We start from the raw sequence: 144,179 nt of genomic DNA, 5'->3' as shown, positions 1-144,179 counted from the left end.
AGGCCCATTACAGAAACCATCCTTTTAATTTGAAAAAGCGGACTATAACAAAGAAAATCCTGAACACCCATCTTCAAAGATATTGTGGCGCATTCAAGCATCCTGAACAGTGCACCCCACTGGCCTCAATTGCTGGAAGGGACTTTGGATTATTTGCATTATTATGTGTACATGATGTTATGCACTGTTGCTTTGTTTTCACATATGTACCACATAGTTAGTAATAGTGGTATCTCCAGATACCAGACGGGCAGTATCATGGAACAAGAGTCCCTAGTTTCTTTGCCCTGTCTTTCTTTTTGCAGTGTTTACTTTTACAATTTACTACAGTCTGGTTGCCATAGTAACCTTTCAATTCTCTGGTAGAGTGGATTAGCCCACTCTCCCTGTCTAAATTATTTAGTTAGTTTCTCCCTGTTCCTTTTCTTGTTTAGCCAGTCCTTTGTTATTTTTCACTCATGGAAGGCTCTGTAAGTACAAGCTAGCAAACATTACAATAAGCAGTCTGTTTTTTATCTCCTTCCCTGGATAAGCACTACACATAGAGAAGCTCTCTCTTAAAGTGGTTGTAAACCCTTTACAATCACTTTAACCTACAGGTAAGCCTAGATTAAGGCTTACCTGTAGGTGCTTGAAATACCTCCCAGACCGGCACGGTCTAGGAGATATTTGCAAATCGGCGTACAGTGATTTCTTCTGCTCATGCGCTGGAGTTAGAAAGGGCATGCTGTGCCATTTCTAGCTCAGGCCATGCCATTAAAGGTGGCTCCCGCAAGAATGCGCATGTCAGGTCACCTAGAGCCCAGGTGACAGGTGCACACCGTAGGGTTGGGGATGCACCGCAAGGCTGTGGACCCTACGGCTGACGGCTGCAGACGGGGGACAGATCCCACTGGGGTAAGAGCGTAAGATTCCCCGGGGCGTGGAGTCTAAGAGCCAGCTGGTGTTCACCAGAGCTTTGAGTGGTGAAGATGGTCTTGGCTGCAACTGGCTCCAGGTCGCGACCCCCAGGGTCCCCCAGCTCACACCCACAGTAGGTAACAGGAGGATAGGGATGGTGAGGGACAAAGCCAAGGTCGGGGCCACAAGCAGAACAGAATAGTCGGGTACACGCCAATAGGTCAGGGTCACAGGCAAGCAGGGATGGTCAGAACACGCCAAGGTCGGTAACGGAAATCAGAAGCAGAGCACACGACAGGAAACAGGAAGCTAATACACAAAGGTTGATCAGCAGGATAGGCTAGCAGTGCAAAGGTTAATATAGTGTAGTCTGATAGGGGCTAGGGTGGAGCCATTCCAGAGGAAGGAAATAAAAGCAGTCAGGTGAAGCTCGGCTGGTCTCTAGAAATGAACACATGCAGACAGGTAAGGAGAACAACTCTAATGCATAACCATGACAGTACCCCCTCTCTTACGAGGCCTCCCCCTCCCCCGCCTGGGACCAGGTTTAGAGGGGAACTTCAAATGAAACTTCCTCAACAGACGAGGTGCAAAGACCTCGGAAGCCGAAATCCACGACCTCTCCTCAGGACCAAAACCTTTCCAGTGCACAAGGTACTGGAGAATGCCTCTACAGAGTCGGGAATCCAAAATTTGGCTAACCTCGTACTCCTGATCATCCTCAGAGACCGGTGCTATGGTAGGGGAGGGACGAGAGAACTTATTGAGGACTAACGGCTTTAGAAGGGCAACATGGAAGGAGTTAGAGATTTTGAGGCTTTTGGGAATCTGGAGCTTGAAACAAACCGGATTCAGTTTAGAAATTATGGTGTATGGACCAATGAATCTTGGGGCAAATTTGAGGGAAGGAACCCGGAGTTTGATGTTCCTGGTGGAGAGCCAGACTTTGTCTCCTGGCTGAAAAGAGGGTGGCTTACGCCTGCGACGGTCAGCAAAACTCTTGAATTTGTTGGCAGCTTTCTGGAGGGAATCATGAACGTCAGCCCACATGGAATTGAATGATTCCTGAACAGTAGCCAAAGCTGGAATGTCAGAAGAACAAATCATAGGAAGGGAAAGCTGAGGATGTCTTCCATAAACAGTGAGGAAGGGTGTTTTCTGAGAACTGACGTTAACATGATTATTGTGGGAGAACTCAGCCCACGGTAATAGTGATGCCCAATCATCATGATGGGCAGAGACCAAGGTACGGAGAAAGACCTCTAACTCCTGATTAACTCTCTCAGTCTGGCCATTGGATTGGGGATGATAAGAAGAGGTAAAATCCAAGGTAATGTCGAGGGATTTGCAAAAGGCTCCCCAAAAACGAGAAGTAAATTGCACACCCCTGTCTGAGACGACATGCGAAGGAACACCATGAAGGCGGAAAATCTCTCGTACAAAAATGGGAACCAAGGCAGGGGCAGAAGGGAGACCAGGAAGAGGAACAAAATGAGCCATCTTGGAGAACCGATCGATTACTACCCAAATGGCCGTATTATTCTCCAATAGTGGAAGATCAGTGATAAAATCCATGGCGATATGAGACCAGGGCTCCTTAGGAATGGGCAAGGGCATAAGAAGACCAGCAGGGGCTTGAGTGGAAGATTTAGACTGAGCACAGACGTGACAAGCCTTAACATAGTCTTTAACATCCGAGCGGAGATTAGGCCACCAGTAGTGACGACTGATAAGCAGGAAGGATCGGAGGAACCCAGCATGACCTGCCATCTTGGAATCATGTCCCCAACGAAGGATCTTAGTTCTTAGCTCCGTGGGAACAAAGGTCTTACCAGGAGGAATCTTTGATTCCAGGGTGGTAGAATAGGCAACAATGCAAGAGGTAGGAATGATCGGCTCAGGATCAGGGTTGGACTCCTCGTCCAAGGTGTCAAATGACCTAGAGAGCGCATCAGCTCGACCGTTGCAGGAACCAGGTTTGTACGTAATCGTGAATTTAAAACGAGAAAAGAAGAGACTCCACCTGGCCTGTCTGGGGTTCAGACGTTTAGCATTCTGTAGGTACTGTAGATTCTTATGATCAGTAAAGATCGTTATGGAGTGAGGGGAACCTTCCAAGAGATGACGCCACTCCTCCAACGCCAATTTAATTGCGAGAAGTTCCCGATCACCAATGGCATAATTTCTCTCTGCCTGAGAAATTTTTTTGGAGAAGAACGCACATGGTTGACGTTTCTTCTCAAAGTCCTGAAGAAGCACAGCTCCCACCCCCATCGAAGAAGCGTCTACTTCAATAAAAAATGGGTCTTCAGGATTTGGTCTCCTCAAGAGGGGTCCAGAGACAAAGGCCTGTTTTAGATCGTGAAACGCAGAGACAGCCTCGGAAGACCAGTCTTTGGCATTAGCACCCTTCTTGGTCAAAGCGATAATAGGCGCAGCAATGGAAGAGTAATTCCTTATGAACTGCCTATAATAATTTGTGAAGCCAAGGAAGCGCTGTGTGGCCTTGAGGCTAGCAGGAAGGGGCCAGTTGGTAATGGCAGAGACCTTTCCGGGATCCATGCGAAGACCCTCACTAGAAACAAAACATCCCAGAAACAGGACCTCGGAACATTTCTCCATCTTGGCATAGAGATTGTTCTCTCTAAGGCGCTGAAGTACGGTGCATACATGGTTTCTGTGAGCAGGCAGATTTTGGGAAAAGATGAGAATGTCATCCAGATAGATGACAACAAACTGGTACAGTAGATCCCTGAATATTTCGTTGACAAAGTTCTGGAACACAGCTGGAGCATTACACAAACCAAAAGGCATAACCAAGTACTCGTAATGCCCGTCCCTAGTGTTAAATGCGGTCTTCCATTCGTCACCTTCTCGTATTCGAATGAGATTGTATGCACCTCTGAGATCCAATTTAGTGAAAATGGAAGCCCCCTTCAACCTGTCAAATAGCTTAGATATTAGAGGTAAGGGGTAACTGTTTTTAATAGTCACAGCGTTTAAACCTCTATAGTCAATGCAGGGCCTGAGGGTGCCATCCTTTTTGGCAACGAAAAAGAACCCTGCTCCTGCAGGCGATGAGGATTTCCGGATGAAACCTCTCTCCAAATTCTCAGCGACATACTCAGACATGGCTTGGGTCTCTGGAATGGATAAAGGGTAGGTACGACCCCTGGGCAGGGTTGCTCCAGGGACAAGGTCAATAGCACAGTCAAAAGATCTGTGAGGAGGAAGTACCTCAGCAGACTTCTTACAGAACACATCCCGGAAATCGCTATAAGCCGCAGGAAGATCGGACGAGACAGATGTGGTAGCAATGGGAAGTTTCCTCTTGGGGGTCACCTTGGAAAGACAAGACGAGAAACACGAAGGACCCCAGGCCAGGATCTGCCCAGATACCCAGTCCACATGTGGCGAGTGGAGCTGCAGCCAAGGAAGACCCAATACAATGGGGGTAGAGGCCTTGGGTAGGATGAGGAAGGAGATCCACTCCTGGTGGAGTATCCCTACCGACATCCTAATAGGTAGCGTCTGGAAACGGATAGGACCCCCTGGGAGCACAGTGCCATCAATTGCCGAGACTACTAGTGGAGTAGCGAGGGGAGAAAGGGTAAGCTTCATAGAAGAGGCAGTTCTCCAGTCCATAAAATTGCCGGCAGCCCCGGAGTCCAGATATGCTAGGACTGATTGGGGAGAAGTGCCTACATGGAGGAACACCGGAAGAAGGAGACGAGAAGGTGATGTTTCTGGGTCCAATACTCCACCTTCCAAATGTATTAGACCCGAGCGTTTCCCGGACGGAGCGAGCAGGAGTCACGAAAATGACCCTTTCCCCCACAATAAAGACACAAGCCCAGAGTTCTGCGTATAGCACGTTCTTCGGGGGTTAGTCTGGTCCGGCCCAGCTGCATGGGCTCCTCAGCAGACGGAGGATGCTCCACAGGGCGACGGGGAAAAAGCTCAGGCTGACTAGAACCTGGGGGGTGCTGGCGTCTTTTTTCTAAGGACCTCTCCTGGAAGCGAATGTCAATTTGATTACATAAGGAAATGACTTCGTCTAGACCGGCGGGGATAGCTCTTCCTGCTAATTCGTCCTTCACTCGGTCTGAGAGGCCATGTAAAAAGGTTGCGACCAGGGCCTCATTGTTCCAGCTCAATTCCGCTGTAAGGATACGGAACTGAAGTGCATATTGGCCCACTGAACCAGATTCTTGGCGAAGGCGTAAAAGGGCACTAGCCGCAGAAGAAACCCGAGCTGGCTCCTCAAAGATGTTATGAAAGAGCTTCAAGAAGTCGGACAGGCTGGAAACCACTGGATCATTTTTCTCCCACAGGGGGGCAGCCCAGGCTAAAGCTTCACCGGAGAGGAGGGAAATGATATAGGCTACCTTTGCCCGATCGGATAGAAAGTTTTGAGGCTGGAGCTCAAAATGAATGGTGCATTGGCTGAGGAAGCCCCTGCAGGCCTTGGAGTCCCCAGAGAAACGGGACGGAGCAGGCAGTACTAATGAATGCGTGGATGCGACTGGTGCGATAGGTGCAGTCGCAGACTGTACTTGAGGCTGCGGGTTCGGGGTTCCCAAGGAAGCCTGTAGCTGCTCGAAGCGAGAAGCCAGATCCTGGAGGAATCGCATCACCTGAGTCTGATTAGATTCCTGGGTCTCGAGTCTCCGCACTATGCCCTGCAATGGATCAACTGCAGGGAGCGGCACGTCAGCCGGGTCCATGGCTGATCAAACTGTCAGGTCACCTAGAGCCCAGGTGACAGGTGCACACCGTAGGGTTGGGGATGCACCGCAAGGCTGTGGACCCTACGGCTGACGGCTGCAGACGGGGGACAGATCCCACTGGGGTAAGAGCGTAAGATTCCCCGGGGCGCGGAGTCTAAGAGCCAGCTGGTGTTCACCAGCGCTTCGAGTGGTGAAGATGGTCTTGGCTGCAACTGGCTCCAGGTCGCGACCCCCAGGGTCCCCCAGCTCACACCCACAGTAGGTAACAGGAGGATAGGGATGGTGAGGGACAAAGCCAAGGTCGGGGCCACAAGCAGAACAGAATAGTCGGGTACACGACAATAGGTCAGGGTCACAGGCAAGCAGGGATGGTCAGAACACGCCAAGGTCGGTAACGGAAATCAGAAGCAGAGCACACGACAGGAAACAGGAAGCTAATACACAAAGGTTGATCAGCAGGATAGGCTAGCAGTGCAAAGGTTAATATAGTGTAGTCTGATAGGGGCTAGGGTGGAGCCATTCCAGAGGAAGGAAATAAAAGCAGTCAGGTGAAGCTCGGCTGGTCTCTAGAAATGAACACATGCAGACAGGTAAGGAGAACAACTCTAATGCATAACCATGACAGCGCAGGAGTGACGTCACTCAACTCCAGTCAGTCACAGAGCCAGAGTTTGCAGCCCCCCCCCCGGAAGAAAGAGGGGTGAAAAATGGACGCTCGCTACTAGTGAGAAAGACTGGGACATTGCGGGCTTCTCCTGCAGGTAAGTGTCACATAATGGGCTACTATGCGATGCATAGTAGCCCATTATGCTTTACCTTTGCAGAGAAACAAAGAGGAAGTAACACCCATCAGGGTTTACTTCCTCTTCAACACCCTGCAACATCTACAAACTCTCTGCTGTTATTTCACAAATAAAGTTAAGAAAGTTAAAGGACTTTGTTGTGCTTTGATAGGAAGGCGAGTTAAGCTCTCTGGCCTTAGTCATATCCTAGCATATGACCCTGGGGTTGCAGAATAACCATAAATTGCGGCATTCAGCCAGGGCTCAGTTTCCCCAGCCTCCAACTATTTTAATGAATCCTATTGAGAATATGTTGTCTCACCCTCTATAGTGCACTCCTTTGTATCAGCCTGGCCAGAATGGAAAAACGATGGGAGTACTGGCAAGTAGATATTCCGTCTTTGAATAGGCAAACATGGGATGAGTGCTTAGAACAGGGTCCCAAACTTGTCATTTCATCTAGGGATAAACTAACTCAAGTTAAGTTCCTCCACAGGGTGTATTACACCCCTGTAAGGCTTCAGCAAATGTTCCCGAACCGTGACCCCAGTTGTCCTTATTGCAACCTGCACGCAGGATCCTATATGCATATGTTTTGGTAATGCCCCATCATAGTGTCATATTGGCAAGCTATATTTACTGAAATTAATCTTAGACTGCAACTTAACACTTACCCCAGCTTTGGCTGTACTAGAGATTCCAGATAATGAGCAACGTTCGCATCATTCTAAGTTACTCATAGTGTATCTTTTATATTATGCCAAAAAGGTGATCCTACTGAAATGGGCCTCTTCATCTCCGCCATCGGTTTCTTTCTGGGAGAGGCTGGTGGATGAGGCTCTTCCAGTGTACAAATTAATGTACTTGAGGATGTGCTTGGAAATATTAGAAGGTATGGGTCCCCTTGGACACTGAACTAATGTCCCCCTGGTCATGGGCATCCGCAGGTAGGGGCAAGGGGGGTCAAGTGCCCCCCCCTGGAATCAGGGATGAAATCTTAAATTCAACACAGTTCCATCGCTATCGGGGTGCTGGTAGCCCACATCCATGTGCAACCCCCCAGTGGGGTGACACCATCAAGGTTCTGCCAAGCCCCCCTATCAATGTAGTGTGACTGTGGGCTCTTTTCTGTGCTCAGTCCAGCAGAGAACTCGGCGGTGGTGCTATCAGGTTTCCCCCGGTCACCCCCCCCCCCTTTCTCCTGTCAGGGAGAAGAGACGACGGCTCTCACCAGGTTCCTCACCCAGCTTCCTGCCCGCTCCGTTCCTTCCCTATTGGCCATAACTGAGGGCCAATCAAAGGAGACTAGGAGAGGAGAGAATCATGGGACATGTAGTCCCAAAGATTGGCGGCCCCATTTTCCACAGGGAGGAGGATACAGCTCGATCAAGAGAGAGATTGAGAGACTGTAGCCTGGGAAAAAAGCTGAGGGAGAGAGTGCTACAGGAAAAAGAACAAGGAGTGTGCTGGGCAGAAGCCAGAGAGAGAGAGAGAGACACGCTGCCTGCCCCACCAGAGAGAGAACTACACTGCACTGCGCCACCAGAGAGAGCCATGCTGCCCAGCATCGCCAGAGAGAGAAAGACTGAGTCACTGCCAGGGTACAGACATGCTACACTACTGACCAGAGTCGCCCCCAGGGCGAGTGAGCAATCGTCCAGCCGGAGGGATCACTGGTGTTGTTTTGCTGGGTCTGGTAAGAGGGCATGTTGGCCATTATCCATTACTTATCCTAGCGATTGCACTAAGTCTGCAGTCTCTGACCATGATAATGTGATAATAACTATAGCGATACCCTCACTTAAGAGGGCCGCAAGTTTGGTTTGGGCCCTGAGCACAGCTCCGCCAACCCCCCCGGCAATCTGCTCTACCCACTCTGGCACAGTTAGTATCTAGCAATACACATTAAATCGCTTATACTCTAAATATGTGTGTGCGTGGGTGGATAACTCAAGCTCATAGACAATCTTTGAAAGTATATAACTGACTTTACTTGTTGTTTTTATAAAAGGAATAACATGAATCGAACATTTGGTTTGCAACACATAAGCAGGTCCCTGCAGTAACCAGTAATAAAGATAAACAGAGTAATCAGCATAATAAGGTATTGCTATGCAACTCTAGCACTGCCCTTTTTCAGCTACTTCCCCGCATGGGTAAACTAACACCCAGCACTATCTACCTATGCAGTCAGGCCTGACTGATCTAGATGGAAGTCCAGTGAAACAATATTCGCTAGCAATCTTTCGGTGGTGCACTTGAAGAACAACTTTGTAATCCAAACGAATAATAAAGATAAAGTATCTGTCTTTAAACAGCTCTCACCACCCGGACAAGTCCAAGTCCGTTTCCTCCGCCGATTCGTCTAGGAACAGGAATCCACCGACCTCTGAGTCTTCAATCCTTCTGGTGTACTGCAGCAAGGATGAGAAAATGTCTCTCAGGTGCAGCTAGGCTGGCAGAGGGCTCTTTGGAAAAGAGCACAAGGCCCAGGCTTCAGGCCTTGTGCCTCCAGCAGTTCAGCACAGACCTCCTCTTGCTAGGAGGGGGGGGGGGGTGTCCAAAAAAAGAGAGCGAACTAGGCCTCTCCCCCTCCTTATATGCCCTCCCCCATGAGTCTCTGGGGCATAACTCCAAACATCCTGGGAACCAGCGGGGTTCTGGGAACAGTAGTTTTATAGTCCTTAAAGAGACCCCGCTACATAACATTATCGAAAAGGGCCGGCGCATGGGTGACCCTAAAATTATGCCCCCCCTTGAAAAAAGTTCTGCGGACGCCCATGCCCCTGGTGTGAGGGTGAGAAGCACTGGACTGTAACCTGGAACACCTGCCTTCCTCCCTCCACTCCCCCCCCCCCCGCACTGCCGTAATGTAATACAGTGTAAATAATCCAATATGAAGGGTATAGTGATTTCCCAGGGCTATAGACCTCTGCAACATACAGTCAAATACTGTTAAATAAAGCTATAGCTGGGAACAAAATAGGAATTGCATTTGGCTTCTTTATTGTTTATTCTTGTCTAATTATGCTGCATCTGGATTGTATGTTAATGACATTGTCTGATCTGTAGTCTCCTGTAATGTAATTTCTTTATTGAAAAAAGCACCTTTACTGTTAAAAAAAAAAAACACTTCTAAGAGCCTGCAGATTTTCTTACTGGAACACTCAGAGTGCACCAGGTGGTTATAGAGAGCCAGGCCCTCCCATTCAGTCTGGAAAACAGCTATTTTTTCAGCACAAAAACAGGTAGGAGCAGGGCCAGCCCTGTAAAAAAATTTACACCAGCCCCATAGCATTATTATACCAGCCCAAAAGCAAACATCAATATGTTCTTGTTCATAAAAGGGAAAAAACACACATTTAAAGCACAGAGACAACCTTCCGCAGAAAGAATACACTACAGTAATGATGGTTGGGGTTACTGATATTAGGGGGAAACCCTTTATATCAGTGCCCCTTTACATTATTGTATTCACTTCCCCCTTACCTCAGTGACCCCCCCACTGGCCTGGGTGGCGCTGTCACCGACTTCCTCTCAGGTGCACTGTGCAGGGATCAGTCAGACGGCTCTGGGTAGGTGGCTCCGGTTTTATCCTATAGTCTCCTCTCCACAGTCCACAGATGTCTGACTTCTCCCATGACCCCCATCCTAGCGGCATTCCCACTCTTGACTCCTCTCCAGACTCCCTCAGAGACTGCAGAAATGATACAGGAGATGATCAGAGACTGCGGACATGATACAGGGTATGGTCAGAGACTGCAGACATAATACAGTAGATGGTCAGAGACTGCAGACATGGTACCGGAGATGGTCAGAGACTGTGGACAAGATACAAGAAATGGTCAGAGACTGTGGACATGATACAAGAGATGGTCAGAGACTGTGGACATGATACAAAAGATCAATGCAGCCTCACCAGTGCCTATCAAATGCAACCTCACTGTGCCCATCAATGCAGCCTCACTGTGCCAATCTGCAGCCTTGTTAGTTCCCATCAATGCAGCCTCACTATGCCCATCTAAGCAGCATCACTCTGCCCATCTAAGCAGCCTCACTGTGCCAACAATGCAGAATCATCTGTGCTCATCTGCAGCCTTGCTAGTGCCTTTATTACACACAGTGGGTATCTCCCGCTGTCATGGAGCTGGGGTCTGAACTCTGAACTGTTTGGCGGCCATCCACTCGACAGCGGGAGGTACCCGCTGTGTGTGATTACAAAAGCAGAGGGAGGGAGAGGAGTAGGCCACACTTGGATTGCCTCTGGGTGCCGCTGCAGCCACAGCTCAACGTGGCCCCAGGGCAAGCGGCCTGCTGGGAAATTTCCTGGTATCCTGGTAGGCCAGTCCAGCCCTGGGTAGGAGTCTGCTACAACGCATATGTGATACGCAAGGCACGTGGGTTAAATCCAGCCCTCCAGGCCATTTCATGTGGCCCTCGCACCTCTATTACAGCTGCAGCACCACCCTCATCTCCGCCTCCACCTTGTCTCAGCAGTCAGCAGCAGAGAGGAGGACAGAATTCCTCCTACACATACTGTGCTTCTCCATACAGCCACAGCACCCCCTTGTCCCTGCCTCCCCTGGTCTAAGCATTCATGACTCCATCAGCATGACTCCAGCCCTCCTCTGGTCCTCCTCCAGACCCTGCACTTTCTGATTCCCAGATCTGCCCCCAACTTCTCCCTGGCAGCAGCACAAGGTAAGTGGGGTGCACTGTGAAGTTAGAGAGGGTGGGTGTCAGAAACCATAAATCAGAAGTACAATTAAATCACACTTGTTTATTAAATAAAAATAAAAAGGTAAATTAAGAAAGCGTAGTCAAAGCATAGCCAGAGTCCAGTAACCGGATCGAGTAGTCAGCCAGTCCGGAGTTCAATAACCAGATCGGGTAATCAGCCAGGCCAGAAGTCAGGGATCCAAGTAGAGCAACAGCAAGCAGGATAAGGAGCCAGAAGGGATGCCAGCAATCCAGTCTTTGAACAGAACCGCAGGAGATGGTTTCTTGTAGGGATGCACCGAATGGGTTTTTTGGTGCCAAAACCGATACCGAAAATTAAAAATACACTGGGCCGAAAACCGAAACCGATACCAAAACAGCACCGATACCGAAAATTACTGTTTTTAAAAAATATTTTTATACAGGAGGTGGTCAGAGACTGGCGACATGGTACAGGAGGTGGTCAGAGACTGGCGACATGGTACAGGAGGTGGTCAGAGACTGGCGACATGGTACAGGAGGTGGTCAGAGACTGGCGACATTGTACAGGAGGTGGTCAGAGACTGGCGACATGGTACAGGAGGTGGTCAGAGACTGGCGACATGGTACAGGAGGTGGTCAGAGACTGGCGACATGGTACAGGAGGTGGTCAGAGACTGGCGACATGGTACAGGAGGTGGTCAGAGACTGGTGACATGGTACAGGAGGTGGTCAGAGACTGGCGACATGGTACAGGAGGTGGTCAGAGACTGGCGGCATGGTTCAGGAGGTGGTCAGAGACTGCATGCATGGTTCAGGAGGTGGTCAGAGACTGCATGCATGGTTCAGTAACTGGTCAGAGACTGGGGACATGGTACAGGAGGTGGTCAGAGACTGCTGGCATGGTTCAGAAGGTGGTCAGAGACTGCATGCATGGTTCCGGAGGTGGTCAGAGACTGGGGACATGGTACAGGAGGTGGTCAGAGACTGCTGGCATGGTTCAGGAGGTGGTCAGAGACTGGCGACATGGTACAGGAGGTGGTCAGAGACTGGGGACATGGTACAGGCGATAGTCAGAGACAGGGGACACGGTACAGGAGATGGTTAGACTGGGGACACGGTACAGTAGATGGTCAGACTGGGGACACGGTATAGGAGATGGTATAGAATGAGGGGAGGGGCTACAGGAGATGGTCAGAGACAGAGGATGTGGTACAGGAGATGGTCAGAGACTGGGGACATGGTACAGAAGATGGTCAGACTGGGGACATGGTACAGGAGATGGTCAGAGACAGAGGACGTGGTACAGGAGGCATCCCCCATTGCAGGCCAGTGTCCCCCATTGCAGCCAGTGTGCCTCATTGCAGCCAGTGTGCCTCATTGCAGCCAGTGTGTCCCATTGCAGCCAGTGTGTCCCATTGCAGCCTGTGTGCCATTTTGCAGCCAGTGTGTCTCATTGCAGCCAGTGTGTCCCATTGCAGCCTGTGTGCCATTTTGCAGCCAGTGTGACCCATTGCAGCCTGTGTGCCATTTTGCAGCCAGCCTGTGCAGGGAAGAGAGCCGCCTCTGCCGCCTGTTTGATCACAGCGGATGATCTGTCTATCTAAGTGCCCGGACAAGGGGGAGGGGCTGTGTGTGATGGCGCGCGGCCGGGAACACACAGCTATTGAAATGAAAGCTGTGATGTTCCTGGCACTGTGATCAAACAGGCGGCGGAGGCGGCTCTCCTGCGCTATACACCCCCATGATGGGCGTCACCAGGGGCGGGGGGCGGAGCCCCGCCCCCACCCAGGCCACTCCCCATTTTCGGCTCCATTATCGGCCGTTTTTCTCTTTCGGCAAATTGCCTAAAAGGGCATTTTCGTCCGATATGCTTCGGCGGCCGAAATTTCGGTGCATCCCTAGGTTCTTGTGATGTGACCAAGGCGAAGGCAGAGGTGAAGTGAGCTGGACAGCTTTAAGTAGGCAGGTCAGACGAGCATGATCAGGAACAGCTGGTAACTGTGGAGAGAGATAAGAGCTGGCAATTAGCCGACAGCTGAGTAGCCAGCCCAGAGAAGGAAGGGCTAAGCCAGCCCTGACAGTGGGGGACTCTGATGCTGGGGAGGAACTCTTGACATCTGATGTAATGGGATGGGGTGCTCTGGACATCTGCTTAGAATTATTATGAGAATAATAAAATTCTGTGCCGGTTGAAAAGGAGAGTCACACACCACTGGTATCAGCCACATTTTTTAAGGTTCTCGTATGCTTCATACAAGTAAATAATATAAAGTGTACTCCAACCCATCTCCAACTTCCATTAACTAAAAGTGACAGACATAAAAGCTGTAGCCCCGTCTGCTGTTGCTCTCGTCCACAGCATTGCTATGTCTGGCAGCCCAAACCGGGGGAATTATTGCTGTCGCTGCTGGGCTATGTGTGTATCCGAGTAAGCCCCGCCCACCATCCAGGATCACAGAGAGGAGGAGGAAACTGAGTTGCTGTGGATTGGGGATGGACAAAGCCTGTTGGGAGGAACTATGACTTGTGGGCAATGTAGTTCCCAGACAGACTGAGCCTGTACCACATATTAGCTCTGGAACTACAGATCTCAGCATTACCACAGCTCTGGGGAGAGGAAAAGGAAGGACTGTTCCTGGGCTAGGGACAATCTCAGAGAGGACATGGTGGAATACACACAAACAGGCTGTTGTCAGGGCCGGTTTGTCACAATGTCAGAGATGCAGGGAGGACGAGCCACACCTCTCAACAATTTTCTGAGATGGGAATGAGGGACACCTATTAGCAAAAGTATGTAGGCATAGGACACACCCCTTGCCATGCCCCCTTAAAGGAGAATTATACAAAAAAATATTTAAACCCACAAGTGTTTTTTTTTTTCTTTTACCACTACTATTCTTTTATGTTAGCTTTTGACATTTACAAATGCAACAACTTAGAAATTGGATAAAAGGTTTACCACCAGGGAAACACTTTTTGAAAGCTAACTATTTTCTATATAACTATATAGATTAGACCAAAATGAGAGACAAATGAGGAGGAAAGAGGGACAGAGGGACTTTGGGACAGGGACAGTCCCTCAAAATTAGGGACAGTTGGAAGCTATGGCTGAGAAACGTTCATCCCCAGTCTGTGGGATCACCACTGTTGAGCCTGGTGTTGCCATGTGATTGTGGTGAGGACCTCACTGCAACTGACACTGCTGACCCCATGATGGAGAGCAGGAAGAGACAGGTCATCATGCTAGGAGTCAGTGAGAGGCCACTGGCCATACCCTACCACACCTTACATAAAGTAATAGCATAGCCTACTGGGGACATTGTTCTGTCACCTATACTCAGGTTTGGATTGACTTAATTCTGAGAGCTCCAATGCTGGATTTGGGCCCTAATGTACCGGGCAGCATGGAAGGATTTGACAAAGACGGCTGGACTATTGTTATAGCATTGCCCTTTATCGCTGCCAAATGCAACCCATGGGTTGAATGAGGATGTACTGCAACTGTCCCAGTTGTGGTGCAGTGGTGCAGCATTCACAGACTTTAAACAGGCAGTGAGCGGATGAAATCACCTTCTCACCGCCTGTAAAATGCTTCTGAAAAGCAATCCAAACACAGTGGTATTGGTGTCGCTGGTCTAAACCTAGCCTTATACCTAATTACTGTGGGGGGAAGACTGGAGTAGACAGAATGTGGAGCAGCTGTGCATGGCAGCCAATCAGCTTCTATCTTCCATTTTCAAAGTTTAATCGAAGAAGCCGTAGCTAAAAGGTAATTAGTTACTATGCACAGCTGCTCCATATTCTGTCTGTTCGAGTCTTAGTAAATTCCTCCCACTGTAATTGGGTATAAGACTTGGCTTAGACATGTGACAACAATGCCACTGTGTTTGGATTGCTTTTGAAAAGTGCCTGACAGGTGGTAAGGAGGTGATATGACGGATCCTCTCTGCCTGTATAAAGTTCACAAAGGTTGCACCAATCGCGCCGCAACCAGAGCAGTATCATCCTATCCCCATTCAACCCATGGGTTGCGTTTGGCAGTGGTACTGTCCACTGACGCAGCAGGTCAGTTTATTTTTTCCAATGGCGCGAAGCAAGGCATCAGGACTCAGAACACCCTTGCCTTTGCAGCTTAAGGGAAGTGCAGTTGGGGGGGGGGGGGGCAATTCAAACTTGTGCAAGTCTAAGTGAGCTCTACCAGTCCTTTGAAACACTGCTGGGGAGACTGGCTTCAACAACACTGCGGCATAGTGCTTCTTTCTTTGAAATTATTTTACATCCTGGAAATGGAGAGTTGATGATGGCAGCTGAGAAGAGATTGCATGAAAAGAAAAAAAAAATGTCAAGCAGCCCATTCATTTATAACCAGCAAAACATGGCCATGGGAAGGGCAATTTATTTCAATTGCCTAAACAAGTTCCATTTCCAGGCACTCAGGTATTTCAGCGAGCAGGCCAGGCCTAATTTAAACTATTAATAAAAATAGAGGTCATGGCTGAATACATTTGGATGTATACGTGAAAGGCATGCTCCACTGTCAAGGAGTCTCTGTAGTGTGCTTCTTCTTCTAATCTATGGGAATTGTGATGAATATAGACATTTCAAAGGTTAAAACACATGGAATCCAACCAGCAGAACTTCAGTTTAAAGTGAACCATGCTCAGTTTTAAACATTTACTGACCATGTATGTATGGCAGCAAAAAGGGTGGGCCTTAACTCAACCTTGCCACACATACTGTATGTGCCCATGATTGCCAAGGTTTTTGTGCACTGCACATTCCCAGACAGCTCCAGGTTTCTAGAGACGAGGATAGGATAGGCTCCCGATAATGTGACATCCATGCGATGGGGAAGTCCATCTCACCTCCCCCTGGCACCTCCTCCAGTGGCAGGCTGGAAGGGATTAAAGTGTATGTAAACCCTAACCAGTAAAACCTTACCTTCAGACCTCAAATGAGTCTATTTTCCAGCTCCAGTAGAAACGCTACTAGTAGAAAGCTTCTTCATCTACTGACGTCTGCAACTACAGGCAGACAGGGGCGGACTGACCATTCGGTCACTCGGTCACGGACCGAGGGCCCGGCCACTAGGGGGCCCCATCAGGGTTGTCAGCCATAATAAAAACCAGGGACAGTATGTAAAAAATCTATGTTTTTTTTTACTTCTGTCCCTGAAATGTCCCTTACCGACATACTTTTAATGTAAAAATCCCGAGATTGTAGTTGCCCCGCCTCTCCACTGCCTCCTCAGCCAATGGGAAAACAGTGTACCCGCCCTCTTCTTCAGCGCGGCTTATTCGAGATATGAGCAGGAGATGCCGACAGCTGGAGGAGAGAAGAAGAAGAAGGAGGGGGAGGGCACAGCCTGCAGCCTGATAGAAGGTAAGCAACTGAGCTGAATATATTATTATGAGTGGTTTACCCTTGTCAGCAAGGGGGAGGGGGGAGGCTGTGTTTGCTCAAGCAGGGCTCTTCCTGTCTCTGAAGCAGTTAGATCGTTTGTCTGAGGAGAAGTGAACTGCTTCTGGAGGATGTGCTGAATGTCTCCCCCCCCCCCCCCCCCCCATCTGTGCTACACCTCCCTACTCATTACCTGCTTACCAGTACACAGGCACAGTCCCCTCACATGCATTCCTGTGTCTGTGAGCTGCTGGGGTACTACAAGTCCCAGCATGCCAGGAGATGGAGGCAGCAGTGTGTTCCATCAGACTTTTTATAGTGTGTGTATATACTGTGTGTATATATACTGTGCAGGCATGTGTCTGTGTCTATAGTGTGTGTGTGTATCTATATATACTGTGTGTATATATATATATATATATATATATATATATATATAGTGTGTGTGTGTATATATATACTGTGCACTTGTGTGTGTATATACTATGCAGGCATGTGTCTGTGTCTATACTGTGTGCGTGTGTGTGTATACTGTGCACTAGTGTGTGTGTGTGTCTGTAAGTATACTGTGTCTGTGTTACTGTGCATGCGTGTAGGTATACTGTGCATGCATGTGTTTGTGTATATACTGTGCATCTGTGTGTACTGTGCATGCGTGTGTGTATACTGTATGATCCATGTGTGCTCACTGCCGCTCAACAGAATTTGATCCAACAATCCTGTGCCCGTGAAAAATGCCCTTGTTGCCATTCGGAGCCATCTGATTGGTGCACTGCTGAGCTCAACCTCGGATCAGGCAGCAAGGCAGGTCTGGGTGCACACCTGTGCAGTGATAACATGGTGCACAGCTTTTATTCATATGCCCCACTGCCCGATCTGAGGCCAACCACTGCAGTTCACTATTCCCACCAGCTGCCTACCTCACCAAGCACCAAGGTGCAAAGGTGTGTGTGTGTGTGTGTGTGTGTGTGGGGGGATATTCATGGAAGGTGGCACTCTGGGGGCTCTGCCGTAGGGCATGTCAAAAGTGTCCAATCTGTCTGCCATAATGTCGCAGTCCCGCCGCCATTACTAGTAAAAGAAAAAAAATGATAATAAAAATACCATAAATCTATCCCCTATTTTGTAGACGCTATAACTTTTGCGCAAACCAATCAATATACGTTTATCGTGATTTTTATTTTTTAACAAAAATATGTAGAAGAATACATATTGGCCTAAACTCTGGAAAAAAATGTGTTTATATCTATCCATCTCTCTATCTATCTTACTTTTTTTTTATAGTATAAAGTAAAAAATATTGCTTTTTAAAAAAAAGTGTCTGCCTTTTTTCGTTTATAGCGCAAAAACTAAAAATCCCACAAAAGAAAGCTCTATTTGTGGGAACTAAAGGACATCACTTTTGTTAGGGGAAATACCTCGCACGACTGCACAAATTGTCAGCTAAAGCGACACAGTGCCGAATCGCAAAAAGTGCTCTGGTCAGGGAGGGGGTAAATACTTCCGGGGCTGAAGTGGTTAAGACTCTCCCATTGACCATGCCCATTGTTCGCCATGGTTCACTATGCATGCCACAGATCATCATCTCCCTGGTAGGGGTCCCAGTGCAGTATTTTGCCCAGGGGACCATGATGTTAAGGTGGCACTGCCCATGAGAGGCTCGTGGTGCCTTTACTGGGTCACCAGCTCTAGGTCTCCTGCCACCCTGCATGTCGCCGAGCTTGGTGCCCCTCCTCTAAAAAAAAAAAAATGGCTGCCACGTGGCGGCCATCTGTAAGCCTGGGGGCCCCATAATCTCTTATTGCCCGGGGGCCCCATAAGTTGTTAGTCCGCCCCTGCAGGCAGACCTATGCATTCAGGCAGTTGGGGGAAGGCAGGAAAACCAGGCAGGTGAGCCACAGTTTTACCAACCCCCAACTGCCCACATAAAGTTTACAATACAGCTGGAGAGAGCTGTTCACATGGTATCACCTGTCAAACTCAGTCATTCAAGACAATGGGCCTGTGCCACAACCATGAGCTAAACACTTGTGGTTGCTACACATTAGTCTCATCATAAATTGCTGTTCAGCACAAACGGGAAAACAGGCATTGAGGAGGCAGCGGGATCACTTCCTAAATGCCTGGCAGTGGCTGCTTAACCACACTTAGACCAAAGGACAACATTATGTACAACTCCATTAGGATTTAAACCTACAAAGTGAAATGCCACTCTGTGCCCACCTTTTTTATCTTGGATTCACTAATTGATAGTAAAAAAATATATATTCTATACATTTTGTGCTTCTGTGGGGTTTGGACAACATAGTATGTATAAGGTAATGAAGATGCCACAGGGAATACACATTTAATCTCATGATGCTTTTAAAGTTGATATGAATTCTATTCAACTCCAAGATATTTTTTATTCATTCCTTTTGCAAACATGAATATAGAAAAGAGCATTTATATGAACTGTTACGAGCATAGGAATTCATTCCACAAAAAAAGCAGGTTTCAACGTAAAGTGATTTTAAAACACTCTAAAAATAAATGTATTTAATTTGTGGAGGAAGAAAAAAAAAAATGTAAGCTTGTTTAATAAAAAAAATAATAGAAATATGAGCAAAAATTCAGTTTCCGAAAATAAGAGTGCAGGGCTGGCAGATTCTGTAGAAAAAAAGTAGAGAGGGAGGAGAGACAGAGGAAGTAAAGGAAGAAAGTAGTAAGGTAATGGAAAGGAAGTAAGGAAAGTAATAAGGAAGAAAGCAGGAAGGGAGGAAAAAAGGTAAAGGGAAAGTAGGAAGGAAAAGTAATGGGTATTGAGGGAATGAAAGCAGAAAGGGAGGAAGCAAGTGGGAAGAGAGAAATTACGGTAAAACTAGAGCAAGGGAAAGGAAGCAGGAGGGAGGAATGAAGGTAGGTAGGGAGAAGAAAAAGAAGAAAGGAAGGAAGCAAGACAATTAAGAGTAAGAAAAGCAAAATGTGGGGAAGCAAGTAGGAATGTAGAACAGAAGGAAAAAATAGATGGAAGGTAGGAAGAAAGGAAGAACAGTAAGGGAGGGAGGAAGAAGGGAAGGATTTGAGTAAGAAGGAAGAAAGCAGGAAGGAAGAAAAAAGTAAAGCGTATGAAAGGAAGGATAGCAGGTGGGAGGAAGCAAGCAAAGCAGCAAGGAAGGAAAAGTAAAGGGTATACATGGAAGGAAATGGAAGGAAAAAAGAAAGGTAGGAAGAAAAGGAAGGGAGGGAAGAAGAAAGGAAGGAAGAAAGCAGGAAGGAAGGAAAAGTAAAGGGTATGGAAAGAAGGCTAGCAGGTGGGAGGAAGGAAGGAAAGCAGTAAGGAGGGAAACGTAAAGAGTATAGAAGAAAGGCTAGCAGGTGGGAGGAACAAAGGAAAGCAGGAAGGAAGGAAAAGTAAAGGGTATGAAAGGAAGGAAACATAGAGGAAAGGAAAGGAAACAGAAGGAAGGAAAGGAAGAAGAAAAGAAGGTAGGGATGAAGGAAGAAAAAGAAGGAACAAAGAAAGTTAAAAAGAGGAAAGGAAAAGACACGAAAAGGAGGAAGGTCAGAGACCTGCCCTCTGTTAAGGATCACTGACCTGTAAATTGTATATTTCTCATTTATTGGACATTAGGGATGAGCTTGATGCTCGGGTCGAACATAAGTTCGACTTGAACATCAGGTGTTCACCCATTTGCCGAAGAGTGAACATTATGGGGCATTTGCGGCGAATTCAAGTGCTGCGGAACTACCCATAATGCACTGCGACATCACAGTGCATTGCTGTATGATGATTGGCCAAAGCATGCACCTGACCTGCATGCTTTGGCCAATCACAGAGCCCTCTGCTAAGAGAGACATAATTGGCAAAGGGCAGGGTGCCTTTGGCCAATCATGGCTCAGGGGGAAAAAGTCCATGCCCCACACTATATGAGGTTGCTTACATGGCAGCCGTGTGTAGTGTTGTTGGCGTGGACAGAGAGAAGGCTTAATTTAAATTAAGCAGGCAGGTTATTCAGTTAGTGGCAGTGTATTTGACGGTGGCACAGTGGTGTAGTGGGTAGCACTCTCACCTAGCAGTAAAAAGGGTCGCTGGTTTGAATCCGAACCACGACACTACCTGCCTGGAGTTTGCATGTTCTCCCTGTGCCTCCGGGTACTGTTGTTTCCTCCCACACACCAAAGAAATGCTGGTAGGTTAATTGGTTTCTGTCCCAAAAAATTGGCCCTAGTATATGAATGTGAGCTGGGGACCTTGGATTATGTGCTCCTTGAGGGTAGGGACCAACATGAATGTGCAATGTATGTGTGGAGCGCTGTGTAAATTTGACCGCGCTATATGGGTACCTTAAATAAAAAAATTATAATAATAGATGAGCATCTTAATGAGAGACATTGTATAGGGATAGGGGCAATTGTAGACACTCACTCAGGTTGGACTGGTGTCTTTATTCAACCCTACTAACTATATATACTCTGCATTTAGCATAGACATATTCAGTATTTTTACTCTATATTCAGTAAGTGTAGGCAGTGTATTATGTAGTACTGACCCCTGAAGGAGCTGCTGGTTTTATTTGGGCTTACCGTTACCTCACCTGCTTGCTTCTCCATCACAAGGGTCCCATTGGAAAGTAGCCCAAATGATGTTGAATCCGACACTTAGTCTTTTTTTTTAACATTTATTCAGGATAAGCACAAAGTCCTTCAATCCGGTCAAAGGATAAAGGGGGAGTTCAGGCACCTGGTAATTGCGGGTTAGAGGTACTGGTCAGATCCAGAGGACAAACAGCTCCACAGACTGGATCTAGCAACCAACGGATAGGCCCCTCTCACTTGACCTAGCAGCCGATGAGATGCTCAACAAAGTCTTTGCCACAGACAGTCAATTAAACTAAAGCATTCTTGATAAATCCTGAGAGATTTAAAGAACTACCATACAGTACCAGTTTTCTTTCAGCCGACCCGGCGATACTGTATGGGTGTGGATCCAAGTTGTGTCCTCTAACTGAGTTTCCAGGCTCCTCCAGAGACAACAGCCTTGCGCTCGGTCCTCTACTAGAAAAGTCCTCCCCTGGATCCTCCAGTTTTCTTGGCCTCTCCCCGCAGGTGAGACAGCACAGGACCACCCCCGGACCAGTAGGCCCCAAGACTTATCTGGACCCACCCTCTCAGTTGCAGAGCCTTGGGCCACCCGGCCCAGAGGCGCAGGACCATGCGACACAGACCCCAGGCCAGGAGGGCCATGAGGTCAGGACAGCGGACCCCGGAAAAAGCCCACCAAAAATGGCGTCGGTACCTTAAATACCCTCTCCCAGAATGCACAGCAGGGGAACCACTCCCACTGAGCTACTTCAGAGCAAGAGGTGGTATTCAATACATCCAGCCTGCTGCATTTCCACACTTACCGGCAGTGACAGCGACACCTATGGTCAAGTGGGAACCAGTGCAAACCCAGCTGGACTGGCACAAAAACCAGAACTTTTTTAGAAAAATTAGCCTGAGCCCAACTGCAGCTTCAGACAACTAAATTTGAAAAATAATAGCGTTTGCCCATTAGGAGCAGGGCGCTATATATAGATATAGATATATATATATATATATATATATATATATATATATATATATATATATATATTGTAAAGGACTAGCATCAAATGTAGAGCTTGAAGGATGCCACCACTGGTTCTTTTTTAAGGGCTTTGTTTGCCCATTTTTATTAAATGAGAGTTCAACAAACAAAGATAGGTTTCCCCTCGAAGGGGTGTCAGCATTCCTTTTCCAGGCCCTTGTCTGTCTCCTACAGACTGTTTCACAGACTACCTTGGTGCACACAGCTAGCAGCCTCTTGCTGTACTGGCTCCCCCGTGGAGCCCTCCTGACTCCTGGTACTCAGACTTCCTATCTGCTGGGGTGGAGCCCAGAACTATGGTCAGGTTACTACTAAAAGCCCAGCACACACCTGACCAATCAGTATGCTGGCTGTTCTCAAAATAAGGACCCAGGACCTCTCAGAAATCCCTGAGCTCCAGGTCCCAAAATGGACTTTGCAAAACACTGAGGAAACTGGAAGGCCAGTTTCCTCTTTCTGTTACAAGCTCCCTGGAGCCCCTAAACCCGTCAGCTTGAGAATTCTGGGTCACAACCTCCTTCTAGACCCTGGCAGGGCAACGCTCTGCCACAATATATATATATATATATATATATATATATATATATATATATATATATACACAGTCTCGTGAATATATATATATATATATATATATATATATATATATATATATATATATATATATATACTCTGCATCCAGTGTAACCTACAGTGGTGTGAAAAAGTGTTTGCCCCCTTCCTCATTTCCTGTTCCTTTGCATGTTTGTCACACTTAAGTGTTTCGGAACATCAAACCAATTTAAACAATAGTCAAGGACAACAAAAGTTAACACAAAATGCAATTTGTAAATGAAGGTGTTTATTATTAAAGGTGAAAAAAAATCCAAACCATCATGGCCCTGTGTGAAAAAGTGATTGCCCCCTAAACCTAATAACTGGTTGGGCCACCCTTAGCAGCAACAACTGCAACCAAGCGTTTGCGATAACGTGCAATGAGGCTTTTACAGCGTCCTGGAGGAATTTTGGCCCACTCATCTTTTCAGAATTGTCCTAATTCAGTTACATTAGAGGGTTTTCGAGCATGAACGGCCTTTTTAAGGTCATACCACAACATCTCAATAGGATTCAGGTCAGGACTTTGGCTAGGCCACTCCAAAGTCTTCATTTTGTTTTTCTTCAGCCATTCGGTGGTGGACTTGCTGGTGTGTTTAGGATCATTGTCCTGCTGCAGAACCCAAGTTCGTTTCAGCTTGAGTACACGAACAGATGGTCGGACATTCTCCTTCAGGATCTCTTGGTAGACAGCAGAATTCATAGTTCCTTTTATCACGGCAAGTCTTCCAGGTCCTGAAGCAGCAAAACAGCCCCAGACCATCACACTACCACCACCATATTTTACTGTTGGTATAATGTTCTTTTTATGAAATGCAGTGTTCCTTCTACGCCAGATATACTTGGACACACACCTTCCAAAGAGTTCCACTTTTGTCTCATCGGTCCACAGAATGTTGTCCCAAAAGTCTTGGGGATCATCAAGATGTGTTGTGGAGAAATTGAGACGAGCTTTGATGTTCTTTTTGCTCAGCAGTGGTTTTCTCCTTGGAACTCTGCCATGCAGGCCATTTTTGCCCAGTCTTTTCCTGATGGTGGAGGCATGAACGCTGACCTTAACTGAGGCAAGTGAGGCCTGCAGTTTCTTGGACGTTGTTGTGGGGTCTTTTGTGACCTCTTGGATGAGTCGTCGCTGCGCTCTTGGGGTAATTTTGGGCGGCCGGCCACTCCTGGGAAGGTTCACCACTGTTCAATGTCTTCGCCATTTGTGGATAATGGCTCTCACTGTGGTTCGCTGGATTCCCAAAGCTTTGGAAATGGCTTTATAACCCTTTCCAGACTGATAGATCTCAATTACTTTCTTTCTCAATTGTTCCTGAATTTCTTTGGGTCTCGGCATGATGTGTAGCTTTTAAGGATCTTCTGGTGGACCTTACTGTGTCAAGCAGCTCCTATTTAAGTGATGCCTTGATTGTGAACAGGTGTGGCAATAATCAGGCCTGGGTGTGGCTATAGAAATTGAACTCAGGTGTGGACAACCACAGTTATAGTATGTTTTAACAAGGGGGGCAATCACTTTTTCACACAGGGCCATGATGGTTTGGATTTTTTTCACCTTTAATAATAAACACCTTCATTTACAAATTGCATTTTGTGTTTACTTGTGTTGTCCTTGACTATTGTTTAAATTGGTTTGATGTTCCGAAACACTTAAGTGTGACAAACATGCAAAGGAACAGGAAATGAGGAAGGGGGCAAACACTTTTTCACACCACTGTATATATATATAGTGCATTCCATAGTTTACTGTTTCTAATACACTTCAGGCTGTGTAATATAGATATATATATATATATATATACAGTGTTAGTCATCTTACTTTAAAAAAGTAATTAGTTAAGTTACAAATTACTTCTCCCAAAAAGTAATTGCGTTAGTAACTCGGTTACTACATTGGAAAAGTAATTAGTTACTCGGCAAAGTAACTGTGGCTAATGCAGCTGCCAAAGCGGCCTATTCCAACGGCTACTTGTCCACAGTCACTCCTTCTGTAGCCCTACCATCATGCATGGAGGAGTACCCATAATTATTCGACCACAGTGTCCGGTACGTGCTGCTGGAGGATGCACATCGATTTGAAGGCTCCAATGTTGGTTCCCAGGTTGAACAAGAGAATAACGTGCGCCTAGAGAGAGGTGTGGCCCAAGAAGGACAAGAAACTGACAGCTGCAGCATACTGCCAAGTTTGCTCTAGTGACAAGGGTGGAGGGGATGAGGAGGTCACTGACTGTACTTGGGGGCCTGAGAGAAGAGAGGAGGAGGAGGCACAGCTCTGAGGCAGGATGTTCTCTAGGGGGCAGCTTAAGGGCAGACACCCTATTGCATCACACCGCAGAGCTCCGCAGGTGTAGGGCGCTGCTGACTCCCTGCTGACTTTTAGAAGTTGCTTGGTGTGGGCCTTTTTCAACACGTGTGCAGCAGATCGCACCATTGCTATTTGCAACCTATGTCTGAAGCGAATCAAGCGTGGCCAGAACGGCAGGCGCTTGGGCACCACATGCTTGACAAGACATATGACGACCTGCCATGCAGTCCACTGGCAACAGCACTTAAAAGACCCACATCAAAAAAAAACTTGGACTTCTCCTTGCTCATCATCTGGGATCTCCAACCCTACTATACCCCCAGCCCTCTCAAAAACCTGCACTGAGAGGAATGAAGGTATAGCAATAAGTGTCCAAAGTACTTGCAGCCAATCTGCTAGCAGTACACCACCATCTGATTTTAGCAGGCAAATTTCCCTACCCCAGTTGCTGAACCGTAAAAATAAATTTGGTCCCAGCCATCCACATGCTCAGCGTCTAAATGCTAGCTTGGCCAAATTGCTACCACTGCAACTGCTACCTTTTCAGCTGGTAGACTCTGCCCCCTTTCATGAATTTGTGAATTGTGCTGTACCTCAGTGGCAGATTCCAAAACGCCATTTCTTTTCACGGAAGGCCATTCTGGCTCTCTACCGGCACATGTAAGGTGCATATTACTGCTGACTCATGGTCCAGCAGGCATGGGCAGGGACGTTACCTTTCCTTCACGGCACACTGGGTAAATCTGCTGGCAGCTGGAAAGGATGCAGGACCGGGTTCAGTGCTGTTGGAACTTGTTTGGCCATCATGCCTCCAATATGCTACTGGTGATTCTGCCACCGCTCGCTCCTCCACCACTCCTCTTCTTCTTCCTCTTTGGCCTCTTCTGCAGATTTGTCCTCTGAACCAGCGGTTCTCCGTAAGCGTTCAAGGAGTACGCAAGCAGTCAGGCTAAAAGATGCCATGTGGTGCTTGAGTTGGTCTGCATAAGGGACAGAAGCCACGCTGGAGCAGTGATTCTGGCAGCTGTGCATGGGCAGGCTCTGAGGTGGTTGACGCAAAGCCAGCTTCAGCCAGGAATGGTTGTATGCGACATTAGCCCCAACCATATCTCCACCCTCCGACAGGGACACTTGGCAAATGTTCCATGTTTGGCACACATCCTGAATTTGGTGGTGCAGCAGTTCTTGAGAAGGTACCCAGGTTTACAGAATCTCCTGAGGTAGGCCAGAAAAGGGAATGCAACCTGCCCACCAACCGCCGCATTTGTGACATGCCCACCAGGTGGAACTCAACATTGAAAATGCTGCAGCGGCTGCACACACAGCAGAGGGCCATCAATGCATCCCTGTGCGATTATGGCACCAGGACAGTGTCAGGGGAGCTTGGCTTCCTTTCACCATGCCAGTGGCTACTGATCAAGGATGAATGCACTGTCCTGACACCATTTGAAGAGACCACAAGGATGGTGAGAAGCGACAATGCATGCATCAGTGACACTGTCCCTCTAGTTTTCCTGTTGGAGCACTCACTTCGTGGAATCATGGACAGGACACTTGAGGCAGAACAGCGGGAGGAAGAGGAGGACTTAATTACCTCTTAAGGCCCCCTTCATCCAGATAGCATTCCTGAGGGCCCACCAAACGCACAGGAAGAAGAGGAGGAGGATTGTGTCAGCATGGATGTAGAAGTTAACACTCAGCAGCAGTCTTCAAGGGATGGTTTTCAGTCCCCAGAAACCCAAGGAGTTTCATGTGGCTGGGAGGAGGTAGTTACAGGTCATGTGATCCTTAGTGACCCAGAGGACTCAGAATCGAATGCCTCTGAAAGCCTTCGAAAGAACCCTAAGATTGGTGGTATCAAAGAGAGGGATCATTACTGGCTGGCAATCCTTCTTGATCCACGTTACAAGGATAAGGTTGTAGAACTCTTCCTGCCTTCGCAGAGGGAGCAGAGGATGAAACATCATCAGGAGGCTTTGAAGAAAGGTTTGTGCAATGCATTTCCAGACGCTGGGAGGCTATAATTTCCTAGTGCTGGACAACGTGTTGCTGAGGCTTTGTTCAATCAAAGGAAGAGCGGTGGAGAACGTGGCCGGCTCACTGATGCTTTTTAAAAAAATTCAGTCCTCAGTGCCAAGGTCTGGTCAGTTCAAGCAACCATCACCAGTGTCTGCATTATATGGTGCAGGAATATCTAGGGGCAAGAGCAGACTTGAAGACCTTTCCAACATCACCTGGGTTACTGAGTCTTGAGGATGGACCACTGGCCAGAACTTGCTCAATATGCAATTGAGCTACTGGCCTGTCTTGCATTCAGTGAGCTTTCTGAATGCACATTCAGTGCTGCTGGTGGGTTTGTAACAGATCAAAGAGTGCGTCTGTTCACAGACTCTGTTGATAGGCTCACATTCATAAAAACAAATCAGTCTTGGATCAGCAGCTATCAAGCACCTGATGCTGATGTAACTGATTGAATTTGTTATAGATGTGGGATCCCTTGAAGACTGCCTATGCTGACTATCCTATTCCTTCTCAATCTTGATGATGCTAGCTTCCAACAATATTTTTGGTTTAGGGCACCACCACCACCATCCAAGGCCCAATTTTTCTGCCCCTGTTTAACAGGGGCATTTAATTACAATTTTTGATATAATATTTCAATGCAGGGTCCATTCTTGCACCCACCAAGAGTAACTGCGAGGGCTTACAGTGTTCTGGTACCACCATTTCCAAAAGCCCATTTTTTCTGCTACTGTTTAACAGGGGCATGTAATTACAATTTTTGATATTATATTTCACAGCAGGGCCCAGTCCTGCACCCACATAGAGTAACTGTGAGGGCTTACAGTGTTCTGATACCACCAACGCCTAAGACCCAATTTTTTGAAGTATATATGTCAGGCCGTATAGTATATATACTGTTGTTTAGAGTATAAAGTGCCTGGAGGACCCCCAGGCAATTTTTTTTTAATTTGGGTGCGGGGTTCCCCTTAATATCCATACCAGACCCGAAGGGCCCGGTAATGGACTGGGGGGGGGGGGGCATGCAGTTTTGTTTCAATGATTTTCATCTATATTACATACAATAATATTACGTCTGCGTCATTTCTTCCTTTAGAAATTAAATTTTGCTGTGGTATTGTTCTAAACACATGAAAAATTTGCTACTTTACAGGCATACTAAGGACATCGCCCAGGCATGCTATTTGATATATGTCCCCTGGGGCAGGACCCAGGTCCCCAAACACTTTTTATGGCAATGACTTGCATATAAGCCTTTAAAATTACCACTTTTGATTTTTCACGTTCGTGTCCCATAAACTTTAATGGTGTTTGCGTGTTCATACTAATTGTTGGCATGTTCTGCTGCGAACCGAACCGGGGGGGGGGGGGGGGTTCGGCCCATCCCTATTGGATATGTACAGTACATATGCTGTTCATTTTATTCTGATCACCTATGTGCGCTCTCTGCATATTCCTGACAATTTCTCTTGTGCTCCTTGTGAAGCATTCCAGCCTGCACAAGCAGTACATCTATCCCTGCCATGTTACGGGATCACATTAATCCTGTGCTGATTTAACTACTAAGTACTGCTATGCATGTCTATTGCAATAATTATTTCCTTTATTGTAAAGCAAGTTTCTTGTCTTTGCATATACTGTATATACAAAATAAACAAGTTTGACGCTGTAGCCTATGTCAGCAGCTAGTCATGACGCTTAACAAGGCCAGATAAGAAAATGGCATATAAAGGTCTCTCTATTCTGAGCTCCAACGTTTTTCACTTAGGTGGAGGGGAGTCTAAATGCTCATTTATATGGTGAGTGCAGGGACTGTTGTGGACATTGATGGGACCTCAATGATGCTTACAATTCCCAGAGAGGGGAGGCCGTACCTGGGCGGTTGTTGAATGGCCATTTCACAGCTGTGTGTAGCTGCTTGTTTCCATTCTGAATATAAAGGGGTAAAGATTGTGTATGAGGTATACAGTGTCATGTGTGTGTCACCGAGGGCACAGCTAGAGTCTGTGAAAAGTATTTCTTTCAATGGCTGGAATCTTGCAGAAATATGTTTTATTAAGCAGTGGTGGCGTTCCTTTGGGACATGAAATGCTACAGTGGTCTTGTTTGAGAAATTCCATTACCATGTAACAGGACATGCCAGGTCCTCCAAGTAGCACTCTCATTCTCACAGTGATTCAGTTCCAAACTGATTAGTCATAGACTGAGGTTCTGTGGCCAGGCTGGGTATGTGGAATGGCCAAATGGGAAAGAGTTCAAGGCCCAAAATATCAAATTTTCTTGGTTGAACCATAGAAAGAGTACTGTTTCATATCATTACCAACCTTCAGGAAACAGATATAACTTATCAGAAGAAGCAAGATTGGGTAAATAAAGGATGGAGCTTAAAGTAAGATTGAGCCTTTAAGTATTTTTAGCAGCTGATTGAATCACCTACTCAGAATCCAGCTTCTTTATCTTTTAATCCATGCCTATGTTCCAGGTTAAGCTGGTGCCATGATTGCTGCCCCATGTTTCTCATTTCAGTCTAGCTCCTTTCAATAGCAGCATCCTTGCATGTAGGGACCACAGTTGTGTCTCTGTATACTGTGCAGATCAATAGAAACACGCAGTGCTGTAACCTAGGATGGCTAAGCACTCCCCACTTCCCTTTTTTAAGCTAGGGATGAGCCGAACACCCCCATTTCGGTTCATACCAGAATAATGCAAACAGACAAAAAATATGTGCAAACATTCAAACACCGTTAAAGTCTATAGGACACAAACGTGAAAAATCAAGTGTTCGTTTTAAAGGCTTAAATGGAAGTTATTGCCACAAAAAGTATATGGGGACTCGGGTACTGCCCCAGGGGACATGTATCAATGCAAAAAAAAGGTTTTTAAAAAGGTATTTTGTTCAGGAGCAGTGATTTTAAGAATGCTTAAAGTGAAACAATAAAAATTAAATATTCCTTTAAATATTGTGCATGGGGTCCCCTTAGCATGCCTGTAAAGTAGCGCATCTTTCCTATGTTTATAACAGTACCGCAGCACAATGTCATTTAAAATTGCTTGCGGCTGTAATGTATAATGTAAAAAATTATTGAAAAAAAACGACATGGGTTCCCCACCCCCCTAGTCCATACCAGGCCCTTTGGGTCTGGTATGGATATTAAGGGGAACGCCACGGCAAAATTAAAAAAATAGCATGGGGGTTCCCCCCAAAATCCATACCAGACCCTTCAGGTCTGTTATGGATTTTAACGGGAACCCAGGCCAAAATTAAAAATAAAAGTGACGTGGGTGGTCTCCCCAAAATCCATACCAGGCCCTTATATGAGCAAAAGGGGTGATGAAAGAGCACCCCCCCTCCTGAACTGTACCAGGCCCGCATGCTCTTAACATGGGGAGGATGTTTTGGGGCCCATCAGGGGACAAGGGCCTCATCCCCACAACCCTTGCCTGGTGGTTGTGGGGGTCTGCGGGTGGGGGGCTTATCAGAATCTGGAAGCCCCCTTTAACAAGGGGCCCCCAGATCTCCCCCCATGTGAATGGGTATCAGGTACATTGTACTCCTACCCATTCACTAAAAAAGTGTCAAAAAATTAAAAACGGCAGGTGACAGTATTTAACAATTCCTTTATTGAAAAAAATAAATAAAACGTGTACTGCAATGTCCATCCATCTTCAATCACAGAGCAGACGGACCCGATAAATACCACACGGCACACAGCGCAGACGGACCTCGATGGGAGGCGTCCCGCCGACTGCTGTCTTTTCGCTGCGACAGTTGTTTTATATAGGCCACCCGTGATGTAAACGGTGACTCCGCCTCCTCTAACGTCACATGACATCTAAGGTTTTTCAATGAGGGTTCACTCATTTATTTTTTCAGTCACGGCGGTTAACATTGTTAAATATGCAAGCATAGCCTTTCTAAATAAGCCTGTTGAAAATGTTCCACAGCATACCCAGGGCCTAATTTACTTCATGTTTCTAGTGGCTAAAATTGCTATAGCCACAGTGTGGAAAAGCCCTGTTGTAGACATTGCATTGCATTGTTTTATTTTTTGTTATCGCTGTGGATTTTTTTTATTTAACCTTTTTTTGCCTAAGTATAGATCTGCGTTTTTTCGAAGCATGTTAGTAAGGATCCAGTTTGCTGTGAACCAGATTTTTTATACCCATTAGGGGTCAGTTCCTGCTGCATGCAAAGCAAACACAGGTAAATGGACATTCCTATGTTTGTTACAGAAATGTGTGTTTTGTTTGGAGTGTTCTTTTTTGCTTACCTAATGGAAGAGTGACCTCACCTGGCAAATCTAAAATGCAGCTTCTATAACATGAACCGGTGCTCTTTGAATGGAACATAGCCACATTCATTTTGTATAAACAGCCCTCCAAAATATAAGCCTGCCGCCGTGCAGTGAAACCTGTCTAAATATAACTGTTATTTCAAATGCAAACAAGATTCACTAATGTGCTCTATGTAATTCTGCAGTGATTGTGTACCTCTCAGAGAAAACAGGTTGATAATTAAATGCAAGACTGAACCATATTAAATTCAGATTGTGTCCTTGCATTAATCATAGGCATGAATGAATATTATTTTAAGGCTGCTCACTTAGACAGTGCCTCTGCTACAGACCTGTGGCTCCTGATTAATTGCTAACTGAATATTTGCCGCACAGGGCAAAATTACCCATCAGAACTATTAAATAGCTCAACAGGTTCTCTATTCATAACTGCACCGTTGATGTAGGGATGAGCGGAACACCCCCCTGGTTCAGTTCGCACCAGAACATGCAAAAAGACAAAAAATTTGTCCGAACACTGTTAAAGTCTATGGGACACAAACGTGAAAAATCATTACTGTTCATTTTAAAGGCTTATATGCAAGTTTTTAAAACAGCCATTTTTTCAGGTGCAGTGATTTTAAGAATGCTTAAAGTGAAACAATTAAAATGAAGTACCGTATTTATCGGTGTATAACACGCACTTTTTCCCCCTTAAAATCGTGGGAAAGTCGTGGGTGCGTGTTATACGCCGATCCCCACTGTCTGTGAGGCAAAAAGACCGAGCGCCCCCGAAAAATACTGAGCGGCGCCGAAAAAGACAGAGCCGTCTGCTCGGCTCCTCTCGTAGTCCCGCCTCCCTGCTGTTTCTGCAAGCGCTGCCGAAAAAGACCGAGCCGACTCTACTGTGTACTGTGTACTCGGCTCGGCTCGGCTTGCAGTCCCGCCCATACTGGGTGGGACTGCAAGCCGAGCCAAGCCGAATACACAGTAGAGTCGGCTCGGTCTTTTTCGGCAGCGCTCGCTCCAGAAACAGCAGGGAGGCGGGACTACGAGCGGAGCCGAGCAGACGGCTCGGTCTTTTTCGGCGCCGCTCGGTCTTTTTCGGCGGCGCTCGCTCGGTCTGTCTCGGCAGCGGGATATTTAAACATGGAAGGCTGCAAACAGCACTGGGCGAGCTGGAAATGACACTGGCAAGCTGCAAATGACACTCTGCAAGTCTGCAAACAGCGGTGGGCAAGCTGCAAATAACACTGATCATTCTGCAATGATGGACAAGGCTGCAGATGCACACTGATAAGGCTGCATTGACGGGCATTTAAATGTAAGTTTTTTTCCCTTAAACTTCCCTCCTAAAACTTTTTTCCTTAAAATGCCCTCCTAAACTTGGGGTGCGTGTTATACGCCGGTGCGTGTTATACCCTGATAAATACGGTATTCCTTTAAACATCGTGACTGGGGGGGGCACCTTAGTCTGCCTGTAAAGTAGCAAATTTTTCCCGTGTTTAGAAAAGCACTGCAGCAAAATGACATTTCTAAAGAAAAAAATTTCATTTTTTTTAAAAACAGCCTGCCCCCCCCCCCCCCCAGTCTATACCAGGCCCTTCGGGTCTGGTGTGGATATTAAGGTGAACTCCACGCCAATTTATTTCTTTTTTTAAATGGCGTGGCCCTCCCCCCAAATCCATACCAGGTACCTGGTATGGAGGGGAAGGAATGCATGCCGTTTTTTTCTTAATTCTGTCGTAGGGCTCCCCTTAACCACTTCAATACACTATATTATATATTGTACACTGCACTATATACCCTACACTGTATTATATATACTACACTGAGTGCACTATATACTCTGAACTGCAGTATATATACTATACGAACTGCATTCTATACTCTGGGCCTTAGGTGTTGGTGGTGGCAGAGCACGGTAACCCCTCACAGTTACAGAATGGTCCCTGCTGTTAAATATTATTTCAACATTTTTAATTACATGCCCCTGTTAAACAGAGGCAGAAACATTGGGCCTTAGGTATTGGTGGTACCAGAACACTGTAACCCCTCACAGTTACTCTTGTTGGGTGCAGGAATGGTCCCTGCTGTTAAATATTATTTCAGAGGCTGCTTGACCTCTTTTAGGGGCCTGGGAGCATCTGCCTCTCCTTGGAGGCCTTCCATGATGGGTATTTTTTTTTCTTTTTTTTTCTTTAACACTGCACTACACTGTATAATATACTGTGTACGCCGCCTGAAGTGTATTTGAAACTGTACACACTATATTATATTCTGTATACACCGCCTGCACTGTATTAGAAACTGTACACCGCTGAAAGCACTGTATATATGGGCTACTCTGAATGCTGAGTATGTGTGTGTATATATATATATATATATATATATATATATATATATAAAACTGTATATATATCAAATACACTGCCACTAACTAACCTGCCTGCCTAATTAGCTCAATCTCTCTATCTGGGTAAGCAGCCTTAAATAGTGTGGGGCGTGGGCTTAGTCCCCCTGAGCTATGATTGGCCAAAGGCACATTGCCTTTGGCCAATTATGGCTCTCACTGAGGAGGGTGCTGTGATTTGCCAAAGCATGCAGATCAGGTGTATGCTTTGGCCAATCATCATACAGCAATGAGCTGCGGTCTTGCAGTGCATTATGGGGGGACTCGAATTTCCTGCGAACGCCCCATAAAATTCGCTGTTTGGCGAACACTCGATGATCAAGTCGCACTTACGTTCAACTTGAACTCGAAGCTCATCCCTATGGTGATGTAGAGCAAAAAGCATCTCCAAGTTTGTAGCTCAGCCTATAGAGGAGAATGAAGAGCTTTTGTTGCTGGTGACCTGGTCGCAAACATGACAAACTTCAATTGCTAAGCCACTGAGCTACAAATATCAGAAAAATGAGTCATTGAACAAATCCATATAAAAACAGTATACAGTGCCTGGAAAAATATTCGTACCCTTTGACATTTTCCACATTTTGACATGTTACAGCCAAAAATGTAAATGTATTTTATTGGGATTTTATGTGTACAAAGTACACATAATTGTGAAGTGGAAGGAAAATGATAAATGGTTTTCCAAGTTTTTCATAAATAAATATCTAAAAAAGTGTCGTGTGCATTTGTATTCAGCCCCTCTGTATTCAGAGTCAATACTTTGTAGAACCGCCTTTCCTTTCAATTACATCTGCAAGTCTTTTTGGGGGTGACTCTACCAGCTTTGCACATCTAGAGATTGATATTTTTGCCTATTCTTCTTTGCAAAATAGCTGAAGCTCTGTCAGATTGGATGGAGAGCATCTGTGAACAGCAATTTTCAAGTCTTGCCATACAGAACAGCTACAGATTCTCAATTGGATTTAGGTCTGGACTTTGGCTGGGCCATTCTAACACATGAATATGCTTTGATCTAACCCATTCCATTGTATGGCTGTATGTTTATGGTTGTTGTCATGCTGGAAGGTGAACCTCTGCCCCAGACTCTAGCAGGTTTTCTTCTAAGATTGCCCTGTATTTGGTTCCATCCATCTTCCCATCAACTGTGACCAGCTTCCCTGTCCCTACTGATGAAAAGCATCCCCACAACATGATGCTGCCACCACCATGTTTCATGGTGTGTTCAGGGTGATGTGCAGTGTTAGTTTTCCACCACACATGACGTTTTGCTTTTAGGCCAAAAAGTTACATTTTGGTCTCATCTAACCAGAGCACCTTCTTCCACATTTTTGCTATGTCCCCCACATGGCTTCCCGCAAACTGCAAATGGGACTTCTTATGGCTTTCTTTCAACAGTGGTTTCTTGCCACTCTTGCATAAAGACCAGATTTGTGGAGTGCACGACCAATAGTTGTCCTGTGGACAGATTCTCCCACCTGAGCTGTCAATCTCTGCAGCTCCTCCAGAGTCACCATGGGCCTCTTGGCTGCTTCTCTGATTAATGCTCTTCTTGCCTGGCCTGTCAGTTTAAGTGGACGGCCATGTCTTGGTAGGTTTTCAGTTGCGCCATACTCTTTCCATTTTCAGATGATGGATTGAGCAGTGCTCCGTGAGATGTTCAAAGCTTGGGATATTTTTTTTTTATAACCTAACCCTGCTTTCAACTTCTCCATAACTTTATCCCTGACCTGTCTGGTGTGTTTCTTGGTCTTTTGATGCTGTTTGTTCACCAAGGTTCTCAACTTGTCTTATAGAACAGCTGTATTTATACTGAGATTAAATTACACACAGGTGGACTCTGTTTACTAATTAGGTGACTTCTGATGGCAATTAGTTCCACTAAATTTTAGTTAGGGGTATCAGAGAGTAAAGGGGGCTGAATACAAATGCACACCACACTTTTCAGATATTTATTTCTAAAAAATGTTGAAAAACATTTATTATTTTCCTTCTACTTTGTGTTGGTCTATCACATAAAATACATTTACCATTTTGGTTGTAACATGACAAAAAGTGGAACATTTCAAGGGGTATGAATACTTTTTCAAGGCACTGTAAAATCACTATAAATATCTCTGCAATAAATGAATAAAAAAAAAAGGGGGGTCGCTGCAAGTAAATCACGTTTGACTCCAGTCTTTCATTACCTGTTATTTTTTTAAGATACTTGATACCCTAAGTTCCTTTACTGTCAATGTACGATGATTTCTGGCTGGCCCTATGGGTTACTGAAATATACTCTTTGCACAATATACTTGCTGATGGGGCTCAAACCTGTGCTGTACATTGTGGTACTGCATTCTATATTTCTCTGTTACTTGTTAGTCATTGAACCATGTTACTTTTTAACAAGGTAAATTTCCATGGCTCTCCGCAGCACCGGCCTGTGTGAACAGGTTTTGACTTACAAGCTTTGGCTAATGTTTCATCTGATATTTGACACGTCTCAATACAGTACGTTATGTGGGATGGGAAAAGATTCGTTTAACATTTCAAACTCTAACATGTTACTTATCACTGAAATACATTACCTACTACTTAAAAATGTTATAAACATCCTGAGAACAGTCTTGCCAGCCTATGTCACATAAAGTAAACCTTTTCTACTCTTAAGGGTGATCACTGTATTAGAATGCAGGCAGCTTCAAGAGCACCCAAGAAACCTTTAAGGCCATCTCTAGGAAACCTGTAAATTCCTCTTTGCAGTAGGGCTGCACTGGTTAAGGTCTAGGGGGCATAGAAAAGAAGATTTACTTACCTGATCCTCCATTTGTTCATGCTGCTAGGCTGGTCCCTGCAACATCTTCTTACCCATGCTTCAGTCTAAGGTCCTGACACTATCAAGACCAGGGTTCATAGACCTGCTCTGGATGTGATGATGCCAAGGGACAATTGAAAAATGGAGCATGGGGGGGGGGGGGGGTGCCATCTGCCAGGGGAATGGAAGATTGGTTAAGTAAAAGTGCTTTTGCTCTCCTCTCAACCTAAATGAGAAGAGAACCCTTGCAGTGCAGTGGTTTCATAATCCTGACCGGACGTCATATGAGGATTATGAGCCGCTGCGCGCCCCCGGGGGCGCGCATTGCGGCGATCGTTGTTGCGGGGTGTCAGTCTGACACCCGGCAACTACGATCTCGGTAAAGAGTCTCTTTACCATGTGATCAGCCGTGTCCAATCACGGCTGATCACAGTGTAAATGGGAAGAGCCGGTGATCGGCTTTCCCTCACTCGAGTAGAGGAGAGCCGATCGGCTGCTCCTCTGACAAGGGGGTCTGTGCTGATCGATTATCAGCACAGCCCCCCCGAGGATGCCCACACTGGACCACCAGGGACGCCACCAGACCACCAGGGAAAAGGTAATCCTCCCTAGACCACCAGGGATGCCAGTCAGCACAATGGGTGCCAATCAGTGCCCATAATGGATGCCAATCAGTGCCCACAATGGGCATCACTGATTGGCATGCATTATTGTTTGGCACTGATTGGCATCCATTACTATAGTATAACACCAATGCCGCCTATGAGTGCCCACCTGTGCCGCCTATGAAAGCCCAACTGTGCCGCCTATCAGTGCCCACCTGTGCCGCCTATCAGTGCCCACCTGTGCCGCCTATCAGTGCCCACCTGTGCCGCCTATCCATGCCCACCCATGCCCATCTGTGCCGCCTATCCATGCCCATCTGTGCCGCCTATCCATGCCCATCTGTGCCGCCCATCTGTGCCGCCCATCTGTGCCGCCCATCCGTGCCAGCTATCAGTGCCAATTTGTGCCACCTATCAGTGTCCGTCCGTGTCGCCCATCCGTGTCGCCCATCCGTGCCGCCTATCAGTGCCGCCTATCAGTGCCACTTCATTGGTGCCACATTGGTGCCCATCAGTGCCGCCTTATCAGTGCCCATCAGTGTAGCCCCATCAGTGCCCATCAGTGAAGGAGAAAACGTACTTATTTACAAAGTTTTGAAACTGAAACAAAAAAAACTTTTTTTTTTCAAAATTTTCGGTATTTTTTTATTTGTAGTGCAAAAAATAAAAACCGTAGAGGTGATCAAATACCACCAAAAGAAAGCTCTATTTGTGGGAAAAAAATGATAAAAATTTCATTTGGGTACAGTGTAGCATGACCGCGCAATTGTCCTTCAAAGTGCGACAGCGCTGAAAGCTCAAAATTGGTCTGGGCAGGAAGGTGTTTAAGTGCCCTGTATTGAAGTGGTTAATGTACACCTTGATGCTCAATGAATATAACATATTTCTTCTTATTGATGCAGAAAGACTGTACCTAGTAGAAAGTAGTCCATCAGGTGTGTTTTTTATGACATAAGGAATGTTATAAAATGCTTATAAAGCTCCTGTCAAATACTTTAACAGGTAAGACAAATGGTACAATTGGATACCTCAGCACCACATCCCCAAAGAATATTATTAGTATGATGTGAAATGATCTTAAAGTAGATATGAAAGTGTGATCACAGTGTGACATAATAAAGCATATGATGACTAGATGTAGCCATTGGGGGAGGTGCTGTTATCCCAACATGTTTCGCAGGGTAGCTTCTTCAGGGATGTGGGGTGCACTTGGATACAACTGATATAAAAGAAAATAAAAAGAAATACAGTGCCTTGAAAAAGTATTCACGCCCCTTGTAATTTTCCACATTTTGTCATGTTACAACTAAAAACATAAATGTATTTTATTTGGATTTTATGTGATAGACGAACAAAAAATGGCACATAATTCTGAAGTGAAAGGAAAATGATAAACGGTTTTCAAAATGTTTTACAAATAAATATCTGAAAAGTGTGGCGTGCATTTGTATTCACCCCCCCCCCCGAGTCAATACTTTGTAGAACCACCTGTCGCTGCAATTACAGCTGCAAGTCTTTTTGGGTATGTCTCTATGACCTGTGCACATCTAGAGAGTAACATTTTTGCCCATTCTTCTTTGCAAATTAGTTCAAGCTCTGTCAGATTGGACGGAGAGCGACTGCGAACAGCAATCTTCAAGTTTTGCCACAGATTCTCAATTGGATTTAAGTCTGGACTTTGACTGGGCCATTCTAACACATAAATATGCTTTGATCTAAACCATTCTATTGTAGCTCTGTCTGTATGTTTAGGGTCATTGTCCTGCTGGAAGGTGAATCTCTGTCCCAGTCTCAAGTCTTTTGCAGACTCTAACAGGTTTTCTTCTAAGATTGTCCTGTATGTGGCGCCATCCATCTTCCCATCAACTGTGACCAGCTTCCCTGTCCCTGCTGAAGAAAAGCATCCTCACAACATGATGCTGCCACCACCATGTTTCACGGTGGGGATGTTGTGTTCAGGATTATGTGCGGTGTTAGTTTTCCACCACATATAGCGTTTGGGTTTTAGGCCAAAAATAACATTTTGTTCTCACCTGACCAGAGCACCTTCTTCCACATGTTTGCTGTGTCCCCCACATGGCTTCTCGCAAACTGCAAACAGGACTTCCTATGGCATTCTTTCAGCAATGTCTTTCTTCTTGCCACTCTTCAATAAAGGCCAGATTTGTGGCGTGCATGACTAATAGTTTTCCTGTGAGCTTGGGATATTTAATTTTTTTATAGCCTAACCCTGCTTTAAACTTCTCCACAACTTTATCCCTGACCTGTCTGGTGTGTTCACTGGCCTTCATGAGAGCTTCACAGAACAGCTGTATTTGTACTGAGATTAAATTACACACAAGTGGACACTATTTTCTAATTAAGTAACTTCTGAAGGCAATTGGTTCCACTAGATATGCAATTAGCGGACCTCCAGCTGTTGCAAAACTTCAAGTCCCATCATGCCTCTGTCTCTGAGTGTCATGCTTGTGGCCATCAGAGTCTTGCTATGCCTAATGGGATTTGTATTTCTGCAACAGCTGGAGGTCCGCTAATTGCATATCCCTGCACTAAATTTTAGTTAAGGGTATCAGAGTAAAGGGGGCTGAATACAAATGCACACCACACTTTTCAGATATTTATTTGTAAAACATTTTGAAAACCATTTATCCTTTTACTTTCACTTCACAATTCTGTGCCACTTTGTGTTGGTCTATCACATAAAATCCCAATAAAATACATTTAGATTTTTGGTTGTAACATGACAAAATGTGGAAATTTTCAAGGGACTGTACATATTTTTACCAATATATAATTTCTTGGTCATAATAAATGTATTATGATATGTCATGTTTATTTCTTACTATTTTCTTTCTTTCTTTATGTCACACTGTGATCACATTTTTTATATACCTTAAGTTCATTCCATAGGGAGGTGTAAGGGAGTGCTATAATGTTTTTATGGGATGTATATCCCTGAACCTTTTAACATAATTTTGTTATGGTTTTATAATACTGAGTCATTGGGTTTCCTGAGGGTGAAGTTTTAAGCACTGTTAAAATCCCATTTACCTTTCTTTTTATTTCTCCTGGTAAATACTTGAATGTTGTAGCCCCCTATGTAAAAATGTGAAAGCAACAAAGTTGTAAAATATCAGAAAATACTTACCATGCATTCCACTGGCTTCTGGCATGCTTGCCCAGGGAAGAGTGACATTTCTGGACCTTCACACAGAATTTTGTGAAAGGTAATGATCCCAAATTCTATGAGAATGTACTCCTGCATGGTTCTGTTTAGAATTCTTGAGAGATTTGGGATCATTAGCTTTTTTTTAGGATCCCCTAATTATCTCCTGTGGTGTCATCAGTGTCCCTCTGAAGCTGGCAGATGACAGGATGTAAAGTATTTTTACGCTTCTAATACTTTCACTTAGCATTTTTACATGCAGTGGTGGGGAGCTCCAAGATGAGTGAACCTTGCGGACTTTAAATCAAGCCTGTCTATTTAGGATAAGGTTTTCTTTATAATACCCTGACTGGTTACCATTGACTTTCTCAAGCATCCAAGATAGCCCAAGTACATCTGGGAGTGAAGGAGTATGTGAATTCTCTTCCCTTCCTAACCTGTCTCCAAACCCAAATTCTGTCATGCGGAAGAAGGTCCTAAGCCTCTATGTACGTTTCAACCTAATGCAACCCAGAACTTACTCTTCAACGCTCTAGGCACACAAGGTGGCAATGGAGCAGGGGAAAGGTAAGTTTCAGCAGCAGAGGGGGTGGGCAATCAAAAGGACCTTTTACTTTCCCTAAATTAGTAGAGTTCAGGTTTACTAAAATAAATATTTAAAAACTATTAATAATTGCTCCAGTTAGTTTCAACAAATGCAGAATATTGGTTGCACAAACACTTTTGACTGGCCAACAACCAAGCAATGCTTCATGTTCGATCTTATTAGAGGCGAGGGAAAGAAACTACCTGAATATTTATATTAGATGCTTGAAACACCATGTTATTTGGAGAACTAGTGATGTCAATTGTTGATGCTTGTGCAGAGAGCCGAGCTTTAATGCCCATAAAAACCCAGGCTACAAGTAAATACTTGAATATACCTCCTGTGCAAACTTTAGGAGAATCATGCTCCCACTGTTGGTTCTTTCAGTGCATGAAAAATGGGAAATGTTATACAAAAATTATCAATTCTATCTCCCCTGGGGATGTCTTCATATAACAAATAGGTGAGAACTCCAACTGCAATAGAGTGACACTTTTAGTATGCCCTTCAAGAGACACAAAGTATGGTGGAAACATTTTGCCACTGGAATCTCCAAGAGACAAAATAAAGCCAGTCGGTAATGTGACCCACCAGGGCCTGCCTAAAACTGAAAGTCTTCATTTGGATGATGTTGGCCTTTAATGAAATCTCTCTGCGTATTGAAGAATGGAATGTCTAGGGATACACATTATTACTGGAAATGCTGAGATAATTTATTTACATATCATGCATACTGCATTGTTGGTTCCCCTTCATGTCTGGTATCTTTATTGGAAAATGTGGTCATGTGGTCACCCGACAAGCTGTGTCCTCATATTTGACTGCTGACTCAGATGGCTATCTTAGTAACTCCAGACAGCTGCAAACAATGGCATTGTACTTAGGCTCACAGATTCCCAACAATATCTCAGTTGCCACTGTGCTAACTGTTACAATGAATGATATTTACTATACAGAGAATAGACAATACCCGAATACATTTAATTTTATCTTCATTAGAATTATTTATTCTTAAACATTGTAATATAATGTTTTACAAAGGTAGTGGAAAATGCCATGAGATTAACGTAGGCTCTGAGCTCATCAGTGTCCATGAAAACAATCCATGGGATCCATCTATCACCAAAGGATTCATATGTGTTATATTGGTGAGGCTTTCAATTTTTCCATCACATTATTATTCAGCAGACCTCAACATCCCACTCTGGAACAGTTGAGGGGACATTGGTGTACCAATCTCTAGAGATAAGGGTTTTGGCTGCAGAATTAAAAAATCTACTTTCTTTGAAGGGCAAAGGAATATTCGAGACGATGCTGGTTTACCAATGCTTGGGGATAGGGGCTTTGGCCACAGAAATAAAGAATCTACTTCTTTGCAGGGGCTATTGAGCCTGAGAATCATGACAGCACTATAAATGTTAACAGGAAGGAAGTTACCTGTGTGTGAATCTGGGCAATTTTCCCAAAAGGGTATCAACAGGTTGCAGCTCTACCAGATGTGGGAAAGAGTACCAATCTCACTATGATGGCACCAACAAAGGTTGGATAAGTTTAAGTATACTGTATATGGTTTTCTTTATCAGAACAACATCAGGCAGTTAATAAGGTTGTCTTCTGTGAAAGTAACATGTAATTTAGATGTTCAGAACAGGTGTAGGATAGCAGTGTGCCATACAGGAAAGGTATAGGGTCATCAGATGGTAAGTCCAATTGAAGAAAGTGAGTGGGTGGTGTAGATTTTGTTACTAGGCAAGGATCTGATAGGCCTCATGCACAGTGCAGCTGTTAAAGAGGAAGTAAACCCTGATGGGTTTACTTCCTCTTTCATTCCCTGCAAAGGCAAAGCATAATGGACTACTATGCATCGCATAGTAGCCCATTATGTGTCACTTACCTGACACAGGAGCCAGCGATGTCACCGCTGTCCCCTGTAGTCCGGGCGCATCCATCTTTTCGGTGGGGTCTCGCAGCTCCGCCGCTGTCATTCGGCGGAGCCGCGATGACGTCACTCCCGCGCATGCGCACGGGAGCCGACACGCGCGGCAGCTCCGTTTTTGGAAATGCCGCGCTCAGTGCGCCTGGGCGCCGCTGTCTACGGCGCATGCGCCGTAGAAAGCGGTGCCTGTCTTTGGGCAAATATCTCCTAAACCGTATAGGTTTAGGAGATATTTCTTGGACCTACAGGTAAGCCTTAATCTAGGCTTACCTGTAGGTCAAAGTGGTTTGTAAGGGTTTACAACCACTTTAAACCACTTTTTTTTATTGCCACTATACGCCCCTCTATGTTAGCCTATTTGTCCATGCACATGTACATTAATTTAAAGGCAGGAGCATTTAGGGGCAGAAGTCTGAATGCATCAAAATCACATTCATAGGATAGGCGCTCTTAAGGAGCGTCTAAACGTGTGTAAGCTTGAGCATCCATTCATTTGAATGGCCAGAATACATTTATAATTATGATATAATAATAATAATAATTTAACACCTAAACCCATGACGTGCCTGAACATGCCTAAAAGTGCCTAAAAGCATTAAAAAAGCAGCTTTAGGCATGTTTTTCACTTTTCTATTCTCTGTCAGGAGAAAAGCGATCAGAAAACACAGTGCATATGGGCCATAAAGTGGGACATTTGCAGGTATTGAAGCCAGGCACCCTTTGGTGAACTATCAGGATAGAAGAGAGGCATTGGTTTATATAAGATGGTTTGGTTGCTTTGCCAATGTAAGAAGGATTTTACATCTTGTGCAGATTGGAACCCCATGATATCTTTACCTGGGATAAGTGTGCTATATACAGTAGATAACGGAAAGGGGGACATAGTAGACCACCAAGTCCCAAATATCATGGAGATAAAGAAAGCTAAATCCATTGATTTCCGAAGGACTGTGTGTAGTAGCCAGGGGAGGGAGGTTAATGGGATTGGGGATGTGTCCCTTTCTATTAACACCTACCTTTTATAGTTGGTGGAGGCAAACCAGTCTAGGATGTGGCATAAGTGTGTGCCTTTGTGGTACAGTTCAAGACAACATTGAACTTCTTTCCATTTAGTAAGAATCTGAGTCTAAAGTTTTCACCCTTCCAGTTGAATTTAAAAAAAGCAGACTTTAAACAGGTAAAGAATTGAGCAGAGAGATATAGGGATTGTCTGGAAGAGATAAAGACAGCACTGAAGAGGGTTTATCTTAAAAAGGCTATATAGTCAAAGCATCTTTATGTAAATTAGAACAATTTTGGAGTGTTGGGAAGATGTCATTATAAATCATTAAGTTTATATAGATCTGTCAGTTTAGAAGGGATCTGCACGCATAGGTACATGTGATACAAACAGTCATCTACTTAAGTAGAAACAAGTCTCTACCTTGTTAATTTTTATCGGGGGCAGTGAGACCTTCAACATTTCTGACTTGTGCAGTTTCACTTCATAATTACCAAGTTCCCATGAGATTTGAATTCCTGTAGTAGAGTAGAAGGGAGCCCAATATATGGATTAGAGAGGTACTTAAACAGGTTCATCTGTGAGTGCCAATAGTTATCCCCTGAATGGATTTACTAAGATGTATTGCACTGGCAAGATGTTCCATCACCAGAATATACAAGTAAGGTAAAAGGGGGCAAACCTGTCTTGTCCAATTGTGAATTTAAAAGGAGTCAGACAATATAGTTGGTTATGGTGGTTATGACTAAGACCTTATAGGCTGAAACACGTCAACCTTTCTTATTTGTGTTTGGTCACTGTGGCTTGTTAATAAATACTACATTTTTTAAGAGCCATCACCGGAGTGCAGATCACATGGTAATGTGTGAAGTGCCATGATTTATTCGACAAATGTGGGAGGGGAAACCTGTGTGTAATAAGGAGACATGTAGAAAAAACTAGTTCACCCTATAAATTGCTTTTTTCGGCATCAACAAAAATGTTATATATTGCAATTTACCTCACCCCTTTAACTGCCACTTTTCCTGGATGGGTGCTGGATGGGTGGCTAACTAATATTCAGCAGAGCCCGCAAATGGTCCACTTAGCTCCCACATATCCATTTGCCTGGCTTACATGAGCCTGCAGCTTTTTTTTCTTGCTGAGTTGCCACCCCCTGTTCCGACATAATGACTAGGAAAGAACCCAATGCTGATCAGCTTCACGCTGATGATTTAAAAAATAACTGCACTTTTGTTGAGAGAAAAAAACATTCCCCTCTGGGTGATCAATGAACATTGCAGGGATTTTGACTAACTTTGTTGCCGAAGCCTACCTTTTGTGTTTCTCAAATAAATATAGTTTGATCAAGTGCAGTCCTCTTTTCTTACTCCTGCAGTGTTGAGAGGTTGGCATTCATCCTCGACTAGGTAGCACTCACATAATGACATGTGTCTGAGCGCTGGGACCTCAGCCTCCATTATGTGATTCTTAGGGGGGGCATGTAAATGACAGGCTGGGCATATAGAAAATAGGGCAGAATGGTATTAGTGTTGCTTGCCCAAAGGGGACTGCTGGAACTGGACTGAGGAGGAAAGATCTGGAGCTGGAGAGAGTGCTGGAGCATAAAGAGGGTGAGTAGAGCTTGGAATTTTTTGTTAAACACAGGATTGTGGGGACTAAAAACTGAATTTTTTTTACCTGGGAGTGAAAGAATTCAAAACTCACATAAGAAAAATCATCAATGCCATGTATTGAGGATGCTACATGAAGACATAGAGTGGTTAATCAACCATCTTCTCATTTCTGTGATGGATGTTGTAAATGTATTTTTCTTTGTAGCCTGACCTGGATTTGTGTTTCTACAAAACAGAAGATAACTACAACGTTGGCATTTTTACAATGCAGAGATGATACGGCCTTGTAAAAATACACACGTACAATATTCACAGTTATAAAAGTAAAGTACACTCCTCAAATACTGAGCAATCCAAAAATAACTTAACATTTTTTAGTAGCTTTTTCTTCTTTAATATTTTTAGCAAAGATAGGGCATCTGTATTCCAGGTATGTATGCTTAAGCTTTTATTTGTCCAATAAACAGCTGGTCTGTTTGTGAATCTCACTGTGCCTTGAAGATGCCATCCAACAGTAAAATGAAAAGCATGAATCTTCACACGCATAAATGACAAATGTGGAAAGTTTCAAGTAAAAAAAACACTTCCTCATTCATCCTCAAAAGGGGGTCCCTGGGAGATAAAACATACATAAAAACACATATTTTATTATTATATTTAAAACTTTTTTTTTTATTCATAAAAACAAATGTTTACAGCTGCAAATTTCAATACCCAGTGTATACAATAGATTTGGCATAAACATTTATCTATGGATCAACATGTTTCGTCCAAGATGAGGCTTCCTCAAGATCCACTTGATATTATCAAATAATGCAGCTGATAAAGAACAATTACAGAAACTTCGCTCCTGTCCTCCAAAAAGGGTGACTGGTATGGTAAGACTTTCATGGACATTTAATAAAATCTGAAAGAGGCATCTGTTTGCAAGCTAACACAGTTTCTGTCAAAAGCAATGTTCACTAAGGGCTCATTCCCAAGACTAGCAGCTCACTCACACAAGTAAAATGCATGCACACTGGTTAAGGGCGATGAAGCAGGGTATGATGCTTTGTTACAATGCTGTTAAATTTTTTTTCACAAAATTACACTATATTCAACTCCATGCACCATGGCTTGTTGCAGCATGCTGCAGTGCAGTGAGTTGTGCAAGGTAAAAAATGCATACATGCTGCATTCTTACATAGCACACTCCACTGATCCATGGAAAATAATTGTGCCTTTGTGTTGAGCTCCACTGGCATGGTGTGACGAGCCCAATGACAGCTTAACTACTTAAACTACTTAAAGACCGAGACTCTATCTGAAATTAGTTTTTTTACAAATTAAAAACAGTTTTTGTTTGCTAGAAAATTACTTAGAACCCAAAATATTATACTTTTTTTCCCTAACACCATAGAGAATAAAATGGCGGTCATTGCAATACACACTTAAATATACACTTTTTTTTTTTTTTTTGTTCCACAAGTTTTTACACTTTTTTTAAATTAAAAAATGAGACAACAGTAATTTTGTTTTTATATTGTGAAAGATCATGTTACGTCGAGTAAATTGATACCCTTCAAAATTGTGCCCGCTTGTGGAATGGGGACAAACTTTTACCCTTAAAAATCTCCATAACAATAACAAAAAAAAAATTCTAATAAAAAAAAAAAATGGCCCTTTAAGAGTTATGGGCGGAAGTGATGTCTTGACATCGCTTCTGCCCTGCAGTGATATGGAGACGGATGGGGGCCATCTTCCCCTCACTTGTCTCCATACCCAGGCAAGGGACAGATACGATGGCCTCCTCCAGTAAGTGGCAGAGGGCACCGGATCGTGGCGGGAGGGGGGACCCTCTCCCGCCGCCGACAAAAGTCATCTTGTGGGGAATCTGCTGCAGAGACCACTTTTATCTTGTAGTGGACCGCCCGCTAAAGAAGAAGCGGATACCTGGGTTAGCTAGCTGCTGCCATAACAACGATATCCTCCTTCTAAGTCATCACCTAAAATGACGGTGGGCGGTCTGGAAGTGGTTAAAGAAGATTTATCATTATAAATTGTATTTATCATTTTGCCCCATGTGTTCTGACCTCGTTCTCCCTTTGCTTTGTAGCGGGATTTGGGGATGAGGAGGAGGTTTTGGTTAGTTGATCGGAGGTTTGCGATTTGGTGTGTAGTGTTTTATTTTGTCGCATAGGTATTGATGAGCGTTTCCTTGTGTGCATTTGTGGGTGAGGCAGAGGGTCTTGAAAGTGATCCGATCCTTTACAGTTAGCCAATGTCGAGTCCTAAGGGATGGGGAAATGGATTCCCAGGTTTTTTTTCCTGTGACTAGTCTTGCTGCCGTGTTTTGGACATTGTACTTGTAGGCATGCAATCTGGTATTTGGGTATTCCTAGGTAGAGGGAGTTTGCGTAGTCGAGTCGGGAATTGACGATTGTTCCAACTACTACTGCTTTATCTTTTTCTGAAATTAATCGTAAAGGTCAACATGAGACAAAATATTGCTTTCTTTAACTAGCATCAATGCAGCAGTTTGTCTTTCAATCCCCGCCCCATAACATAGCTTTATACCCTATTCATCCTACCAGTAGATTATTTTTCCACTTTCCTTAACAGGGTGCCAATATAGTTTGTTCTGCAGTAATATAACGCAGCAGCATTGTCCTACACACATATAATGTACAATATATATATATATATATATATATATATATATTCATATATATATATATATATAAATACAGTAATACAGCATCTCAAAGTGAGTACACCCCTCACATGTTTGTAAATATTGTATTATATCTTTTCATGTGACAACAGGGAAGAAATGACACTTTGCTACAATGTAAAGTAGTGAGTGTACAGTTTGTATAACAGTGTAAATTTGCTGTCCCCTCAGAATAACTTAACACACAGCCATTAACGTATAAACCGCTGGCAACATAAGTGAGTACACCCCTAAGTGAAAATGTCCAAATTGGGCCAAATTAGCCATTTTCCCTCCCCGGTGTCATGTGACTCATTGGTGTTACAAGGTCTCAGGTGTGAATGGGAAGCAGGTGTGTTAAATTCGCTCTCACTCTCTCATACTTGGTCACTGGAAGTTCAACATGGCACCTCATGGCAAAGAATTCTCTGAGGATCTGAACAAAAGAATTGTTGCTCTACATAAAGATGGCCTAGGCTATAAGAAGATTGCCAAGACCCTGAAACTGAGCTGCAGCACGGTGGCCAAGACCATACAGTGGTTTACCAGGACAGGTTCTACTCAGAACAGGGCTCGCAATGGTCACCCAAAGAAGTTGAGTGCACATGCTCAGCGTCATATCCAGAGGTTGTCTTTGGGAAATAGACATATGATTGTTGCCAGCATTGCTGCAGAGGTTAGGGGTCAGCCCAACCTCTGCGGGGGGGGGGTCAACCTGTCAGTGCTCAGACCATACGCCACACACTGCATCAAATTGGTCTTCATCGCTGTCTTCCCAGAAGGAAGCCTCTTCTAAAGATGATGCACAAGAAAGCCCGCAAATAGTTTACTGAAGGCAAGCAGACTAAGGACATGGATTAATGGAACCATCATCATGGTCTGGGGCTGCATGAGTGCTGCCGACACTGGAGAGCTACAGATCATTGAGGGAACCATGAATGCCAACATGTACTGTGACATACTGAATCAGAGCATGATCCCCTCCCTTCAGAGACTGGGCTGCAGGGCCGTATTCCAACATAATAACGACCAAAACACACCTCCAAGATGACCACTGCCTTGCTAAAGAAGCTGAGGGTAAAGGTGATGGACTGGCCAAGCATGTCTTCAGACCTAAACCCTATTAAACATCTGTGGGGCATCCTCAAATGGAGGGTGGAAGTGCACAAGGTCTCTAACATCCACCTGCTCCGTGATGTCGTCATGGAGCAGTGAAAGAGGACTCCAGTGGCAACCTGTGAAGCTCTGGTGAACTCCATGCCCAAGAGGGTTAAGGCAGTACTGTAAAATAATGGTGGCCACAAAAATTATTGACACTTTGGGCCCAATTTGGACATTTTCACTTAGGGGGATACTCACTTTTGTTGCCGGCGCTTTAGACATATATTAATGAATGTGTGTTGGGTTATTTTGAGGGGACAGCAAATTGACACTGTACACTAACTACTTTACATTGTAGCAAAGTGTCATTTCTTCAGAGATGTTACGTGAAAAGATATAATAAAATATTTACAAAAATGTGAGGGGTGTACTGACTTTTGGGAGATACTCTGTGTGTGTGTGTATATATATATATATATATATATATATATATATATATATATATATATATATATATATATTTTTTTTTTTTTTACCTTTTGATAAAGTACGTGGGAGATCTATATATGACAAACACAGACAATTAAAATGCATTCAAATGTACCGTATATACTCGAGTATAAGCCGAGATTTTCAGCCTCTTTTTTGAGGCTGAAAGTGCCCCCCTCGGCTTATGCTCGAGTCACCGCTGTCTGACTGCCCGAACAGCGTGTCGAGCAGACAGACAGCGGCCATTCTACCTTTCAAAAGCCGTGCCTCCGCCTCCGCCTCCGCCTGTGATAGGCGGAACACTCAATTTCCCAGCAGTCAGTGTTCCGCCTATCACGGACATCGGCTCATCCTCGGATGAGCCGATGTCCGTGATAGGCGGAACACTGACTGCTGGGAAATTGAGTGTTCCACCTATCACAGGCGGAGGCGGAGGCGCGGCTTTTGAACAGGGGAATGGCCGCCAGGGCGCCGACGAAGAGCGGCGATCCTGGCATGGGACGACACGGAGGCTCGGGACGGGACGACACGGAGGCTCGGGACGGGACGACACGGAGGCTCGGGACGGGACCGGACGGAGGCTCGGGGCACAGGTAGGCTGGACACACAAGGCTGCACGGACACACACACACACACACACACACAGGGATGGATGGATGGACACACACACACACACAGGGATGGATGGATGGATGGACACACACACACACACAGGGATGGATGGATGGATGGACACACACACACACACACACACACACAGGGATGGATGGATGGATGGACGCACACACACACAGGGATGGATGGATGGACACACACACAGGGATGGATGGATGGACACACACACAGGGATGGATGGACACACACACAGGGATGGACGGACACACAGGGATGGACGGACACAGAGGGATGGACGGACACACACAGGGATGGACAGGCATATCTCACCCTCGGCTTATACACGAGTCAATAGGTTTCCCAGTTTTTTGGGGGTAAATTGGGGGCCTCGGCTTATACTCGGGTCGGCCTATACTCGAGTATATACGGTAACCTTTTTCTGCAGGTCTGGATATAGTGTGGACAGGTTATCACCCCTATCAGTTTTTCATTGCTGTCTCTGTCCCCTTTGGATAGATTTACTCCGGTTCCCATTGTCAAAGAGACAGAAAGTAATGAGAATCCAGATTTTTAGTTATCAGCAGAATAGAATGCCTTTCTTTTCTGGAATAAATATGCTCATCAATTAAACGTCCAACAAGAAGGTTATTTGAATTGTAGTAGGCTGTCACTCATATCTTTAAGTAAGACAACCATTGCTGTCACCATAAATATTTGAAGTTTTTATTGGTACAAATTGATCAGTAATGTAATTGAAATGCACAAAAGTAAATTACTGGATGAAAACAATTTAATCTTTTTGAATTACTTCTACAGTAAATAATCCTCTTTATTGGTTAACTTAAGACAGGGGTTCTCAACCCTGTCCTCAAGTACCCCCAACAGACCATGTTTTGCAGGTTTACCTTTATTTTGCGCAGGTACTTTAAATCAGAGTCAATGGCTTGGTATTTTGGACAGCTATTTTATCTAAGAGAAATTCCCAAAACATGGCCTTTTGGGAGTACTTGAGGACAGGGTTGAGAACCACTGACTTAAGATTTTGAGGATACAAGATTTTGGGACCCAGTAGACTCCTTCCTCGGACATTATGCGATTCTAAAAATGGCTTCAAAATCCACATATACTGTAAAAACCCAGAGTAACAAAAATTAAGATAACCCTTACTAAAATACATCTAATGTATTTTTTCTTGATGGCATGCCCAGTAACGTCTATTGTAAAATGTTAGGAAAGCATGACCGTCAGCTTTACTGATTCTGGATCTGACCTCTGAAGAGAGAACACTGTTCACCCAGCAGGGGGCTCCAGTTCCAGTGCTGGGCTGTTCTTCACATCCATTGCAAAGCTATGGTCCTGATGATGTCAGAGGACCTTAGACCACTGGTGCATAAGGGAAAAGAGGCTACAGGGACCAGTCTAGCAGAGCAGAGAAGTCTGCAACAGTTGAGGATTGGGTAAACCTCTTTACCAAGTCCCCCAGAAATAAAAGCTCAGGTAACCCTTGCAGTGTGAGTGTAGCACCACTACAAGGGAGGATATTTAGGTTTCCTGGATTTAATTGGGATTTAGGTTAGTCTATAAAGAGTATCACTTAGGGCCCAGTTACACACACCACCTGCAATGCAGTAACATGATGGTGTAACTCACTGCAGCGAAACACAACACATACTGTCCTATGTGGTAAACTTTAATGCCCTATTTTTGCCCTATTTTTTTAATGCATTGAGGTGCAGTGTAGCCCATTCATTTGTAATGAATTTCCTAACCCAGCGACAACAATCAAAGTATGAAAATGCTTGCGTTGCAGCTCAACCTGATGTACTGCAAATAGAACCCCAAACACCAAACTTTTCTCATTAATAAATGACTGACACAGTACAAAACTACACCCACTAAAATGAAATAAAGAAACAATAATACATTGAACATTTCAGAATTTATATAAAGCCTTAGTGAATTTTGCTTTATATTTTATACATGCTCTATATAAAGGAGAATCCTGAAATTGCATGTCTATTTTCAGAAGGATAATGTATATATTTCTTCCTTTTAGTACTTAAAAATTACTATCTGTCAGTTTCTGTCTTTCCCACACATTAAAATTAATCAGGTTCAGTCAAAACATCTTTTTATAAATCCAGCAGGTAAGATCTTTGATTTAAAGGGACACTATTCATGATTTGCTTAATTTTTATCAACTCAGTTAGCTTGAAGAGATTTAACAATTTTCATGGATGAATGTGAAGAATATTTTTGTAAATTATACTAGGCACTATTTTAACGCACAGTCAACTTACATTGAGGTATTCTTTTTTTTTTTTTTTTTTTTTTAAACGACATGCTTTATATTCCGTAGCTGATATTCATTTTTTGACTGTTACATTGGCTTACTATTATACTCAGATATCTTTTATGGATATCTAGTGTAACATGTTCACCTACTGTATACTGAAGTGTAGGGGGGACATTTCATTGTATTAGTTATTTGAATTGGGAATGTAGTCTGTACCTCTACCTAAGCCTTTCTCAAACTTTTTCCCCAGAGAAACTCTTGAATTAATTTTCAGGTCTCGGGTAACCCTTGCTAAAACCAATTCATTGGTCATTAATTTAAAAAATGCTCCTTAAATTAATGGTCAGCAGAAAGAATGCAACTCTTATGCCCTGTCAGACTTTCTGACAGAAAATGTGCGACCGGATCGTGTTGTCGGAAAATCCGATCGTGTGTGGGCTCCATCTGACTTTTTCCGTCGGAATTTCTGACACACAAAGTTTGAGAGCTGGATCTAAAATTTTTCGAAACAAAATCCGATTGTTTAAATTCCAATCGTGTGTAGACAATTCCGATGGACAAAGTGCCATGCATGCTCAGAATAAATTACGAGACGAAAGCTATTGGCTACTGGCCTCTTTATAGTCCCATCATATGTGGTTTACGTCACCTCGTTCTGAAGGATCGGATTTTCCGACAACTTTGTGCAACCGTGTGTATGCAAGACAAGTTTGGGCCAAAATCCGTTGGAAAAAATCAGACGGATTGTCCGATCGTGTGTACAGGGCATTACAGTTGTGGTCAGAATGCAAGCTAATGCAAGCTAAAAGATAATTGGCTTCATGCAGCTGGGTCTACCAATTGGTATTAACCCCAGAACTATGCTGGCATCATCAAAAATAATCAATCAGCCACAGCTAAAGGAACAACTAGCAACCATAGTTGTGAAAGGCTGCTCTACCACATTCACTTCTAGCATCAGAAGTGGCACAGCTTTCTCTTACAGTATACAGTATGTAAACTTTAAGCCGTCCTTCATCTAACCCCCCCTCATTTTTTTTCTTATCCCCTGATTGCCTTTTTGCTAGTCCTGCACAGATAACATACTCACCCGCCCACCAAATACACCGAAGTCCTGATGAGATCCTCCTCCCTTCTATCCATACTCGGTCCTGCACCACCATCTTCATGCGTGACGTCATCGGGAAGCCACCAGCTATTCCAGGTTCAGCCAGCGGCTCTCCCAATGACTCACAGCTAGGCCTGACCCCACCTCTTTTCTCAATACAAGCTAGTGCCAGGAGCTAGTGCCGTGAGGCACAGCAGGCAAAACGCATGTAATTTGTTGGGGGTGTAGGCCAGAAGAGTTTGGAAAAAAATACAATAGTGGAGGGGAACATGGGTGCAAAGAAGACAAAAGTCTCATATAATCTTCAATATATTTAAATCTTCAGTTTTTGATAAATAATATTGGGTTGTAACATAGGGTTACGTTTTGCTACTCCTAGGCTTCAGACTTTTTAAATTCTAAACATAACAGCCAATCCCACTGACTGTTGCATTTTCGAATCAAGGCTCTTGATCCTGTTTGTGACGCCAGAGGGATTACTTTCTACAGATTGGTTAAAAGAGAAGTATGTTTTTTTTCCCCTATTATACTTATCTAGATGGATGCTGTATCTGTCCCCCCGGTGCCTCTGCACTGGGAACCGAGCCATCGAACACCGCAGATGGCTTGGATCTCACAGCTCCCTGAGCTGAGAGCTGCTGCCTGCCACTCTGCCCTCCCGCACTCTCTGGATAACTGACTAAGCTGTGGTGGGGACAGGGGTGGCCATCTCCGGCTTTCAGCGGCTCACTGAGAGGCTGAGACGGGTGTCAGTCAAGGCACCTGGCAGATTCAGACTTTATTGTTGTGATGACATGGTGCCTGGATTGATTTCTGTGTGACGTCAGAGCGCTCTCTGCTGAAAACGGGTCACAGGAGTGAGAAACGAATTGCACTCCTGTAATCCACAAGAGAAGTACAGCTAAACGAGCTCAGGCTGGACTTCTGCTTTAGGCTGGACATACACTAGTAGAATTTTGTTTGAAATTTTTCTTTTGAAGAATGTTTGTTCGATTTTCTAGATGTTAGTGTGGTCCAATTGATGCTTGTTTTGACAGCAGGGACAAGATTGAAGGAGCAAGATGGAATTTTTTTCTCAAACAAATTAATTACTAACAGTGAATGAGCTTTTGTAAAGACATTCCAAAATCAAATGTTAAAATCAAATAAGATTTTGAAGTAGTTTTGAATAACATTGGTCAAGTTGTCAAATGTATTGAGAATTTTCATACAAATGTGCAAAGTGTATGACCAGCTTTAATCCCTCAGGCACAGATCACCAATATCTCCTGGACACCAGCCTTTCCTTCCCACACAGATTACTGGAAGAACTCCAACTCCGAGAACTTACAGTGGAGTCCCGCTTATCTTGCTGGGGCTCATATGTCACCCAACACCAGGAACCCAGAGTCCTGAATCACCTGGGGTGGCACAAGTGGGTGAGAGGACCATCACCCACTCCACTCAGGAACACTAGGCAGGAACCAACCTGGCAGAGCCAGATTAACCAGTTAAAGACCCCTCACCGCATATATACTGCGGCAGAGTGGCTCTATTGCATGAAACAATGTACCTGCACGTTGTTTCATGCAATAGATAGAGTGGGCACACAGCTGCATGGAGGAGGAGCAGATGTGCGTGTCCAGCGAACCCGATGTCCACCGGCCACCCGCTATCACTTCACAGAGAAGCAGAACGTGGATCTGCCTATGTAAACAAGGCAGATCCCAGTTCTGAAAGGGGAAAACATGTAGATCTGCTGTTCCTAGTAATCAAGAACAGCGATCTCTGTGTTCTTCCTGTCAGTACTTCCCTCGCTCAGTAAGAAAGCACAACAGGGAACACATTTAACCCTTTGATCGCCCCTGTAGTTAACCCCTTCCCTGCCAGTGTCATTTATACTGTGATCAGTGCATTTTTTTTTAGCACTGATCACTGGTCCCCAAAAAGTGTTACTTAGGGTCAGATTTGTCCACCATAATGTCGCAGTCCCGCTTAAAATTGCTGATTACCGCCATTACCACTAAAAACAATAAAAAAAAATGAAAAGTCTATCATTGAAAACTAAATCTATCCCGTAGTTTGTAGATGCTCTAACTTTTGCGCAAATCATTCAATATACACTTATTGGGATTTTTTTTTACCAAAAATATGTAGCAGAATACATATTGGCCTAAATTGATGAAGAAATTTGTTTTTTTTACATTTTTGTTTTGGATATGTATTATAGCAGAAAGTTAAAAATGTTGTTGTTTTTTTCAAAATCGTCAGTCTTTTTTTGTTTGGGTACAGCATTGCGCGACCACCCAATTGTCAGTTAAAGTAACGCAGCGCCGTATCGCAAAAAATGGCCTGGTCATTAAAGGGGTAAATCGTTCCGGGGATGAAGTCTAGAGTGCACAGCCTAGCATTTTAAGCACACACATTTGCTCTAAATGTGCACCAGCACAAATGGAGTTCCTCGTAACTTTCTTCCCTAGCCAACCCAACTGATCCACCCATCAGAGGCGATTCAGTTTGCATTGTGCGCTATACAAGTATTTCATTCATTCATTCATCAGTCCTTAAAGCGGAACTCCACCTAAAAGGGCTTTATGTCCTCCTTCCCCTCCTCCTATCACATTTGACAAATTATATTTTTTTTGGGGGGGGGAGCGGGTACCTATTAAAACTAGGTATCCCCTCCCTGCCTAGCTTATCCTAGCAGAAGTTCAGCTCCCTTCCCCTGCGCATGCACAGTGGGAAGCCAGCTGAAAAGCTGCAAGGAGTCACGGCCAGCTTCCAACAGTAAACATGCCAGCACTGGGGACCCAAAGACGTGTGAAGAACTGACCTAGTGAGGACAGGGCTGGATCCCTGGACGGGTAAGTGTATCTGTAGTTGCTTTTTTCTATGGTGAAGATCCTCTTTAAATACTATTTAATAGACCAGCAAAATTGAGAGGAAACTTTCCATTTGAGTGGGACACCGTTGAACCACTTAAGGCTCCCCCACCCACAATGTGCTGTGGATGGGCAGCCCACGTAGGCAAAGCGACATACTGGTACATCACTGCCTGTCTCTGGGTTTAGGGTGCGTGCATGCATGCCCCCCTACCAACACAATGATTCATGGCCAGGACCTGCTGATTGACTGTATCCAATCACAGCCCAGAGCCCTGTGTTGATAATCAACACAGGGCTCTGTACAGAGGGAATAATCCCTCTGTTTCTTATCCCTGCAAAGCAGTGGATAGTCATGATATTAGGTCCACTTTAGGCCTAGTATGGATTTCAAGGGGAACCCCATTTAAAAAGTGACATGGCCCCCTAAATTCTACACCCTGGTATATATTTTAAGGAGGATCCTCAGGCAAACAAGAAAAAAAAATAATGAGCCCCCCCCCCAAATCCATTCCAGACCCTCCTCTAGACATATGACCTAGGTGGCAAGGAAGAGGGGGGGGGGGGGTGCCTGCCTCCCTCCCCAAACCATACCAGGTCACATACCAGGGGGCCTCCCTGGCAAAGCACCTTTCCCCTGTTGATGACCACAAGGGCCTCCTTCCCACAACCCTGGCCTCCATTGCTGGAGTATATGAAGAGAGGAAATGGCTTCAAAGTGGCTTCAGTAGATCAGTAGCACTGAAATGCTACAAAAGACAAATACCAAGTATTGTTTTTTTTTTTTAAACATGGCAATTGTTTATGATACTCAGTGCTTTAATAAACTAAATGTCATTCTGTTTTTTTTTATCTGTCTTAACTGTATAGTATTTAAAAGTCCTCTGCTGGGCCAAGGGAAAATGTCCTTTCTTCCCATTAATAAAATGGGAACGACAAAGCAAATTACCAGCGCCAGAAAGACTCCCCCAGCTATTCCCGCTGTGCCACTGTCAGCTGGATCAGTCCTGAGTCTCACCATTGCCAATCTTTTATTTTGCTCTCACTTCTCGCAGACTGTGTTGCATGTGATGTACATTACACAAACATATCTGCGGAAGGGAGGATTGAGTCTGGCATGAGCCCCTGGCATCATGTTTGGCCGTCTGTCTGTTTGTGATCGTTTCACAGATTTGTCGGCATCACAAGTTTTCTGGCCCTGTTCTTTCCAATGTAAATAAAGAGGAGCCCATTGGCTGAGTGTCACTGAGAATATCTGACTCATGTGCAACGGAGGCTTCAGGCTAGCCATAATTTCATCTGCTATATCAATTGCTCAGGGAGAGGGGAATTCTGGATTTTCACTGTGGGATTTAAAAGAAAATCTCTACATTTAAAAGATACCTAGGAGAGCCACAAAACATACAGTGCAAGCAGAATATAAAGTAGAACTTCACTCCCGCCATTCATTTATTTTTTTCTTTCCCCTCTTTTCTGACCTTGTCCATAGGTTTGCCCTCAAAAACATACTTGCATATTGAGTAAATTCAGAATTGTCCTGCTGTGATCTGTTTCTGCGTGTCTTGTCCTGCACCACCAGCATCCTTCCTGGAGTCATCAGAAGCCAACAGTCTCTTCCTGGTTCAATGAAGAAGAAAGCATCCAAGAGGCACTTTGACTTTGATAGGAGTTCATACAAAGTTGTGAGAAAACAAAAACATTCAGAGAGCTCAGGTTAGGCTGCTCACAACAACAGACAGGCTATCCTCCTGGGATACCCAGCAGGGTACCAGAAAAAAAACATGTACCAATGGAAGGAGCGCAAGACGAAATGAAAAAAACACATTTATTTTTTTGTTTATACTGCAAAACATCCAGCGTATTTTGGGGGCCAGAAGAAACTCCCCCTTCATCAGGGCTATGTAGAGACGTTAATTGGTGGACTAGGAAAGTCACTAGCTTGCAGAATCGGCATGAACAATAAAGACAACAAGAAATCTTGGTTGCTGAAACAGATGCCACTGGCCCTGGCTAATAACTTTCCTAGTCCAGCAATTCACTTCCCTACATACCCCCGATGAAGGGTGGAGTTTCTTCTGCCCCTCTGAAAAGCGTTGGTTGTTTTTTAGTGTAAACCAATCAAATTTATCATTTGGTCTGGTGCTCCTTTCATTGGTGCAAGTTTTTTTCTGGTCTTCTTGTTTCAAGCAGACACCCTCCTGATGACCCAGTGTCTGGTCGCTTATTGTGATTTTGTTTACCAAAAATATGTAGAATACATATTGGCTTAAAGCGCTTCTGCGCTGACCAATTTTTATTTTTTTGTGCGGAATGTTTAAACTATATGTGTTTTTTTTTAAAACTTACTTTTCCTGACTTCGCCCACTATCCGTGTCCGTATTTCAGTGTAAATTCTTCTTTATTTCAAAGTTTTTAGGTCAATGTCATTTTGCTTGTGGGCATTTGAAGCCGACAAGCAATCACTTCCTCCTTCCCTCTTTTCGGAGAAACCAGCATTCCTTGCTGGTTCCCGTGCACGCTCAGTGGCTACAGCTACGAGCTGTGTAATTTTCAATGTTGCCAGGACAATGGGCGGCGTGATGACGTCACGTCGTTGAAATCTCGCGAGATTTCGCTACTGATAGGCGCAATGACGCCTAGGATTAGTTAGACGAGATCCCAGGAGACAGTGCGGAGATCAGCGGAAATTATGCTGATCCCCGCAGAAACCCCGCCCATTGCCGCAGGAGAAGAAAAAGAAAATTGCAGAGAAGGAGAGGTAGGAGAAAAAAAATTTAAATAAAGGGGCATTGAGAAGTATTTGGAGGTGCGGAAAACAAATAGAAATAATAGAGAAAAATGTGTGCAGAACCGCTTTAAACTAATGAAGAAATTTTCTATTTTTAGATATTTATTATAGCAAAAAGTAAAAAATATTGTTTTGTTTCAAAATTGTCATTTTTTTTTTTAAACCATGAATAACCCAGTGGCAGTAAATCTGTAGTGAATGCAAAGTCTATATAAGTCTATGTGCAATGTGGTGGGAAGGGGTTAAAAGTCCAGAGCAAACAGGGCTGCCATCATTTCGGAACAGAAACAGAGTTCTAAGGAAGCTGCAGAAAAAGCAAGGATTGAGGCGCCTCTCCTTGCTAGGGCTGCATGCAGTACTCTGACTGTACTGTGTACTCAGCTCCGCTCCACTCGCAGTCCCGCCCAGACTGGGCGGGACTGCGAGCAGAGCCGAGCCAAGTACATAGTACAATCGGCTCGGTCTTTTTCGGCAGCGCTCGCTCCAGAAACAGCAGGGAGGCGGGACTGCGATCGGAGCCGAGCAGTCGGCTCGGTCTTTTTCGCTCGTTATCGGTCTTTTACGGCGGCGCTCGCTCGGTCTGTCTCGGCGGTGGGAAATTTAAACGTGGGCAAGCTGCAAATGATGCTGGGCAAGCATGCAAATGACACCGATCATTTTGCAATGATGGACAAGGCTGCAGATACACACTGATACGGCTGCATTGATGGGCATTTAAATGTACGTTTTTTTTGTCCTTAAACTTCCCTCCTAAAACTTTTTTCCTTAAAATGCCCTCCTAAACTTGGGGTGGGTGTTATACGCCGGTACTTGTTATACGCTGATAAATACGGTATATTGTGAGTTATTGCAACTGGAATTTATTGACATGTTTGTAAACTGAGTTTTTCAATGAAACCTTTTTTTCTGTGAAAAAAAAATGTCGTTAATTGCCAAAGTCTCTTCTTTCCACAGTGACTCATCTGGTCTTCATTTCTTGCTTGCCAGCTAGAGCTGTTGGTTATATAAACTCCTTGGATCAGATCTTCAGTGCCTTTGCTTTGGTTAACATATCTGGACTCTTTCTCTGCTGTGTTTTCCTGTGAAAGACTTTTGCTTGGCTGACTTCCCTTCTGGTTCCTGAGCCTGTTTGCTGCACCCGACTTCGCTGATCTGTAGACTCCTGTTTCTCTGGCATGTTCTGACTACCCATCCTGGTTACCGAACTCCTGGCTATGTTTTGACTACGTTTGCTCTGTTTATACAGTACCATTTTACCATTTTAAAATAGTTAAATAAATAGTGTGATTTTTACTGCACATCTCGGTCTGATTCATGGCTCCTGACAGTAGGCAAAGGCCATGAATTCAGAAGTGGCAGGCAATCCACTAGTTGGTAATATTTTTTTGCAGATTGGATGAGCAGGACCACCGCATGGATCAGTTTGCCATAGAGTTAAAGACACTCCTGAGTTGCACTGCTCACCTGGGACCTCCCACTGTGGCTGCTCCAGTACAACCAGTGTTGCAGGCCATCCCTGCTGCTGCTCCAGTCTCCATGCAGGCACCCACCTTGATTATTACCTCTATAAGTGGTATGTTTAATTCCGCTCCCCAGTGATTTGGGGGTGATCCAGTTCAGTGCAGAGGGTTTCTCAACCAGGTTGAGATTTACTTTGAGATGCTGCCCCAGGCGTTTCCCATGGACAGAAGCAAAGTAGGCTTTGTAATATCTTTGCTTTCTGCCTTGGCCTGGGCAAACCCTCTATGGGAGATGCAAAAACCTGTTGTCCTGTGTTACCCACAGATTGTGGCTTTCTTTAAAAGGGTATTTGACGTTCCCGCATGCTCCACTTCTGCTGCCAAGAGCCTCATGTCCATCAAACAGAGTACGAGAACTGTTGCTGAATACACCATTGAATTCCGTACTCTGGCAGCAGAGGTTGCTTGGAACAATGAGGCCCCCATGGCTGTTTTTTCTCATGGTCTCTCGGATACCCTCAAAGATAAGATAGCAGCCCGAGAAATCCCTACTGAGCTGGAGAAGTTGATCACGTTTGCCATCCTCATTGACTCCAGACTTAGAGAAAGACCCTCCTTTAAAGTGGTTGTAAACCCTCCCCCACAACTTTGCCCCATGTAAATCAGCATAAAAACCCTAATGAACACTGCTTGTAGAGATCTCCTTACTTGCTTAGTATTGTTGTAATCCTTGTTGTTCTGTAGAATGAAGTCGCTGAGCATGCCCAGATCTCCCCTGATTTAAGGCACACTCTCTATGTCTTATCTATCTGTTATCAGGACTTCCTACGGCACAACACTAAACTCTGCTAATCACTCAGAGCTTCCTCCTACACACCATGTGACCATGTGACCTCAGATACAGTCTAAACTTGGCCATTACTGCAGTCTTATCAGCTGAAGCTGATAAGTCTGACAAAGGCAAACATTAGACATCGGCACAAGTAAATACTATAAAATAAACAAGTAAGCTATGAACAGGGAAGCAGGGTTGCCATAGAAACGTTGAATTGAGAAAGAGGCTTGGTTAACAGTACAGGAAGTGCTCAATGTAAGGGCGTAAATACACTCCACTGTGGACTCAGAAAACAATACTTAAGATGACGCTGCCTAACCCCTGGAATCAAGTTTTTTTAAAGTTTCTTTAAATAGTAAGTAATATGCTATTTGGGCTGGATTACAGTGGCTATAGTCTGATAATGACTTATTATAATGGACTAAATGAAAAGAAGCATCAGAGTGGGAGAGTTTACTTCTTCTTTAAGGAGCACTTGCAGAAGCCTCCAGTGCATTTGGCTCTGAGCTTTGCAGTCCCACCTGTGCGTCACTCACCTCCCATGCCTCCTGGTACAGAGTCGATCAGTGAAGTGAAACCCATGCAGTTGAGCTTTACACGTCTCACTGCGGATGAGAGGGCCTTTAGGAGGAGGGAGAGATTGTGCTTTTATTGTGGTCAGGTTGGTCACGTTATGAAGTCTTGTCTTACCCGTCCTGGTAACGCCCGAGCCTTGAGGTAGGGGACAGACCTTAGGTGGCATTGTTACTTACCCCAATTATCCAGAAGGATAAGCCCCGGTTACCCTTTCTTGGTCCGAGTCATCCATCGAGACACTGGCTCTAATCAACTCTGGGTCTGTAGGCCTGTTCATAAATGGTACCTTTATGCCCAAGCACTCAATTCTGCTGGAGTTGCGTGCAACTCCACTTACCATTAAGGCTATTGATGGAAGACCTCTTCAGCCTGCCCAGGTGACCCGTGAGACTGCTCCATTGACCATGGTCGTGGGGGCTCTTCACCATGAGATAATCCAATACCAAGTCATTTCCTCGCTTAATTTTCAGGTGGTTATTAGTTATCCTTGGATACAGAGGCACAACCCTTCTTTTGATTGGCTTTGTGCTGAGGTTCTTTCCTGGTCTTTTGCAACCCTTCACTATATACAAGTAACAGGCACAGAGAACAAGAAGCAATAGATATCCCACAGTTATGCGTTGAAGTGCTGTATAGGCATTAGTGATGTTTACATGGTAGGGATTATATCCCAAAATTCCATAGTCTTATTAGTGTTTAAAAGAGTCCACAGACCATATGGGGTAAGGGTGAAGAAGGGAGGTATTCCACACTCAGGGCTGCCATCAAGGGGGAACAGAAACCATGTTCCAACTGCACTGAGAAAACACAAAGAAAGACGCGCCTTTGGGTGTAGATATAGGACAAGGTTTTAATGTAGATAAATGAACAGGCAATTCACATCTAAGTGGTTAAAAAGAACATGGTCTCAACATGGGGGGAATCATCAGATCCGTCAAACCAATTCTGCTGGGGGGGCACATCTCAGCTCACTGCACACATCGTTGGATAGTAGCCAGCCAGCCACATTGGAGATTCACTCAGAACGAGGCTTGAGGCGCAGATGGATGATGTCACTGGTATGCAGCCTACAGGCTGCGAATGACGTGGCAGCCGCGCTCTTTCACCAAGCTAGAAGATGGGACTTAGAGGCTAACATTATAACGAGTGGGGTGGAGAGTGGCCACAGCAAGAGGCGCATCGTTTTTGGTCAGCGCATCGTGATAGTACATCATGAAGCGGCGAATCAAGCCCAAAATTTGGAGGCTTCTAGAATAAAAGTGGCTTGGTGAGGTTTAATAAGGGGATCTGTGGCTAAAAATTGTTCCAAAGCCATTAGGCCAAAACTGTGAGGGATGAAGGTATAGAGAGAACTGACATACATTGGTTCCCATATGTAAGGGTACAGTAGTTTCGGTAAATGTGATCCGTCACGGATATAGGACTGTAATTGGAGTGCTAATGGTTGTAGGAATTGGTCTATGTATAGACTGAAACCTGAGGTGACGCTGTGGTCACCCTCTGTTCCCCCCCCCAAAAAAATACTACCTATATTATATTATAGGGTGCATTTGGCACGTGTTGCCACTTTCACACATGCAATGCTGAATTACTATGACTATTTTCTAAAGCCTTATCACCCCTTCCTCATCCCATTCATTTCATCTTACATTATTAATGAATCCCATTTAGTAAATTTTATTTCATCTCATTTTACACCACCACATCCCACCCTTTCCCAGTCCTTGCTATATGTACAAGCAGGGCTTTTTTTATCGGAAAATAGGTGCAGGAACCCCCCCCCCCCCCATCTGTGTCACCCCTTGATTCCACCCCCTAACCACCTAGCAACTCCGCCCTTTCAGAGAATACAGAACCAAGTATAATTTTGTGGGGCTAAATCATTTGTATGGAATATGTTGATGATAAAAATAAAAGCAGTAAAATAGATCCCCTGCAGCCAGCAACAATAGAATCCCAGCAATAGATCCCCACACAACAAAAGACTCCCCAGCAACAATGGACTCCACCCCAACAACAATAGATTCCATGCAGCAACAGTGAACTAACCACAACAAAATATCACACCCAGTAACAAAATATCCACCCAAGCAACATTAGACCCCACCCCCCAGCAGCAACAACAGATCTTCCAGCAGCCAGTAAAAATAGACCTCTCCCTCAACAGTAGATCCCTTCCAGTAACATAAGACCATCCAGCAACAATAGATTACCCATCAGTAACAATAGACCCTCACACAAAATCAGATCCCCAACAGTGACAATAGATCCCCCAGCAGCCAACATCAATAATCAATAGACCCTCCAGCACACCCCACAGCCCATGCTATTACATACATTCAGTGCTGGAGGTGCCGGAACTGGGTTCCCCCGCGTTCCCACTGGAAGAAAGCCCTGTGTACAAATATAATCATTTATGATTTGTACCACATTCAGTACAGATAAACTTCATAAATGGCCCCTTAGTAATAATACACCCCACATTGTATACTATTTTATATTTATATAGACTGTATTTATACACTCAATAAATATTGACTTGAATTTGTCATCATACCTTTAATCCCATTATACATGATCACTCAGTATCTAGTTAGTTTTCCATGACCATCCAATTCCACATATCACTTAGTCCCAATATATATATATATATCAACACAGGTCCCACCCATCTTTCCCACAGGTTTGCCTTCCACTCCCTCATGCTGCTTTTTATTATGTTTTTTTATAATGTTTTGCCATGTGTGTTTTAATGTTCATTGTTGCCATGCATGTTTTTTATTTCATTCTATAATACATCTGCGATTGCTTACCTATATTTCCCAATAATTGCTAATTCTGTTTTTTACTGCTTAAATCATGGATCTAGCTATGGATTTTAAACTAAATTTAATTGCTCCTATCCACCATTACTATTATAGCATGTTTTCACATAGTGCTTGAATCGCTGCTTGTGTACTATCACGATGTGCAGACCAACCACTATGCGCCTCTTGCTGTGGCCACTCCCCCCCCCCACTCATTATAATGTTAGCCTCTGAGTCCCATCTTCTAGCTTGATGAAGGAGCGTGGCTGCCACGTCATTCGCAGCCTGTACGCTCACGAAACGCGGATGACGTCACTGGTATGTGACGCGTTTCGTGAATGTACAGATTGTGAAACGGATTGACCAATCTGATGATCCCCCCCATGTTGGGACCATGCTCTTTTTAACCACTTAAATGTGAGTTGCCTGTTCATTTATCTACATTAAAATCGTGTCCTAGATCTACCCCCAGAGGCGCCTCTTTCTTTGTGCAACCTTTCACTCTCCGCTCCACCAGAGGAGTACCGCAAAATTTGCAATGTCTTTGATAAAGGTCAAGCTGGTAGTTTGCCTCCACACCGGTCATATGATTGCGCAATTGACTTTCAACCAGGTGCCATACCCCCTCACAGTCGAGTCTACCCTTTGTCTGTCTCGGAAGACAAAGCCATAGAGGAGTATGTGACTGACACATTTTCTCAAGGATTCATCCGTAGATCCTTGTCTCCTGTTGGTGCTTGTTTCTTCTTTGTGAAAAAAATAGAGTGGTGAACTGAGACCTTGTATTGATTATAGGGGTCTCAATCGCTTCATGATTAAGAATGGGTATCCTATTCCTTTGATTAGGGAGTTATTTGACCGCCTCAAGGAAGTAACGTTTTTTCCAGGAATTTATCAACGTTGTTCTCCGAGATTTGTTGCAGTTATGTGTGGTGGTTTATCTCGATGATATCCTGATATTTTCCAAGTCCCTATAGAACCATTACACAGATGTCTGCCGTGTGCTGCAGAGGTTGAGAGATAATAACCTGTATTGTAAATTGGAGAAGTGCGAGTTTCATTGTGAACAGGCTAATTCCTGGGTAATGTAATTTCCACTGCTGGTTTTTCAATGAACCCAGGGAAACTTTCGGCAGTACTTCAGTAACCCCGACCCGTGGGTTTACAGCCATTGAAGCGTTAGCTTGGCATTGCCAATTATTATCAGAAGTTTATTCTTAACTTCACGTCTCTGGTCAAACTCCTGACCAGAAAGCACGGTAACCCAATTAATTGGTCGCCAGAGTCTATTCATGCCTTTGAGAGTCTCAAGGCTGCCTTTGTTTTTGCTCCCGTGTTGGTACATCCCGATCCTATGGTACCTTTCCTCCTTGAGGTTAATGCATCTGAGACTGGAGTTGGTGCCCTGCTGTCTCAATGTCCTACCTCTGAGAGCACTATGCATCCTTGTGGCTAATTTTCCAAGAAATTATCTCCTGCGGAGTGCAATTATGGGATTAGGGACAGAGAGTTGATAGCGATCATTTTAGCCCATAAAGAAGGGAGGCATCTCCTTGAAGGTACCACTGTGCGGTTTTTATTCTGATTGACCATAAGAATCTCACATTCTTGTCTGAGGCTAAATGCCTCTCTCAAAGAAGGGCACGATGGGCTCTTTTCTTGTCAAGTTTCAATTACATAGTCTCATTCTTACCAGGTACTAAGAATGCAAGTGCTGATGCTTTGTCACAACAGTTTTCCTCCACTTCCAAGATAGAGTCAATTACTGTTCCTGTGATTCCTCCCAATTGTATTCTCGCTACGGTTTGCACCAGTTTCACTTCTCCTTTGGGTGAAAAAATTCTTGCCGCTCAGATCCATTCTCCTCCTGAGAAACCTTGAAACCGCTGCTTTGTTCCTGAGAGTCTCCATACTGCCAAGCTCCAGACTTACCATTCTCCCAAGGCTGCTGGCAATGCAGGGAAGAATCAACTCTTTTGGACCATTTCCCAACAATACTGTTTGCCTAGTTTATGTGCTGATGTAGCCGCCTTCATAGCTGCTTGTTCCGTGTGTGCTCAGAGTAAGACACCAAAACACCTTCCAGTGGCACTCCTACAACCCATACCCAATGGAGAGAGGCCTTGGACCCATCTGTCAATGGATTTCATTGTGAAGTTACCCAACTCAGGTCAACACAGTTATCCTTATGGTGGTTGACCGGTTCTTGAAGATGTCTAATTGTATTCCACTTAACCACTTTCAGACCGGACCATTTTGCTGGTAAATGACCAGAGGTCTTTTTACACTTTGGCACTGCGCTGCTTTAACTGGTAATTGCGCGGTCATGCAATGTTGTACCCAAACAAAATTTGCGTCCTTTTCTTCCCACAAATAGAGCTTTCTTTTGATGGTATTTGATTGCCTCTGCGATTTTTATTTTTTGCGATATAAACGTAAAAAGACCGCAAATTTTGAAAAAAAATGATATTTTCTACTTTTTGTTATTAGAAAAATCCAATAAACTCAATTTTAGTCATACATTTAGGACAAAATGTATTCAGCCACATGTCTTTGGTAAAAAAAAAGTCAATAATTGTATATTTATTGGTTTGCGCAAAAGTTGTCACATCTACAAACTAAGGTACGTTTTCTGGAATTTACGCAGCTTTTAGTTTACGACTGCCTATCTCATTTCTTGAGGTGCTAAAATGACAGGGCAGTACAAAACCCCCCCAAATGACCCCATTTTGGAAAGTAGACCCCCTAAGGAAATTGATAAGAGGCATGTTGAGCCCATTGAATATTTTATTTTTTTGCCTCAAGCGATTGAATAATGACAAAAAAAAAATTTTTTTTTTTTTTTTACACAAAGTTGTCACTAAATGATATATTGCTCACACATGCTATGGGCGTATGTGAAATGACACCCCAAAATAAATTCTGCTGCTTCTCCTGAGTACGGGGATACCACATATGTGGGACTTTTTGGGAGCCTAGCCGCGTACAGGGCCCCGAAAACCAAGCACCGCCTTCAGGCTTTCTAAGGGCGTCAATTTTTGATTTCACGCCTCACTACCTATTACAGTTTTGAAGGCCATAAAATGCCAAGATGGCACAAAACCCCCACAAATGACCCCATTTTAGAAAGTAGACACCCCAAGCTATTTGCTGAGAGGCATGTTGAGTCCATGGAATATTTTATATTTTGCCACAAGTTGCGGGAAAATTACAAACTTTTTTTTTTTTTTTTTTTTTTCACAAAGTTGTCACTAAATGATATATTGCTCATGCATGCCATGGGCATATGTGAAATGACACCCCAAAATAAATTCTGCTGCTTCTCCTGAGTACGGGGATACCACATATGTGGGACTTTTTGGGAGCCTAGCCGCGTACGGGGCCCCGAAAACCAAGCACCGCCTTCAGGCTTTCTAAGGGCGTAATTTTTTGAGTTCACTTCTCACTACCTATTACAGTTTTGAAGGCCATAAAATGCCAAGATGGCACAAAACCCCCACAAATGACCCCATTTTAGAAAGTAGACACCCCAAGCTATTTGCTGAGAGGCATGTTGAGTCCATGGAATATTTTATATTTTGCCACAAGTTGCGGGAAAATTACAAACTTTTTTTTTTTTTCACAAAGTTGTCACTAAATGATATATTGCTCACGCATGCCATGGGCATATGTGAAATGACACCCCAAAATAAATTCTGCTGCTTCTCCTGAGTACGGGGATACCACATATGTGGGACTTTTTGGGAGCCTAGCCGCGTACGGGGCCCCAAAAACCAAGCACCGCCTTCAGGCTTTCTAAGGGCGTTACAGTTTTGAAGGCCATAAAATGCCAAGATGGCACAAACCCCCCCCCCCCAAATGACCCCATTTTAGAAAGTAGACACCCCTAAATTTAGGGGTACACTAGTGAGACTAGGTAATAAATGGCGGGTGCCCTGAAACTATAAAAAAATAACTAACCAACCAGCGTCACCTGTAACAGTTATATGGTGATCACTGGTGAAAGGGTTAACTAGGGGGCAATCAGGGGGCTTTATGCGGTAGTATATGGGGGTCCCTGGCGCTATAAAAAGCTGCGGCGAACCTAAATACCTACCTGCCTAACTAGCGTCACCTGTGACACTAATACAGCGATCAGAAAAACGATCGCTTATTAGGCTGGGTTCACACTGGAGCGATGCGGGAACGCCACGAATGCGCGGCGGGTTCCCGCATCGCATGCCTCCCGGCGGCAGTTCACACTGCCCTATGCGAACTGCTGGGAGTGTCAGTGAAATGTTAATGACACCCCCAGATCAGTTCGCATATCGCAGTGCGATCTGCAAACTTGGATCGCATGGTGTGAACACCCATGCGATCCGATTCTGCTGCGGACCAAAAAAAGGGTCCCGTGCGAGTTTGCGGCGGGTGCGACACGAATTCAGCCATACTATCTGTATAGCTGAACTCGAATCGCACAGAGATCGGATGTGATTTGCACTGCAGTGCGGTGCGAATCACATCCGTTCTCATAAACCGCTGCAATGTGAACCCAGCCTTAGTGACACTGGCGACGGGGGGTGATCACGGGGTTAAACCTTTATTGGGGGGGTTAGGGGGGTACCTTAGAACTAAAGGGGGCTAACCCTAACTGCCCTAACAGTTATTAGTCACAAATGACACCTGCCGGGTGATCAGGGGGTTAAACCTTTATTAGGTAATAAATGGCGGGTGCCCTGAAACTATAAAAAAATAACTAACCAACCAGCGTCACCTGTAACAGTTATATGGTGATCACTGGTGAAAGGGTTAACTAGGGGGCAATCAGGGGGCTTTATGCGGTAGTATATGGGGGTCCCTAGCGCTATAAAAAGCTGCGGCGAACCTAAATACCTACCTGCCTAACTAGCGTCACCTGTGACACTAATACGGCGATCAGAAAAATGATCGCTTATTAGGCTGGGTTCACACTGGAGCGATGCGGAAACGCCGCGAATCCGCGGCGGGTTCCCGCATCGCATGCCTCCCGGCGGCAGTTCACACTGCCCTATGCGAACTGCTGGGAGTGTCAGTGAAATGTTACTGACACCCCCAGATCAGTTCGCATATCGCAGTGCGATCTGCAAACTCGGATCGCATGGTGTGAACACCCATGCGATCCGATTCTGCTGCGGGCCAAAAAAAGGGTCCCGTGCGAATTTGCGGCGGGTGCGGCGGGTGTGGCGGGTGCGGCGAATGGCTGAACTCGAATCGCACAGAGATCGGATGTGATTTGCACTGCAGTGCGGTGCGAATCACATTCGTTCTCATAAACCGCTGCAATGTGAACCCAGCCTTAGTGACACTGGCGACGGGGGGTGATCACGGGGTTAAACCTTTATTGGGGGGGTTAGGGGGGTACATTAGAACTAAAGGGGGCTAACCCTAACTGCCCTAACAGTTATTACAGTCACAAATGACACCAATGCAAAAAAAAAAAAAAAAAAATGACATTGGTGTCACTGTGACTGGGGGGCAGGGGTAATTGGGGGGGTGATCGGGGGGTAAAGGGGGGGTGTGAGTGTGCCTGGCATGTTCTACTGTGTGTGGGATGTGTTGGTGCAACTCACTGATCCGCTCTCCTCCGTGTCGGAACGAAAAATACCGACACGGAGGAGAGAATACATCACTTCCTCTCCTGTGTTTACATTACAGGAGAGGAAGTGATGTCACCGGGGATTTCCATTCGTCGGGAGCGATCGCGAGGGGGTGGCCATGAATGAATGGCCGTCCCCTCGTCCGGGATCGCTCCCGAACGAAAACCGACCGCCGCAGGCACCGGGCGGGGGCCCGATCGGGCCCCCGACCCGCGGGAGGCAAAGGACGTACATATATGTGCTTATGCCTGCCCGTGCCATTCTGATGACGTACATCGGCGTGAGGCGGTCGGCAAGTGGTTAAGAAGATGCCCACATCTAAAGAACTGGCTTTCATTTTTGCTCGGGAGATCTTTCGCCTACATGAGCTACCCAAGGTGATTGTCTCAGACAGGGGTAGCCAGTTTGTGTCCAGGTTCTGGCGAGCTTTTTGTGCACAGTTGAGAATTCAGGTTTCTTTCTCCTCTGCGTATTATCTGCAGTCCAATGGGGCTGCACAACGAGCCAACCAGTCTTTGGAACAGTTTTTACGTTGCTACATTTCTGACCACCATAGCAACTAGTCAGACCTCTTAGCTTGGGTGAAATTTGCTCACAATAGTGCCGTCAATACTTCTTCCTGATTGTCTCCATTAATGGCGAATTATGGTTTTCAACCATTCATGTTGGAGGAGCATCTCTGTTCTCTTCATTCCACTTGGGTACAGGTCCAAGAGTCATTGCAAGGTGCCAATGATAGGTACATACTCCCTTCTGACCGCAGACGCCTACCCGCGCCTTTCTACCAAGTTGGGGACAGGGTCTGGCTGTCATCTCCCAACCTCTGACTCTGTGTTCCCTCATTGAAAATGCACTGCAGTTTATTGGGCCTTTCCGTATTCTCCATAGGATCAACCCAGTGGCTTACGCTGTAGACCTTCCTTCTAATATACGTATTTCAAATGTGTTTCATGTCTCCTTAAAAAAACCTTTGGTATGCAACAGTTTCACCACTTGAGTATCACTTCCTCACCCAGTTCAGGTTCACAACTATAAGGAATATGAGATACAATCTATCATTGATTCCCGAAGCTTTGTGGGCGCATACAGTACCTGGTTCATTGAAAGAGGTACGTTCCAGAGGAATGCTCTTGGGTCTCATCCCCAGATGTATATCTTCCTGTCCTCCTCCGTGCCTTCCATAGTAATTTTCCCCTCAAACCCGGTGGTTCTCCGAGGGGGATTGGTCATTGAGGAGGGGGTACTGTCAGAGCTGGGCTGAGCCCTTCCTCCTCAGAGCTTTGTGCTCATCTGCTGGTTAATTGCCAAAGTCTCTTCCTTCCACTATGACTCATCTGGTCTTAATTTCCTGTTCGTCGGCTAGAGCTGCTGGTTATAAACTCCTTGGATCAGATATTCAGTGCCTTTGCCTTGGTCAACATATCTGGACTCTCTCTGCTGTGTTTTCCTGTAAAAGACTTGTGCTTGGCTGACTTCCCTTCTGGTTCCTGATCCTGTTTGCTGCACCCGACTTTGCTGATCTTTGGACTCCTGTTTCTTTTGCTTATTCTGACTACCCATCCTGGTTATTGAACTCTGGCTATATTTTGACTATGTTTGCTCTGTTTATACCATTTTACCATTTTATTAAATAGTGTGATTTTTTACTGCACTTCTGTCTCAGTCTGATTCATGGTTCCTGACAATAGTGCATTGAAAAAGTATTTATATCCCTTGAAATGTTTCACCTTTTGTCATGTTACAACCAAAAATGTAAATGTATTTTACTGGGGTTTTATGTGATAGACCAACACAAACTGGCACATAATTGTGAAGTGAAAGGAAAATGATAACTGGTTTTCAAAATGTTTTACAAATAAATATCTGAAATAAATAAATATCTTTGGCGTGCATTTGTATTCAGCCCCCTTTACACTGACTTCCCTAACTAAAATCTAGTGAAAGCAATTGCCTTCAGACGTCAACTATTATGTAAATAGAGTCCACATGTGTGTAATTTAGTCTCAGTATAAATACAGCTGTTATGTGAAGCCTTCAGAGATTTGTTAGAGAACCTTAGTGAACAAACAGCATCATTAAGGCCAAGGGCCACACCAGACAGGTCAGTGATAAAGTTGTGGAGAAGTTTAAAGCACGGTTAGGTTATAAAAATAAATATCCCAAGCTTTGAACATCTCATGAAGCACTGTTCAATTCATCATCCGAAAATGGAAAGAGTATGGCACAACTGAAAACCTACCAAGACATGGCTGTCCACCTAAACTAACAGGCCTGGCAAGGAGAGCATTCATTCAGAGAAGCAGCCATGAGGCCCATGGTAACTCTGGAGGAGCTGCAGAGATCCACAACTCAGGTTTGAGAATCTGTCCACAGGACAACTATTAGTCGTGCACTCAACAAATCTGGCCTTTATGAAAAAGTGGCAAGAAGGAAGCTATTGTTGAAAAAAAGCTATAAGAAGTCCCATTTGCAGTTTGCGAGAAGCCATGTGGGGGACATAGCAAACATGTGAAAGAAGGTGCTCTGGTCAGATGAGACCAAAATTGAACTTTTTGGCCTAAAAGCAAAATGCTATGTGTGGCAGAAAACTAACACTGCACATCACCCTGAACACACCATCCCCACCGTGAAACATGGTGGTGGCAGCATCATGTTGCAGTGATGCTATTCTTCAGCAGGGACAGGGAAAGTGGTCAGAGTTGATGGGAAGATGGATGGAGTCAAATATAGGGCAATCTTAGAAGAAAACCTTTAGAGTCTGCGAAAGACTTAAGACTGGGGCAGAGATTGACCTTCCAGTAGGACAGCGACCCTAAACATACAGCCAGAGCTACAATTTAATGGTGTAGATCAAAGCATATTCATGTGTTAGAATGGCCCAGTAAAAGTCCATACCTAAATCCAATTGAGAATCTGCGGCAAGACTTGAAAATTGTTGTTCACAGATGCTCTTCATTCAATCTGACAGAGCTTGAGTTATTTTGCAAATAAGAATGGGCAAAAATTTCAGTCTCTAGGTGTGCAAAGCTGGTAGAGACATCCCCAAAAAGACTTGCAGCTGTAATTGCAGCAAAAGGTGGTTCAACAAAGAATTGGCTCAGCAGGGCTGAATACAAATACACTCTGTACTTTTAAGATATTTATTTGTACAAAAAATTTAAAACCATTTCTCATTTTCCTTCCACTTCACAATTACGTGCTACTTGGTGTTGGTCTTTATCACATAAAATCCCAACAAACACATTTACGTTTTTATTTGTTACATGACAAAATGTGGAAAATTTCAAGGGATATGGATACCTTTTCAAGGCACCGTAGTAAGTTGATAATGCGAGAGAAGATTGAAGGTTTATCTAAACTGGTAAATTCATTTTATTTCTGTTTTATAGATGCAGTCCCCAGCACAACTTGTGTGAGCCATTATTGAGCTGTCCTTCTCAATTTGTCTCTTGCTTCATGCCTGCTGTACATGAAAATAAAATGAAGTCCTGTAAAATGATTTTACAGTTCACATTACTGGCCTGACCTTAGCTTTGAACCCATTGAACTAGGAAACATGACTTTCCAAGGTCGAAGAGAGGTATATGAAGTACTCAGACCAGTTAATTGTCACTTCGTGAAGAATGAGTCATTGTCACCTCTCTCCCGTACAAGCCCTCTACAAGCATGCCATTACCCTGTGAGCATGAAATACAATTGTCAGATAAAGTGGAAATTTTTAAGTTCATATCTAAGCCTTTAAACTATGCCATTCACCTCAGAACCGGCCTTGCCTGTGAATGTGAACTGACTAAACTTTAAATAATAGAAGCATTCCTAACCTCCAACTGAAGGGCATTGCTCACTGGCATACTAATGGCCATATTGTATAGAGAAAAATTCAAATTTATACTCATTCTAATTTTTTTTTAACGGCAAATAGTACATGATCTTCAGAAAATGTTTGCTCAGCTATTGGCTGGGTGATTCCTGAGAAATGTGAAGTTGAAATGTCAAATTTGTTCGCCAACTCCTGCTATCCAAGCTACTGAACAGATGGTAAGGCAGTGGAAAATAAACAGCCAAATGTAGTTATTTATAACTATCGGTCTGATTTCCCTTTACCTAAAGGTGACCATACATGTATCGATCTACGTATGTGTGAGTGATTGCAAACAAGTGATTCATCAATAATAAAAATACTGAACAATGCAACAAATATATGGTCTATCAGAAACTATCTATTTAAAACAATCATCGATATTAAACCCAAGAACAAAAAGGCAATATATTGCAGCTTACCAATTCTTAGATGTGGTAGCTGTATTTGTTTTCTTTTTTTTGTTTTCTTCCTGTTTTGTCAAAAGGAAATTGATCCCCAGGAATTTTGTGGTCAGAGTATGTGTAGGTAAACAAGAATATTAAAGTGTAAAAAATATCCAATTTTATTAATCACATTTAAAATCCAAAAATATAAAATAGCATAAAAACAATGTTTAGAACATACAGAGACCATATATTACCAGCCCCAACATGGGGTGAACAATCTAATGAAGAACCCCCTAGGTTCTACAGCGTATGAAACCATGGGGCAGTGAACCCAATGCATTTTGAGGAAAAACTGCCGTTCTCTTCTTCAGGGGTTTATCATATAGATATTTTATAATAGATTATATTATAAAAGATTTGAGACAGTGATAATCCCACTTTTTTTTCTTGAAACTTGTTGGGTTCACCAGTTCTAAACACTTACCTTAAAATATGCCTCTAAATGTTCTAATGTGCATGGACCCATAGGATAACTTTGAGTTTCTTCTAAAGGTAAATCTTCTGTAGAAGTAGTGGTTTTAAAGCCCATTGTGCATGGATCCTTAAGAATTGGTAAACTGAAATGTATTGCATTTTCGGTTTTGGGTTTAATAAAGTATTAAAGATGAATTTCAGTTATGGCAATTTTTACATAGTTACATTGGTCCAGATTGGCCCAATTTAAGTATGAATGAACCTGTGGGATCTCCATGGAAGTTGGATATCACCCTAGTAGGCACCATTACTACATTAATCTTCATTAACTTTTGGTTCCTACTACAGTGATTCCATCTGACTGTGCTGTGTTAAAATTTGTGTTAGTCTCAGGACTGGATAGACAAAAAACAATTCTACGAGAAGTAAAAGAACTCAGACATCCCAAGTCTCCCGTGAGATGCGGGAGCCTCCCCCATTTCGGGGGTGGCTCCCGGACACCCACAAGTGCTGCCCAATATCCCAGCTGTAGGGCTGATCCTGGATTGTCCCCTGGTTCACAGTTGGGGATGATCGGTGCAGCAGGAGGGACAGCTGTGGACACCGATCTCCCTGTATAGCTGACATCCGCTTCTCCTTCTCTCCCTCCCGTCAGTAAACACAGCTGTCTCTCCTGCTGCACCAATCTTCCCTGGCTGTTCTCTGTATTGTCCTCCTCCAGCCTCCCTCCGTGTCCTTCGCCTCCCTTTTTCTCCAGCTCCATGTCCTCCTCCTCCACCCCTCCTGTCCTCCACACCCGGCTTCCCTCCTTTCCTCTCCCGCCAGCTGTGGGGATCTGTCAGGATGGCGAGTGGAGAAAGGGATCGGTCATTTATCGGCCCCTTACTTTTATGAATTCGACACAGTGAGCGAGATCGCTCCTATGTCCTGTGAAAACTGAGCAGAGTAACCTGTGTGTTTTCTCTACTCAGTTTATGAATGGACAGGTGCCTCTGTCTTCTGTCCATTCATCTTCAATGCTGAGAAAGGGACTAGGGAATCAATGTCCTCAGTCCCTTTTCCTTTCTCAAAGAGGAGATGTCAGGGGTCTGTTTAGATCCATAATATCTCACCATATTTCTTCTGTGTATTTATCTGTATCACTGGAGTTTAGTTTAAAACTGTGGTGGCCTAAAATTCATGAACTGATTGAAAGATGGGCAAAGACCTGTTTTGTTTTCCATGTTAATCACCACACCATTGTCCCTTTTACTTCAGTTAGTAATTAGGAAACTCTTTGCAGCCTACTGTTAGAAACAGTTGGATCCGTTAATGGCATACAGTTCACGTCTGCAGAATTTAAGAAGCATATAGACAGATGGACAGAGCTTTCTCACCATATCACAATTGACCCATTTCACCTATCTTTAATGGACTGTTGCATGACCTGATTACAAAGGATGCATTGAGTGGAACTGCTGATGGAAACTGGAACAAGAAACTGAGAAATTTACTCTTGCAAGGCTTACAACTTGCGGAGATTGACTTCACCCTTATTTGAACTCAGGGAAGCAATCTCAGCTTAACAAAAATGTGATTCCTTAAAAATGTAGGATGTTTGAACCAAGCTCATATGTCTATGCCAGATATGATGGTGCTGGACCAAGATGAATAGTGAAAACTGTTTCTGCGGTCACTGGTGAGGTATTGTGCATAGTTAAAACTGCGAATGGCCAGGTTATTACAGAAATTGTAATCTGCTAAAGGTCTTGTGAAGAACCATTAGAGGGAGTCTTCTCTAACAGAGGAGACGTTTACAGTACTCTCTGACTGGTGACATCCTTTGTCAGGGAAGGCATTTAAGAAGGGCTGTGTTGGTGGTAGATAGTGGAGAAATGTGCACATACTGTGACACAATGGAATGCCATGGGTTAAGGAACTGGAGAATTTCCTGTATTGTGATCTATAATGGTAACTGCAGGTGACTGGAAGTTGTAAAGCTACAATGTGCCTATGGGACCAAGCTGCGGTCATTAGGTTCTAGAGAGTACATCTATCACAACTGCACGTGTGCCTCAACAGCAATAACAACATGAGCAACATGAGATGAAATTGAAGGCTTGGTCGGCCGAATTTCGAAAATCAATGGTGGCATCATGATCACAAAAAAAAAAAAAAAACGTTCTGACCTAAATCAACCTGAATATGGAGTTTAGTCAGATAGATGACTCTACAGCAAAATGCTGATCTTAGCAATGCAGATAATGGAGAAAGATATTTTACATATCAGCGTCTGCTCTGAATTTTTAAGGCTTCACTTGACTTTTCATTGGGATCCCTGCAACAGCTTTCATAGTTAAGATATATAGATGCGATGTGGTGATGCCCACCATACCACAAACACTGGCAGCTGGCCAGCTAGGTTTTGTATTTAACTTTAAGCAGGAACTCCAGAGTATATTTTATATTATTATATTGCAGCTTAACAATTGTTAGATGTGATGTGCTGCATGTGTTTTGTTTTTTTTCTTCCTTTTATTTTCACCTGGTGATCCAGCCAATTATGCCCCGTACACACTGTCGGAAATTCTGTTCGATGGGAGCTTTTTGTCGGAAATTCTGACCGTGTGTAGCCTCCATTAGACATTTTACTTCGTAATTTCCGACATACATAATTTGAGATCTGGATCTCAAATTTTCCAACAACAAAATCCGTGTACACAATTCCGACACACAAAGTTCTACGCATGCTCGAAATCAAGCAGAAGAGCCGCACTGGCTATTGAACTTAAATTTTCTCGGCTTGTCATACGTCACCGCGTTCTTGACGTTCGGAATTTCCAACAACATTGTGACCGTGTGTATGCAAGACAAGTTTGAGCCAACATCTGTCGGAAAAAATCCCATGGATTTTGTTGTTGGAATGTCCGATTGCATGTACGTGGCATTAGTCTTTTGTTTTCCCCCCTGAAAAACAAGCTATGCTGCATTTGTAGCAGTTAGGTAGGTGAGACAAACCATTTAGCACTGACAGCGGTGCTTATATTGAGCAGTCTTTATTTATTTATGCAGAACCTTTATCCCAAAAGGAGAAAAACTGTTGCTGTGACTGCTTAAAATGAATCAGAAAGCCGAAGTTATTAGATGTGACACGTGGTGTTTTTTCTACAGTCCATCCTTATGGGCTTATTCTAAGGACTATAATAAAAGGACACATTGAGATTTTATATGGTCAGCCTATGACTTGCCTAATGTGTATGCACTATATATTTTGCACTCTTTTGTATAAATTTTAGGCATGAGTGTGGTATAACACTTTTGGGATCCACTGTATATTTAATGAGTGACACTGTTTTACATGTATTGTTTATTTGGTTTTCAGCATATGTGATATAATAATTTGGGATCCACTACATATGTAATAAGTGACACCATTTTATATGTATTGTTTAGTTTGTCCTCATTATATGAGGTTCATTTTTGTAATAGGGGATATTGCACTGTAATCACCATTTCTTTTCATTTAGTCTCCCGTGTGGGGGGCGTATACCCTAATATCAACGTTTGGGGATTGCGCGGTTCTTCTTTTTTCTTTTTTTACATGCTTAAAATGTGTTAGCTGCATATTAGTGGGCCAAGTTAATTTTACACTTTTTCTCTATGTCTCCACCTATTTTGTAATTGTTTTTGTAAAAACCTATTGAAACTATAAAGTGTTAACTGTAATTTGTTACTGTATAAATATGTTACTTCATCTAACACTCCCCTCCCCCAAGATTAATTGTGCTGCTGTCCAAAGGTGTCTCTGTTGCTCCTTCATCCAGAGTGGGGGCACTCTAATACAGGAGGTGTGTTACTGGGCAGGTGAAAACAGGGGGAAAAAAAAAGACTAAAACTAATGTAGCCACCACATCTAATGATTGGTAAGTTTCCATATCTATTATTGGGTTTAATACAGCTTTAGCTATGTGGAAAAGTGTATTTCAGATGGCTGCATTGAGAGAAAAATTAATATACATTTTCCCTAAGGAAATTAGCACAGACAGTGTTGACAGGAGAATCCCTTCTATGGAGCAATTGTCTTCTCATGGTAGGGGGGCGGGGGAGGGCAGGGGAAGCTGTCTCCGCTGGCAGAAGACGCTTGCGATAATCAGAAAGGAATCCGGCAGGCTGGTTGTACCCAAGTTGATCGATCGAGCTCAGCTCTGAGAAAGAGGGTGCGCCCCCAAAACACGTCAACTTGACTATATAGCGGGATACAATTGGAGTATACATATCTTACACTATATTGCATTTTATGGTCTATGTGTTTTTACCAGTTGCACTTTTGTAAGTATCCAATTTTTATCCATTTTATTTGCTCAAATAATTTTTTGCGGTAATGCACTTTGTGCTTGCGCCTTCCTATCTCCTTGTTTTTGTAGTTCCAAAGCCTGTCCATTAACCACTTCCAGACAATGGCGCACCGATATACATACTGACTTTGACGGGGGATATTGTTGTTATGGCAGATTCCCAGTATCCTCGTGTTCGGCCAGCAGTCCGCTTCAAGATAAAAGTGGTCTCTGCGGTGGATTCGCCACAAGATCACTTTTATTGGCGGCAGGAGAGGGCCCCCCTCCCAACGCGCTCCGGTGCTTACTGGAGCTGTCGGCAGCGGTGGAGGTGATCAGATGCTGTGCCTTCCTTGGCATGGAGACGAGTGAGGGGAGGATGGCCCCTACCCGTCTCCAGACATCAAAAAGTCACTTCTGCCCATAGCTCTTAAAGGGACATTTTTTTTTATTGCCTTTTAGTGTAAATATGAGATCTGAGGTCTTTTTGACCCCAGATCTCATATTTAAGAAGTCCTGTCATGCTTGTTTTCTATTACAAGGGATGTTTAAATTCCTTGTAATAGGAATAAAAGTGACACAATTTTTTTTTTTTAAATAAAGTGTGTAAAAATAAAAAATAAAAGGTAATAAATAAGAATTTTTTTTTTAAGAGCACCCCATCCCGCCGAGCTCGCGTGCAGAAGCGAACGCATACGTGAGTAGTGCCCGCATATGAAAACAGTGTTCAAACCACACATGTGAGGTATCGCCGCAATTGGTAGTGCGAGTGAGAGCAATAATTCTAGCCCTAGACCTCCTCTGTAACTCAAAACATGTAACCTGTAACATTTTTAAACGTCGCCTATGGATATTTTTAAGGGTAAAAGTTTGTTGTCATTCCACGAGCGAACGCAATTTTGAAGCATGACATGTTGGGTATCAATTTACTCGGCATAACATTATCTTTCACAATATTAAAAGCTTTACTGTTGTCTTATTTTTTAATTTAAAAAAGTGTATTTTTTCCAAAATAAGTGCGATTGTAAGACCGCTGCGCAAATATGGTGTGACAGAAAGTATTGCAACGACCACCATTTCATTCTCTAGGGTGTTAGGAAAAAAATGTATCATGTTTGGGGGTTCTAAGTCTAGCAAAAAAACAGTTTTTAACTTGTAAACAACACATCTAAAAAAAAAGGCTCGGTCCTTAAGTGGTTAATGGCTCAATTTGAACTGTGTACGGCCAGCCTAATCCTGCAATAGGTGACAAATGTCTTCAACAACATTCTTCATCTGCAAGCTTTGGAAAGCAAAGCGGTTTTCACGCATAATGCAGTATTGACCCACCCCCATCCAGCTAGCATTCTGAATTGATTTGCTACCTTGAGGACACACTCTCACAATTAATTCACTAGTTCGAGTACACATAACTTTATTTAGGTGAACTAGCAATTATTAACCTGATCTGAGTTCTCTTGTAAGGTGGCTCTGGATACCATCTGTTACTCCAGGATAATTGCTTATTTCCGGACTTCCTGTCCTAGGGTGACAACACTGCTCCTCTATAAATACAGTACAGTGCATGAGTATCTCCACCCTGGTAAAGAAAGTGTTATTGGCAGGTGTAAATAAAGAGAAAAAAATTTCACTAAACCTCTGGATCTCAATACCACATGGACATAGAAGAAGGGGGTAACCAGCATACGTCTGTCGATTGTTTTCCTTAATAAGTGTAACACCAGAGAACTCTGCCTCTGGTGAGACATGAGTATCCATACAAAAAGGACATTGAAGCTGACAAAATTTTCAGCAATCCACAAACAAATGGAAAACAATCGGTATTAAAGGTTTTCTAACACAAAATAAATATTTAAGCATGAATAAAGCCAAAATATCTTTTCAATTTTTCAATCGAGTAGGGAAGGGTTAAACCCTCTACCAAGCATTGATCTGGGCTATGAAGAGTAGCCCAAAGGTTGCTGAGAAGATGCTCACCGCACTATAGTGTAGTATCTTCTTGTGAGATTTGGAGTGCTCAGATGATGCCACCCCTGCACTATGAAAGCCAGAGAAAAGGTGAATATAATATTAAATTTTTTCCTCTTACGCGGAACAATTGTTCAAATTTCATAGTGTGTACACAACTTTCGGCATCTGATTCAGACTTTCCAAATGAAAATTTCCAAAGGACAAAGTCCAAAATTTTCCTCGTACGTGAACAGAACTAAAGATTTTCAATAAATTTGCACTGTTTTTGTACAAGAAAAATTTGATACAAAAGACTGCGCATGATCAGAAACAATAAACAACAATAAGTCAAGCAACAGAAAAACCTTTGTCGTGCGAGATATTTTGTACAATTAGTATCATCCTTGGTTTCGACTTGCTGTGAAACATTGAGACGATTATTCACCCGGTTTTCTTATAGTATGTACCCAGCTTAACTTTTATTTTGCATTTCAGCAAGGCAGAGTGAGCCACACTTACAAAGTGGATCTTGCCTATAGTGCAGGAGAGTGTGCTTAGCTGAGAAAACACCTCCTCCCCTCCCCTGAAGACCCCTGGGAAGTATGACAGCCTTTGCCTAGGCAAGAAACCAGGAAGTAACTGAAGAAATGTAGAACAAAATATATGAACAAGTAAACATGATAAAACATGATATACTTTCCTATATATTTACTAATGCTAGCAGCATGACGATTAAAAATAATCAATGTTGATTGGGAGAGGGAAGTTCCACTTTAAATCAAACTAGGGTTGAGTGCAGACAGGCAATTTTTTCCTAGAGCGACCACCATAATTGCTCCAAGATTCATTGTTAGCAATCACTGCACCACTGAACAATGTTGTGCAAGATGTAGTAGCATTAATATCTAGCACAATGCTTACAATTTTTCAATTGTTTGCTGCTACATTCAACTGCATTTAATTGCAGGGAGATCATAGGCCATGATGGTTCTAGCAAATTTCATCCCTGTGTGTTCCTCCTAAAAGCATCTGAGCTTTTTACTGGTATACATCACTATAATTAAAAGAGAGAAAATCCACATTATACATTAAATTGTCACTTATCTTTTATCCTTATTCCTTATTCCTAAACACAACAGTTTCCTTCATTACAGAAGACATGATTGTGTCTTTACTTTTTCGTACACAGGATGAAGATATGTTTTGAGTGAAGGACTGAACCACGTTACTGTAGCACAATTTTCTCTTTCAGATGCTTTGTGGAATTGTGTTTGGAAACGAACTCTTTATAAGCACTTGTCTTTCCTTATAATGCTAAATCTTTGGTTAATGCTTATTTTTAAATAAAATATATTTTGGTAATAGACTAATGCACTTTTCTTTGATTAAAATATTAATACTTGCTATTGGATTTAGGCAGTAGGCCTAATGATAAAGGTGGGGCTGAAATGGTATACAAGTCAATGCATGGCAGGGAGGTGTATGACCAATTGACTAACATGGAGAAATGTAAAAAGATATCTTACAATCTTACAAAATTATTCAAAATATAAATATAAATATAAATATATATATATATATATATATATATATATATATATATATATATATATATAATGACTGAAATAAATATTAGGTGGTTATCTGGATTCCCTCTATTTATTCCATATATGTATTAACTTATCTATTCCTATAGTTAGCTAGTCTATTAAAGCTCTGATAACATTACTGGTGATAGTACAATGATATAAGGTTAGCTATGAAAATAAATTCACTGCTTAATAAAACAATGTCTTATTTATTTCCCAAGAAAATAGGAACGCTAATATAAAACATTAAGACATATGAAATACAAAAACATTAATAAGGTCGTCCTCTAGATATTATCTCGTCAGCTGGGCTCAAAATGGCAAGAGACAGCCATCAGGCAAAGAGAAACAGGAGAGAGATTTTTCCATTTTGTGTTCACTTTTAAACTCAATTCATACACTGCCCAGACACAACCCCATTGCCAGCCCATCTAGGATTCTGACAAATCAAAATAGTCAGCCATTCTTAATATATTATTTTTCTGTCCGTCCTGCTATAGTTCTCTAGGGGCAGCATTCATCCATGTATCATTGCTATGGGACCTGGGTTATCTTCAGTGACCGCTGGCCCTTTGATCTTATGTAGCCCAACTCATCAATCATCTTGGCAGCCGTTGCTCTCTTTGAGGCTTGTTAAGCAAGCATTTCAATCTTTATCACACCAGTTGGTTTAGAGCCAAGCTTTTTTCCCATACTCCCCCCTGCCAGGGGGCATGACTCTTCTTTCAGATGAAGGTTCAAATATGATACAAAGCCTTGATGGGCAACCTGTAACATTCCAGTCGGCCCCCAAGACCGAAAGAGGAGGCTCCAGATTTCATATTCAAACATATCTTGTATTATGAAATAAAACATGTTGCCTTCCAATGACTCTCTGTGGAACATATAGCAGATGTTAAATCTTTAAAGTTAAAGCTCAAGTCAAAGATTCTGAAACTCACCCCCTAAAAGCTCCCACCACCCCATCCATTTTACCATACATTCAGGCGTCGTAAACTCAGGTGTCTTCCAGCAAGTCACTTGACAAGTGAGAGCCTTCCTCTTCTCCGACATCAGTAATGGGTAGTCCTCTCTGCTATGTTTAAATGCACTCACATTGTGTGTGTGAGCACCATTGTTTGCAGTGTCTTCTTTGAGCCTGAGCTTATGGTAATGCTCCCCTAGCAGGCAGGACCATGACAGCCTGGGCTCACAGAAAGTGGACTATATGACATTGGGCCTCATTCAATATGGAGGAAGGCTAGTAGTGGATGAGGATGTGGAGGTAGTGTTAGAGTTTGGAGAGGGTAAATAATGCATTGGATTTATTTTTTAATAGGAGCAGTGAGCTAAGGATTTCTATTAAAAAGGAAATCATGCTGGAGAATGGCCTTAAGCTACCTCTGTTCTCAGACTGAAGAAATTATTCTGGAATTCACAAAAGTAATGAAAACCTGCTTCTCTTTTAGTGTGTGTATTATACTAGTTTAACCATGCCTACTGAGCCATGCTTCCATTAGATAAGTCATACCAATTTTCCATGCAGCAGGCAACACCTGCCATACCACTTTGCCCCCCATTCAGTTTTTCTTAGACAACACTATGGCCAGTGGTAAATGACTGCCTTATCCCCATGTTAAAAGCTTATATGCAAGTTATTGGCAAGTTATTGGCCAAAAAAAGAGGGCCCAGGTACTGCCCTGGAGGACATGTATCAATGCAAATATTTTTTCAAAAAAAGATTGTTTTTAAAGGAGCAGTAATTTTAATAATGCTTGAAGTGAAATAATAAAAATGAAAAATTCCTTTAAATAGTCTGCCTGTAAGTGGCACATATGTATCGTGTATAGAACCTGCTGCAGCAAAACTGACATTTATAAAGAAAAAATTACATTTTTCCCCACAAGCTTTCTTTATTTAGTAAACAACGTCTTGGGGCCCCAATTTAGTGCACTCGGAACAAGTATAGATATTTTTTGGATGAATTCTGCTTTCTCTTTGGCAGACTTTTGGATGGAAATGACAAAGTTTTGCACCACAATGAGCAAGTCTTATGCGAAGAAGCCAAATTATAGTGCACTAAGGCGGTGCACTAAGTGTGGAAAAATTGGTCTTCGATTGTTGATAGTGCCTTCACCCCGTAACTTTCTAAAGGCAGAATTAGCCACTCTGGCAGCTGCAGTGGAATGCACTCTAGCGTCAGCTTGGTGAGGATGGTTTAGTAAGCCAGTCCACCACCTTCTCTGCATGCTGTGGCTGGATAGCATGGCCAACATCATTAAACAAAGACAAATGTGCCCTGCCTGAGGACAGATCACATCCACTTTTGCCTGTGCACACAGATGCTACTGGTCCCCTCATAGTGGCATGGGAACGTCTGACTCTCCTTTTTGGCCTCCCAGACATGATGGGGGAGAGGGTGGCTTACTACCCAAATTTAATAGCAACTGGGAAATGTGTGATTGGATGCACTTTATTGAATGAAAAGTGGTGTTTGGTGCACTTTAAATTCAGGACTGATGCTGACAGAAATGTAAAAACTATACAAAAAAAAAAGGGTAACACCAGCATCGCAGTCAGAAAAACTGTGGCTGAAAATTTAAAAAAGGGAGGCAGGCAAGGACCAAATAAAAGGACAAAAAATACAAAAACAAATAAACATGCAGCAACCAAAAATAATAATTAAAGGGTATACAGCATTAAATGTTATGTAATGCTGTGTTAAACACTGCACAACACTAACACACTATACCGACACACTACACTATACTGACACAGTATACTCACATATAGGGATGAGCCGAACACCCCCCGGTTCGGTTCGCACCAGAACTTTTGAACGGACACCACGTTCGTTACGAACGTTAGAACCCCATTGAAGTCTATGGGACTCGAACGTTCGAAATGGAAAGTGCTAATTTTAACGGCTAATATGCAAGATACTGTCCTAAAAAGGGTTTGGGGACCTGACTCCTGCCTCAGGGGACATGGGTCAATGCAAAAAAAAGTTTTAAAAACGGCTGTTTTGGCGGGAGCACTGATTTTAATGACGATTAAAGTGAAAAGAAAAAGTGAAATATTCCTTTAAATATGGTGCCTGGGGGGTGTCTGTAGTATGCCTGTGAAGTGCCACGTGTTTCCCGTGTTTAGAACAGTCCCTGCACAAAATGACATTAAACGGAAATAACACCATTTAAAACTGCTTGCGGTTTTAATGTTATATCTGGTTCCTGCAATATGGTTGAAAATCATTGAGAAAAATGGCATGGGTAACCCTCCCTGCCCATTACCAGCCTATTTGGGTCTTGTACGCATATTAAGGGGAACCATGTACCCATATTAAAAAAAGGAAATGCTTGTGGCCCCCAGGCCCTATATACTCAGAACAGCAGTATACAGGCGGTGCAAACAAGACAGGGACTGTGTAGGTTTGTTGTGTTTAGTTGAATCTGTTTGTAATTTTCAACTGGTACATTTTTAAAGTGTAGCTCCAGTCAAAAAAACTATTTTTAAGCTTTTTGGAAAACATAGGGAAGGGTTATCACCCCTGTATAATTTGTTTTGTCGTCCATCTTTTTTCATCTCACTTGCTGCTGTCTGATGTTTGTAAGTTGGATGTTTGAAAGTAGGGGCCTCCCCTATATGCTCTGCAGAAATGGCGGAACAAGGTGTTGGTTTTGCCACAACATTGTAAGCCCTCAAAGTGACTCTTGGTGGGCGCTGGAGCGCCCTGCTGTGAACGATTATATCAAGAATTGTAATTACATGCCATTGTTGAACAGTGGTAGAAAAATTGACCTTTGGTGGTTGTGGTGCTGGTGCCACAACACTATAAGTCCTCACCGTTACTCTGGGTGGGCAAAGGAAGGGGCCCTCCTGTGAAATATTATATCAAGAATTGTAATTACATGTCCCTGTTAAACAGGGGCAGAAAAATTTGGCCTTAGGCACTGCTGCTGGTGCCACCACACTGCAACCTCTTCCATATACTCTAGTTTTTTTGCTGGAATTAGCCCTGCTGCAAAGCATTGCATCAAAAATTGTACTTAAACGCCCCTGTTAAACAGGGGCAGAAAAATTGGGCCTTAGGCTGAGGTGAATATCGCGGTGTATACTGCGGTCAGGGCACGCAGACAATAACCAGAAAACAGCAGAGATAAAGGGGTATATACAGATGTATACTGTGCTGTGCTGGAGGCACACACAACTTCCAATAACTCCTGCAGATGGCAATTGGGCTCAAATAGAGAACAGCTATGTAGGTGGATTATAGCGGTATGTACTGGGTACAGAGCACGCAGACAGCACGCACTATCTCCTAACACTACTGACTGCAAGCTCTATTATTAAAGATGGACCACTTGCTATATAGGTGAGGTGAATATCACGGTGTATACTGCGGTCAGGGCACGCAGACAATAACCAGAAAACAGCAAAGATAAAGGGGTATATACAGATGTATACTGTGCTGTGCTGGAGGCACACACAACTTCCAATAACTCCTGCAGATGGCAATTGGGCTCAAATAGAGAACAGCTATGTAGGTGGATTATAGCGGTATGTACTGGGTACAGAGCACGCAGACAGCACGCACTATCTCCGAACACTACTGACTGCAAGCTCTATTATTAAAGATAGATCACTAGCTATATAGGTGAGGTGAATATAGTGGTGTATACTGCGGTCAGGGCACAGACAATAACCACTACACAAGAGCAAGATAGGAAATCAGCCAAAAACGATTGGTGTGTAACTGTGTTGAAGGTACACAGAACACCCACTGCTTCAGATGCCAACACACTACACGAGGCCGCCTCAAAGGCGGCCTTATATAGTGTGGGGCGTGCACTACACAGCCTGAGCTATGATTGGCCACAGGCATCTTGCCTGTGGCCAATCATGGCTCTCCTCGCTGCTGGCGCTGCGATTGGCCAAGCATGCGGGGTCACAGTACATGCTTGGCCAATCATGAGCCAGCAATGCACTGCGCCATCGCAGTGCATTGTGGGCCGTGCGCGCCACGCGAATTTTGACGCGAACGGACCAAGAGTTCGGATTTCGCCGAACGGACGAACAGCCAATGTTCGAGTCGAACGTACGTTCGACTCGAACACGAAGCTCATCCCTACTCACATATTACACACACTACACTATATTGACATACTATACTCACTATACTAACGCTCTACATGCAGAGTCACAATAAACTAACACACTAACTTGCTAGTAGCAAATTGACTCCTGCTATCTATATTCACTCCAACACACTGCAAAAGCTCCCTGTGGGAAGGAACCTTTTATAGTGTGGTGTGGGACTATAAGCACTGAGGCGTGATTGGAGAAGAGTCATCATCACTTTGTCCATTCAGGGATCTGAAAGTTCTTGGTGCAAGGCTTTATTCAATTAGGGCCCTAAAATGCACTGTGCAGCTCACCGAGCTCCCCGCAAATTCGAATGTTCACAGAACGGGCGAACAGGTAATGTTTGGACCGAACTTTTGCTCAGCCCGAACAGTTCACCCAACATTACTCATTTACATTGCACATACCAATGGCTGTGGGATGTTTCTTCAATAAGCCATATCCTAACAGGAGACTTTTTGCACTTTTTGGCATCTTTGCTAAAGAGCTTAAGTGCCTTTTTCTAGTACAACGTGTTTTTTTTTGTTGGGGGGGGGTTAACCTTTATGAGCACATGTCATTTTTTTTTCAGCCTGACATGCATTATTTGCTTTTTATAATAGAAAATTGATTTTTCTCAGTAAAGGCATTAGAATATAAATCAGATTAATTTACTGCATATGTGATACACTGACCGCATGCATGTTATTTAATACATTTTTTAATGTAAAAGTCATTTCACCTGACAGTTCCTTTCTGAGAATCTATACTTGCAATTTCTTTTCTGAATTCCCAGGTCTACACTTTTGCTGTGATCATTATGAGGAATCCCCACTCTCCCTAAAAAATTTTAAAATGTATTTAATAATATGGAGACTATAAAAGAGTAACAGGAACACCCAAAACTTCCAGCTGGCCAGGAATAGTTTTGGGACTTATGACAAAGAGACCTCACTGCTGGATTATACAAGATATATGAGAAGCAAGGAGATGGCTCAGCAGCTATTCAGGCTCCAATGTCAAATGTGGGTGAACTAAACTTTTAAAATATTAACTTATCTGTCTTAGTGAGTTGAACATATAGTATAATGTAAGATGTGTCTGCAAGGAAGTAATCAATAATTAATCTAGATTTAATATAGTATATGTTAAGCCAAAATTGTTTTTTTTTTTAGTAGCAGTTTTAGGTAAAGAAGTGGTAAAACTCCTTTTTTTTTGCTCTCTGTGTCCTGCTGGGGGATTGCCCTTTGGTTTCTATCCTGAGGGCGCCACGAGAAGACATCTCTCTAAAGTCAATGAAATTCAGATCTGGAGATTTGTCCTAGGAACAGATACCATTGGAGGATTTCCTTCCATATCTTGCTCTTGCTCTATGTTAAAACGATCACCAGCACAAAAAAGAGGGGGGATCTCCCTAGGGGAAAGACAAGCAGCAATAAAAACTTGATAATGGATCTATAAGTTCCCTACTCTCCTCAAAACTTAAAAGAAACATTTTGCCTTTACATACAATGTAATGCATTCAATAAACATGAGCTGGAGGTTCTCTGACAATGTACGAGCAAAATAAATAAACTAATAAATAAATAAAAATATGTACATGCGTGAAACACATTCATTATTTCCCCATTGTCTCTTTAAAATAACTGTTGATGTGTCAGGCAGTGAGCTCTTAATGTCCTCTGCACACTGCCTCTGCTGTGCTGAAATCCCAAGCAGTGTTATCAACCCTTCCCTGTTATCTTCCATGACCTACAGTACACCTCCTACCTATGTTATGGAAAAGATGAAGTGGTCTGCAGTCCAAATCAGGAACAAGCAGCCTAGCGTGAGAATGTTGTTCCTTCATAAATAGAGTTTTTAATGACAAGAAGGTTGTTAATGGCAGGATCATCAAGTCAAAATAAAGGACAAAAAGTCTAAAAGAAACAAACTAAGGCAACTACCACATATGAGATTTTCATTCTTTCACTTAAATTTTATTAGAAATGATAAGAAAAGTAGACAATTACAGTGCCTTGCGAAAGTATTCGGCACCCTTGAACTTTTCAACCTTTTGCCACATTTCAGGCTTCAAACATAAAGACATAAAATTTTAATTTTTTGTGAAGAATCACCAACAAGTGGGACACAATTGTGAAGTGGAACAAAATCTATTGGATAATTTAAACTTTTTTAGCAAATAAAAAACTGAAAAGTGGTGCGTGCAAAATTATTCGGCCCCTTTACTTTCAGTGCAGCAAACTCACTCCAGAAGTTCAGCGAGGAACTCTGAATGATCCAATGTTGTCCTAAATGACTGATGGTGATAAATAGAATCCACCTGTGTGTAATCAAGTCTCTGTATAAATGCACCTGCTCTCTGATAGTCTCAGGGTTCTGTTGAAAGCGCAGAGAGCATCATGAAGACCAAGGAACACACCAGGCAGGTCCGTAATACTGTTGTGGAGAAGTTTAAAGCCGGATTTGGATACAAAAAGATTTCCCAAGCTTTAAACATCCCAAGGAGCACTGTGCAAGCGATCATTTTGAAATGGAAGGAATATCAGACCACTGCAAATCTACCAAGACCTGGCCGTCCCTCTAAACTTTCAGCTCAGACAAGGAGAAGACTGATCAGAGATGCAACCAAGAGGCCCATGATCCCTCTGGATGAACTGCAGAGAACTACAGCTGAGGTGGGAGAGTCTGTCCATAGGACAACAATCAGTCGTACACTGCACAAATCTGGCCTTTATGGAAGAGTGGCAAGAAGAAAGCCATTTCTCAAAGATATCCATAAAAAGTCTCGTCTAAAGTTTGCCACAAGCCACCTGGGAGACACACCAAACATGTGGAAGAAGGTGCTCTGGTCAGATGAAACCAAAATCGAACTTTTTGCCCACAATGCAAAACGATATGTTTGGCGTAAAAGCAACACAGCTCATCACCCTCAACACACCATCCCCACTGTCAAACATGGTGGTGGCAGCATCATGGTTTGGGCCTGCTTTTCTTCAGCAGGGACAGGGAAGATGGTTAAAATTGAGGGGAAAATTGAGATGGATGCAGCCAAATACAGGACCATTCTGGATGAAAACCTGTTGGAGTCTGCAAAAGACATGAAACTGGGACGGAGATTTATCTTCCAACAAGACAATGATCCCAAACATACAGCAAAATCTACAAAGGAATGGTTCACAAATAAACGTATCCAGGTGTTAGAATGGCCAAGTCAAAGTCCAGACCTGAATCCAATCGAGAATCTGTGGAAAGAGCTGAAAACTGCTGTTCACAAACGCTCTCCATCCAACCTCACTGAGCTCGAGCTGTTTTGCAAGGAATAATGGGCAAGAATTTCAGTCTCTCGATGTGCAAAACTGATAGAGACATACCCCAAGCGACTTGCAGCTGTAATCGCAGCAAAAGGTGGCTCTACAAAGTATTAACGCAAGGGGACCATTCTGGATAAAAACCTGTTGGAGTCTGCAAAAGACATGAAACTGGGACAGAGATTTATCTTCCAACAAGACAATGATCCCAAACATACAGCAAAATCTACAAAGGAATGGTTCACAAATAAACGTATCCAGGTGTTAGAATGGCCAAGTCAATGTCCAGACCTGAATCCAATCGAGAATCTGTGGAAAGAGCTGAAAACTGCTGTTCACAAACGCTCTCCATCCAACCTCACTGAGCTTGAGCTGTTTTGCAAGGAATAATGGGCAAGAATTTCAGTCTCTCGATGTGCAAAACTGATAGAGACATACCCCAAGCGACTTGCAGCTGTAATCGCAGCAAAAGGTGGCTCTACAAAGTATTAACGCAAGGGGGCCGAATAATTTTGCACGCCCCACTTTTCATTTTTTTATTAGTTAAAAAAGTTTCAAAAATCCAATAGATTTCGTTCCACTTCACAATTGTGTCCCACTTGTTGGTGATTCTTCACAAAAAAATAAAAATTTTATATCTTTATGTTTGAAGCCTGAAATGTGGCAAAAGGTTGAAAAGTTCAAGGGTGCCGAATACTTTCGCAAGGCACTGTACATAGCCAAAAATACTATGTGATAACATGAACAAGTTCAAAAGGAGTTTCCCTCTGCAGACATTGAACATTAAGAAAATGATGTAGAAATAAAAGACAGTCGGTCCAAGCAACATTGAATTTTGCAATGCTCTCTGTTTCAGGCTCTTCAACTGGGGCCACTGGAGCTAGAAAGAGTATTACAGTGATCCATGGGTCCAAAAAGAGGTACCGCTCATACTTATGGGCAAAAAAGGCAGTACTTAGGCAGAGAGGGGCAAAAGATTACATTTTTATTCTTGAGATGTATTTGATTACATACACTTGAACAACTATCAAACACATGCATCCTTCATTACTTACTGCTGTCAGACTTCCCAAACAGCAGCACCATCTGATTGGATGCAGCTGCTGCTTGGCCAAAAATTTTCTCCTTAGCTCGACTTAATAAAAAAAAAAATGCAGGCTGCCTATGGAAATAATTGCAGACACAGTATTTGCGCAGACACAGCCACAGGCTTGACAGGTATGCAGCAAAGCGTTCATGGCCCCAAAAGCACACTGTCTGCATGCAGCTCTAATTGGATGCAGGAGCAAAAACAAAGGCCTCACTCATGTAGTACCAGTGCCTGTGGGAATGAGACCTTACATTTTGGAAGAAAACTGGAGTCCCTAGAAAAAAGATATAATAAATAGGCCTCTGTGTCCATTGTTGTTGCTTCCTGTCTTATCTCTCCGCAACCAATAGACTGCTCATTGGATTGTTAGCAAGCATCAACACTATAGTGAGATGCAGCCTGTGCTCTTCTCATTGAATACCTACCAAAATGCTTTCCCTGTAGGTCTGAATGCCTAAAACATGTAAGACTGATAGCAATGTGCAATGCAATATATTTGACTCAAAATATGCTGCTCCTTCTCTCAGCCTAAAGCAAGTATATGTAAATATAGACTGCAAGACCTACGTCTGCAAAATTTTATAATGATAATGAACTTTTAATGACTTTTGCATGAATGCATAATTGGACTAAAGAATAGATTTTTTTACAGTTGTTTAGAGTACCAGTTTAATGTTGTTCATGTCTCCCCATCTGCCATGTAACATACCACAAATTTTATGCCTGTCATAAACTTTTAAGTGCAGATCAATGGGGCAAAAGTCACGCAATTAATCAATGAAGATTGAGGAGAGGACCACTTAATATATATTGAATATTCCATGTAGCTATAAGGATACTGCAGCATACACTGTGTGTGTAAATATACCTGTATTTATCAACTAAGAAATCACAGCATTTCAAAAATCTTGCTGCATCCAATAGTTTTTGATTTATTTTCTCTTGGTATGTAAGTTTCTGCATATACAACAGTTTGTGGTATCCCTGCCCTCCATCCGATACCAATGTAATATACATACTGATGCTGAAATACGTAACCACAGAGTTGCCTAAACACCGCTCCCCATAGTGAACTTACTTCTTCACTAAATACATCACAATAAAACCATATCATCTGTTTAGGAGTAGGTAACGAAAAAAAATTGATGACCCCAGGAACCTGATATTTAAACAGCAGTCATTAAGTAGAATGCTCTTATATAAACAGATCAAATTCAATTCTTTATTCAATCTACTTGAGTAAAGAGAAGCCAGCCTACAGATCCCCATACTTTTAGAAGATAAAATTCTATCTTCCTTCTTTTGTCTCTGGGTGCATCATCTGGAACTTTGAATCACAAGCCCGTGTTCAGTGAAGTGTTTTGAATTTGTCAATTGTCATTTGTGGATTGCGCAACTTGGTCCTTGACTCTTTGAGTAGATTCCCCGACATAGATAAGTTTGCAGAGACACATTAGTGTATAAATGATGAAGCATAATAGACAAGTATAATGTCGCCTGATGGAATAATTATCCCTGGTGGTGGGATGTACAAAATCCTTGCCTTTATCATCAAAGAACATTAAACATAAGTCAAACATGGGTAGGCACCAGTACATTTATGGCCCTGAAAATAATGTTTCCTATCCAGTGTCAAAGTTCTAAATTCTGGCCTGACCAGCCAATCCCTCAGGCTACGAATCCACATGAAGCCTTAAAGTGAAACTTCAGTCATTTTTCATCTTTCTATCTATTAAATGTTCTGCCCTTATTGTTTTAACTTTGGATAGTAAAACATTTTTTTTCTGCCAGTAAATAGCTTATACAGCCCACTTCCTGTTTCTTTTCTGGTGATTAGCCTAGGCTTATGACATCATGCACAGCTCTCTCTCGCTCTCACTCTCGTGACAGTTTGCCAGGAAGGGAGGGGGGATGAGCCATAAGATGGCCAATGAAAACTGCAGAGCTGTAGGTGTGCCTCTGCTTGTCTGTGTAAATCCAGGAAGTGAACAGGCAGCAGATTCAGCTGCCCACAGTTAAAATGGTTGCAGCCAGAGCCAGACTCAGTGCAGGGAGATTTCTGCAGCATATAAGTATAGTATATATGTATAGAATCACAGTATATATAAAATAATATGCAAAGTGGTTGGAGGGAAGCTTCAGAATGGCAAAGATGTTTTGATTACAAACTATGTGAGAAGACTGCAGTTCCTCTTTAACCACTTAAGGACTGCCGTATTGCCATTGTAGGTCATCGCAATGGCACCGGCAGGCACAAGCACGTACATGTACGTGCTTGCATTCCAGCGGGTGGGAGGTCTGATCGGACCCCCTCCTGCTGGATACGGCGGTCCGTTTTGCTTCAGGAGTGATCCGAGATGAGGGGATGGCCGTTGGTTTCTGGACATCCCCTCTTGATCGCTCCTGGCGAATGAGAAGCTTCCTCCCTCTGTGTATAGTAAACACAGGCAGGGAGGAAGTGATGTCATTCTCCTCGGGGCGGTCTTTTTGACCGGACTACGAGGAGAAGACAGAAAGTAAGTGTGCACCAACACTACACTGACATGTAGGCACACACAGGCACACAACCCCCCCCCCCCACCGATCCAACCCCTTTTGACAGTGTCACTAAGCGATCATTTTTCTGATCGCTGCATTAGTGTCGCTAGGTAGCTAGTTATTTTTTTAGGTTCACCGCCAGGTTTTTATAGCGCTAGGTACCCCGATATACTACCCAATAATGGTTTTAACCCCCTGATTGCCCCTAGTTAACCCTTTCACCCCCTTTTGCCAGTATCACTAAGCGATCGTTTTTCTGATCGCTGCATTAGTGTCACTGATGTCACTAGGTAGCTAGTTATTTTTTTAGGTTCACCGCCAGGTTTTTATAGCGCTAGGTACCGATATACTACCCAATAATGGTTTTAACCCCCTGATTGCCCCTAGTTAACCCTTTCACCCCCTTTTGCCAGTGTCACTAAGCGATCATTTTTCTGATCGCTGCATTAGTGTCACTGATGTCACTAGGTAGCTAGTTATTTTTTTAGGTTCACCGCCAGGTTTTTATAGCGCTAGGTACCCCCATATACTACCCAATAATGGTTTTAACCCCCTGATTGCCCCTAGTTAACCCTTTCACCAGCGATGACAGTATAAGTGTCACTGGAGACGCTGGTTAGGCAGTTAGTTATTTAGGTTCCCCGTCAGGTTTTTATATAGCGCCAGGAACCCCCATATACTACCTAATAAAAATTTGAACCCCCTGATTGCCCCTAGTTAACCCTTTCACCAGTGATCACTGTATAAGTGTTACGGGTGACTCTGGTTAGTTTGCTTTTTATAGCATCAGGGCACCCACCATTTATTACCCAATAAAGGTTTAACCCCCTGATCACCCGGCGGTTATTATCAATTAGGTTTTAGGGTCAGGGTCTGCATCGCCCCAGGCAGCGCTAGGTTAGTGCCAGTACCGCTAACACCCACACGCAAAGCATAAACCTCCCGTAGTGGTATAGAATCTGAACAGATCAATATCTGATCTTATCAGATCTATACTAGCATCCCCAGCAGTTTAGGGTTCCAAAAAAACGCATTGTTAGCGGGATCAGCCAAGATACCTGCTGGCACCTGCGGTTTGCCCCTCTGCCCAGCCCACCCAAGTGCAATATCGATCGATCACTGTCACTTACAAAACACTAAACACATAACTGCAGCGATCGCAGAGTCAGGCCTGATCCCTGCGATCGCTAACAGTTTTTTTTGGTAGCATTTTATATTTAAATCCGGAAGGCAGTGCTTGGTTTTCGGGGTCCCGTACGTGGCTAGGCTCCCAAAAAGTCCCCCACATGTGGTATCCCCGTACTCGGGAGAAGCAGCAGAATTTATTTTGGGGTGTAATTTGACTTATGCCCATAGCATGTGTGAGCAATATATCATTTAGTGACAACTTTGTGCAAAAAAAAAAAAATTTTTAAATTCCTGCAACTTGTGGCAAAATATTAAATATTTCATGGACACAACATGCCTCTCAGTAAATAGCTTGGGGTGTCTACTTTCCAAAATGGGGTCATTTGGGGGGGTTTTGTGCTATTTTGGCATTTTATGGCCTTCGAAACTGTAATAGGTAGTGAGGAGTGAAATCCAAAATGTGCACCCTTATGCCCCGTACACACGAGAGGACTTATGTCCGACAGACTTCCAAAGGAGTTCCGCCGGAGTTCCGCCGGAGTTCCGACGGAGTTCTGACAGACTTTTCGGCCGAACGGACTTGGCCACACACGATCACACTAAACTCCGACGGATTCGAACGTGATGACGTACGACCCGACTTGAATAAGGAAGTTCATAGCCAGTAGCCAATAGCTGCCCTTGCGTCGGTTTTAGTCCGTCGGAGTAGCATACACACGAGCGGAGTTTTCGAAGGGGACCGGGTCCGGCGGAGTTCCTTCGGGAAAATTTGAAGCATGCTTCATTTCTAAAGTCCGTCAGACTTTGGCGAATCAAAAGTCCGTTGCAGCCCACACACGATCGGATAGTCTGACGGACTCGGTCCTTCGGACTTTGGATGTTGAAAAGTCCGCTCGTGTGTACGGGGCATTAGAAATCCTGAAGGCAGTGATTGGTTTTCGGGGTGCCGTACGCGGCTAGACTCCCAAAAAGTCCCACATATGTGGTATCCCCGTACTCAGGAGAAGCAGCAGAATATATTTTGGGGTGCAATTCCACATATAACTATGGCATGTGTGAGCAATATATCATTTAGTGACAACTTTTTGTAAACTTTTTTTTTTTTTTTTTTTGTGTCATTATTCAATCACTTGGGAAAAAAAAAAAAATATTCAATGGGCTCAACATGCCTCTCCACAACTTCCTTGGGGTGTCTACTTTCCAAAATGGGGTCATTTGGGGAGGGGGTTTATACTTCCCTGCCATTTTAGCACCTCAAGATATTAGATAGGCAGTCGTAAATTAAAAGCTGTGTAAATTCCAGAAAATGTACTCTAGTTTGTAGAAGCTATAACTTTTGCGCAAACCAATAAATATACGCTTATTGACATTTTTTTTACTAAAGACATGTGGCTGAATAAATTTTGCCCTAAATGTATGACTAAAATTGAGTTTATTCGATTTTTCTTATAACAAAAAGTAGAAAATATAATTTTTTCTCCAAATTTTCGGTCTTTTTCCATTTATATCGCAAAAAAATAAAAATCGTAGAGGCAATCAAATACCATCAAAAGAAAGCTCTATTTGTGGGAAGAAAAGGACGCAAATTTTGTTTGGGTACAACATTGCATGACCGCGCAATTACCAGTTAAAGCAGTGCAGTGTGAAATTGTAAAAAGACCTCTGGTCCTTAGGCTGTTAATTGGTCCGGGGCTGAAGTGGTTAAGCTGGCCATAAATGGTTCCAATCTCAACTGGGGTACAACCAGTCTGCCAGATTTTACATGTGATTATCACTAGCTGCTTTTATAGCCGCTAGCAATAATCACTGTGTTCAAACAATAATCTTAATCAGCTCAATTAAATAAAACAATCAAATAATTATTCATATACTAACATCACGTGAATATAAATAAAAAATATAGTTGCTGCTTGACACTTGAAATAAAAGCTGCAATTAGAATAAATTCTAATTGAGATAACTCTTAAACTAAATATTATCCAAGGGTGGTTATGGATTCCCTCTATTATTCCATGTATGTATTGCCTTGTCTATTCCTATAGTTAGCTAGTCTATTAAAACTGTTGATATCACAATAATATTAGGTTAGCTATGAAAACAAGCACACTGCTTAATAAAACAACGTCTTATTTATTTCACAAGAAAATAGGAAACTGCTAACATGAAAATACTACAGCAAGATATTACAAAGCATATAACAACAGAACATAAAATACAAGAACAAGATACTTATCGCACGGTCTCCTCGGATGGGCTCAAAATGGTAGAGAGAAAACCATAAGGCTCAAAAATTGTAGAGAGAGAGCCATGCAACTCAAAGAGCCACCAGGAATGAGCCAAGAGCAAAAAGGGTAGAGAGAGAGAGAGAGAGAGAGAGAGAGAGAGCACTCTGACTCATTCAGCCCTTTATACTTCAATCATACACCATCCAGTCCCAACCCCATTGCCATTCCACCTAGACTTTTAACAAATAACAGTACTTATGGGGCAGTCCTCCTCAATATATTATATTACTGTCTGTCCTATTGTATTGGCCTCTAGGGGCAGCATTGTCCATGTATGATGTCTATATATCTTCAATGCCTTTTGGTCCTTTGATCTTGTGTAGCAGGAGATTCATCAATCATCTTGAAAGCTATGGTCCCTTTCAAGCTTGCTTACATAGCGTTATAACATCAGATGGTCCGGAGCCAAGCTTGTTCAGCCTTGATGGAGGCCTGATCTCTTCTTTTAGATATGCTGCAAAGCTTTAATGTGCAACCTGTTACATTCCAGACTGTCCCCAAGAAAGCAAAGGCTTGGTTGTATCAACCAGAAAGAAACTCCAGAAATAGGATATTAAATCATGTTGCCTTCCAACAACACTCAAAAGTGTTCTCACTCACTTCAATCTGAATAAACCCCTGTGCATAGTGCACGCAACTAGCAACAAATTAACAACTGCTACAAGTGAATGTGTATAAATGTAAGAAAAAATGTAAAAATCCAACAATCAATCTTCAAAAGCAAAATATGTTACAAATCAAAAAATAATAAACACTGGAATTCAATCAAAAATAAACAAAGAACGATAATTGAGTGACAGTGGGATGATGACTGATGGTATGGCTCCTGATCTCACGTGTCGTCCTGGGTATTGACTTCATGTAGGTCCATACCTAGGACGACACGCGTCTGGGATTAGGAGCCATACCCTCAGTCATCCTCCCACGGTCACTGCCATCCACGCTGAAGCACATAGGGATTATACTAATTATGCTACATGTTTGATACACTGGCACAGTCGAGTGCCTTGTATGTGAGTGTGCTACCTAGATTTCTATTCTATTGTGATATTAAACTCTGACAGAGAGCTCTAGATCTCCTTAGCATTTTTTTATATATTGCTGAGTGAGAATATGCTGCACTGAAGGGAGGTGTTGGAGATAAGGAACAGAGCGGAAGCATTCATCTGAGTTTACCCATATTAGGGGGCTGCTTACTTAGACCCTCTGATGAAACAGGGGTTTAGGATTTTTTTATGAGCACTGCTTCATTACTCTACACAGAGGTGGAAGATCATAGAATCCTGTTTTGATTATTAGCACGATGAACTGTTGAGCTATCACTAAATTATCTTTCTTTGTTTATTTTTGATTGAATTCCACTGCTTATTTATTTTTTGGTTTCTAACATATTTTACTCTCCAAGATTGATTGTTGGATTGTTACATTTATACAAATTCACTTGTAGCACTTGTTAATTTGTTGCTAGTTGCGCTGCAGTATGCACAGGGGAATAATCACTGTGTTCTCCTAGCAGGGACAGCTTCCCTCCACCGGGAGAATACAGTGGCTCGGCGGGAGGGATTCCCCTGTCAACATTTTCTGAGCTGATGGTGGAATCAAGCTAATTTTTTCAACAAAGCAGAGTGAATTGTCCAATTTTCTATGTCCTGGGGTAACTCCTTATTGACAGGGTGTCAAAGGGTGTTAAAACATTAAAGTGGTTGTAAAGGTATATTTACTTCGTTTAAATAATAACCATGTTATGAATTATAAACAAAGAGAGCACTCAGTGAAATTAATTTTAAAAAATTAAAACATGAATATGAATAATATATAACAATAACTATGATGATTAATACTATAATTCAAAAAATAATTCAATATAGTGAATAGTACCCAGTTGCAGTGCTATAGTACATCGATGCTAAATGTGCAAAATATATATAGTCCTTGTGCAAAAAACAGCAACTTGTATCCATGCAGTGATTAGACCTTTTCAGAATTCCTTATACAACCGCCTTCACCATTTGGATCACCCAAAAGTGCTCAAATTAATTGTCTGCTTACCAGAAAGCAATGACCACTTCAACTAAAAAGTAGGTCAAACAAAGTATGACGCAGAACCTGTCTGCTGACAATGGTTTGTCCTGGACCTGCGAGACGACTCCCTCCCATCAAGAAATAAGGATGTATATGTGAAAAAATAATAATATAGGTAATGGCCATTGTGTAATCCCATTTTATTATGAATGAATAAAAGTTAAAAAGCCAAATGGCTTGCTTACATTTGTAGTGCCTTTGTCCGGCACAGAGACTGTAGTGTGTCTGGTATCTAGTGGTCAGACGGCTTTCACCTGTGCTGACGTGCATTCTACCTCACTCCAGCACTAGATAATAGACACGCTCACAGCCTCTGTGCATGTGCCCCTGGATGACGCAATTTTGTTGCGAAACACGTAGGGCTGAGCGATATGCTAAACGTCACCTCGTGTTTGTAACGGTTCCAGGAGAACGGGTCTGTCCGTATGCGTCCGGCCGGCGCAACGGACTCAAGGCTTTTGATCTTTTATACACTGTAAGTGCAATTTTACTTTTTTATCTTGAGCAATAAAGGGTTTTACACTATTTTGGAGTTCTATCTTTTTTCCATGGCTTTGATGTTCCTATCCTGAGTCCCCCCGGATCTTTGAGAAAGATTTCTTGGAGCGTTTTTTCCATAACCTTTATTGGAGTGGTGACGCAAGGAGAACACTGAGGACCCCTCTTGGCTGGAAGACGAGTTTATATCCATAGGTCTTTGGTGACCCTCTGTAGTGGAGGGTCATGTCTTTCCGGTAAGTGGCAAATTTAATCGTTTTTTGGTGGTGGATCAAGCACTATTCAATTGGACTCAGCAGTTGATTTTTTTATGTTTTTTGTGGAGGACTCTATTCACAGTTTTTGAAAGGAGTTTTTTGTGATTTATATATACAGACTTGCAATCCATACACTGGGTGTTTTTTAGAGTGTGTATTATTATATATAGGTACATGCAACTTGATCCTATACTGTAAGGAATGAGTGATTTGCATGGCCTGAGTTTACAACACATATATGTATTTCACTATTTATGACATAATTTTATATTAATTTATGTGCAGAGGCTACTAACAGTCCACAATTCACTTTTTATTTTTGCACAACCTGATGTTTGTGTGATTTAGCGCGGCTTATTATTTTTATTTTTGTTTTCCTGTATTTATGTGACACAGTCAAGCTGCAGCTAAATTTGTCATGTTTAAGAGTATCACATATGATTCATTTTTATGTTTCACCTTAGCGCAGTTTTTCTCCCTTTTTTTCTGTATATATGTCAGCCCCCCCACACACCTGTATATTTGTCTGCCCCCCCAAACCTGTATATATGTGAGCCCCCTCACACCTGTATATATATCAGCCCTCCTCACACCTGTATATATGTCAGTGCCCCCTCACACACACCTGTATATATGTCAGCACCCCCACGCATCTGTATATATGTCAGCCCCCCTCACACACCTATATATTTTTCAGTCCCCCCCACACACACATGTATATATATATCAGCGTCCCCCCACACACCTGTATATATGTTAGCCACCCATTCACACATCTGTATATATGTCAGCGCCCCCCCCCCCCCAAACACCTGTATACATGTCAGCACCCCCCCACACACCTGTATATGTTAGCCACGCCCCCTACACACACACACACACACACACATACACCTGTATTTATGGTAGCCCCACATACACAAATCTGTACACACAACCCTCTGGCCCCTCCCTGTACACAAACAGCCCCCCTACCTTTCCTTCACAGCCCCTCCTTCTTACCTGTTCCCAGCTTGTTTTTACAAAGCTGACATGTTGCTGGGAAACATAGTAGAGGCAGATCACTGTCACACGAGGGGTGTACATGCACATAGTAGCCAGAGGTGGAAGTAAAGAGCTTGATGTCTAAAATTAATGACACAAGAACTGCGGAAACTGGAATAGTTTCTATACTGCACAACACGGAACCCCTTTACCCATCCTGCGTTCTTCTGGCCCGGGTGGGCCCCTTACAGTTGTAACAGTTGTACCCCCCTCATGGCAGCCCTGTCTGCAACATACGTTTTTTGACCACTTTTTAGTTAAAGTGGTCATTGCTTTCTGGTAAGCAGCCAATTTATTTGAGCACTTTTGGGTGATCCAAATGGTGAAGGTGGTTTTATAAGGAATTCTGAAAAAGTCTAATCACTGCATGGATACAAGTTGCTGTTTTTTTGCACAAGGACTATATATATTTTTGCACATGGTTTCATGTGCGTCTGTTTATTTTACACATGTTTAAGCATTGATGTACTATATCATTGCAATTGGGTGATATTCACTATATTGAATACATTTTTGCATTATAGTATTGATCATCATAGTTATTGTTATATATTATACATATTTACATTTTACTTTTTTTACATTAATTTCACTGAGCGCTCCCTTTGTTTATAATCCACTGGATCTAAAGCATTACTCACTTTAGTGGGGATAGCAGCTGGTTGTAGATATTATCACATATATCTAATAATTTTCATATTTAATTACACTAATATATTTGTGTTTATCAGGGGCAAAGTTTATTATATTTAATAAACATGTTATACTTACCTGCCCTGTGCAAGGGTATTGCACAAAGTGGCCCTGAACCTCCTCTTCTGGGTTCCCCCACCAGCAAGACGTCTCTCACTCATTGCACCTTTTATACACATTTTATTCTGACTCCTCTACCTACCTTAGTGTCTGCTTTCAAATGAAATGTTGTGTTTTCTTAATATCTACTTTCCCAGCCATGTCTATTCTCAGCAGCATCGATTACTTACTATTAATATCATTTTCCAGCCAGGCAGAAATAGTCTGCTCTTCTTATTTTGATTTAGATCCTCACAGGGACGCTCTGAATAATATATGCCACAGTTTTATTAAGTTAATGATGATCAGTTCTCATTATATTGCATATAAAAGAGCATAAAACATTGCTACATGTGAAGCAAGCTCGTAAAGTGGTTTTTGCCATCCTGATGTTATGTAATATATAGTACTTCCTAATACCTATTATTTACTAAACTTTGTTAAGCCACTTGGTAACACTTTACATGAATGGCAAGAAACCAGAAGATCTGGGGACTCAGATGTGGTTCCACTGAAAAGCTGCATATAATATCTTATGTTTGGATAGTAATAGAGGCCAAAAGGTATAGTTTTTAATTTCCAAAAATATGTAGTGGTATTATTGAGTACATATTGGAAATACCTTCCCTTTTCCCTTGAATGATTAAATAGGGTTTTCTCAAACAAATAGTAGGGATGAAGGAAGATACTGTTCTGTACTATCATTCTAACATTTTTTTCTTACACAAAGTAAAGTAACTTAAAAGAGAAGTCTGTTTTTTTTTTTTTTTAGAATCATACTTACCCAGGTGGATGCAGCATTGGTGCGATGTTGCATCTGTCCCCCGACACCTCTACAATCTCCCCGAGCAGAGATCTGGTGACTGTCAGTCACAATTTCCTGCTCTGCTTTCTCTTCGCTCATTGGAGCACTGAGCTGTGGAGGGGGCGGGGGAGGCCGGCTCAGGCTCTCAGCGGGTCGTTTAGAGGCTGAGCCAGGTGTTGGTCCAGGGATCGGACGGATCCAGGCTCCATTGCCGTGACGCAGAGTCTAGACCGACTTCTATGACGTCAGCACGCTCTCTGCTGAAAACGGGTCACAGGAGTGCAAAACGAACTCCGCTCCTGGGATCCATAGGAGAAGTACAGCCAAATGAGCTTTGATTGTACTTCTCCTTTAAAGAAGAACTGTGGCCAGGCCTTGTACAGATACATATTTACATATTGTTTTCAAGTAGTAAATACCATAACCTTTAAAACAACCCTTTATTCACCTCGTTAACTGCAGGTACTCTGGAGTAATTCATCCTCAAAATGTACAGCAGACCCCTTATGTCTCTCCTGCTCTCTATTCTAGCGGACAGAACACACACTGTGCTCAGTATACTGGTTATTTGGCCAGAACTTCCAGCTTCAGGGCTGTCAATATCAAGCACAGTTTACTCCCTGTAAAGAACATTCGGTAACAGATATGCATCGTGGAAAAGGAAAAGGGTGCGGACAGCACATACTTACCTCTGTGAAAGTGATTGGGTGACTTAAGAGCCTCCCAGATATCACTTTTACATTACAGTCCTGAGCCTGCTGAATAATCCTAAAACAATCTCACGATTGCAGGTGTTAATTTTAAGCCTTTCATTGTCCTGATATCTGGTAAATATTTAAACATCTGTAGCCTGGTCAATGTTTTACTTTAAGGATCCTGTCACACGGGCGGTCCGATCAGGTCCGCCTGTCAGTTTTTCAAGCGGACCTGATTGGACCCTGCATTCACCCCTATGGAGCAGCAGATGTCATCGGTGACCTGTCCGCTTACACCCACTGCTATCCGATCCAATCCTGTCCACCAAATCCAGATGGATTTCCATCCATCTGGCGGCTCAGATGGGATCGGATGAAAACGGACAGATGGTCCATTTTCATCCCATCTCCCCATAGAGTAGAGTGGGGCTCTGACAGGCTGTCTCTGCACAATGAGCGGAGATGGACCTGTCATCCGCCTAGTGGGGATCAGCGGATCAATCCCCCGCTGAGCAAGCGGAGTCTGTCAAACAGACAAACCCATGTGAAAGGACCCTAACACATTGAAGATGAGTGTACGCAAATATGTGGCCTCACTGAATTGGGTCTTCTTCTGTGGGTCTGTATGTATGCTTACCTGTGTTTATGCTGGGAGCGAGCCAGCACAGAGTCATTAGTACAAATTGTCACCAAGGTACAAAGTAATGAAAAATCCGAAATGTTAAAGATGTCACCAGAACAAATGATGAGTATAAATCCTCCAGTAGGGACCGGTGTTCTGGCGATAACTATCCAAGAGGGGAATTTCCTGGCAAAAATAACCTACTTGAGAGGCATAACATTTTTGGATGAAGCCCTTTAAGCTGCTGGCATGGGGTTATATGCCTATATATATATATATATATATATATATATATATATATATATATATTTCTGAACTAAACACTGAATTTCAGATAAAATATAGGGATACTCACAGCAAACATGTGAAGTTAGTGAGTAGCTCTTCTTTTTTTTGCTAGTGTGCGGGAGAGTTAGACTCTCTACAAGGTATTTATTACAGTCTGTTGCCCCCATTGGAGAGATTGGAGAGATTTACCCTCTATTTGTACTGGTAGCCTTTGGCACTGAGATAGAAAGGGAGGGAAAACCCACAATTTTGGAGTTGTCCCGAGATAAGGGGAAATCTTCTAATGGAGACACCTGTTTCAGGGACAGTCTTAGCCCTTGTACACATGGTCGAAGAATCTGTCGGAATGTGTCCTATCGGACCATGTTGTCGGATAATCCGACTGTGTGTGGTATACATCGGACTGATTCCGTCGGAATATCCTATCCTAACTTGTTGGAAATATTTTCCGACAAACTGGTCCGATCGGACATACTCCGATTATGTGTAGAGAATTCCGATCGGACAAAGTGTCACGCATACTCAAATCAAATTCCTACACCAAAGCTATTGGCTACTAGCCTGAACGTAGTCCCGTTGTAACGAAATAACATCATCACGTTCTGAATGATCGGATTTTCTGACAACTTGGTCCGACCGTGTGTATGCAACAGTTTCGGACACAATCCGTCGGACAAAATCCATCGGACAAAATCCAACGGATTTGGTTGGCAGAATGTCCGACCGTGTGTACAAGGGCTAAGAATGGACTTGTCATCAATTTGGGAGTTTTTCAATAACTTCCTGTTGTCTCTCTGAGACAGGAAGTGAAAGAAAATCACTCAATAGTAAACAAACAGCATAAATAATTACGTGCCAGGGGTTTTATCAGTTCCCTACTTTAACAAAAACTAAAAATGCTATAGAAACAATTCATGGAGGGCATTCATTTTAATCATAGTACCCAAACAACAGAAGAGAAAAAACATGCCATCTCTCCGAGTCAAATTTTTGTCAGTTGGGAACTGCATTCTTGGGAGTTAGGGAAATCCCCAGATATTTAATTATATCTATTGTCCCTTTAAGGGCAAATGTACCTCTTGGTAGCTAAGATAGTGAATACACTGAAAACCTCAAATTTATTGAAATGAATTTGGGAGTTCAGAGGATTGTGCAGCTATGTGAAATATTAATAAAGCAGCGAATGTGATATTTACCAATCATTCACTGCAGGTAAATCAATCACTGCAATTTAAAATGCATGCACCAGGAAGATACACCTGCGGGGGATGTTTGGTGAATCGACGGTTGCATCTGCTGAAAAGGTCACTTGGTCTGCTGATCTGAAACGTGTATTCAGATTGGGAAAGTCAGAGTAAAGTCACTTTAACAAATTACCGGTAAGTTTTACATACAGTAAAATTAAATGAGAGAATGTTGTATTATAAACAATGGTGAAGCAGAGCTCCCCCGAAGGGGAATCTGACTGCATGCAGAGATGTCGTGTTCCAATTCAGTAGCATCATTCAGTGAAGGGCATTTTATTTCCTAGAAATAGCAAATGTGTAAAAAAAAAAAAAAAATTCATCATTTAGTTACAAAACTGCATCTGTCTCCTTGGACAAATACATTGAAAAAGAAATATGTGGGAAAGAACGTGGGAAATTTTTTTTTTTTTTTTCATGCTTGAGAAGTACAGTACTTCTACAGTATTACTTTGAAGAAATAATTAAAATGTAGGATGTTGGTAAATTAATTAGATTTATAACACTAAAAAGCTTATCTTTTACCATATAAATGTATTTTATTATATCAACTCAGATCATAATTGGTATTACTTAAAATGATTATCATATAAAATCTAAGCAGCAGATTTTATGCAACATAGAGGATACACTAAGATAAGGAGGGAAATACTAAAGTATAAAATGGTTAGAACACATCAGCTTTTTTCTACCATCTACATCTCCTTATGTATATCAGGGCTTTTTTGTCAGAAGGAAGGTGCAGGTACTAGACTGAAGATTTATGGACGTGGCTAAAAATGGGTGTGGTCATTCAAGTGGGTGTTGCTTCATGGCATATGGCTAGTAGCGATGGGCTCGGCACACGTTTGGATTGAGTTTGCCAGGAAGCCGACACTGCACACTACCAATCATAGGCAGCGAGTGTATGTGCAGCTGCCGGTCAGGAAATGCCTAACTGCCTATGATTGGCAGTGTGCAGTGACGGCTTCCTGGTTGGCTCGATTTGAACACGCCCAAGTCCATCACTAATGGATTGTAGTGTTGCATCTTCTCCCTTTGCTATATTTTAGACAAAATAGGGTCATGGGGTACACTGAAGAGAAAGTGGGAATTAAAAAAGTCCCATTGTTAGTGACAGTGGGAGCAAAAAGTTCAACCTGCATTATTGTCAGTGGGAGTAACAATAACTTCCATCCTTGGTGTCAGTGACTGCAGTTCAGTGCTTTCTTATCTGAGAACTTGCACCTGCAAAGGCCACTCTATCAGAACAAGTATCTCAGAATTTCAGTACTGGGTTCTAGAATGCAGACAGTGTTCTAACACCTAGCACCTCATTGCAACTCTACAAAGTCCAAAAGTCCTGGACAGAACATGGGGCAGAGACTTGCGGGACAGGATGGAATATCTAAGGGCTGCCCCATGGAGCCTGAGACACTTGGCGACCATCGGTGTGCGCAGCCTATTACATTAGGGTATGCACCCCAAAGCTCAAACACACGCATGTCTTTCTATGTAGCCTAAGCTGCACTGGACAGTGAATGAATGGGAAGTGCTCTGTGCTGAGTGGCTTCCTGTTCATTTACAAACTGAATCATAGTAAACACAGTTTACTATTATTCAGTCATGATTGAACACAGTGAGTGATTGTGTTCACTGTGTTCATTTAGAAAAGGATGGTGCCAGTAAATTACATATTGATTAGCCCCTTCCCCCACTCCTCATCCTGAAACTTCCCCCTCTGCAGCCGCAGAAGGAGAAAGGAAGCCAGCGGCACTGCGGTGGTGGGGCACAACACAGGGGGAAGCCCAGGCAGTAGGGGAAATTGGCACCACACAGAGTGATTAGAATGTGCCCAGGCACACCCCCTGTGCATGCTCATGTTGGCGACTATGCACAAACGGCAAACCAATAAGACCATTCGTACCTTTTGGGTGGAGCTCTGCTTGTTTGCCTATTCCCTTCCCCCTTCGCTGCAACATTTGCCACCTTTTGGGGGAATGGGTACCAGGTTTTGACAGGTACCCGCTCCCACTTTCGTCTGACTTTGCCGCAATGAACTCAGAAGGAAGTTCTGCCTCCCTCCTCCTTCCCCCGCCACCAGGCCATTCACAAAGCACAGTGGGACTAGCAAAGATGGCGGCGACAGCGCCCGAGACCCGTTTGAAAAATAAGCTTCGGTGAAGACACCGCTGGATTCATTGGCAGGTAAGTGTCCTAATATTAAAAGTCAGCAGCTACAGTATTTGTAGCTGCCGACTTTTAATGTTTTCTGAAGGAGCCTGGAGCTCCTCTTTAATGAAAATGCAATAAAGAACAGTACAGGTGCCAGGAGGTGCTGTTATGCAATGCTGGTATGTGGCTCTGTAGACATACTTCTAGTTGTCTCAGTGCTACAGTAGTCAAGTTTATTTTTAATTATGATTTATTGAGAAGTTATTTATCTGTTCATTTGGGTACGTAATTTGTCCAATTTTTCTTGCAATACAAATGCTTAATTTAGTGCATCTATTTTTCATGTTTATTATATTTTTATGGAACATATACCTTCTTTATGCTTCTGTTTGGGAGGTGGCAAACAAACCACTTTTTAGGGAGTTGGAGGTATGAGTTGGAGGTAGAAACAAAAATGTAAATGTAAATCCGCCCCTGCCTGAAAGAAGTTTTAACACTTCCCCAGTCTATTCAACAATAAAAATAAAAAAACGTTGGCTTTAGATATACAGCATTTCAAGTCCCCTTCACGCTTCTGCATTGCGTTGTGGTGCATTACCACACATACTTCTTTTTCTTCTTCTTATTTTTAAATGAATGTTCTTTGCAATAAGGCTGCCTGTTTATTTTGAATGGGTTGTAAATACACCTTAACACACCAACAACTGGACTTGAAGTTTCCTTATAAAAAGCACTGCAACCAAACTCAAAAGAGGTTCCCAACAATGGAGGTTCCCATAAGATTAGTGGGTCAGAGTTCTGACTTCACTCTGACATTCTTTTCCTATCATTTGTATTGCTGTTATTGTAAGTAGCAATGATACAATTGTTGCAAACAAAACGTGAATACTTCCATTCAGTAGAGATTCACATAAATCAATTTGTCTTGCTTTGCTATGTTTAGAACCATTGCACTCATAAAGTCTGCAATTATTGTCAACTGTTTCTTGCCCTCTTGCAAGTACTAAGCCAAAGTATACTGGAAGCACGCTTTACTTTACTTACACCCAAGTATTCACAGTCTGAAACAATGCAGGGGAAAAAAAGGAAGAGGGGAAAAGAAAGGAAAGAAGAACAAAAAAGAAGAAAAGGAATGTCATGAAATGCGCAGAACTTCTCCATCCAGTGGCGGCCCGCCCATAGGGGGCGCCCGGGCGCCGCCCCCCTCTCCCTAGGTGTAAAAAAAAAAAAAGTAAAAAAAAAAGTAAAAAAAAAAAACGGGCCCTTTAAGACATTTAAAAAAAAAAAAAAAAAATGTCATTTAACAATTTAACATAGTGTACTGTGGCGCCGGTCACAGTGCACTATGAGAAGCGCCACGTCCATGCAATCACAAGATTGCATTCATGGCGCTTCATTTGCGGGTTAAAAACCCGCCTTGCGGCGCACAGCAGAACGCCGACTAGCTTCCGCCCGTAAAATCACTGTGATTCTACGGGCGGGAGCATTGTCACTCTTAGACAGGCAGTCACTTCCGGCTTTCGGCTGCTTAACGAAACCCGGAAGTGACGTAGGCAGCTCCGTTCCTTAGCCCGAGCGGAGCTGCCAGACAGTGAGAGGTGAGTCACCGCATAAAGGCTTTCTAGCCTCTACTTTGTGGAGAATGTTCGTGCATTTAGCTGAATGAATGCAAAAAGCTTTCACAGCCAGAAAGGTTTCCCCAGGCCAGGCGACTTTTGCCGTGGCCAATCAGAGAATGAGCTCTGAAGGGGGAACTCCACGCCAAATTTCTGAAAAAAATTTTGACGTGGGTTCCCCCTCCGAGAGCATACCAGGCCCTTAGGTCTGGTATGGATTCCAAGGGAAACCCCCTACGCCGAAAAAACGGCGTGGGGGTCCCCCCCAGATCCACACCAGACCCTTATCCGAGCACGCTACCCGGCCGGCCAGGAAAGGGGGTGGGGACGAGCGGGCGCCCCCCCCCTCCTGAGCCGTACCAGGCCGCGTGCCCTCAACATGGGGGGGTGCCTTGGGGGAGGGGGGGCGTGCGGCCCCCCCACCCCAAAGCACCTTGTCCCCATGTTGATGAGGACAAGGGCCTCTTCCCGACAACCCTGGCCGTTGGTTGTCGGGGTCTGCGGGCGGGGGGCTTATCGGAATCCGGGAGCCCCCTTTAATAAGGGGGCCCCCGGATACCGGCCCCCCACCCTATGTGAATGAGTATGGGGTACAATGTACCCCTACCCATTCACCTGTGAAAAAAAGTACAAAAAAAAAACACAACACAGGGTTAAAATATTTTATTGCACAGCTCCGGGGGTCTTCCGTCTTCGGGGGTCTTCTCGCCGGACTCCTCCGCTATCTTCTTGTAGCTCTTTTACTAGCGGAGGAGTCCGGCTTTCTTCCTCGCCTCCGGCCTCTTCTCCCGACTTCGGGGGTCTTGTCCCCCTCTTCGGTTCTTCTGCCGGGCCACCGCGCCTTCTTATAGCTCTTTTACAGGCGGTGGCCCGGTCTTCTGCTGCTGCCGCCGCCGCCCGTTCTTCTTCTTCTTCTTCTTCTTCTTCTTCTTCTTCTTCTTCTTCTTCTTCTTCTTCTTCTTCTTCTTCTCCTTCTTCTTCTCCAGGAGATGTTGCCTCGACGATCTCCCTGGCCGGAATGCCAGGGACGCGCTGTGCTGCCACTTATATAGGGACAATGGGGCGGTGTCACATGGGTTGATGTCACATGGGTTGGTCACATGGGTTGATGTCACAGTCGCCATGTGACATCAACCCATGTGACCAACCCATGTGACATCAACCCATGTGACACCGCCCCATTGTCCCTATATAAGTGGCAGCACAGCGCGTCCCTGGCATTCCGGCCAGGGAGATCGTCGAGGCAACATCTCCTGGAGAAGAAGAAGGAGAAGAAGAAGAAGAAGAAGAAGAAGAAGAAGAAGAAGAAGAAGAACGGGCGGCGGCGGCGGCAGCAGAAGACCGGGCCACCGCCTGTAAAAGAGCTATAAGAAGGCGCGGTGGCCCGGCAGAAGAACCGAAGAGGGGGACAAGACCCCCGAAGTCGGGAGAAGAGGCCGGCGGCGAGGAAGAATGCCGGGCTCCTCCGCTAGTAAAAGAGCTACAAGAAGATAGCGGAGGAGTCCGGCGAGAAGACCCCCGAAGACGGAAGACCCCCGGAGCTGTGCAATAAAATATTTTAACCCTGTGTTGTGTTTTTTTTTTGTACTTTTTTTCACAGGTGAATGGGTAGGGGTACATTGTACCCCATACTCATTCACATAGGGTGGGGGGCCGGTATCCGGGGGCCCCCTTATTAAAGGGGGCTCCCGGATTCCGATAAGCCCCCCGCCCGCAGACCCCGACAACCAACGGCCAGGGTTGTCGGGAAGAGGCCCTTGTCCTCATCAACATGGGGACAAGGTGCTTTGGGGTGGGGGGGCCGCACGCCCCCCTCCCCCAAGGCACCCCCCCATGTTGAGGGCACGCGGCCTGGTACGGCTCAGGAGGGGGGGGGGCGCCCGCTCGTCCCCACCCCCTTTCCTGGCCGGCCGGGTAGCGTGCTCGGATAAGGGCCTGGTGTGGATCTGGGGGGGAACCCCACGCCTGGTATGCTCTCGGAGGGGGAACCCACGTCAAATTTTTTTTCCGATTACATAAGGGGCGTGTTTTATGAGAAGTGGGAGGGGCCAGAATGGTGGGCGGGGTCATGATGGGCGGGGTCTGGCGCCCCCCCATCCAAAAACTTCACCAGCCGCCACTGTCTCCATCCATTCCACATGTCCAACATTAAAGATCTATTTATTGTTCGCCAGAGATCTAGTGAATCCATGGGTCCCGTGCTTTTTCGAAGAAGCTTATTTTGTCATTAGCTGATATTTCATTAACCATTATCTGCCATAATTTAACATTTTTTAGTGTGAACAAGATGAAGAATGATTTCACTCCAACCTTCTAATCTGCTAATTTTTACAGATCAGTGTCTCAGAAAATATTTCAACCAGTGTCGGCCAGGTAATGGGTATTCCTTGTAGGTCCCTAAGGGAGTGCTTGGACATGCAGCAGTTCATTAGCTAGATATAGCAACATGGTTTCATGGAGTTTCTAGACATCATTTACACAAGTTTGAAGTGACACTGGACTCAACCTCACAAGTAGATCTTTGTGCCTTCCTGGCTTTTCTAAAAAAAATCTTTCTCATAGTCTAGGTATGAAGATTAGTCCAAGGCTTTTGACTCTAATGTGCCATAGGCTCAGAAATGCAAATGTAAGATGCAAGAATAGCTTGGTTTCCAATGCTGGTTAATCAACCGTGGCAGAAAAAATGACTGGAAATGTTAAGCGAATTCCACATTGTACCACTCTATAGCACTATGAACTTATTTCACTTGTAATAGATTTTCTTTAATGTTGACAGCTTGAAATGTGCAGTGTTTATACTGAGTAGGCCTTGCTCAACCTCCATACATTTCAGGGCCCCCCTCAATGCCAGTCCCTGATTACACTAATTGCAGCATTAATACCGATCATGGGAAAATGTGATGCAAGACCTTTACCAGGCATATCCACTCTTGTATCCTTGCCTCTTTAGACACTTTCAAACTTCAATGGAAATGTATTCATAAACACAATAAGCCTGGAGGGTTGCCCATGCCTCTGTCTACAGCAAGGTCTTCCTTAGGGTCCTTTCACACGGGGCGGATCAGTTCTGATCCGCCCCGTGGATATCCGTTTGCTCAGCGGGGATCACTCCGTCGATCCCCGCTGAGCAGGGAGATGACAGGCCTGTCTCTGCATACTGCGCAGGGACGGACCTGTCACAGCGCCACTCTCCCCTATGGGAGATCGGATGACGACGGACCGCAGTGCCCGTCGTCACCCGATCCAATCCGCAGACGGATGGAAAAATAGCTTTTTCCTCCGTTACACTTTTTCGGATCGGAGCGGGTCGGATGTCAGCGGACATGTCACCGCTGACATCCGACGCTCCATAGAGCTCTATGGAGCACCCGTTCAGGTCCGCCTGAAAAACTGACAGGCGGGCCTGAACGGGACGTCAGTGTGAATGGGGCCTTACATGGATTTGTTAGCTCTCCATTGTTCTGTCCCTGTTAATAGACATGTGCAGACTGAAATATTTTGTTTTGGAATTTCGTTTTTTTATCTGAAAAATACATTTATTTAGTTACTCCCGAAATTCCTTTTTATTTATTTAGTTTTTCGTAAAAAAATTGCATTCGTCCAAAAATCCAAATGAATTACGGTCAAATCTGTCATTGAAGTCTTATGGTATCTGTCGGAATGTTTAAAGAAGATTCGACAGAGCAGCGAAACTCACTTATGATGCTGCAATCATACATTCCCGGGCGAATATTTCGACTACAAGCTATAGTAGGATTCTAATGTTGTACGTTTTCTATGAGTTTTTTTAAGGCTATTTGCATTGCACACAGGTCATTAGCATTAGTATTAAGAAAAAAAAATTAAGAAAAAAAAAGCGTGGGGGTCCCCCGAAATTCCTTACCAGGCCCTTTGGGTCTGGTATGGATATTAAGGGGAACCCCATGCCAACAAAAAAAATGGCATGGGGTTCCCCCTCAAAATCCATTGTCACTTTTTTGGTGAAATGGTTGGGGTACTTTTGTACCCCCTTACCATTTCACACAGGGGGGCTGGCCGGGATCTGGGGTCCCCATGTTAAAGGGGGCTTCCAGATTCCGATAAGCCCCCCCACCCGCAGACCCCCACAACTACCTCAAAGCACCCTCCCAATGTTGAGGGCATGTGGCCTGGTACGGTTCAGGCTGCGTGCTCGGATAAGGGTCTGGTATGGATTGGGGTTGAGGGGGATCCCCACACCATTTTTTTGGGCGCAGGGTTCTCCTTAAAATCCATGCCAGACCTGAATGGCCTGGCATGGATTTTGAGGGGGGCCCCCACGCCATTTTTTTTTGGCACGGGGTTCCCCTTAATATCCATACCAGACCTGAAGGGCCTGGTATGCTCTTGAAGGGGAACGCATGCCGTTTTTTTTTTACATTAAAGTCGTGTTGTAAGTTGCGCTGTGATTCACACTCAAGTCCTGTCCAAGTTGCCTTGCCTCCAAAAGTCGTGCTGGAAGTCGTGTTGCCTCTGTGTGAATGAATGGACTGTTATAATACAAGTTCAATAGATACAGATTGTTATTGTAAGCCCTTGTACACACGGTCAGACATTCCGACGGAAAATGTCTCATCGGACCGTGTTGTCGGATAATCCGACCGTGTGTGGGCTACACTGGACTGTTTCCGTCGGAATATCTGACCGACAAAGTTTTAGAGCCGGGCTATAAAATTTTCTGACAACATGATCTGATCGAACTTTGTCCGATCGTTTGTAGAGAATTCCGATCGGACAAAGTGCCACGCATGCTCAGATCAAATTCCTACACCAAAGCTATTGGCTACTAGCCTGAACGTAGTCCCGTCGTAACGAAATAACGTCATCACGTTAAGAACGATCAGATTTTCCGACAACTTTGTCCGACGTGTCTACCTGTTAAAAGTCCTATTTTATGTCATCAGAAGTTCTCACACTTATATATCCCCATATGGGGGTTGTGGATGTTTCAGGCATTTCACAATCGGCCAACTCATGAGTAACACTATCAAAGGACAGTAGCAACAAATCTTTGTTTTCTGTGGCTGTTGTTAATTGGGGATGCTACTGCCCTTTGTACCTTATCATTGCACATTACATCTTTGTAGAATAAATCCATTAGCTTCCCCCAGATTTCTGATATTATTTTTGTTGCTGTCCATTTGTTTTAAAATGCCTTTGAGTGAAAATGACGGTACTCATAAACTCCATTTTATTCTAACAGTTGTGCTCAGTATTCTTTACTGTTGCTTCTTATAATGACCATATGGACCAGGGTTTCTCAACTAGGGTTCCCTCAGAAGTTGCAAGAGGTTCCTTGAGCAATTAGCAATTTCTGCCTCTCAGATAAGTTCCCATTGACACCATTGATCTTTTTAACTATCTGTAAGGGAGTAATTTTTCCCAGTGACCACAAATGTAAGGAGCATTCCTCCCATTGACATCACACTAATGTATTATGAGTTGTAGCGATAAAAATTTTAAAGCGGAGGTCCACCCTAAAGTGGACCTTCCGCTCATCGGAACCCTCCCCCCCTCCGGTGCCACAATCGGCACCTTTCAGGGGGGAGGGGGGTGCAGTTACCTGCATAATCCAGGTAACTGCACCCACTTCCGGGACAGCTCTCTGCAGAAAGGGGCGTAACTTATGCCCCTTTCCGCAAGTGACCGCCCCTTCCCGCAAGTGCCCCGCTGCCTACTGGGAAACACACAGCTCCCAGAGGCAGCGGAGAGCGTCCTTATTGTGCAGCGCAATTCGCGCATGCGCAGTAGGGAACCGGGAAATGAAGCCGAAAGGCTCCATTTCCTGATTCCCATACCCAAGATGGCGGCGGCAGGACCCGACAGACGACCTAGCGATCGGCTTCGGGTGCCGACATCGCGGGCGCGCTGGACAGGTAAGTGTCACTATTTTAAAAGTCAGCAGCTGCAGTATTTGTAGCTGCTGGCTTTTAAAAAAAAAAAAAATGCGGAGTCCCGGTGGACTCCCTCTTTAAACAGAGGTTCCCCTGAAACTGGAAAGTTATTTTAAGGGTTCCTCTGTGTTGAAAAGGTTGAGAAAGTAAGTTTGATGAGTCCCAGCTTGTAGAGGCTATCCTGTGAACAAAGTCACCAAGGTGGCCAGAAACCTACCTGCGAGTACCAGTCATTAGCCCCTAAGCCAATGTAGGATAGGTATTACTTGTCCATAAATTGTACAGAGGCTGGAATAAGGTTGGAGCTAGGGATGTTACACAGAGCTGCTCCAACAGCACAGCAGGAAAGCAAGGTTAGAAAAGCCAGTTGAAGATCACACAGCTTGATGCTCCTCTCAGCCAGCAGCACAGTGGCAGGGGGGTTGGTGAGTGGGCAAAGGATCACACAGCGGGCAGGCAGGCACCTGGCTACATAGTCTACATTGGAAATGCACTGGGCAGGATGACAGTGGTCACCCAATAACAGGAAGTGCCTGAGAAGGGACCTTAATGGTAGGATCATTAGGTGCCAAGCTTTTATTTCAGCAGGAGCAGCTCCAGCACCTCCAGCATTCAATGTATTTAATGGCAAAGGGGGCTGGGGTGTACTTGCAAGCCTATTGATGGTGGCTGCTGGGGGATTTATTGTTGAGGAAGGGGTCTATTGTTGTTGGGAGGTCTTATGTTGCTTGGATGGATCTACTGTTGAGGGAGGGGTCTATTGTTGCTGGGGGGTCTTATGTTGCTGGGAGGGATCTACTGTTGAAGGATGGGTCTATTGTTGCTGGCTGCTGGAGTGTCTATTAATGTTGGCTGTTGGGAGGTCTATTGTTGCTGTTGGGGGCCTATTACTCCTGGGGTAGATCTGTTGTTGTATTTTGTTGCAGGGGGTTTATTGTTGCTGGGGGAGATCTGTTGTTGCTGGGGGGCCTATTGCTCCTGGGGAATTTATTGTTGCTTAGGGGGCTTTTGTTGCTGGCTGCAGGAGATTTATTTAGCTTTTTTTTTATTATCCTTAACAAATTACATACAGCTTACTCAGCACCAAAAAATGATACTTGGATCTGTTTTCTAAAAAAGGGCAGTACTGGGAGGTGGGTAAGGGGTGGAACCATGGGACTGTGCTCCTAGGTGGGTAGGGGTGGAGACAAAGGGTGACTTAGAAGAGGAAAGTACCTGTACCTATTCTCTGAGAAAAAAAGCCCTGATTAGGTGTAACAGAGGTCAAGGAAGTAAATGTTTGGGGATCTTCACAAAGCAAGTTCAAGATCATTCAGAATAGGAGCAGCCTAGAAATAATTGACATTCAATCTGGAAATTGCTATATGAATTTACATTTTGATCATAGATATGCTTTAAGTGGTTGGGTTTTGATCTACTTAAAGCGGTAGTAAACCTGCAATTTTTTTTTTTTTTTTTTAAACCTGCAAAGCAAAATGCATAATGAGCTAGTATGCACCGCATACTAGCTCATTATGAAATACTTACCTTAGAACGAGGCCCCGACATCTGGCCCGATCCACGCCGAGGGAGCCGACATGCTCCCTCGGCGTCTCTTCCGGGTATCGCGGCTCCGGCGCTGTGAGTGGCCGGAGCCGCGATATCGTCACTCCCGCGCATGCGCGCGGGAGATTTCAGTCCGGCCGCACGAGCGCTGCCGGATTTTCACGGAGAGAACCCCCTTGTGCGCATGCGCCGCTGCAGTCAGCGGCGCATACCGAGGGGAATATCTCCTAAACCGTACAGGTTTAGGAGATATTATTTTTACCTACAGGCAAGCCTTATTATAGGCTTTCCTTAAGGTAAAAGTTAAAAAATTTACCATACTACCACTTTAAAGTGATACTAAAGTCTTGTTTTTTCTTTGTTTAAAAATAACAAACTTTTTATACATACCTGCCCTGTGCAGTGGTTTTGCACAGAGCAGCCTAGATCCTCCTCTTCTTCTGGCCCCTCCCTCCTGTCGAGTGCCCCCACAGCAAGCAGCTTGCTATGGGAAGGAAAGAAAAAATCCTGGACAGCCGCACCCCACTGAAGGCATCTTTATTGATAATTAAAAATCCAATATAGTCACTTCATGTACAGAGCCAGCACCTGCAAGTTCTTAATAGGGCGGGTGTCTCCATAGGTCTGGAGCTTTTGGAGAGGCAATCTCCTTCCTTATCAGCTTGCAATGGGGGCACCCAAGCTGAGCCGCTGCTCTGTGTGTCCATTCAGACACAGAGCTGTGGCTCAGCTCCTGGCCCTCTCTCTCCTCATTGGCTCACTGACTTTGATTGACAGCAGTGGGCACCAATGGAGGGAGAGTTATGGCCAGTTGAGTCTCTTGTGCAACATTGCTGGATCTAGATGGGCTCAGGTAAGTATTAGGGAAGCTGAGGGAGGCTGCTGCACATAAAAGGTTTTTTTTTATCTTAATGCATAGAATGCAATAAGATAAACAAAAATCTGCCTTTGGAACCACTTTAACCACTTCCCGCCCTGCCTATAACAGATTGACGGCTGGGAAGTGGTTCTGTTATCCTGACTGTATGGAAATTGCGAGTGCGGCATGTCAGTCTGACACGCCGCATCTCCGATTGTGATAAGAAGCCTCTGACAGAGGCTTCTTACTATGTGATCAGCTGTGTGCGGTAAACGGCATTCCTTGGTTCGTGCTGACAGGGAGAGATGATTGGCGGCTCTCCCTGTCAGAGGGGGGGTCTGTGCAGATAATCAGCACACTGATTATCAGCACAGCCCCCATCAAATGTACCCATAAGCTGCCAAGCGGTACCCAGTCAGTGCCCCATCATAACCCCCTGCCAGTGCCCAATAAAGTGCCAATCAGTGCCCACCACAGTGCAAATCAGTGCCCACCATAGTGCCAATCAGTGTCCATCACAGTGCAAATCAGTGCCCAGTATTAACATCTGTCAGTCAATCAGCACTGCCAGTCAGTGCCTATCAATGCCGCCTGTCAGTGCCCATCAGTGCTGCCGGTCAGTGCCCATCAATGCCACCTGTCAGTGACCCATCAGTGCTGCATATCAGTGCCACCTATCAGTGCCCATCAGCGCTGCATATCAGTGCCACCTAATCAGTGCCCGTCAGTGCCACCTTATCAGTGCCAACTCATCAGTGCCCATCATTGGCGCCTCATCAGTGCCCATCAGTTCCCTGCCGGAACTCAGAGACAGGCAGTGGCAGTTCAGAGACAACTTTATAGGTCCTCCTGGACTCCGGTCACATGACACAACTGAGAGAGTATGTTTCCTCACTCTGAAATGCCTGGTCTAGAGAGTTGATTTCTTGAAGTGGCCAGATCTGTGCTGGTAAGGGGCTTTTTATAAGTAAAGAGGGGGACTGTTCTGTGGGAAGGGGATAATTACTAGTGTGGCAGGGGGAATCTGTAATGGGAGGGATTATGGCTTGGGGAAGAAGGTCTACTGACCTGTGCAATGACCTTGCACTCTGTCTTACAGACCCCTGCATTCTGTATGTTACACACAACTGACCCCTGCTATATGTGTTTACACAGTCCTGACCCCTGCACTCTGTGTGTTATACACTCCTGACCCCTGCCCTCTGTGTGTTACCTTATTGCAGATTCCTACCTTTTGTTATTCTGAAGAAATCACTGTTTGTTTGTCTGTGTCCATGTGGAAAGTGAATCTAATGGGAGTGGTTAAATAATTATCAATCATCTGTGCACCTGCAGGGTGCCAATGAGGAAAATTGCAAGCTCTGCATCTCTTTAGACGTGATTTCCTATTGGGAGTATCTCACAAAAAAATGTTTTTGTTGTTGTAGGGGATGCCTGAAATCTAGCTTGTATCTTAGTGCAGACTTCTGGGAAAAATCAGTGAGCCCATCACACAAGCAGAAAAGTATGTTTTTTTGGGGGGGTTCTGTACACATTGTGTGTATAGAACACATCAAGGTAGCCATATTGCATTGCATTGTTCAGAAAATTATAGAGCTACAGATTGAAAAGGAAAGGTCATTTTTTTTTAACTTTAAATCTTTATTAATCTTTTTCAAAGGTGTACAAAGTCTATCAAAGAGAATGTGACAGTACATTTACAAACTATGGTATGTATGTACGTTGGATTATCTGTATACATATTTCATAAGGTATCGGTACAGAGGTTATCATTTCACATAGACAATGGCTATTAGGAATAACAAAGTATGAGACAACAATGCGGAACCTATTGTTAAATCTAAACATAGTTCAAATGAAAGTTAGAGCTAGCAGGTAAACACACATGTAGGTTTGATCTATCATGCTGGAATTCTAAGTACCGTATATACTCGAGTATAGGCCGACCCGAATATAAGCCGAGGCCCCCAATTTACCCCCCAAAAAACTGGCAAACTTATTGACTCGTGTATAAGCCGAGGGTGAGACATGCCTGTCCATCCCTGTGTGTGTGTCCGTCCATCCCTGTGTGTCCGTCCATCCCTGTGTGTCCGTCCATCCCTGTGTGTCCGTCCATCCATCCCTGTGTGTGTGTGTGTCCATCCATCCATCCATCCTTGTGTGTGTGTGTCTCCATCCATCCATCCATCCCTGTGTGTGTGTGTCTCCATCCATCCATCCATCCATCCCTGTGTGTGTGTGTCTCCATCCATCCATCCCTGTGTGTGTGTGTCTCCATCCATCCATCCATCCCTGTGTGTGTGTGTATCCATCCATCCCTGTGTGTGTGTGTGTCTCCATCCATCCGTGTGTGTGTGTGTGTGTGTGTGTGTGTGTGTGTGTGTGTGTGTGTGTGTGTGTGTGTGTGTGTCCAGCCTACCTGTGTCCCGAGCCTTTGTCCCGAGCCTCCGTCCCGTGCCTTGCCTCCGTCCCGTGCCGTGCCTTGCCTCCGTCCCGTGTCGTGCCTTGCCTTGCCTCCGTCCCGTCCCGTGCCGTGCCTTGCCTTGCCTTGCCTTGCCTCCGTCCCGTGCCCTCTTCGTCGGCGCCTCGGCAGGCATTGTAAAATTCAAAAGCCGCGCCTCCGCCTTCGCCTGTGATAGGCGGAACACTGAATTTCCCAGCAGCCTGTGTTCCGCCTATCACGGACATCGTATCATCCTCGTCCGTAGTACGAGGATGATACGATGTCCGTGATAGGCGGAACACAGGCTGCTGGGAAATTCAGTGTTCCGCCTATCACAGGCGAAGGCGGAGCTGGAGGCGCGGCTTTTGAATTATAGAATGGCCGCTGTCTGTCTGCTCGACACGCTGATCGAGCGGGCAGACAGCGATGACTCGAGTATAAGCCGAGGGGGGCACTTTCAGCCTCAAAAAAGAGGCTGAAAATCTCGGCTTATACTCGAGTATATACGGTACTTGGTGCTGAGATATGTGTGTTAACAGCAGAGTGTTGATGGATGAAATGGAGAAAAAGACAGAGACTGCTATATGACATCAGAGTCCGAGGGGGTCAGTCTAGCTTTGTGCTTCCGGGGTCATTGAGCCATATGTCCTAGGCAATGTAAAATGTCTCAGTTGTGAGTTTGGCTCACATTTTGGCTCCATTTTAAAATAGTCATTAAGGATTGCGATCACTGTTTTGATGTTCGTGGGTATAGACATTTCCATTTTCTTGCTAAGGCTAGGCGTACAGCAATAAAGATGTGTGTGGCTATGGTTTGGAAGCATTTGGGCTAAGTGGAAATTGCTAAGCCAGGTAAAAGGTCTAGCGCAGACAGCTTAGTTGTGGAGGGCATGACTGATTGGAGGAAAGTTATTGTTTGATTCCAAAAGTCTCTGAGAACAGGGCATTCCCAACATATGTGGAAAATAGTTCCTGGGAGGCCACATTTTCTCTAGCATAAGTGGGAGATATCAGGATATATTTTTGCAAGTCTGGTAGATGTATAATACCATTGCAAAAAGTTTAAAGATTCCCATTGTGTGTTACAGTGGGAGAGATGTGATGGTAATGAGAGTGCTTTATACCATTGCTTTGTTGGTGGGGTAAAATATATGTGTGTTGATCATTGTGAGATTTGGTTCTGGATTGATTTCTCAGACGATTGTGAAAAGAGGCTATAAATATGTGAGATGCCCTTTAGTAATTTGTTGCTTGAGTCGTAGAATTGTAGCAGGGAGTGCAGAAGCTTGTCCTGTGTGGTCAATTGAACTTTATTGAGCATCGATCTAATCCTGAGGTAGACGTAGAACATTTTTGGAGATATGCCATATGAGGTTTGGAGGTCTGCAAAAGTTTTGAAATTTGATGAGGTGAAGAGGTTTCCTATTGTGCAGATACCTGCATCAATCCAGGGTTGTAGTTGGAGGTCTGGAAGCAAGAGTACAATAACTTGGATTGGCACGTAGGACAGGATAGTATGAGGCAAACATTTTAACATCTGAGGGATAGTTGTCCAAACTGTCAGTGAAGCTGTTATTGTGTGCAACAGGAAATGCTTATGAGTAGGGGATTGAAGTTATGCACAAAGGTCTTTGGTCAGTACCACTTTTTCTATTTGTTTCCCGTTAGATTCATTAGTTGGTGTCCACCAGAGTTTGAGCTGTTCCAGTAGGACTGTTTTGTAATAAAACTGTACAGTCCGCCCATTCGTGTTGGTGTTATGGTTTGTTTTATTCTGGGGCGCTTCCGTTGCCAGATAAAGTAGTTAAGAAGGGTTTGGAGGGTTCTAATTTGTGCAGGAAGAAATGGCACTGGTATTGTACGGAATACAATTAAGATGTGCGGAAGCAAAAACATTTTACTCAAAGTAATTCTGCCAACCCATGAGACCACGAGGGGTTGTAAGTCTTTGGAGAGTTGTTGAAGTCTTTCTACAAGGTCTGCTAGGTTGGAACATAAAAGAAGTTCAGTGGGTGATATCAAACGAATTCCTAGGTAGGATAAGGATGAGTTCTGTGACCAAGAGAATGGTGATTGTTTCGAAATATGTTGTATAGTATGTTTGTCTAAACCTATTGCTAGCATAAACGATTTGCTATGCTTTATTTTGTATAAGGATACAACACTGAGCTGGTCAAGAATGTGTTGTATCCCAGTTAGGGGTTGTTTTGGATTTGTTAGGGCAATTATGACGTTGTCCGCATAGAAGTCGATTTTATGTTCCATGTTACCAATAGTTATACCTGTGATTTGAGGAGCAGAACAAATCGATTGGGCCAGGGGTTCCATGACCATGGCGAAAATTAAGAGCGATAGTGGGCAGCTCTGACTTGTGCAATATTGAAAGAATTCAATATTACGCCCAACCTTTTTGTCCTTGGGGTCGAGTATAGACTAAGGATAGCATACAGGAATATATTTGATAGACCAAACTTACGCAGGACAGCTTCCAGGTAAGTCCAATGTACTCTGCCGAATGCTTTCTCTGCATCCAAGGAGAGGAGCAGGGTGTCATGTTCTACCCATTGTATGATATCTATAAAACTCCGGGACCCGTCCAAGGTTTGTCTTTTGGAAATAAAGCCATCTTGGTCTATATGGATGAGGGCTAGGAGCTTTGTGTAGAGTTTTGTGTCTGTGTTTAATAAAGATATGGGCCTATAATTTGCTGGGGATTCTGTTGATTTACCTGGTTTTGGGAGGGTCACTATTAGAGCTTCCAGAGATTGCCTGGGAATTTTCCCAGTTGAAGCGTATTGATTGTATGTGGTACATAGATGGGGTGAGAGAATGTCACTAAAGTGTCTATAATATTCTTTAGAGAACCTGTCCAGTCCCAGGGCTTTATGCAATGGGAAGGATTTGATAGCCTTATGGCTTTCTTCTTGAGTGAGCAGGGGTGGATAAAGATGTTTGTTGTGATGGGGATAAAGAGGGAAGTTTTATGAATGAGAGAAAGGTGTCAATTTTTTCGATACATGGTGGGGTAGTAGGTTCTGAGTCTTGTAAATTATATAGTTTAGCATAAAAAGATGCAAAAATGTTGGCTATGTCTAAAGGATTAGTCATACGTGTTCCCTGAGTGTTTAGGAAAGGAATTTTTGTTCGGATTTGTTGCTTTTTGATCTGTCTGGCCAAGAACACCTCATACAAAGAAAATATCAAGTAGTAAAATGAAAAGGTCAAGAAATACATAACCTGAGAGGTATTGTAGAACTACGGTCAACTGAGTGTGCTTAGCACACTATTAAATGGGGGGTAAAGTGTTAAACAAACAGTTTGCCCCGGCAAGATAATTCCTTACTGGGGACGAGAAACATTGTGATGCTGGTTATCCGTTGTCCGCCTTTTTCGGTTGTGGATTTGGAGGCAATGAGTAATTGTGGTAGTGGTAGTTGCATGATGGCTGGGAAGCAGCCGAGATGGGTAGCAGGCCCAGTTGGTAAGCTTTTTGTATCCATTAGGGGATAGAATTAGGATGATTTTTTGTTGGTAAGTTACCAATAATTTGGTGGGGTATCCCCAGCGGTAAATTACTTTGTGCTCCTGCGGGATTGACGTGACCGGAGCAAATGCCCTGCACATCTCCATTGTGACGGGTGATAAATCTGCAAAAAGGGATGTTTTGGAGTAGGGAGAAGGAAGAGGTCTGTGTGCTCTGGCAGTGTATAAAATCTGTTCTTTTATGTGGAAAAAATGCACCCTGGCCAATATATCTCTAGGAGTGTCTACAGGTAGGTGGTCTGTTTTTGCGATTCGATGTGCTCGGTCACAGGAAGAAAGATTAGGGATTATAATGGAGAAAAGCTTTTGTAGGTATTTTTTCAGTTCATTAGGAGGTACTGATTCTGGAATGCCTCTAAATGTTATATTATTTCGTCTCAACCTATCTTTTAGGTCTGTGAGTTTCAATTTGATTCTTTGGATTTCCTCTGAATGGTGGTAATGTGCATCAAGGAGTTCATTGTGTGCTTTGTCCATTTCAGTTATATGTTCCTCCACTGCTACGGATCTTTCTTCCAGGCAATCAAGCCTGTCATGTACTTTACTTGTAAGAGAGATTACTGTAGCTCTGTATGTAAATCTCTCTACATTGTAAGCAGCATGGCTTTTAGCATGCTTTCTGATACTGGGTTGTCTGTAACTGGCATGGCAGCTAGTGCAGACATCTGAGGAGAGGTCAGAGATGAGGGGTCTGAGGGAGCCCAATGTTGTTTTTTGGCCAGTGGGGTTTTGCTAGGGGAGTTGAATGGAGATGAGGTAATTCTCTTAACTCTGTCAGTTTGCATGTCTGCAGAGTCAGGATTTGGGGGGGGGGGTAGGCTGTCCATCTCTTCTCCCCTCTCCAGGAGCTCCGATTGTATTGGCTGCGGTGGTGGCTGTTCAGTGTTGAGCTGGCATTGTGCTGTGGCGGAGAGAGGAGTGCAGCCAACACCATTTTGGCCGCATTGCGGCTCCATGGGCCTGCAGTATTTTGTCAGATGGTGGGGAGGTGGTGGAAGATTTTGCCTCCTAGACATGCCGTGTGTCCCTGGTATTCTCCCCTCTCAGGACTCGAGAGGGGAAAAGATTGTTGCCACTAGTAGCTCTTCATTGCTGCTGTGAAGCAGAGCTCAGGAATCAAACAGCCATCCCCGTCCGCGGCTAGCCACGCCCCCCGGAACGTCATTTTTAATAACATTCAATCACAATATTGTGTCGCAATTATTATTTTTTTATTTGATTTTTTTCCCACGAAAGTGGAGTTCTTTTTAAAGGAGAACATTGGCGACTTTGCTGAGCCACCAAAGGAAAACAGAGGGAGATGAGCTGTCACCCCAAGAGTTGCACCCCATTAAACAGGAGCAGTATTGTTTATTTGGGACACAATGTATGCACCTATACCCGGTACTTATCTTGGGCACTCCAGCAATGGATCTGGTCCTTCACATGCTGCCCAGCAGGGAAAGGGTTTAATACAGACTGATAGACTGTTAGTGTAACATTGTTCATTAGGTGGGACCCTCCCTAGTATAGAGTTCAGTGGTAATTCCCTGGACCATTGGCTTACTATCAATTGTATACCTTAATTGCTACAGTTTATATATTTGTTTGCCAACTGTATATCCTATTTGCTATTGTTTTATATATTTTTTTAAGGGGTTGTTGCCAAATCCATTTCTCTGGTAGATGCATATGCAGTACATATATAGTGTATATTGTTACAATAAACATCCCCTCTTCAGCTTGGGAGTGTCAAGGAGTGTGGTGCTGCTTGTAGAGTCACCTGCTCTAGGAAAAGGACTTGAAGGAACAGCGGCTCCTTTGGGGACAAGCTCTACATACATTTTCCACAGCTGAATTCCAGATTTGAATAGATGGTTAGCATTGTTCTGGGTGGAATATAAAATCTAAAAAACTACAATGATGTTGTAGCAGAGATGTGTCCACCTCCACTGCCTGTGCTAAAAAGATGAGTTATCACTGGAGGAAACAGACATGTGGCAGCTTGGTGACATAGACTGTCAAGCTCTGCACTGATCTCATCCTACATGCAGAACTTTCACCTAAAATAATAGATAGCAATAATAAATAACATAACATCATCTTCAAATATGAAGTCATATGATCTGGAGATCGTATTTCCCATTTTATAAGCTGCAGTCCAACAGAAGGATTTCCGGCGGAGGATCTTGTTGGTAACATATATTATATGACACTGGGAGATTTCTTCCACTAAACCCCTAATATTCAGGATGCCACGAGCTACTATGCCAGCAATCAACCTTTACAGACAAGGGAATGGGTATATAGGCATGGATGTCTTTAGACGCTTCCATGTCCAATGCATATTTTGAGCTGTGGTAATATTGGGAGAGGCAGTATGTTAACCAACAGGAACTGCTACCCAGTTTGGGACTAAGATTTAAATATGAAGATTTCCAGCTGCAGAGTTGTAGAATTAAAGGTAAGGTACACTGAATATGGCAGGGATTGCTACACTTATTAACTTATCTCATACATGGCAAAAATGGGCACTTGGCTAGTATTCACGGTATATACCAATCAGAATTTTTCTACTTATTGCCTTATATGCCGCCAAGATACTGCACTATACAGTATAATGGTATTTTTAATATCTGTAATCCCTGTGTATGCTTCACACACATTCATGCACTTTAAGATGCAACTGTATAATATCTGCATGCTGAACAAGTATACAAAGCAGGAACAATAAACCTGGAGGGAGATTTATAAGGAATCAATGTTCAGTCACTCTCATAAAAAAGCTTCTGCAGGGAAGCAATCTATGAATCCATCAGCACTAATGCCTGCTGCTTGTACACCGGTGTTGTATTCAGTGATATACAGAAATAGTGATCGAGCAGAGTACTGTCATTCTGCAACGATACTCAATGACTTTCTTGATAAGACCCCTTTTTGACGGGTCAGCAGAATTAAATTCCTCTGTCATCAGATCTTTTGCTTTGGCAGTCACTCTTGGTTGGTACATAAACAATGAAAGTGAATAACATTCTATTTACTTGTTCATGCACTTGGTGTTTGGCTGATTATTTTGAAAGCTAAATTATGTGGGGACTGTAGTTGTCTAAGACAATGTCCTGCATAATTACACTTGTAGGACTAAAACAGATTAAAATATGATAATGAGCACTGGGAAAATCAAATTGTGTTTAACAATCACCTTTTTTCAAACAGTCATAGATAGCCTGTGGTATGTAGTATGGACTGGACTGGACTTTCTGGACAGCTATTAAACGTATTGATTCCCAATGCTTTTCATCTTAGGTGGCATTTTAGGGTAAAAGGCGAAGCACCCACATTCTTGCCATAACTAAAAGTTGTTATCTTGCCTTAAATGATGTACTATCACTCACTGTAGATATTGGTGCCCCATTTTTAAGAAACCACAAACTAGGTGCAGAGAATGACAGTAGCAACATATTTCTACATAAATTTCCACCCCCAGGTGTGTCAGCTGAACAAACTCAGAGGCAAGGCAATAAATACTTAGTTTCAACTTACAACAAACAAAAAGGTTACCCCTTGCATTGGTGGTTGTTGCAGTGCGCCTATACATTGGCGAACAGTGGAAGAAATGCCCCTTGGAATAATGGTTAGTGGAAGATTCCCCCCCCCCCCCCCCAGACTGGTGGCATGCATAGTGCCCCCTTACATCGATGGTCAAGCAGGAGAACAATCTGACACTGCTCACAGAACATTCTAGTAACTTCCAAGGGTTGAGTAGGGCTGGACTAAGGTGATACAAAAGAAAACGTTTGAAACCTGAAAGCAATACACACAGAACCTGAACCAAATGGATCTACAAAGCCACCACTCTCCATCCTGGGTCTATAGAAAACAAAGTTTAGAAACAACTCAAAAGAAAAAGTCCACATGGCTGTTGAATACATCTGTAAAACTACTATGAAAAGTTGAAAACAAAAGCGCCACTGCGGCAAAGGACAGCAGTGGTGCAAAGAAGGAAGTGGGACTTTAAATGAAGCTCAGGATGACAGAATGAGTAGAATGGTGGAAAATAAATAATTTAATGATGCTTTAAAACATGTTTACATACAATTCATTCCATGTACACAGAAATGCACCCATAACATGGTGCCAATTTGTAACCTGGCAATAATTGATAACAACATGTTTACAACCATTGATATTCAAGATAAAATAAAAGGGGCCACCATATTCATAGTTGGATATATATGTTAAAATAATAACATCTGCACTGGCAATAGGCTTAAGAACCCTATCAAGTTAGAAGAAGTATAGACACATATCATGGTGGTTGTGTAGCTCGTACACCAGTAGCTTGACGCGTTTCATGGCTTTAAACCGCTCCTCAGGAGCAGGCATGTAGGATATCTGCAATAGGAAAATAATTGACTAAGTAAGTTCACTATATCAGGGTAGGGGAGGATGGATAAAGCCCCCCAAAACCATATAAGACAAGATAGCTTACAAATATGTGTGCATTGGAAGGCAGGGCGTCAAGGACCTTTGCACCACTGCTGTCCTTTGCCGCAGTGGCGCTTTTGTTTTCAAATGACAGGGATGGAGTCACATGACTTTACCCAGTCATGGCTTTATTTAAAGTCCCAATTTCCCCAATCCCCCCCTTTTTTTAGTACTATGAAAAGTTGATATTGTGTATTGATATAATTAAGTGAACAGTAATACTGCATATACCCAAAATATAGATCTGTGATTGCTTATGAGTACAGATAACTGTATATGTTTTAACTTATTAATTTGAGGCCAACTGTGGTGTATGTGGTCTGTACCAAGTTACTTCTAAGCCCACGTACACACGGTCGGAGATTTTGCCAACCAAATCCGTCGGATTTTGCCCGTCGGATTTAGTCCGACGGATTGTGTCCGAAACTGTTGCTTACACACGGTCGGGCCAAGTTGGCGAAAAATCCGATCTTTCAGAACGTGATGACGTAATTTCGTTACGATGGGACTACATTCAGGCTAGTAGCCAATAGCTTTGATGTAGGAATTTGATCTGAGCATGCGTAGTACTTGGTCCGATGAAAATGCTCTACACATGATCGGATTAGGTCCGTCCGGCCCAGTTGGTCAGGAAATATTTCCAACATGTTGGAAAATTGGGTCGGACGGAGATTCGGACGGAATCAGTCCGATGCATATCACACACAGTCGGATTATCTGACGACGCGGTCCGATAAGACTCATTCCGACAGATTCTCCGACCGTGTGTACAAGGGCTAAGACCTGTGGGCATTGTACTGTAACTGAAGATACAAGAGATGGGTACATTAGTTGTATCCTATTTATCCACAAGTATATGTTCCATAACACTACTATATGACAAATTTTGGACTTGTGGATGAGGTAAAGTGGGGTGGGTATGTTTTTATAGGGGCTGTTATGCTTTAACCTGGGTATCTTAAATTCATTGAAGTAAAGTGATTTCTGGAGGGACCATTTTACAGTTTATCAATATTTTTGGGGGGTTGAATGAAAACACAAAATGGGCATGACCTAAACTTATATTTTTTTTCGACTAACATATGACTTTAGACGATGCACAATCCAAGTGCTTAGTGCAATGTGGTAAACATTATCTGGCAATAGGGATGTCAGTAGGTGTTTTATTAACAAGCTGTAATACAGGTTTTTCCCTTAGCAGAACAGGGTATTAATGTTAGCAATAGGGCTCTTCATCCACTCTTTCCTAGTCACTGCCAGGCTACAGCGGCTGTAACACTAGCTGCTCTCTTACTGTGGTGATGACCATTCACAACCATTGGTTCCTCCATATACGCCAAGGTGCTGGGTGTAATCCTAGACTCCGACCTCTCCTTTAGCCCCCACATCCAATCACTGGCTACATTTTGCTGCCTTAACCTCTACAACATTTCCAGAATTCGCCCCTTCCTGACTTAAGACACCACAAAACAACTTATTCACTTCTTGGTATTTTTCCCTCCTCAACTATTGCAACTCTCTCCTCACCGGCCTACCCTTACACAGGATACCCCCCTTCAGTCTATTATGAATGGCGGTTCTAGACTAATACACCTTACTAACTGATCCAAGACTGCTGCCCCTCTTTACCAATCCCTTTACTGGCTTCCACTACCCCACCATATAAAATTACAAATACAAAACACAACATACAAGGCCATCCATAACCTTGCCCCCAGATGCATCGCCAACCCCATCTGCAGATATCGCCCAAACCACCCTCTCCACTCCTCCCATGAGCTCCTACTCTCTAGCTCCAATGTTACCTCTTCCCATGCTTGTCTCCGGGACATTTCCAGAGCCTCTCCCATCCTGTGGAACTCCCTGCACCATTATGTTCGGTTAGCCCCTACACTGACCTATAGGCGATCCCTAAAAACTATTTTATTCAGAGAAGGCTATCTCACCTCCACCTAAGAACCATACTCGAGCCACCGAAGTCAGATCATCCCCGCAGCTATTACCTTTTGTACCATCTCCCCCTTTCTTTAGATTGTAAGCTTCATGAGCAGGTCCCTCCCATCCCTTCTGTATTGAACTGTATTGTAATTGTCCCATTCCCCTTCTATATTGTAAAGTGCTGTGCAAACTGTTGATGCTATAGAAATCCTATATAATAGTAATAATAATAGTAGTGATCATTTCTTGTGTAAAGTGAGATTAGTCATCAGATGGGATGTCACTCTTCCCGAGTCCAACAGCTGGCATTTGGCAGCTGGGTTTGGCAGTAACTACCCTTCCTAGGCCTAGCGTTCATCATTCTACCTGGATCTAGGGGTGGTCACAATTCCTAGTGATGAACATACTACATTCCTAGGTGTAGCGTTTGTTTCTCTCCATAACCCTAATGGTGGTTACACGTTCCAGGTCTAGTGTTGGTTACTCTGCTTTACCTTAGTGGTAATTACACTACTTTCTTTTAGGTTACAATTTCTAGGTGTAGCATTTCATAATTTTCTTGAGCCTAATACCGGTCACACTTCCAAGTACTATAACTGGTCACTCTCCCTAAACTTTGCTATGGTCATTGTCCCTAAGCTCAGTGATGGTTATACTCCCTTCTTTTAGGGGGGTCACATACTTTACAAGTTGGGCTACTTTAAAATAATTATATGGTGTGCTATTATTTAAAACAATAATTTTACTTTAAACAAAGGAGGCTGCCATTGCTGAGTTCTCCTTAAGGAAAATTATAGTTACTTGGTAGTCGTGCTAATCTAATGGCTTTAATATGTTCAGAAGCACTTCAGAGAGACTAATATGAAGAGGTCCTACTTTAATCTGACTTTCCTGAACTTTGCACTACTTTCAGGCCAGTGTTTTAGGACATAGCTGGAAAACGTGAGGCAATCAGTATTTATTCAGCACAGGTTTCCCTTAACAGCAAAACTTTGTTAGAAAGATTGGAATTTTCTTTCTAGGAATGGGAAAAACTACAACCTCAGCATGATATGTTTTCTAAAGGTGTCTTTTATTAAAAATAAATCTTTTGAGTTTCCCTTATACGTTGCCAAAAGCCAAGTATTTACTCTCCAGCAATAAATCTAGTAGTAGTGATATATTGTACCTTTTGCATTAAACAGCAATATCATATACTTCATACAGTAGATGGAATTTCTAGTAGCATTACCAGCTGCTACAGTGTGTCATCGTACTGCTTTAATCAACAAACATGAAGACTGTAATGCCGCATACACACAACCGGACTTTCCGGCAGACTAGGTCCAAAGGGATTAGTCCTAGAAATAGAACATGTTTCAAATCTATCCGACAGACTCAATTCCAACGGACTAAAATCATAAAAAACGTTTGTCTGTATGCTGGTCCAACGGACCAAATATGATGCAAGGGAAACTATTGTCTACTGGCTATTGAATTTTCTTGTTTAGTCCCATTTACGTCATCACATTCAAAACGAATGGACCTTCGAACAGACTTAGTCCGTTCGTGTGTGGCCAAGTCTGTTCGTATGGAAAGTCTGTCGGAACTCTGCCGAAAGTCCGTAGGCTAGGGCTTTTGTTACTATGCTGAACACGTTCTCTCTGAGGGGGAAGCTCTGTGTGTGCCACCGTTCCGGTTTCATGAGACTAGAGATTGTGAATTAGATGATTGGTTAATACAGCAACATTTAAAAGGGAAAGGAGAAAAAGAGAGAGAGGTTGGGGATAAAGGGGTCAAGGCAGTAAGGAATTTATAAAATAAGAGGGAGACATTCCACTCTGGTTACACAGGTGTGTCGGTGAAGTCCTCTGTGGCCCATGGAATAAATTCTGAGGAATATCGAAACATAGACCACGAGTTACAGATTTTGGAGAATTGTTCCTCTTTACCCGTTTCCTGCGACAATATTCATTCCAAACTATTAATTTGGTCCACTTCAATTGCCCAATCCCCCAGGTAGGCATGCTTGTCGACTTCCAATGTCTGGGCAGAACCGTTCTAGCAGCTGCCAAAAAGTGACGCAGAACGTCCTTCTTGACCAATTTAATCGGTCCCCGGAGCAAATATAGCAGAACTACCTCAGGAGAGAGTATGATTGAGGTCGCCATGAGTCTGCAGTACAGGTCGAGGATACTTTGCCAGAACCTCCTCACAGGGGGGCATTCCCACCAAATGTGAAGTAAGGTTCCCTTGGATGACGAGCAATGCCAGGAGGTATCCGGGAGCGCCGGGTTTATCCAGTGCAAAGTCGAGGGGCATCTGTACGAACGGGTCAACAACTTGAATCCTTTTTCTTGAGCTTTGGAAGCTAAGGATATTTTGTGAGTCAGAATGAAGCACTTTTGCCAGTCTACAGGTGAAATGGAGTGACCCAAATCTTCTTTCCAGGCCTGTGTGTATGGGGGGGGGGAGGTCAGGATTGTAAGCCATATGTATGATAGAGTATATGTGAGGGCACCCTTGCAAATAGACACAACCCACGGTAACAAAGAGATAAGCTACCTGGGCTGTGAATCTGTGCACTGGGGCTTGACAGGAAAAGCCAAGGGATCGTCGAAGTAAAGCCATTGTCCGGGATTCCAGAAGTCAGCATAAACGAAATACAAGCCAGGGTCAGAAGCCGAGATCAGTCTTGGAACACTGTAACTTTGAACACAGGTACCTTTGGTGACAAGAGACAATGAACTGACCCAGCCCTCAGAGTGAGACAGGGTTTTATACCCAGCTAATTAGGTAACCTGCCACAGCTGATCCAAGAGTGACAGGTACAAACAGAATTGCCCACAGTACTTTATGCAAAACTAGGCATGGCTGAAAAGCAGGCAGAATAGAACTGATGTGTAGCTCAGAGGTAAAGAAACAGGAGCAATAACAAACAGTCATTAGTTCAATACCACCTAGAGCCACTTGGGGCGCGACCACGACTGGCCATCTAAAAGACATGGTAGGGACCGTGACAGTTCCCTCCCCTTAAGAATGCCCTCAGAGCATGGAACATCCTATTTCCTTTGGGCTTTCTTAGTTTTAGAAGTTCCAGTTCGGGAGACTTTCGTCGCTCGCAAGCCTCTTTCGAAAGTCTTCAGGTCCTGCTTACGGACTATGGTGCCATTTGAGGCATACGTACAGTCAGGAGGTAGCGGGGACACTGGCACAGGAACTTAAAGTGGGGTCACCGGCACAGGAACTTCAAGCGGGGTCACTGGCACAGGAACTGGGGACACTGGAACTTCAACTGAGGACACAGGCACCGGAACTGCAAGCTGGATAGCAGGCAGAGATTCAGGGGCAGCAAGAAGGATCCTAGAAGTACCCACTTGGAGAACCTTTGGCCGAGGTGGGCGAATTGGACAGAGAGAGATAAGATGCCCTCTACCCCCACAGTAAAAACAAAGACCACAGTCTCTCCTCTGCTCTTTTTCACCTTGAGATAGCTTGGGCCGGATGGCCCCGATCTCCATGGGTTCCACGTCTCCCAGGGAAGGTGTGCATATGACCTTAGGAGCATCTAGGCTTTGTGGGGTAAGGACTTCAGCTTCATGGCTTGGAACATACTATGATGGCATGGAGTCGTATCTGTACCGGGTACTCCTGTCCCTGGATGCCTGCAGGCCACGTGAGCATAGAGCAGACTTGGGAACTCTGGTTTTCTTATAAACAGGAATGTAAATATCCAGAGTAAACATGAATGCCTCCCAGCTATCCAAGACTGGACTCCTGTCCTGTAAAAGCTGATGAGCCCATGTTTTGCATTTTCCAGTGAGCAGGTTGATGGAAGCACGAATCTTAATAAAGTCGTGGCATAGGTCCTAGGCTTAAAGGGGAGGGCCACCCTGAAAAACAAAAAAATGTTAAAAATTACAAAAAATCTAAAAAAAAAAAAGAAAAAATAATTTTTTTTTTACTTACCAGAAATGCCTGTTGCTAGGCACTTTATCCTAATCTTCCTCTTCCTCCTCCGCGGAGATCTTCTGTCTTCTCTCTTCGTCGCGGCGTCTTCTGGGTAATGAGTCGCGCTGTGTTCTGGGAACTGTGTGTTCCAGAACACAGCGCGTCCCATTCAGAAAGCGCTGCGGGACTCGCGCATGCGCAGTAGCTGCGGGACTCGCGCATGCGCAGTAGGAAACGGGCAGTGAAGCCATAAGGCTCCGCTGCCTGTTTCCCTTACAAGGGAATAGCGGCGCCGGGACCCGAGAGCCGAGGGACTGGTCGGCCTCGGGCGGCCGACATCGCGGGCGCCCTGGACAGGTGAGTGTGTTTATTAAGTCAGCAGCTGCAGTGTTTGCAGCTGCTGACTTTTTTTTTTTTTTTTTTTATAACCGGCCCTCCGCTTTAAGGGCAAACAGTAGCTCACAATCCATCTTAAAACAAAAGAAGGATACACGATTACCATCAAACTTCTCAGGCATCAAAACAAACAGTTCCGGACATGCAGGTTCCAGGGTTGGGTGTACTGTGCCTTTAAACAAGCATACTTCTTGCTGCAGCTCAGCGACGGTCTGGCCCAGGTTGGAGACTTGCAGAGCAAGGGAGGTGAGCATCCTGTACATCTCTGCGGACTCCATGGTGGTCAGTTCATTATGTGAGGGCTTACCTAGGTTGGAGTCCATGGCGCACAGATGTAGGCTCACCCTTGCAAATAGACACAGCCCACGGTAACAAAAGATATGAGCTACCTGGGCTGTGAATCTGCACAGGGGCTTGACAAGAAAAGCCAAGGGATCATCAAAGTAAAGCCGTTGTCCGGGATTCCAGAAGTCAGCATAAACGAAATACAAGCCAGGGTCAGATGCCGGGGTCAGTCTTGGAACACTGTAACTTTGAACACAGGAACACAGGTACCTTTGGTGACAAGAGACAATAAACTGACCCAGCCCTCAGAGTGAGACAGGGTTTTATACCCAGCTAATTAGGTAACCTGCCACAGCTGATCCAAGAGTGTAGGGTACAAACAGAATTGCGGCCTGGAGCAGCATGCTCTCCAAGTCTGTTAAGTCAGTAAGTATATCAGGTAGGGATGGGAAGGTGCGAATGAAGGATATCACCTGTTGCCTCTGCAGCCAATGCGTCGGGGCATGGGAAGATGGGCCAGAGGGAACATCATGGATTAGAGAAGAGTCTGAACGTAGGACTTGAGCAAGTCGTCTGTGGTCCTCCTTACACCTAGTAACACTTTAAAGTCCAGTATTTACACAGGATCTATCAGCTTTGAAATTTGAGGGATCTAAAGTCTCACACTGCTGAGTGAGAAGAGCTCTGAGTCCTGATTGGAGGGAAGAGACACACCCCCTTCACAGAGTACATAGAGAACATGCAGAGCTGAGGATTTTAGTCACAGGCTGTGTGTTGGAGGTCTCCTCCCCTGTCACCTTTTTATTTCTTGGTGTCAGGAAAACTGTCAGAAGGGCAAAAAACAGGAATAAGGCTGCAGAGAGAAATCACACTCAGCTGTTTAGATAGAGACAAGTACACAGTAAAGCAAGATATCCTTTGTTCATATTTCATACCTGAGGCTTACAACCACTTTAATGTGAATAATGTCTCTCACTCTTAGATTTGCAGCAATACCTACTATGTGTATACCTGTATATAGTAGAGACCTAATTGGCAACTAGTACTGCCCCCCTCTCAGTTTGAGTGCTGCTGTGCAAGGATTACAAAAGACTGGTGCCAAGGAAAATTCAAATGCCAGGTGCATTTGAAATACATAATGGTGTTAAAATCAGTACCTAACTACATTTATTGGTATTTTTTCATACACATGAATATTCTGACTACTGGGTTCTAGAAGGGTATGGAGTCCCTGGTGCTCTAACAACTGGAAAAATTAATTCCTAAAAAGAACCTTACTGTTTGTGAGAATGCAAACCGAAGGGGGAGGCTCTCTGGGGACCATGATGTAAATGGGGCTCTCTGGGGACCCAAATGTATGGGGGACTCTCCGGGGACCCTGATGTAAGGGGCAGGCTCTCTGGGGATTCAGATTTAATAGGGGCTCTCTGGGGACCCTGGTGTAAGGGGGCTCTCTGGGGACCCTGGTGTAAAGCGGAGGCTCTCTGGGGACCCTGATGTAAAAAGGGGGGCTCTCTGGGGACCCTGATGTAAGGAGGAGGCTCTCTGGGGACCCTGATAAAAAGAAGTAGGCTCACTGCGGACCCTGGTGTAAGGGGGCTCTCTGGGGACCCTGGTGTAAAGAGGAGGCTCTCTGGGGACCCTGATGTACAAAGGGGGGCTCTCTGGGGACCCTGATGTAAGGAGGATGCTCTCTGGGGACCCTGATAAAAAGAAGTAGGCTCACTGCGGACCCTGATGTAAGGGGGGGTCTCTGGGGATCCTGATGTAAAGAGGAGGCTCTCTGAGGACCCTGATGGGGGGAGCTCTCTGGGGACCCTGATGTAAAGGGGGTTTCTGGGGACCCTGATGTAAGGAGGGGCTCTCTGGGGACCTTGATGAAAGGGGGGCTCTCTGGGGACCCTGATGTATGGAAGAGCCTCTCTGGGGAGCCTCATGTAAGAAGGAAGCTCTCTGGGGGGCCTGATATAAGGGGGGCTCTCTGGGGACCCTGATGTAAGGAGGAGGCTCTCTGGGGACCCTGACGTAAGGGGGGGCACTGGGGACCCTGAAGTAATGAGGGGGGCTCTGGGGACCCTAGACTAAGTAGGGAGGCTCTCTGGGGACTCTGATGTAATGAGGGGGGTTCTCTGGGTACCCTGATGTAATGAGGGGGCTCTGGGAACCCTGATATGTAATGACATTTTATATATATATATATATATATGTGTATACAGTACACATATATATATATATATATATATATATATATATATATATACACACACACACACACACACACGCATATTATCTACATGTGTATGCCTGCCCTAGCGTATGACTTTCTTTAGTTCACTACTATCGGCTCTAGCCCCAGAGCTTTTGTAAGCCTAGCAACGCCCCTGGTGTCTCACCTGATGTCTCACTTTGAATAATATAATCCAAACAATGAATTGTTTTGTCTTCATAGTCCTTGAACATAACATTATCCATTTCCTGAAAGATGCAACATTCTCACTGGGACAAAGTGTGCCTCTGAAGGTAATCAGACAATATAATTGTTGCTAAATTCTTGTTATTAGGCAGCAGACATACTATGCAGTTCCCCGCTTTTCGGTATACATATCAATTGCAGTATATGTGACATTATCTCCAGATCAGTGTGCAACCTGCACACATTTTTAGGGGAAAAGAACAGCATTGCATATACTGTACATACTGCAATCATAGCTTTCAGGTCTGAGAAAGAGGGGCACCTTAGTATAAGGCTGTTTTCATCCTCTTTTTTTCAGTCAAGCCACCTTTTAACCACCTCAGCTCGGGAAGGTTTTACTCCCTTCATGACCAGGCCATTTTTTGCTATTTCGTGCTAACTTGCGTGATTATGCAACGCTGTACCCAAACTAAATTTATATCACTTTTTTTACACAAAGAGTTTTCTTTTGGTGGTATTTAATCACCGCTGTTTTTTTAAACTAAAAAAGACAAAAAATTTTGAAAAACATTCAATATGGCAGGCAACAGGGCAAGTGACAATCTGCATCTGGTGGCAGGCAATGTGACAATGACAATCTGAATCTGGTGACAGGTGACGTGGCAAGTGACAGGCTGAATCTGGTGGCAGGCAACAGGACAAGTGACAAGCTGCATCTGGTGGCAGGTGATGTGGCAAGTGACAGTCCGCATCTGGTGGCAGGTGACATAATAAACTGCATTTGGTGGCAGGTGATATGGTGGCAGGTGTTGTGGCAAGTGATGTGGCAAGTAACTTCTTGTGGCAGGTGAAGTGACAAACTGCATCTGGTAGCAGGTGACATGGCAAGTGACAATCTGCATCTGGTGACAGGCGGAGTGGTAAGTGACAAGCTGCATCTGGTGGCAGGTGACATGGCAAGTGACAAGCTGTATCTGGTGGCAGGCAAGTTGGCAAGTGAGGTGGCAAGTGACAATCCGCATCTTGTAGCAGGTGACTTGATAAACTGCACCTGGTGGCAGGTAACATGACAAGTGGCAATCTGCATCTGGTGGCCGACGATGTGGTAAGTGACAAGCTGCATCTGGTGGCAGGTGACATGGCAAGTGACAATCTTCATCTAGTGGCGGGTGATGTGGCAAGTGATGTGGCAAGTGACTTCTTGTGGCAGTTGAAGCGACAAACTACATCTGGTGGCAGGTGACATGGCAAGTGACAATCTGCATCTGGTGGCAGGCGATGTGGCAAGTGAAAATCTGCATCTGGTTGCAGAAAATATGGCAAATGAAAATCGGCATCTGGTGGCAGGTGACGTGACAAGTGACAATTCGCATCTGGTGGCAGGTGAAGTTGTAAGTGGCAATTCACATCTGGTGGCAGGTGATGTGGCAAGTGACAATTCGCATCTGGTGGCAGGTGAAGTTTTAAGTGACAATTCACATCTGGTGGCAGGTGACGTGACAAGTGACAATTCGCATCTGGTGGCAGGTGAAGTTGTAAGTGACAATTCACATCTGGTGGCAGGTGATGTGGCAAGTGAAAATCTGCATCTGGGGGCAAGTGACAATTCGCATCTGGTGGCAGGTGACATGACAAACTGCATCTGGTGGCAGGTGACATGGCAAGTGACAATCTGCATCTGGGGCAAACAATGATGCTGTACAGGTGCCCGACATCTTTCTTATCAAATTATGATGTCATTGGTTGTTAGGATGCCAGTGGTTGGCCCACATGGTGTTCACGTTTATAATGCTACACACTAAAAAAACTTTGTGTAATAAAAAGGCAGGATTGATCCAAACACTGGTTTGTTGACAATTTTTTAGCAATTTATGGCAATTTTTAGGCAAAATGCACCCTTAAAGAACCAAAAAGGCCCCCCAGAGTACCACAACACCCTGTTGAAAAAGGCTGGTATAAATTATTTAGATGATGGACACCTCCCAGCATTGTGCCAAGTTATATGGACCATGAAACATGAATATGCAAAAAGTTATTGCTTAACTCCCCAGGTGATTTTTTTTTATAACTAAAAAAAGAAAACAAAACCTAAACTAGTTCACAATATATTTTGCAGTTGAAATACTACCCTGATATCAGGCACTGAAAATTGTAAAGCCAGGGCGTACATCACCACGTATGCATTTTCAATGTGGGCAGTATGGAGTTCTTATTGTATGCATCACTGTTTTTCAATCTGTAAAGTTGAGTAAGTGCAATTTTAATCAATAAAACCTTTTAATTACAGGTATTACACTTTGGGAAACATATCTAGCTTTTGCATGTATGGCCTGGATGTTTAAATGATTGCAATCTGCGGGATTGTGGAAGTAGCTAATGTGGAAGATATGAGTGTCGCCTGCTGTTGCGTGTTTGTGTTTTTGGATAAAGCTGGAGCCAGAGGGGATCTCTATACAAAGCTGTTTATGACCGCTCTATAATCTGAGGGTCTTACTCCTTCAGTAAGCCTCCTTTTCAAACAAGGGTGGTGTGCACCGGTGGGATCCCATACATCCTCATTGGATACATGTTACCTAAATGGGAAGATCTGAATAAACACTCTATCTGTTCTATTCGGAATTGCGACTTTTCTTTTTACATAAACTTTTCTTTATTTAGATTTTATTTTTATGTTTAATAAGACTGCAGAGCAGCATGTGTTTCAAAATGCTTGATATATTGGGTTTTCACCAGATAATATCTGGCATTGCACTTATATATATATTTATATGAGATTATGTACTTTTTATGATTGATTATTTTATATTATTATGGGCTACACTTTGAAATATATGATTTTTTTTATATCACTACTTTTTCTTTATACCTGCATTTCAAACAAATTGTTTTGCAAAAGGTTTTATTATTATGCAATCCAGCAGTTAAAGAATAACATCTTGAAGTTTACAGCAAAAAATAAGCCAAATGAGACTAAATACAAAAACAAACAAACAAAAAAAAATCCCTTGCACAGTGTCCCTAAGCAGGGGACGATCAATTGACACCATTCGAATAATACAGAAGATCCCAGGTGCATTGCAGAAAAACAGAAAACAAGCAAACCAGAGTGTCCCAACATAGGACAATGACAAAATTTATCATAGAAAAATGTAAAAAAAAAAAAAAAAAGGAAAAAATATCTCCATAACCATTTGTTACCAGGGCAAAGCCTGGCTACCTAGTAGGCTTTTAATATGGATGCATGGAACAGATCCGATCGGGTGAAGAAGAAAAGAGAAAGGATAAATGGGAATGAGGAAATAGAGAAAAGAAAAGAAGGGGAAGAAGAGAGGAGTCCACGGGGCCAGTGCCGGAAAAGCACTAAATCAAGAGGAGGGCATTATCAAACCTAGAAGGTCGGATATGTGTGACCCACAGTTGTCAGACCCACAGGAATTTACTGTGTGTGTCCAAGAGGATCAAACACATTCAATAGTGGTTGGATGTATGTTTTTTTTATTTTGTTTTTCAGGAATTGGATGTATGTTTTACTGCAGTATAACCCTTCTAGTAACTAAATAGTACATTTCTTTATAGAGGTCCATGCATCAGATCAAAAAGAGGGACAGTCCCTCCAAATCAGGGACAGTTGGGAGCCATCCTACAATTGATAAGGATGCCAAATGGCAGATACCTGCACAGTACATCTGCCATATCTAGGAATACGATCATCACAAGCCTTTGACCAGTTATATGGTGTGATTACTTTCAGAGTTACACTTTGTCGCAGTAAAAATGTTGCGTCTTTCAGGAAATTGATAACATCTTCTTGAATGGCTACAAGGGCAAAACAATTCAATGTTTGAATTGTATTATTCAATGTGAGACATCAAGTGAAATACAGAAATTTTTTACCTTCTTTAGAACTTCGTACCACCTTTGACTTGCTTCTTAAAGGACTATAATGGATTTGTTGTTTTTAAGTTATTAATGCACGCCTTTAACCCTATTGTGTTCCCAAAAATTGCTTATATACAAGATGACATTTGGTACATGGAGATATTTGTAATGTGACAAGATAATTAATTTATGATGAGGTTTTTAAATTGTGTTTGATATATAGGGACTGAGAAGCAGTTTCTTGAATGAAATGTTTAATTATTAATATATAAAATATCTCATAGGAATTCATAAACAGTGTCTAAAACATTCTTTAGAATTCTGTTGTGCTTTCCCACAAAAAATGTTGGTTTCTGTGAAAAATTCATGTACCTCTCAGAGACACGTACATTAATTTATTGGAGGCATGGATTGGTGATAGGTGGCACTGAGGTTGGAGTGCCTATATAGTAGACACTTCTGTCTTCAGTATATGTTCAGCCCTAGGACTACCACATCTTTGCAGCCAACAGTATTATAGCAACCAATGGCTCATTCAGCTGCCGGGTGGGAGTGTCCTATCCTTAACCAAATATAACCATTGCCATATTTGGGTAATGACATCAGTAAGCATACCCGGCCCCTTTGTTTAATTTCAGCTTTGGGCTGGGGAACCTCCTGGCTAGCAGCTGAATAATGAGTCATCAGTTGTTAGGAAGCCCCTGGCCACCTGCGTCCTTGCAATCACTAGCCCTGTGAGGGAAGCTGTGCAATCCATGACAGCTTCCCAGCACAAAATGCCCCACCCTGAGCACTGACATCTCTCTGTGTGCCAGGTCAGAGTTGCTCTTAATTACCACCAGGTTGTTTATATGCATATATGGTGGCAAAGCCAAGTGAAGAGGGTTCCAGGGAGGATAGCGTGTTCCTGCACTTTTCTTACTCCTCTAGGACCTTTCCCTAATGCAAATCACTGTCCTTGACTGACAGGAGACCTGTCCCTACTCTAGCCACACGCAAAATACTTGCAAAGCCTGGGAGCCAGGGTCTTAAGTAGACTCTGCCTGATTCAAGATGGCCACCAAGTCACATGGGGTGCCAGCATCCAATCACATAAATGACCCCCTGTCAACCCCGCCCATCTTGACTACCTTTTCTTCTGCAATACTGCTGCGGTCGAGCTCCACTTTCAGTGAAGAATGGAGACTGCACCTGCCTACATGCAAATTAAGATAAAAAGGCCACACCACCAGAAAAAGTGTCATTATTACTTTATTGAAGTCATGTTTTCTTTTGGTTTGTAGAGTCTCAGAAACAAGTGGTTACTTTTGGCAATTGATTATTATTTTTTATTTATATCAATGCTGAATATTGTGCTGTAAAATTGTCTTCCCAAAAGCTAACTGCTGCGTTCTCGATATATAAAGAATGCTAAAAACAGAAATTGTTACATTCTACGTTCTAACGAGAGACGGGGGAACAGTGTTCTCCCAGAGACCAGCAATGTATGGTTGTTTCACAACTACAGAACAGAAGACTCATTCATACTCATCCTAAAGACTGAATATTTGTACTTACTACGTGTGTGCTTATAGGTTCCAGCATGAAACCATTCACTTGTGTTTATTGGTTTTACATGGTACAGGCACATTGGGTCGCTGAAGAGGAGCCACATAGATGAAGTGCCATGAGTGACCAGTGCTAACCATACTTTAATTTTGATCACCATTAAACCTCAGTAACAGTAAACTATCATATAATACAATAAAACAGCAGCGCTACTAGA

Source organism: Lithobates pipiens, unplaced genomic scaffold (genome assembly GCF_037356315.1).
Source record: "Lithobates pipiens isolate NorthernLeopardFrog02 unplaced genomic scaffold, aLitPip1_a1.2 Scaffold_13, whole genome shotgun sequence".
In the NCBI taxonomy this organism is placed as follows: domain Eukaryota; kingdom Metazoa; phylum Chordata; class Amphibia; order Anura; family Ranidae; genus Lithobates; species Lithobates pipiens.
The sequence above is the reverse complement of the archived record's forward strand: the minus strand, read 5'-3'. Positions refer to the sequence as shown.